Genomic DNA, 121,896 nt, shown 5'->3' with positions numbered 1-121,896 from the left:
GCATTATGATAGGGGCAAATCTTACTGGAAATAATTTAACTATTTTACATTTGAACGATTCCTTTTTGTTTTATTTCATGATTGATAATTATTAAATGTGGATTTTATGGGTTGCATTTACTTTTTTTTCCCTGTAAATAACACAATCACTACAAAATTCAAATGTTTACACAATCATCAGGATTTATTCAGGCCTTTTTGATGCAATTGAACAAGCTAAGCAAATGCTTTGCATCTTCTAAAGTATGTTTTTTGTATGGAATTTAAAGCATTTTTGTATGGAATATTTCAATGAGTCAATGTCATAACATTATATCTGTGTGTGATGCACAAAACAGAGACAATTAACAGAGTAAATGAGGGGCACAGCAGCTTTAAGTGAGGTGTGTAAATGGACACTATTGAGAGAGAGCTGGCGTCCTTCTCCTCAGCTCACGGTGCTCTAGAAACCTATGGCGCACAATGCACTGTTCAGTTCCAGCAGGAAAATAAATATGTTCTGCGCTGTCCAAAAATACCATGTGAAGGCGCTCCCTGTGAAAGAAAGCCCATTTCCCGACAGCAGGGAGTCACTGAGTGCAAAACATTTTGAACCAGATTATGTTAAATTTAGCAGTAGCAAAAACTTTACAAAACTAATCCAGACATTCAGCTATCAATCAACTGTGGTATGCAAGTCAGTGAGACGTATAATTGCAAAATTGGCGGGGAAAAAAACAGAGAAAATTCAAAGGTCCACAATGTCTTTAAAGGTAAGGCAATACTTTACCTCTCCTCATTCTTCTCGGTGCGTAGTAGGGCAAACAGTCCAGTGCCACCACACAGAATGGCAGAAAGCACCTGGAGTGACAGACTGCCCTGAGGAATTCTGTTTCCTCACACAGACTTGCGAAGAAGCTTTTGTGTCTCCCCTGAGACCTGAGTTTTCTCTTCCTCTATAGAAACAAGATTGTCAGTGAGGAGAACGCCTGATGTCTTTCAAGCGTTTGGCCTTTTTGGTGAAAAGAGCCCTTCAGGACAGTGAAATGTCCACAGGTCCCTGAAGGCTTCACTTGGAGCTGTGCGTGTTGTCAACGTCAATCACCAAAAGTCAGCTGGGTTGCTTAAAAACTGGCAAATAGGTTGTGTCTCACAAGACTGCTTTTCTACTCATACCAATATCTACTGAAGAACAGTCAGTTACTATATCAGTGTGAACTGCTATGTGATAATTTCACCTAATCAAAATGGACAATTCAAAATTTTTTATGGAATATTGCAGTATACATGATTTATCCACACACATCATTTTATTTTTATTCATGTGCCCTCATTGTCTTTCATCAAAATATATTTCGCTCCCTCTTGCAACGACATCCCTTCTCTGATGATGTGTTTGCCAGTGAGAGGGTGGGACAACCTGTATAGCAATCGACAACGATCCACAATCCCATCAATTCCTGATAAACAACAAGTCCTGTCCTACATTTCTCCTTGTACGAGAAGCCATTTCACTCAAATATACGTCACAAAAAGGAAGAACTGACTATTTTTTTATGTTCTGTTATTTCATTTTTTTATCTAAATGCATTGCTCTCTGAAAGTAATAAGATATATTTAACACTGGCTTTAAGGCATTGTGTCCCTTTAAAGGTGTAAAGGGACACAGGTTAACCAGAGCAGGTTAACACACCAGGACAAATTTCAAACATACCATTGCATCTCATTTCATACACACAAACTGCAGAATAAAAGCACAGAGGACAAAGCTCTCACACAAACTCACAGTGGGAACCTCCTCTTTGAAGTCCATTCCAAGCAGTTCAGTTACAGTTTTTAAACACCATCCAAAAGAAACAGAGAGAATGTCCCTCCCAGCTAAACCTAAACTGAGTTTAAACGCCGGCTCACGACTGGTTGTCTCTGTAGCTCTGCTGTGTAATCGGAAGGTTAATGATGGAGAAATGGATGGTCTGGGAGAGGGTGAGATTTAAGGAACGTTTTTAAAGTAGCATGTAAGTGACAAACTAAAACACCTTCAGGAACAAGTGAAAATCTGATATAAAAATGTCATACTGCAGCTTTTCTCCCCCCGTCCCTGAACTTTGACACAAAGTACACCACGTTCTTTTTGGGTACTCTGTATTCTTATATGCCAATGTTTTGTGAGACATTGCAAGGTTCTCAAATAGGGACTCTCTTCAATGGGATACGTTGTCATGTTCCTCTGAAAGGAAAGTTTGAGAGGAACAACGGGGTGGGCCAGACTGCTGAATGAAGCCTTGTGTTTCTGCTTTCCACTCATGTTAATGTTGCAGCTCCAGAACACTAATTAATATGATGGATGATTTTGACCAAGATCCACAATATTTGAAAACAGCATTTGGGGATTTTGGGAAACTGGGAGAGTGGAGAATGTGAAACAAATAAAATCAATGATGTAGTATAAAATGTTTAGCATTTGGCTAGCTGTCACACTTTTTACTCTAGTGATTAACATTAGGCTACAAAAAGTCTCATGAAAATATGAAACAAGTCATTAAAGAGCACATCTGTAGGTCAATCAGTAGCCTATCCCAGCTAACAGGGATAATGTTCTCAGAACATTACCTAAATTTGAATAAATAAATAAAAACCTAACTTAGAGGCAGTGTCAGCCGAATGCATAAATGTAAATGAACTCGAGTTATTAATCTAATGCTGCCAGTGATATTTTACTGTCTTCACAGCTATATCACACATTTAATGAAATTGGAATTTTAACTTGAAGGGGAAAAAAAAAATATCTGAAATTATTCTAATTTTATTGGGTTTGATGTTTGAAAAAAAATATCACGTTGCATTATTCAAATGGGAAAATAACATCATGTCAATATATTAGCCGTCTAAAAGGCTGCCATTGTTCCTTCCAATGATGTGTTATGGCTCAAAAAAGGATGTCGACATAAATATCGTCATGATTTGCGCATGTTAGCCTCAAACGTTTCAGAGGCTCTGTATAGCCACATTACATCATACGTGGAAATTTTACTTTTTCTCCACCTCTCATTCCCTAGCCCCCCTTCCAGCTCCTGTCCAGTTAAACGTGTTCCCCTCTAGAGAGAGTTTCTTTCTGCTTCTCATTCTCCGGCCAGAAGCGCCTCTGAACTTTACTGCACACGCGACACTTTTATTACGGGTTTGGAGCGAGAGACTCGCGCGCCATCAGAGAGCTGAAAAAGCATCTGCAATCAAGGACTATAAGCGTTTCAAAAGGACACTGCATCATACAGGTGATGTACAGTTTGGCTTTTTGTTGTGGTTGCTTTGGCTGTACAGGTGAGCACTGTCATAGCATCTCATGTCACAGCAATTCATAACAGTGTAGGTGTATCCAGGGTAGGCTACATTTAATGAAGTAATGTGAGATTAATTCAAGCAGAAAGTTGTCAACCATCACTCATTCTTTCACATTGATTGAGATGGTATTAAATATTCAAATATCTGACAATTAGACAGTGAAGTGAATCAGATTGGATCACTTGGAAATGTGAGCATCTGAAGCATGGAGATGTTATGGCTGCTGCAGAATGTTAATATATGAATCAGAATAATGAAAAATATGCAGTAGGCTAACCATTATATTCTGAATCTTGACTGAAAGTGGTTTTGTAATAGGAAACATTTCAGATGCTTTGCTTAAATTGGAGATGAATTAAAAAGTGAATTTTGTTGCTTTTTCATAAAACTTATTATTTCAGAGAAACTGAAAAATTTATATTTAAATGTGTTATGTTGCTGGTGTTCTTAAATGCAACCTTCCTGACCTTCAGCAAGCTATGTCTTGGTATAGATACACCAGAAAGCTCATACCTTTCAGTTCAGGTCTATACGTCAGAGCTAGTCAATACTTATTTTGCCTATACAGGAATACCCACTTACACCTTTTGCTTTTGACTGCTGTGATACCTAATGCTGAAGCTGAAGACATTACAGATGGATTAGACCTCAACAACTACTTACTGACTTTTTCCCTTCTTACTGACTTTTCAACATGTGAAAGACACTCTTTCATTTTCATTGACTCTCCCTATACTCTTGTAAGGTATAATATTGCTGGCTATAAAATTGTTAAATTAGATTATTGTGGATGAAATGCATCAAAATGTACTATATTTTCAAGTGTTTATCTATGTTAAATTTGATTATTATGTTGGACTTGATAATTTCAAGACCCTATAGTTCTGTTGTCACCCATTTTCATCCACATTGTGCCACATGTTGTCCAAGACCTATAATTCTTACAATAATAAAGACTTAGATAATAAAGAGATTGACTGTTGCAGCATTAAGTGATTAAGTCATTAAGTGACATTTGTATCTTTGTAAAGTTACTGGCATTACACTATTTTTAGAAATAATGTTGTTTTTAATCCCTATTAATCTTACTGCTGTGTTTGACAAGAACACATACAACTTGAAAATGTTTCACTTTTAAGCAGTGATTATTCTTTTCTTCAATCCTTTATCTTTCCAAAGCTTTCTAAATCTAGAATGGTGTGTCCATTTACAGCTTAAACTGGGAGAAACACTCCACTTCAAGAAGGACTTAAAAGGAAAAATTAAGAGCAACACATAAGCCATTAAGCCTGTTTCCCAAGAAAGCAACTTTGGCAACTGATTTTATCTTATCGTTCTTTTTCCTTTGCGCATTCTCTAAACACAGTCCAGAGCACTTTGACAAAAACATTGCACACATTTTCCAAATATCTTAATTGTTTTTCTGTGCTTTATATAAAATGACATAATATTTCTAAATTAGCTTCAACATAATTTGTTATACTATAGTAATTTGAAGGAGCTCATACATTAAAGATTAGCTTGTTTAAAGGTCACATAGTGTATGCATGCATGTATGCATACTTTCTCAGATATTTTTATGTTGTTTGCAATTATAAGATTAGATTTGGACGAGAGGAGGGCGTGGGCAATCTCGATATGGAATAGTGTATAAAAAGCTCTAGTTTCACTAGCTATGAATAAGTGGCTCTCTGTTGATAAGTATGTAGGAAGCGCTGCTGAATGCTCTGCAGCAAGTCAAATAAATAGTGTCACTCCTAAAAGCGGGCCAACACTTGATTTATAGAAGTATGTTTGTCAAGAGAGGCAAATCTAAGCTATTTCCCCCATAAAACACTGTGAACTAGAGGAACAGCAATCTTTTCTCTATCCATGCATGGTAGACATTCAGTAATTAACTGCAAGTTAATTCCCAAACCGCCTGGTATAGAGAGGACCAGCTTATACTGGCATGAGAACTGTACTGTTCCTGTGGTAATTTGGGGAACTGAAAATTACATGTTGGTTTTTCTCTTTCAAAAACCTCTTATTTCACCAAACCTTTATTACGAACTTGGAAATCCACTTTGGGTTTATTTTACACAGTAGCTATATGCTGTCAGAATAAACCTTTTGAGCAGAGCACAATATATATAAGTTTTTAAAGTGTCTTTAAATACTATGTGCTATCATTTAAATTAATCATTTAGTTTAGTGCACTTATTGTGTACATAGTACATACATTTTTTTTGCATTGAACTTGTATAAATACCTGCCTGTATTTACAGCTGTAATACACTTCTGTTATTACATAATATAATATAATTACTTTGTCGACCCTTCCTTTGCCCACAATTAAACTTAACCATGCCAGTAAACCTGTTCCTAACCTCACCTGTATCCCACCTCAATAGCAGCAAAGTGTTTTGCAATCAACATGAACCAAATAAGAACACTGTACCTAACTTTTTTTTTTGTTGGGATATAAGTACATATCCGTTAAAGACACCTAATAACCGTTAAAGTGTGACTAAGTTGTCTTCTCATGTACATTGAAAATGCATTGGTTGTTGCTCAGTAAATGTACAAACATGATGGTGATAACGTTCTCTTAAACTTGTAGGTGAACGATGCTGTCCTTGCTTTTGCTGAGCATGTGTTTTTGGGTCTTCTCAGCCACAGGGTCTTTCGATTACGTTTACACTGGTGCGTATTCACTGTGCAAATTACATAATGAAATAGTTTAGTATTCATGAAAACCTCACTCAGCTGTCTTTTTTGTTATGTCAAAGTGTTGTGATCCATGTCCTTGTATTTTCCATACCTTCATATGTCATCACAGAGCCTGAAAGCTCACTGAGTGTCAGCATACCTATTGAGCTTCCCCTCCGGCCACTGATGGGTGACACATTAGTTCTGCCCTGCTACTTTCTGGACAACACAGTGAATGACCCTGGTGCCCCCACCATTGCTCCGTTGTCTCACCGGATCAAATGGAGTCTGGTCACCAAAGCGAAGACCACAAACATCTTAGTGGCATCTGAAGGGATAGTAAACATTGACAAAAGGTATCTGGATAGAGTCACCATGCTGGGATACCCCATGACACCCACAGATGCATCCATTAAGATCACTGAGCTCCATTCCAATGACTCAGGAGTGTATCGCTGTGAGGTCATGCATGCGATAGAGGATAGTCATGATATTGTGGATGTCCAAGTTCAAGGTACTGCTTGTGTGAAGATCCTTACAAAGCAAACTATTATGACTGTACTTGTGTGCTTTTTCTCTCAGAAATGTGAAATTGATGTACTTATGGTTCTTAGGTATTGTTTTCCACTATCGTGCAATCACCACACGATACACCCTTACTTTTGAGAAGGCCAAGGCAGCATGTATTCAAAACAATGCAGTGATTGCCTCTCCGGAGCAACTCCAAGCAGCTTATGATGAGGGATTCCATCAGTGTGATGCTGGCTGGCTTGCAGATCAGACCGTCAGGTCAGTTAATTATCCTCGTAAATTTACAGTAAAACAAGGCAGTTGTGGTGTCTGGAAATTCACCATAAAGAAAAAAAAAAGCCAAAATGTTTCAGATATTATGGGATGGCATATTGGTGCATGTATTTTGCAACTTATAAATGTATATTTAATTAAGTGATATATTGTTAATGTATCAATTTGCTTGTACAGTGGAAATATGCTTTTTACCCTAAAAGGCACAGTTTTATATTTACACAAAGACAAAAAACCATCAGAGTGACATGTCAATACAATAATGCAATAAACATTAATCTAATAACATAAAATATAACACAAAACACCCTAATTTACATTACTGATAACAAAAGTAAATTGTATTTGTTTGTAGATAGATAGATAGATAGATAGAAAAATAGATAGATAGAAAAATAGATTTTTACAGTTTTTATAAGAAAACTCTAAACATTTCTAACAATGTATATTTTCTTAAAGCTCTTTAGTTTTGTTTGAAAATGTGATGGAAATAATGCAAAATAATTTGTTTTGGAATAAAGGTACCCTATTCATGATCCTCGTGAGGCTTGCTATGGAGACAAGTACCAATTTCCAGGAGTGAGGACATATGGCGTGAGAGACGTGAATGAGACGTATGACGTGTACTGCTTTGCTGAGAAAATGACAGGTACGTGTTTGAGATGGCAGAAAACTAACCGACCTGCTTGAAAAACTTTGAAATGCTAAAAAACATTCTGTTTCGTCTTACAGGAAAAGTGTTCCACACTACATCACCAAACAAATTTACTTTTGAGGAGGCAGAAGCTGAGTGTGCAAAGCTGGGTGCCAACTTGGCCACCACAGGACAGCTGTACCTGGCATGGAAGGGTGGTATGGATGTTTGTAATGCAGGCTGGTTGGCAGACCGGAGTGTCCGCTACCCCATCAACATCGCCCGACCACAGTGTGGGGGGGGCCTGTTGGGAGTGCGTACCGTCTATCTGTTTCCCAATCAGACTGGTTACCCACTCCCAGACTCCCGCTACGATGCTTTTTGCTACTCTGGTACAAAAATCTGATTTTACTATTCCTTCTTATGAATGTCTATCCACATCCACATATATTTGTAATTGTTTTATCTTTGTCCAATAATCCACACTAGTATGTGAATAGCTGTTTGATTTAATGGAGTAAGAACTGACAAGTGTGTATTGTTTATATATTCTTTTATTTAGAAATGGGTGAGGAGGGTTCAGGCTTATTTCCATTTGATATCAAGATGACCACAGAGGCCGGCAGTGATATTCTGAGGGTTGACGCAATCACTGAAAGCCCCCAGGTCTTTTTAAAGCCCACCTCCACAGGAAATGAACTACAGGGAGAAGTTGTAACTTATAAGCCTGCAGTAACCACCAGTGTTGAGTTCCCATATTCTGCACTAAATATTTCCCAGTTGCCCCTTTCACCACCTCCCAGCTCTGCTGGGGCAGTTATAGACATTGTGGAAGGGGTCACTGACAGGACTGATCTTGGCTCTGATTTATCCCATCTGAATGGAAGTGAAGCTATCATGTCTGCCACAGGTATGCCTCAATATGATAATATACAGTAAAGAGTAATGTGTTAGGGATTATGCATTCTCTGTGATTTTCCATATGTATGTATTAATAACTGTGAAAAGACCATAAATTATGGTTAATATTAATCACAACTTATGTATCTCATTCATGGTGGCTTCAGTCACTTCAGTTCTCGTTATAGTTATTGCATATTCAAATTTATCATGACAAAGGCACACTCAAAGACCGGTGAAGTTTAAGAGCAGTTTTCTACTTTCTACTTCTGGTTTCTCTTTCTTCCTTATATGGTGCTGAGATATAAACAAAATTGCGGGTGTATGGTAACTTGATTAGTCAGAGCATTATCAATGTATAATTGCTTAATGGTATAGCGGAGGTTTTTTTTTTCCCGGGTGGATCATCAAGACTATTGGTCCTCCTAAGTGTCAATCATTCTGGTGATATGTTTACGTAAGGCCGTCGTACGTGCTCGTGCACACATTCACACGATGGCGTGCGCTCAAAACACAGGTTGGGCTTCCCACTGATGCCTCAGTCGCGAAGTTTCTACTTGACAGGTAAAGTTTGGCATGCTATTTGGAGAAATCCATTTAAAATCACTGCTAGTAAAAGTTAATGTAAGCTATGATTAGCTCGTGCATGCTCTCTCGTGCACACGTTTAATAGGCGTTTCCTCTCGGGAGCAGGTAGAGTGTTGCGCATGTGCATTTTTTCAAAACGTGGAGAGGGCGGTTCTTTTCTAAAATTCGGGAAAATCCTCCGCTATACCTTTCAATTTGGATTTGTTCCTTACAAAAAAAGTACTATGGCTTCAGAATACTTACACAATGTGTATGGGATAATTTTATGGTATATTTTTATCCTTTGGAGCAATTCCACTGGGGCTAATGAATCTCTCACAATATCCTACTCAAACAAAAAACTTGAAGATAATAATGAAAATGCAGGTTCCCTTTCGAGGGAACTCGCACTGCGTTGATGACGCTTTGGCAGCGCCCCTGCGTGATTGCGTCTGAAGTACATATGTTAACTAGTCCAATGGCAAGAATGAACATCACGGGTGGGTGACGTCATGACCAAGAAAGGATAAAAGCACATCCGGTTAGACCGGCGTTAGCTTCTATGCCTCAGCGAGCGCTCTGTGTCAAACTCTCTGTTATTTTTATTGTTGTCAGTCACGAAAACCATACAGCTCAATCAGATATTTATTATGGCTTCCAAACAATCATTCAAGTTGTGTGCTTCTCCCTGCCCTTGTTATCTTATGGGCAGGGATAGACAAAAACTTTTTGTGATGTGTTTGGGAGTGGAGCATGCTCTGTTAGCCTTCGAGGGGGCTGACTGTGAGAATTGTGAGAGGCTGCCGCTTCGCACGCTCTGTTCTCGCCTGTCACTCTTTGCTGAGGGTGTTCAGGTGAGCGTTCCATGTGGTTCAGGCCCCGCTGCTGCCGAGGCAGCATGGAAGCTCTTAACATGGGGATCGCAAATGGATCTCACGGGGGGGGTTTGAGACGGGCCCCGCCCTTTCTCAGCCTTTACCCGTGGGATCCAGTGCTCTCTCTCCGGATTTGGAAGCCCGCCCCACATTTCCTTCTGCTCCGTAAGAGGCACCGGTGGTTCAGCTGTCTAGTTCCCCAGCGTATGAGGAGCTGGTGGAGGTATTGTCTCATGCTGTGTCAAAGTTGAACATTGAATGGCCAGCCGAGAAGCAAGGCGCTCGTCCCAAAAGCCTATTAGACAAGCGCTTTCTAACATCAAGGGCAGTACCTCCACGAGGGGACTTCCATTTTTCCACGACCTACATAAAGAGCTATCTAGGTCGTGGAATAAACCATATTCGTCCTGAGTTTTTAGCCCTCAAGTACACGTTTATTCAGATATAAGGGGGCTAAAATAATATGGTTATGGGACCAACATCGGCATCGTCCCTGAAGTCCCCAATGCTATCCACTAAGCCATTAAAAACATCTTCTATGTTAGTGCGTAAAGCATACGGCAGCAGGTCAGGCCGGGGCATGCCTTCACAGTATGGCTATATTACAGGCATACTAGGCTGACCTGCTAAGGGACCTGGAGACTAGCGAGGGGGCGGGGCCTGAAGTGGTTCTAGAACTGTCTCTTCGAGCCACTTGCAATTGGGCGGTCGATGGCAGCTAATGTGGCTTCGGAGAGGCACCTTTGGTTAAATTTATCTGACATTGTGGCGAGCAGGACGAGGCTGAGGGCCGTGAGAGAGCGGCGTGAGGCCGGTGGCATGATTACTAATGAGCGACACCTGTGCGACGCACCGGTCTCGTATCTCTCATGGAGGAGCGGAAGCATAAAAAGAGGAGAGATGACAGTGAAGGACAAGAGAGGACAGGTCTGGACTTATGTTGTGTTTTAATTTATTATATGTGACATCAGTCGTCTGTGAGGGGCTGCTGTCTTTACTTTCGTTTTGTATTTGTTTATTCATACAAATTTGTTTATTCAGACTTTTATGTTATTAAAGTCTTTAAATGTTCGCCGGTTCCCACCTCCTTCTTCCCACAACATCTAACCACGTTACACTGGTGCCGAAACCCGGGAAGACGGAGGAACGCGCTGTACTCGGGTGTACCCTCCGGCCTGCGAGGGGCAATTGGGGTATGTGGTGAGCAGGACAAGTGACGTGAGAGTGGCGTGATTACTAATGAGCGACACCTGCGTGACGCACCGGTCTCGTATCTCTCACGGAGGACTGGGAGCATAAAAGGAGGAGCAAGGACAGGCCTGGACTTATTTTGTGTTTTATTTTATTATATTTGAGAGTAATCGTCCGTGAGGGGCTGTTGTCTTTACTTTCGTTTTGTATTTGTTTATTCATTTTGTTATTAAATTCTTTAAATGTTCGCCGGTTCCCGCCTCCTTCTTCCCACAAGATCTAACCGCATTACAGACATAAAAGACAAAGATAAATATTTTCGGTTGGACGCCCCGCTATTGCCTCCTGGCCTCTTCGGTGAAGCAGTTAACACCATTGTCGAGAGGTTTCAGGAGGCGAAAAAGAAAGTGGAGGCGTTCAAACGATATCTCCCTCGCTGTCAACAGGCCCAGCAGCCCCAGGCATCAAGCTCCTCATACCGAGCGAAACAGAAGGAGAGTTTCGCCTCTGGTGCCTCCTCCAAAAAAAACACGGGCTGCGAGATGACACAGCAGACTAATCTGAGGAACGTTCTGTTGGCGAAGAAGGCTTCGGCAAAGAAGAGGTCCTGACGCTCATGACGTCAGACTTCTGAGGGCAGCCCCCTCCGGAGTGGAGAAGTGTTCACCTCAGTACCCGGTGCCCTCAGGAGGCCATTCTGCCAACCCCGCCACCCTTAGTGCCTCAGGTCGCAGTGGTTTCCAGCGAGCTTCCGACTCAGCTCCCTCACAGCGCTGTGTCAGACTCGTGCCCTCTGAGGAGAGTCAAAAGTCAGTCAATTTGGTTATTTCCTGCCAGTATGCTCCAGGTCACTGAAGTGACGGCTCTTATTACACCAGAGGCCAGCCTCGAGAGGCTGGTTCCCTTAGTAGATTATCTGTCAGAGTGGAAGATTCCGACAAACATATCTCAGTGGGTCCTGCACATAGTAGAAAAGAGGTACAGAATCCAGTTCGGTTCTCGTCCACCACGCTACAATGGGGTGTTACTCACAGTAGTACATACAGAGCAGGCTCTGTTGATGCAACAAGAATTGAAAGCACTTTTAGCGAAAGAAGCTATAGAGCCGGTTCCGCCTGCCAACAGAGACTCAGGGTTCAACAGCCGATATTTCATTGTTCCAAAAAAGGATGGGAGGTTGCGTCCCATTTTAAATATTCGTCTTCTGAATTGTTTAGTCAAGAAATTGAAATTCAAAATGCTAACATTGAAGCAGATCGTGACTCTAATCAGATCCGAGGACTGGTTTGTCACAATAGATCTGAAAGACGCATACATGTCTCCATCCTTCCACAACACAGGAAGTTCCTAAGGTTCGCTTTTGGGGGCAAAGCCTACCAATATTGGGTTCTTCCATTTGGTCTAGCTTTATCACCCTGCACGTTCACAAAATGCGTAGATGCAGCTTTAGCCCCGCTCGGGCTGCAGAGCATACTTATCCTAGCAGAGCCCCACTGGGTCTGGACGCAATGGTGCAGACGTGGCCGAGGTCTGTTAGTAGTTAGTAGTGTTCTGTTAGTAGCTCCGTACTGGCCAAGCCGAGTGTGGTTTTCATGGCTATTGCTGCCTACTATGCCCAGCAATTGGATGAGATCCTCTTATTATACGTTTCCTTCGTGGCACCCTGAGGCTGAGGCCTGCAGTTCGTACCAGAATTCTAGCTTAGGATCTGGCTCTTGTTCTAGAATGTCTATCTGTTGCTCCCTTTGAGCCTCTTGATTCTGTCTCAGAAAAATGTATGACCCTCAAAACTGTGTTCCTTCTAGCCATTTCCTCACTAAAAATAGTAGGAGATCTCCAGGCCCTTTCGGTATCTCCTTTGTGCCTTGAGTTTGCACCCGGGATGGATCTGAAACCTGGATACATAGCTAAGGTTCCAACCAATGTACCACGGCCTATCGTACTGCAAGCGTTCTTGTCCTCCTCCATTTAAAGATCTAGACCAGGAGAAATAGAACCTCATCTGTCCAGTCAGAGCACTGGACACTTACGTCCCCAGAGCTGCCCAGTGGAGAAAATTTGATCAATTACTGGTATGCTTTGGGCCCCCTAAGAAAGGCCTTCCTGCATCCAAGCAGACGGTTAGCAAGTGGATAGTCGAGGCTATCTCTCTTTCATATGAGGTTGTGGGCCAGCCTTCACCTTTGGCCACTAGAGTCCATTTTACTAGGGGTATGGCGGCCTCCAAGGCCCTAATTTCTGGGGTGTCCATTCAAGAAGTTTGTGATGCAGCTGGCTGGTCTTCGCTGCTTACGTTTGTCAGATTTTATGATCTAGACATGGATACCCCTGGGTCTAGAGCTCTCATGTCGGGACAGTTTAACACGACAGGTTCTTGACCGTATGGCGTTCGGGCATTCTCGTTCCCGGGTCATCGACGCAGCGCGAGTTCCCTCTAAAGGGAACGTCTCAGGTTACAACAGTAACCCTAGTTCCCTGAGTAGGGAACTAGACACTGTGTCACTTTGCCATACTTCCTACATCCCTGTGATCGACTGGCTTCGGCCTTTTCGAAGCTAAGGCTGGTCTAACCGGATGTGCTTTTATCCTTTCCCGGTCATGACGTCACCCGCCCGTGACGTTCATTCTCGCCATTGAACTAGTTGAAACGTGCATCAGACGTAATCACGCAGAGGCGTTCCCAAAGCGCCATTGACAAAGTGTCTCGTTCCCTACTCAGGGAACTAGGGTTACAGTCGTAACCTGAGATGATTTCTTAATACCTCATCAATAGTGAACTACTGAATTACGCTGAATGCATTCATTTATTAAGCTAGCTAGAGTAACACCTTACTCTAAAACATACTAAAATATCACAATGACTTTACAATCTATTAAACTAGATTTAAATTTTTTTTCAATATACAATTTGAGTAGCATAATAATAACCCAATAGATTTGATTATACTATAATTTCATTACAAGTAAAGTGTATACATAAATGTTCTAACTCTACCATTAAATGTTTTACCCTATGAGTTTTTTATTCATTCTCATGTTAAATTGGACAAATCTGTTGACACCTGTTGTTGCTAATTCCCTGCACAGGGGTGGTCTTTCATTACCGTGCAAGCTCCAGTCGTTATGCCTTTGACTTTGTGGAGGCTAAGCTCGCTTGTAAGAGCATCGGTGCAGTCATTGCCAGCGCCCAGCAGCTGCAGGCAGCCTATGAGGCTGGTTACCATCAATGTGATGCTGGCTGGCTCTTAGATCAGACTGTCAGGTATGATTGTTCGATAAATTATTTGTGTGTGAATTTTTTTGCTAACGAATGTTTACCTATATATATATATATATATATATATATATATATATATATATATATATATATATATATATATATATATATATATATATATATATATTTAAACTTCAAAATATAAGTATGCAAAATACAAATGCTTCTAGTGGTATGATCTGTCTTAGCTGTGATCTGTCCAACCTGCAGATACCCACACTTGTTATACAGCAGGAATATACTGTATATTTACAAATGTACTGTATGTAAATGATGGCTATGCAGGTATCCCATTGTGTCTCCACGTGACAAATGCTCTGGCGATTTGGAGCATGTTCCTGGTGTGAGGTCTTATGGACTGCGTCCTGCCGATGAACACTATGATGTGTACTGCTATGTTGACAAACTGAGGGGTAAGAGACTTTACATAAATATATAAAAACTGCTATGTGGACAAAGAGTGGGTAAAAAAATAAGTAAGTAAATAAACAAATAAATAAATAAATAAATAAATAAATGACCTCTGCTTTAAGTTTTTGAGAGTGAAAAAAAACCTGGAAAGAAAGTATTTTTACCCCCCTAAACATTTCATTGTCAACGGAATTCTCTCGTGGGATATAGAATCACTCTGAAACACTCTGTGTAGCTTGAGTTTTAAGTAAATGTTCACATTTCAGGGGAAGTTTTCCATGCAAGTTTGTTCGAGGGATTCACTTACGATGAGGCAGTGGCTTACTGCCAGGACCAGAATGCCTCCCTGGCCTCCACAGGAGACCTGTATGCTGCTTGGAAGCAGGGCTTTGATAAGTGCCGTCCTGGCTGGCTTCTTGACCGCAGTGTACGTTACTCCATCAATAACCCCCGGCAGCAGTGTGGTGGAGGGATGGCTGGAGTTCACACAGTTTACATGTTTCCCAACCAGACGGGCTCTCCTGACCTGCACTCCAAATACGATGCATTTTGCTTCAAGGGTAAATATAATATCTATAGTCAAATACAGGCCATAGGCCTTCTTTGAAATGTAATCTATTAAGTCTGTTGATACAAAATGATTCATTACATATTTGTCATTTTTTCTATATAGTGGATCTGGCTCTATCTCTGAATAAGAGAGTGAAAGAGGAAAAGATTGTGGACATGACGTCCTTGCCTGATCTTCTCAGACCTGGTATGTATCTCAGGATATATATATATGAGTCAAAGACAAATAAGAATAAGAAATATGCCTGAATCATACATACACACAATTGATCTGGGGTGCGTTCTCCGATAACGTTGTCTCTTAGCGCGCTACGAAGACTCAAAAGGTACACCTTAACTACAGGTATACCTTTCCTACGTGTGTTCTCCGAACTATACCTTAGGATGTTGCTTAAGGTAAACCTTCTTAAGTTCGACCTTAGCAGGCGCTGTCCATGGTGGAGGCGCTAAATAGGTTGATATCGATGCCTCGATGATCGATTGTGCGCTCTTTCCTTCACAGCGGTATAGGTAAAGTATTGAGAAAACAATGTTAGTTATAAAGAAGCGTTTTAGAAATAGTACAAACTGCGTTTATCGGGGCTCATTGAAATATGTAAATGCAGAAATAAATATGAGTATGTGTTTATAATTTAGCAAGTGTGCAATCCCAAACCCTCACGGCCATAAGTGTGTTAATTTTCTCCACAACGTATGCTGATTATCCACCAGCCATGTAGTTGACATACACTAACTGGCTCCGCGGACGGCGCCGTCTTTGATTTAAAACAAGTACTCGCTGTCTCGCTGCCATAGCTATAAAGTTTGTGCAACTCATCTTTCTTTATATAGACTCCTAAGCCTTTTCTGTCAAATGGTTCGCCAGCTGATGTGCCTTAGGATAGTAATTAAAAAAGCTAACAACCATTAGTGTATGGAAACTTTATTAATGAAAACACTTCCATACACTGGGTGTAGGCTATAACAACTTAAGTATTTTATGTGTAAAATTTTAAAGTAAAGTAAAAATGTAATTTTAATACTAAATCAGATTTTATATTAAATGTTCATATAAAATTTTCTATGTGTAATTAAACTGCGATGTAAAAAAGCTTTTTGCGTAGTGGTGACCACTAGCGTTATGAACCGTCAGCAGCGATAAGGTATAGCTAAGAGCGCTCCAGACCAACCTTACGAACGTATGACTTACAGAAGGTATACTTAACTAAGAAGGTTTCGGAAACCACGTATTAACGATAAGGTACTTCTTAAGGTACAACTTAAGAACGACGTAGCGTTAAGGTAGCTTCGGAGAACGCACCCCTGATCAATGATGAATTATCACATAAGGGTCTTTCACACCGGGTAGTTCTAGGAACTTAATTCTACGAACTAGCCACCAGGGTGGTTCCCCAAGAACTAATGGTTCCTTAGGAACATTTTCCTGGTTGCATTCTCACCGCCAGTAGGGACTCTGAAGTGACGTAAACCGTGCATGTTGTTGTGACTTTTATTTTGATGGCAGACCTTTATTTTGATGGAGCTGAGAACGCCAGCCAGAGCCTGAGCACACAGTGCTTGCATTCTCCTTTTTCATTTGTTTACGATCTGTCTAACAGTCCTGTCTAATACATTATTAGATAGAACTGTTAGAAAGACATAATATGAAAAGGTATTAGCGTATGCTGTGTGGTTGATGTCCAGTGTTGCTGACTGAGCAGAAATGCATAATCATTTTGTGTTTTGGACCCCTCAAAGTTGCATTGGATTTTCTCCTTAGTGTAAAGGTTAAGAGGCACATCTGTCACTGTTTTCCATGTTCGTAGAGTTAGTTTCTGGAGTAAATATATAGGCTATAATCTGTGTGTTTACACAGCTTTTTTTTTTTTTTTAAATGGCAGGTACTGGTGCTCAGCGTACACTAACGTCACTGGTAGTTCCTATAGTGCTGGTTTAGACCCTACTCTGAAGTAGGAGCTAAATTATTTCCTCCAAAAGGAGTTCCTATGACTAAAATTGTCCCCCCCCCCACACACACACAAACAAAAACAAAAACAGAGAGAAAACAATTAGACATCTCACAAAATGAATTCTTTTTTGTTCCACTGAGAAAATAAAGTCATGTAGATTTTGAATGACGTGAGGGTGAGTTAATGATGACAGAATGTTAATTTTTGGGTGAACTATCCCTTTAAGTCGCTGTATGTGTGAACTGGATTGTAATGTGTGTTTGAATAAATAGAACAAAAAAAGGCAACATGTCATTGACCCATGTCCCATTTTAACAGCTTGTAACTTATGCGTCAGGAGTGTTCATTTTCTTTCGGGTGCAGTACCTTAGATTCTCTGTGTGTCTCTGTTTCCTCAGAGAGTACCCCTATCACTACTTCCATCCCTGTGGAACACTCTGGATCTGGTGCATCTGGGGCCAGCAGCACCGACGATCTGTTGAGCAGTGGGAGTGGGGATCAGCTGAGTGGGTCATCTATTGCAAGTGGAGACTCCTCAGGGACCAGTGGCTCTGACGATATGTTGAGTAGTGGGAGCGGTTACCAGCCAAGTGGAGACTCTTCTGGGGCCAGTGGCACAGACGATCTGTTGAGCAGTGGGAGTGGGGATCAGCCAAGTGGATCATTTGGTTCCGGTGGAGACTCTTCTGGGGCCAGTGACACTGATAATCTGTTGAGCAGTGGGAGTGGTAGTCAGCCGAGTGGATCATTTGGTTCCAGTGGAGACTCTTCTGGGACCAGTGGCACAGACGATCTGTTGAGCAGTGGGAGTGGGGATCAGCCGAGTGGATCATTTGGTTCCAGTGGAGACTCTTCTGGGACCAGTGGCACTGATGATCTGCTGGAGAGTGGGAGCAGGGATCAGCCAAGTGGGTCATTTGTGTCAAGTGACTTCTCTGGAGCCAGTGGGAGCAGGGATCTGCCAAGCGGGTCTGGAGACTCTTCAGGATCTGACAATATCCGAGTAATATTTTCAGAAAGTGACACACTTTTATCAGGAGTTGGATCAGCTACAGGGAGACCCGAGGAGGCTGGGGAGGGAGTCACCGAGATCCTCACCTTTCCCTTCGGCCAGAGCTCAGACCTCTTTGGTGTGGAAACTTCTGGATCAGGATCAGGCAGTGGGTCAGGGTATAGCTCTGAAGAAAGTGGATCTACCTCAGACTTTTCCAGCAGCTCAGGAGAAAGCGACGAGAGTGGAGATCTTTCTGGCGTCTCCTCAGGATCAGGGTCCAGTGAGGAGTCCTCAGGATTCAGTGGTTTCCTGTCTGGAATTTTCCCCTCTGGAGGATCCAGTGGCATTTCATTAATTGATGGCAGTGGCATCATAATGGTTGATAACCCACAGATAGAGGTGTCCACTGCTCAACAATTAGAACAAGAATTAGGTGGAAGCCATGTGGATTTCAGTGGATCAGGACATATCTCAGGGTCTGGAATGAGCGGTGATATCTCTGGGATGAATGATGATAACTCTAGTATGAGTGGTGATACCTCTGGAGTAAGCGGTGTCCACAGTGGCTCTGAGAGTGGTTTAGCATTTTCTGGTCTGACATTTTTGGAGTCTGACTTCATTGATCTCACAGAACAATCTCGGGAACAGGAGGCTTCTGGGCTTTTGTTTTTTGGGTCTGGTGAGGGAAGTGGATTTACATCTGGAGGCTATGCCATTGAATCAGGAGAAAGATCAGGGGAATCAGGTAGTGGTGATATTACCTTCTTTACCAATAATGGCATGATGGAAATACCCAACAAGCCCTTCCAAGGAATGGAGCTAGGAAGTGGAGATGTGGAGTATAGTGGCAACGTCAGGCTGTCCTCAGGTAGTGGAGATGACCAAAGTGAATCCACGGTGAGCTCCAGTGATGCTCCTTCAGCTGTACAACCTGCTCAAGGGCCATCAGGCCTGTACAGTGATGCTGCAGGGTCTTATTCAGAACCAGAGGGAATCATCAGTCAACTTGACACTGTTACTTCTGCAACTTTGTCTTCTACCACAGTGCCTGCCTCTTTACAGAGTCCATCTCTCACAGAAGGACCTGATATTAATGGTGAGATTCCTTTTGTATAATATGTATTAAAATATAGAATAGAGATGCATGACATATTGATACCATATCCGTTATTGGCCAGTATTAATTTTTTTTTATGTACTGTGTTGGCCAGATTTGGATACTTAATTTTGCGTTGCCGTCATTTAAAGTCTGCATGAAATTCATTTTAAAAAAAAATTGACCTCATAATGTTTTATCAAAATGTCATAACATTCTGGTGAAAATGACAGAATTCTTTCTAGTGACGTATGCAGGACTTCTCCAATCATTCAGTCCACATGAACCCCACCCCACCTTAACTGACTGCAAGCTTGCATAATTTTTTAGTGCAACACAATCTCAAATTTCAAATAAGAACTGATGGATAGAACCAAGTCCCTACCCTAATTTTGCTTTGTTTTTGAAAATCTGTTACAATCGGATGATTATCGCCCATAGCATAAAAATAATACTCATGCTCATGGGTGCATCCTAATATAGATATCTAGTTCTTCTCACCTCTGGAGACAAAAACTGCTCTTTGCATCATGGTTTCATGTCTTGCTCTCTTTCTTTCTCAAAAACCATAATAGCTTCTCTTAACCCATGTGATCCGAACCCTTGTGGAGCTGGGTTGTGTTCAGTGAAGGATGGGGTGGGCCTCTGTCACTGCCCACCTGGACTGCATGGAGAAGAGTGCCAGTATGGTGAGTCAGACTGAATTGAATCAGTTATATCATAAGGTCTTGTAAAGTCACATAAATTATGGGAACTTTTCAAAATGTTGTGTTTTGACATTTTGAGAAACATTTTATTATGCCTTTAACATATTTTGTTGCTGATATTTGTGTTCAAATGAATCAAATGATTGTCTCTAAGTGTCTCATTGTTTGCATTTCATTTATGAATAACTTCTGATCAGTTTGCTCATGCCTGATTCGTGTCCTCACAGTCCATTTTACAGGTTATGTGGCATGTGTGTGTGGTTAAGTAATTTTCACCTTACTCAGCTCTTGTGTCCAGATGTCTTTTCAGTGACTGTTCACCTGTGTTGTTTTTGTTCAGCTGTGCCTTTGCTGCAGTCTGGTTTAATCAGCACGCCTGCTAACACCTGGTACATGCTCATACTTCTCGTCCATCTTCACATGAATCTGAACTCTAAAATTCTGCCTCTGTTTCTGGGACTGTAAGAGTGCTGATCTGCTCCTCATGAGAGGCATAAAAACTCATCCCAGGTCAGCGCTCTTACAGTAACCACAACTGACTCTGATCTCTCCTTCAATGTACCACAATTTACTGAGTGTGTCTTCTCAGCTTGTCAAAATGTTGATGGTATAATTATTCAAGAGATTGGCTTACGGTGTAGAAGCAGCTCCATGAGTTCTGATTCAATGATGCTCTCTGCTAAGCTTGGCCTACCTCAGGGCATCTTCATAGTAGTCAGCTTTAATCGCTAAACCTTTATTTGCAGAGGTTGATGTTTGCCATTCAAACCCTTGCACCAATGGAGCCACCTGTGTGGAGGTAGAGGACACTTTCAAATGCTTATGTCTGCCCAGCTACGAAGGAGACCGCTGTGAGATTGGTATGAGGCTGCTTCAGCTAATTCTACTAACGGTCTTTCAAAAACCTATAAGGTGACACACAACTCTAGATGTCGCTATGGTGCAATGAGTGTCCCACAGAAACAAAGGACGTATTTGTTTTTTTGTGGAGGTTTTCCCAGTCCATTTATGGAAATCTGTTGCAGTCTTGCAGCTAAACCTCAGCGTCATACAGGATGAAATGATGCGTTTGCAGCTACTGTAAAAATATAGCAAGAAACTACAACCCTTTAGTAACTCAGACAGAAAGGGGCAGACTCTCTCAACTGAGGGAAACAGAAATTTTCCATCTAAGCAGAGACCAAAAATATCTCATTTGATCATTTTCTGCGGGACGTTTCTCTTGGCTTCATATAGAATTTAATCGTCAGTCTACTGGAATACTTATGATTATGGAAAATCACTTTATCTGATAAGCTGATATTATGTCACGTAAAAGGCATTTGTCGCTTGCTTAAAACACTCACTGGTTTTAAACACTGAAAGATAAAGTGACTTTATCCATAGCCCTCAGCACATTCCATCATTCCTTATTTGCATGTACAGTAAGTATTAAAGGGATAGTTTACCCAAAGATGAAAATTCTGTCATCATATACTCACCCTCATCCAAGCCTTTTGTTCAATTTCTAAACGCAAATGGAGAGATTTTCTAATGAAACTTGTTAGATTTCTGTCCCTCTATTAAAAGTCAATTTCATTTTTCAACTTTGATGCTTCAAAAAGCATGAGAATCAATGAGGTTCATTCTCGCATGTCTCGCATTCTCCAGTGACATGTGAACAACCTCCTAAAGTGGAGAATGCCAGGATGTTTGGAAACAAGAAAGACCATTACCAGGTGAATTCTATCATCAGATACCAGTGCAGTGAAAACTTCACACAGCGCCACCTACCTGTGATCCGCTGCATAGCAGATGGGCGGTGGGAGAAGCCACAAGTGCAATGCATATCAAATAAGCTATTCAAGCATTGCCAAAAACTAGTGAAAACCAGTTTGTGTTCAGATCTGTTAAAAAAACTTGATATTTAGATTTAAACAATATATAAATTTACACTACAGTTCATAAGTTTGGGCTCAGCAAGATTTTATAAAATGTTTTATATATTTTAAAGAAGTCTCTTATGCTCACCAAAGCTGCATTTATTTGATCAAAATACAGTATAAACAGTAACATTGTGAAATACTATCACAATTTAAAGCAACTGTTTTCAATTTGAATATATTTTAAATGTAATTTACTCCTATGATGGCAAAGCATCATTACCCCAGTCTTCAGTGTCACATGATCCTTCAGAAATCAATCTAATATGCTGATTTGCTGATCGAGAAACATTTCTCATTATCATCAATGTTGAAAATGGTTGTGCTGCTTACTTTTTTCCACCGGATTCTTTGATAAATAGAACGTTCAGAAGAACAACATTTATTTGAAATGAATACATTTTTGTAATAATGCAAATAATGCATTCTCGCATGTCACAGAAGTACGAATGAGCTTCCGTTGACCATTTTTGATGTGCTCTATTTATGTGTGTTGATCAATGTTTATATGTGAATAAAAGCATAAATTAAATCTATTCATCTTATAAAGAAATTTTTTTCTCTTCAGAAGACTTTTTATGGATAACTTTTATGATGTCTTTGAACTTTCTTGAAGCTATGCAAAGTTTTGGTGGAATGGACTTTCAATGGAGAGACAGAAATATCCCAGGTTTCATTAAAAACACCTTCATTTGTGTTTCGATGATGAACTAAAGTCTTATGGGTTTGGAATGACATGAGTGTGAGTAAATGATGACAGAATTTTCATTTTTTGGGTGAACTATGCCTTTTATCCTGTGTCAGTGACGATAGATTTTGCGATAGTGATCTTAGAGGTGAAAAATTGGTAAATTTGCCACGTGATGTTGCTTCAGATCTGCACAGCTGTGAGGAGGGCTGGACTAAGTTTCATGGCAACTGTTACTTGCATTTCTCGGAGAGAGAGACCTGGCTGGACGCTGAGCAACACTGTCGAGACTTTAACGCTCACCTGGTGAGCATTATCACTCCAGAGGAGCAAGCCTTCATAAACTGTGAGTGCCATTATCCATCTCTGTATGTGTGTTTATGATTCTAAGTATGCGTGTTGTTTCTCTGATTACAAGTAATCAACCTCTTCTTGTAACAGCATACGCTCAAGACTATCAGTGGATTGGACTGAATGATAAAACGGTGGAAAATGACTTCCGTTGGTCAGATGGGACCCCCCTGGTATGCCTAAATCTTGCTGAAAAGTTATAATTCTACAAATATAACAGTAGATGGCAATAAAGAAACTTTGTTTTTAAGAGTGTATAACTATTTGTTTGAGATTTAGTGCTTGATTTTTCTCTTCCTCTGCTTAGCAATATGAGAACTGGAGACCTAACCAGCCTGACAATTATTTTAACTCTGGTGAAGACTGTGTTGTAATGATCTGGCATGAAAATGGCCAATGGAATGACGTTCCCTGCAACTACCACCTGCCTTTCACATGTAAAACAGGTCCAGGTATGCACACCACCAAACAAGAACGAATCTCATCATTGTGAGAAAGCATAATGCGATGTTTGAGTTTGACTTCCTCTCTTCCAGTGACATGTGAACAACCTCCTAAAGTGGAGAATGCCAGGATGTTTGGAAACAAGAAAGACCATTACCAGGTGAATTCTATCATCAGATACCAGTGCAGTGAAAACTTCACACAGCGCCACCTACCTGTGATTCGCTGCATGGCAGATGGACGGTGGGAGAAGCCACAAGTGCAATGCATATCAAGTAAGCTATTCAAGCATTGCCAAAAACTAGTGAAAACCAGTTTTTGTTCAGATCTGTTAAAAAAACTTGATATTTAGATTTAAAAAATATATAAATTTACACTACAGTTCATAAGTTTGGCCTCAGCAAGATTTTATAAAATGTTTTGGAAAGAAGTCTCTTTATTTGATCAAAATACAGTATAAACAGTAACATTGTGAAATACTGTCACAATTTAAAACAACTGTTTTCAATTTGAATATATTTTAAAATGTAATTTACTTCTATGATGGCAAAGCATCATTACCCCAGTCTTCATTGTCACATGATCCTTCAGAAATCATTCTAATATGCTGATTTGCTAATCGAGAAACATTTCTCTCTCACACACACACACACACACACACACACATGCACGCACACACACACACACGCACGCACACACAAAAACTAACCCCAAACATTTGAATGTTAGTATAAATCATACATTTATATCATGGCCCAGTTTCACAGACAAGGCTTCGATTAAAGGGATATCACCCTAAAATGATATTTCTGTCATTAATTACTCACCCTCATGTCGTTCCAAACTCATAAGACCTTCATTCATCTTCAGAACACAAATTAAGATTTACTTTTTGAATCAGCCATAGACAGCAACGTCATTGCAACTTTCAAGGCCCAGAAAGCTAGTAAAGACATCATTAAAATAGTCAATGTGACAACAGTGGTTCAACCTTAACGTTATGAAGCAACGAGAATACTTTTTGTGCGAAAAAAAACAAAAAAAACTTTATTCAACAATTTCTTCTGTGTCAGTCTCCTACGCTGTTGTGTTGACGTAGTAAACACAGTGCAGCTCTTCAGGGTTGTACTTCAGAACGCCAGCTCATTATTGTCCGACTCTGTTCATGTGATGCTGATGCATGAACTGGCCAATGGTGAGCGGGCGTTCTGACGTAGAACCAGGAAGCGTAATAGACAGCTCAGTTAAAACAGCTCAAACATGCATTTTAGTCTGGAACTAGCCTTAAGCCTTGTCTGTGAAACCGGGCACATACCGTATATTTTAATCATATCCTTCCCTTACATTTAAAAGATAAAAAAAATTACAATTAGTTTAAAATTACTATTTGTTTAATCTCTTTTGTCTATGTACTATATTTTTAAAAATAAATTATACAATGTTCTGTAAAAGGTACTGAAATGTTTTCTTTTTGTTTTTGCATTTATAGAGGTCAAATCCGGACTGCAAAAGGAATCTTCTGTTCATCACTCTCATAAAGCTAATACAAAAATATTGGAGAAACATCTCTAAGGAGACTTGAAGAGTTAGAGTTTGGTTTTTAAAACAGGACAAGTTTTATATTTATTTTCCAAGACACTGAATTAAGAAAATACATACATTTCTGATTAAAAAGTGTTATTTTCAAAGATAAGTGCCCATCTTGTATTGCCATGATGCAGCGATCTGTCTTATCCCTGCATTAAAAGATCAGAGACCAACAGATCAAATACTAGCAACATTCTTAAAGATGTCTGAAAATATTAGCAGAAGGTTTTCCTTTTGGTAAAAGGCACTGAGCGAAGAGCTGGAAGTGCCCAGTTCTTCCTCTTTGAAGGACACAAAAATATTGTGTTTCTCTGCTAGTAAGCCAAATTTTAGGTACATTCACAACGTACATGATGAAATGTGAAATATGAAAACCTAGAAAAGTTTATAGCCATAAAAGACGTTTACAAAAAAACAGACAGATAAGAAAACAACTTGCACAAGGATGTCATTAATTTGTTATGCCTGATTCATAATATAATGTGAAATGAGATTTATTGATTTCTCACAGGATAACACAGTACATCCATTTTTGACTGGGCGTTTCCATCTTTTCCTCACAAAAGCCATACATAAACAACATCAGACAGATGGTCAAATCCAGTCAGATTATGAATGTAAACCTAATCATGGAAATTTACTTGATTGTCAGATGTTATCTGTCGCCCAAGACTATGCAGGGCATAGTGCTACCGTGGGGGACGAGAATGATCCTGGATCAGATCTTTCTAATAATAGGTCAGATAGAACTATTAATGACAAGTGCCTTGTGAATATTTTACATTTTGCCTGTTTCAGTGAAGAGACTGCTTACTTAGTACAAGAGGCTGGGCCTCTTTCATCCCAAAGGCTCTTTTATACAGTGTAGCTTTATTTTCATCTAATACAGTTGAAATGACGAATGCAGCATGAACTGCAGAAGATGCACAAACATTTTGTAAAGGATTTTTTTTTTTCTCATAAGTTACAAGCAGAACGATACTCTATGGCATAGAAGACCCATCATTTCTTTCATTGAGATGGATGAGTAACCAAATTCAACAGTGAAAACATGGGGGGGGGAACTATACTGTCATTTTGATAATCTGTTGTTTATAAAGTAAGAGCTTTTAACATTTTCCAGGAATGTCTTCAGATGTGTGTTTGAATAACTGTATTATAGCAAATGCAACTACTTAATGTTCCATTAAAACATTCCATACATCACGTTTAATACAGGACTGATTTGTGTGTTGGCCATTAGAGCAAAGAGTAGGCTAAAGAGAGGTTATTCACAATGTACAGGTAATGGAAAGAAAACCGTTTTTACCTCACCCAACCCAGTCTAGAAATGTATTTTAAAACCGCTGATAATGTTTGCCTAATTGGGTGGAGTGGAAGAAATGAACTCCCCTGTGACTGAATAGACCCCTTTTAGCCACTTCGGACCTGTTTCTCCTATGTCGCCCAGAGAGCCTTGTTACAGAATCTGAAGCGCAATGCCTACTGCCATCTTCTGGCTGATTTAATGCATGACATCTACTCTGGTATTTTTTGTTGTCTACAAATGCCATAATATTAAATTGCCAAAACACCACTACACATTAAATATATTTACAAATTCACGTGCACCGACCAATATCTATAATATACTAACTAAACACCAAATGTATTTAAAATGTATTTATAATAATACTGCTGTTTTAAAATATTTACTGCTAAAATACTATTAAATATTTAACATATTTAACATATTATATATATATATATATATATATATATATAATACAAGATTATTGTTATTACTAGTCCAGGGACATGATATTCATAAATAAATAAAGTTTTATTTTATAAAAAGCACATGCGAGCAGTATTACTGCTTTCAGATTCCATTAGTCAGTTGCATAATTTAAATGGTCAGATTTGTTCTAAACACACTGGCGATGTTTATGCAACTGGCCCCAGGTGTTGAAAAGTCACAGATGACACTTCGTAATGTACGATCACACACACAATGTAGCAATACACCCCTAACTTCCTGTTAAAGCCTGTGGGTGGGCTTGAATTCCTTATACATTGCAATTATAATATCTCCAAGCTCCCTTTGAAGTTGGCAAACTTTCACAAACAGATGTTATCCTGTTGGTCTCTTATGTACAATCACAATTTTTCACCACACACTTACTTTATTTGGAACAATAAGGATATTACATATAAGAATAAAACATTATTCTACCATTCTTGGTTTGATAAAAATATCCTTTTAGGGTCACAGCTTCTTGATGAAAATTGTAATTTTTTGTCTTATAGAGACTTTATGGATGCATTTTCTTTTCCGGTCCCCCCAAAAGAATATGCAGTCATTTTTGATGCTATTCCCTCTGGTGTTAGAATGCTACTTCAATCCAGTCCTAAAGGCCCTTCTTGTTCTCCTCCCTCCCTCTTTAGACTCCTCTAACCTCTATATAGATAACTGTCTCCTTGTCAGTAGTGAATTCACCAACAAGAAAATCAGATCAATCCTTCTCAAACCTTGTGCTTCTGTTCCCCCTTGCATCAGTTTTTGGAATAATAAGTTCGAAAATATCGATTGGAAAAGATTTTGGTCTCTAAAAAAAGAGTTCTTGCTTACCAACAAAGTTGTTGAGGTCTCCCTCAAGATTGTTCATAAATGTTACCCTTGTAAATATCGTCTGTCTAAATTTCATAGTATCAAAGATGAATGCTCTTTTTGTCTGTGTTATCCAGAAACTATTGATCATATTTTTTGGGAGTGCTTATATTCAAGGATCGTCTGGCTTGATTTTTCAAACTAAAAACATTTCCAAAGATTTTACTTTAACTTTAAAAAAAGTATATTTTGGGGTCCCCAAAGTACAAAGTGATATTTCTAATAGAGAATTTGTTATCAATCTGCTTCTTTTCCTAGCAAAGTTTTTTATCCACAAATGTAAGTTTATCGATAGAAAACCTCTTTTTTGTATCTTTCTAAAGGACTTTAGCCAACACTTGCTCTCTCTTGAACATTCAACAAGCCCTTTGGCTATAAATACACGTCTACAATGTGCCTTGTTTAAGCTATTGAAATCCCCGTATCCTCTTGTAAAAAAAAAAAAAAAAAAAAAAAAAAGTAGCAATACACTTACACCCCATGCTTTTGACTAGAGAAGGGAATCCAAAGCCACATATCTAAGAATCTATTATTTTGAGATTAAAAGACCACCTAGTCTCACACACGTTAATTTCTGAAAAAGCACGTTGCATCGCTTCCTCAGTTTGAGCCACAAGCAAGGAGAAGCAGAAATATTTAACATATTTATTAATATTGTTAAAGACAATGTGTTTTACAAAAGATACTCAATATTTGCACAGTTGTACAATTCTATTTCAATTTGGTTGTTTACATTGACTCAGATAAAATCGAGTTATAAAATGTATAAACTGTAGTATAAAGTGTAGAGAAATGCAGTGCAAACAAGTCAGTTGATGTGAGCCATTCTCTTAATGCGACATTTCAACAATAACATTTCCCTGGAGTGTTTTCAATTCATTTACAATTTACAGCACTGTTTCGAACAGACCCATACTGTATATAAATGTACTCCAAACAGTCGAGATTAGTTCAGAAAAAATACTGTGGACAGTATTTGTGTGCTTACAGAAAATTACAAGTTGACCTTTTCCCTCTGTGTGCTAAAAGGCAGAATAAGGTCTACTATTGGACATTAACACTGGTGGTAATATTTAAGACAGTTGGAACCAGGTAGGTTGCTTCATGGATAGATTCTCTCACCCTGGTGGCCAAAGATAAGGAATAACAGTAAAATATATTTGTATATTTCATTATAAATCAGGACATGCATTTTGAAATACAAGAATGTTCATTGGTTGTGGGACTAACAATTTTAGTAAAGCATTACAATTAGTCTCCTTTTTCATTTAAGGTTTATGTTTTTCAAATTTTGTAATGTTCTCTGAAATTTGCTTAAAAGGTGATTTCATAAAATTGCAGTTGTGCCAAAAGGCGTTAAAAATTAGATCGACTGAACCCTTCAAAAGTACATGAAAATAATGACATCAATACAATAAAATACAGAGCAACAATTGAAGCTAATGTATATTGAAACAAATCATCAGCTATAACCAGCAGACACACTTCAGTGCAGAGTCTTCAGCACATTCACTAATCATCACAGCCCAGAAGCTCCATGCGTAGAGTTATCCGCTCGTGCCACTCCCAGGGCAGAAACCGCACAAATCGGGCATAGAAAGGAGGATCAAACAAGTTCTTTTTGTATGTGTTGTTGTCAGTGTTGCCTTGGAAAATCTACAGAAAAAAAACAAACACTTTTCAATTAGTCAGATGAAATGAACATAACTAAATGTAATAGGTATGTGCTTTGAGGCTTTTGTTCAGTTTTAGAATTCTGTTAAAATAAAGACTAGATAAAGGAAAATAACTCAAGCGGAGTTTACATATAATTAAAAATGATTTAATTTCCTCTTAGTATCCAGAACCCAACATGGAAAGCTGGCAGTTCATTGGCAATGTAATCCTAATATTCACTGTACCCAATAAACAATTAAATCAGCATGCGATACTGCACCCTACAATGACGATTTAATGTAATTGAACAAAAATACAGTAAAAACATGAATATTGTGAAATATTATTACAATTCTATTTGTTTTTTTTTTTTACAAATGTTTATGTCATTTATTCCTGTGGTGGCAAAGCTGAATTTTCAGCATCATTACTCCAGTTTTCAGTGTCTCATGATCCTTCAGAAATCAGTCTAATTTGCTGATTTATTATTATTATCAATGTTGAAAACAGTTGTTACTTAAAGGGGTGATGAACTGAGAAATCAAATTTTCCTTGAGCTTTTGACATATAAGAGATCATCATACTATAATAATATCCTGTAAGTTTCAGAACTGAAAACTACCTTGTTAGTCCAATAAAAGCTTTTATAGACATCAGGCTCAGCAAACGACTCCTTTTTCAAAGTGGGGATCTATGACGTCAAAGAGGATAAAACACCGCCTCCACAAAAGAAGATCAACGCCTACTTCAACACGGCCTGTTTAGCCCCGCCCACCGATTCACCCAAACATGCTAAATAACATAGGATGACATGATGATTGCTAAACCGGATCGAGCTACTTCCAAGCAATAAACATGCTGTTTACTAAATATTGTGCGTGCCTGTTTGTGGAAGAAGACAGTCTGCATAAGCTTCCTTCGGACTCCAGCATGGTTAAACTTTATTAAATCAGTCAATCACAATTTCCCGACGGATCTGCCAGCAACATGTAAGTAAACCATGTGTATTCTAATGCCTGATCTGCGATCAGTGATTTCTGATGTGTAATTATTCAAGTTCAGATATCTTTCTCTTAAAATCGTTCAATACTATTAATGCATCAGTGACTAAACGATCAACTTCACATAATTTCTCGTAGTATTATGAAAATAATCTTTTTTAAACTGTTATTAAATTATATACAGAAAGCGATCAAAGAACGATCCATTTCCATTCGCCCAAGCTGTCAATCAAACAGCACAGCGCGAGCCGCGAGGGCTTATCTGGACACTTACCAAACTCGTGATGAAATAATGACACTGTTACACTACACAACGAAGCTCTTACTGTGTATTCACATCGTGTTTGCATTGTGATTTGGTGTAAGCATTTGTGAGAGTGCAAAAATTGCATTGCAATGATAAGATCTTTATTCACGCGATCAACAGACTGTCTGTCATCCGCTCAGTGCTCATCATGCTGCAACCTTTCATGTGATGGAATAGATTTACATATAATGCTTTAAACGATTCTTTTCACGATTTGTTAATCTCGATAGCTGTAATAGTAAAAACGTAGTAAAAGTTTTCGAGAGAGTTCATGTAATACTAGCTATTTCATATGCAAGCATGTCAGCCAATCACAGCAGTCGGCGTTTGCACTGCAGTCTCACAGCAGACACGCCCCTTAAAACGGAGCGTTCAAACCTGAGGCTGAAATCAGGCTTGGAAAAATGGCTTTTATTTATAAATTATGACAATTTTTGATATAAAAATCATACTAACATTATAAGGGCACCCCAGGCAACATTATAAAATAATAAAACAATCCAGTTCATGACCCCTTTAATATTTTTTACATATTTACTTTTTTCAAACTTTTTTCAAGATTCTCTGATGAATAGAAAGCTCAAAAGAACTGGATTTATTTGAAATAGAAATCTTTGTAACATAAAAAAATGAATAAAAAATAAACAGGAGAACAGTTTAACAGCAGTATATAAATAAAGCAGAGATATTGTCGTCACTGTAACCTTATCTGTTCTCGTTATTTGATCCTTCACAATGCTCCATGTTTGTCCATCATTACTGTAAGCGAGCTTAAAGGCTGAAACAAACTGCACAACTCCAAAGTCTTTTGCTCCCTGAGTGATGATGCCTGTGATTCTTTTGGGTTTCTCCAAATCCAGCTGTGACATGAGAAAAAACACATTAAACATCAGAGGCAAACGTTAGACTACGGTCCACAGTTACCTGCAAAATAATTGATGTTAAATAAGAAAAATAATGGAATAGCGTTAGCTACTAATTTAGACAGTTATTCTTGTCTTTAGGTAGATCTATGCATTTCCTGTTATGATTCTTTAACAATGAATTAAATCCACCACTTTTTGATGAAAAGGGAAACAACAGCAGATAGAAAATCAAAACAGCTTTCTAAAAACTAGACACGTCATCACACATTCTCACCTGGAGCCACTCTGAGCGATTGTTGTTTGCCGCCGCCCAAGCGTTAGTCTTGCCTTGCTTGTCCAGGCGAGCGTAGTGGGGATACCAGGTAAAGGCATCTATACCCCAAGTACGGAAAATACTCGATGCTGTAAGCTGCGCGTCGGAGATGAGACGGGACTTCATGCCCAGTGGATCAGTGCAACCGATTGTGCTGGACTGCACTGTCATGTTAGAGAAAATGAGAGTGCTAAATGCTAAGAATTAGTAAACATGAAAAAAGTGATTCATATGAAAAACAGTGAGTCATAGTTAACTCAACTGAATTTACCATTAAGCTCGCAGCCCACAAGTTCCATCCGGAGAGTACAAGCTTTACGGCACACGACAGGAATGATTCGAATATACTGGGCCACAATGGGAGGGTCAAACATGTTTGTCTTTGTTCCATCATTATCTGTATTTCCCATAAACACCTGAAAAAATACTGAGTCAGGGAATGATAATAGCTTTAAGCACTTAAAGGATTAGTTCACTTTTAAAAAAACTTTTGCTGATAATTTACTCACCCCCATGTCATCCAAGATGTCCATGTCTTTCTTTCTTCAGTCGAAAAGAAATTAAGCTTTTTGATGAAAACATTTCTCCATATGATGGACTGCAATGGGCCCCAAACGGTTCAAGGTCCAAATGACAGTTTCAGTGCAGCTTCAAAGGGCTTTAAACGATACCAGACGATGAATAAGGGTCTTATCTAGCGAAACGATCAGTCATTTAAAAAATAAATAAAAAAGTTTAAGTTTTATAAGCACAAATGCTCTCCTTGCTCTGTTCTGTGATGCGCGTTCGTGACGTCATGTAATACGCAATTACTTTGAAAAGGTCACACTTGACGTAGGCGGAAGTACCGAGTCAGTGTTTACAAATGTGCGGAAGGAGGACCATATACACATATTCAAATGTCTTTGTGTCAGTTTATCATTTAATGCCCATTTCGTGTGCGTATCCTGGGTGTTTTAATATTAAAAAGCCTAAAAGAAAATTTTCGTCAGGACAGAAAAGCGTGACCTTTTCAAAGTAATTGCGTATTACGTGACGTCACGAACGTGTTCACAGAACAGAGCAAGGCGAGCATTTGTGCTTATAAAACTTCAACTTTTTAATTTATTTTTGAAATGACCGATCGTTTCGCTAGACAAGACCCTTATTCATCGTCTGGTATCGTTTAAAGCCCTTTGGTCATTTGGACCTTGAAATGTTTTGGGCCCATTTAAGTCCATCATATGGAGAAATGTTTTCATCAAAAACCTTAATTTCTTTTCGACTGAAGAAAGAAAGACATGGACATCTTGGATGACATGGGGGTGAGTAAATTATCAGCAAAAGTTTTTTTAAAAGTGAACTAATCCTTTAAGGAAGGCTTGTGCTGTACTGATAAAGTTGTATTTCTTACTCGGTCTTTTCTCTGGCCATCCGCTCTGTACACCGTGTATGTTTTGCCATCAAAGCTGGATGCCACCTTGAAAACCTTGACAAACTCTGCTGTCCCCATGCGGCTGGCTCCTTGGGTGATGATTCCAGTGAGACGCATCTTCTTCTGCATGTCAATCTAAAATGAGAAAATCAAGAAGAGGAAGTGTGAACATCATGTACACAAAAACAAACTGAACCATTTTAGTCCCCCATCTTGTTCCTCTATTGCATTGTTGCCCAACCCTGTACATGGAGGCACACGAACAGCGCACATTTTGGATGTCTCCCTTATCTGACCCATATATTTCTGGTCTTGGAGTCTCTGCTAATGAGCTGATGAGTTGAATCAGGTTTATTTGACTAGTAAGAGTTCGAAAATGTGTACTGTTGGTGTGTCTCCAGGAACAGGGTTGGGAAACACTGCACTATAGCATGATGAATATTTGTCTCAGTAAAAGCCCTGAGGAATCACTTACAGAAGGATTTTTACAGCTGATGAACAGTTATGTTTATTGATATGCACAGTTGTGTCATATCAATACGCAGTTGTGCGTTGATGTGAACAGTTATGTCGATTGATATATTTATTGTTTTTAGTTAATTGATGTTTGAACTTTTATTATAGTTATGTGATATGTCTGTTACCATTATATTGAGTCTTATTCTATATAATGAATATATGTGTATAAATATGGTGATGGTTGAGGAGATTCCCCCTTCCATGTAAAGCGCTTTGTTTTACCCCTTTTCCACCAACAAGAACCGGGTGCTGGTTCAGAGCCAGAGCCAGAGCTGGTTCAGAGTTGGTTCGACTGACGAGCTTACTAAGAACCGGTTTGCCTTTCCACCGGCTAGAGAGCCACAACAGAGCCAGATCTTACGTCACTGTATACGTCTCATGTTGCCCAGCAACCGCTAGTGCGGTAGCGCCAAACACAAACACGGCAGGCTTGTTCGAGATGCATCGGCTTCTCGCAGATCGATCGCCGCATGACATCAAAGCACTGCGATAGCGATCTAAAAGCACAAGGAGTCGTACGCTCTCCAAACACTCCTGCAGCTCCGATCGGTCCCTGCCGCTCCGATGCATCTCGAACAAGCCATCAACAATAACGGACGTTGCAATACTATGGATGCTCATGGGTTTGCAAAAATACATCGGAATCCAACGCGTTCGTGCAGCTCGCCGTAACTTACATAGACGGATATTATAATCGAGCTGCTATTAGCTCGACTAGCTGCTATTTAAAAATGGCGGTCACAAGTTTCTATTCGTCTACTTGGTCACGGTAACCCCGCCCCCAGCCCCTGACGCAAGCGGTTCTTTCTTGGCTCCGTTCTAGACCCTGCAATGATTTGGTGCTACTTAAGAACCAGTTTCACTGGTTCGGAGCTGGTGCTTTGGCGGTGGAAAAACAAAGAACCGATTTGACTCCGAACCAGCACCAGTTCTGCCTTGGTGGAAAAGGGGTATTTGAGTACCAAGAAAAGTGCTATATAAATGTAACAAATTATTATTATTATTATATATATATATTTTTCATCTTTATTTTGTGGGCTGTTGGAAGAACAGTTTGTGTATACTGTCAAGTATCTAATCTGTTTACTACATTTATTGTGTTGTGGAAGCATTACATTGATGATATTTTCTTCATTTAGAGTGGCACAGAATCTCAGTTTTCATAGCCTTGTTAATGCAAACAGTGATTACATTGACATTCAAGATGGATCCAACAGGATCAAATACATTTTTTAGATGTAAATGTTATTCTCACCGAAACTGGGCTTGAAACTAGTTTATAGTGTAACCCCACTGACCGTAACATGCTATTACATAGGTCATCGTATCACCCTGTTCCCCTTAAGTCTTCCCTACATATCTCCCAATTTAGCGCATTCTTAGAATGTGTAGTAGAGATTAGGATTATCAACATCAAGTAGAAATCTTGGCAGACAGGTTCAGGCAGAGAGCTTACAATGAGCAGTGGATTCAATCTGCTGAAGAACGTTTTAGTAACTCTTCTCAAGATTGTCTGGTCAAGAGATCTAAATGTAAAGAACAGCGAGTTAATTGCTTTATCCAAAATTCTCCATTGGCAAATTAAGACATTGAAGGTATAATTCAGAAATACTGGTACATTGTTGAGAGTGACCCCAATCTGCAATTGATTTTTGCAAAACCACCTCATGTGGTCTAAGAGACCTCCAAATCTACGCAGTATGCTAGTAAGAACTGATTTATCTGTTCCTTGGAGTAATATACCTTCTGGTAACTGTAAGTGTTGAGGTTGTCAACAATATATTTTTATGCATAAAACACAAACTTTTAATCATCCATATACAGGGAAAATTAAGATCTGAGGAACGATTTATTGTAAAACAGCTAATGTCATGTTGCGTTGCCCTTGTGGACTTTGATATGTGGGCAAAACAAGCAGACAGCTTAAAATTCGTATTGCCAAACATCGAAGTGCTATCAGGCATCATAACCCTAGAAGTCCAGTAGCACAACACTTTTTTTTAAGTTGAGACATTCGGTTTCTACACTGCAATATATTGGCATTGAAGCAGTCAAATTACTCTAAGACGGGGTGATATTAACAATTTGCTTTTAAAACGTGAAGCATATTGGATTTAAATTTTGAACACATTATCACCTTGTTGTGAATTCTTTACATTGTATGTCTTTAAGTATCGTCTACTGCTTTTCAAGGGTGTATTATGTAGAATACTTAATACATATGGAAAGTATAGTCCGCAATTTTATTGGATGCGGTTCTGGCGTAAGTGGCGCGTTCTCTGTTACGCATACAGAGCTGTCAGAACCCAGCGGGTGATATCACAAAAGGTAAACCACTCTTACGTTTTACTGTGCCTGGTCGCTGGAGTCAGGGACCATCATTTCTAAAACTGAGTTCCGAACACTGGCTAAAGAGACCCGAACAGGCAAGGTCAGAAGAGTTACCTGAACTGAAGAGTTTCACTATCTGTTGCCAAACCACTACGCAAAGAGATCAAACCCTTCCGCATGCCATTCAGTTCAGCACATGGAAAGAGTTAGTGGAGGCAACTCGACTAGCATGTCAAAAAGCGACAAATGATTCAACAAACACCCAGTTCATTGATCATCACGAAGCAGAATTGATCCTATTGAGAGAGTGTCAAGCTCAGAGCTTTCCTGAGGAAATAGCAGCCCTCAACACACAAAAACTTTTACCAAACCACAGTCGACTAAGGTGTCTTGCTCCAGAATGGGATCCAGCAACTAATGTACTAAGAGTCAGAGGACGATTACGGAGACTGGAAAGCCCAAATGTTGAGCAAATTCATCCGATTATGCTAGATTCGCAGCATCCAGCAACAAAATTCCTCAACAAAGACTTTAATGAGTGCTTGTTGCACCCAGGTACAGAACAAGTGTATGCAGAAATACAGAGACAAAACTGGATCTTGCGGGGACGTCAAGCTATTAAACACCACCAGCTTAACTGTTCATCCTGTCAACGATGGCGAGCTCAGCCTAAAAGTACCACAAATGGCAGATTTGCCAGCAGAGCGGCTCAGGCTTCTCTGTCCCCAATTTTATTCTACAGGAGTGGACTGTTTTGGCCCATATTATGTCAAAATAGGCAGAAGGATTGAGAAACGTTGGGGTGTCATTTTCAAATGTCTCACCACAAGAGCTGTCCACATAGAGCTTCTCAACTCCATGGATGTGGATGCTTTCTTGCTTGCCCTTTGGAGATTCATAGCCAGACGTGGCAGACAAAAGGAGATCACATCAGATTGTGGCACAAACCTTCGTGGCGCTGATCAAGAACTGCAAGAAGCCTTTGCAGCTATGGACTCTCAATTAAAGAGCAGTTAGCCGATTACCAGATCCTCTTCAAGTTCAATCTGCATAATGCTCCTCATTTTGGTGGTGTCTGGGAGCGAGAGGTCCGCTCCATTAAAGCTGCTCTCCAAGTGGCAATCTGAAGATGTCCTGTCCACAGTCTCAGTAGAGGTAGAGGGCATTTTAAATTCAAAACCCCTTGGATATGTCTCAGCAGACGTTGCAGACCTCGATGCCATTACACCAAACCTTCTCCTCATGGGGCGGCGGGATGCATCGCTTCCACAGGTGGCGTATGCCTCAGGAGAAATGGGGCGGCGCAGATGGCGCCATTGTCAAAATCTTGTGGACCAATTCTGGACTCAATTTACAAGGAACTACTTACCTACGCTCCAGACATGCCAGAAATGCCACAAACCATCAGACACTTTCACAGTAGGCTCAGTAGTTTTAATAATTGATCCACAGCTTCCCAGAGCTCAGTGGCCTATCGGTAAAGTGGTTAAGACTGTTGTCAGTAATGATGGATGTGTGAGAACAGCAGATGTCCTTGTCGGGGGCAAGGTGTACACCAAGCCAGTTGCTCGCCTTATTCTGTTACCAGCCTTAAAGGACAACAAAGACTCTTAAAGAATTCTCCTAGATTGCACATTTGCTGCTCAAATGTGGGGGCGGCTGTTATGAATTCTTTACATTGTATGTCTTTAAGTATTATATACTGCTGTATTCAATATCTTTTAAGGGTGTATTATATAGAATACTTAATAAATATGGAAAGTATGAAGTACACAATTTTATTGGATGCGGTTTTGGCGTAAGTGTTCTCTGTCTATTCTCTGTTACACATACAAAGCTGTCAGAATATGACACATTTTTTCCACTCGTGCAGCATCTCTGAGTGCAGGACAAAAGTTATTGACGAAGTGAGTTTATTTTCTGACTTTATATTTGTAATATGTATGTTTATACTGCTGAGATTATTTCTAACATTAAGCCTATAATTCGCGGGTGTTTCACAATCTTTATGTATATTAGTTTGTCATGTGAAACACACGTGAAAGTGCCGCTAGCATCGTGGCTTATCTTGCTAATATTGGCCATACCTCGTTTAACTATGGTTATGCATCTGTATAAGATATTCTATATTTATAATACTTTTAATACCATAATGAGGATGCTGTATAATGTACCTTAAGTTGTTTATATGCTCTTTTATATTCTGTTTACTTGTTTCTTATTCTGCTAAACACACTTTGAGAGAGCTGTTGAGTTTGTTTAATTGGTAATGTACTGTTTATCACAACAGTATGTGGGCATGTAGGTTTAACATTTAGTTATTTACTTCTGTTTATTTGTTTATTGCAGAAACTACCTCCAATGCATAATTAATATGCATATGGTGAAACCCTGCACATAAATTAAAAGGTGGAAAAGATATGATGATTCCTACTCCCTGATCAGAGTACTGAAGTGGTTAAAACCATTAAAGAACCGGCATTCAGTGGGCCAATCCCCAACAACCTAATAACAAAGAATTTTTTTGCTTGGATTTATTGTATTATTATGTTGGGTATATTTCCTTTTGTAGTCAGGTATTATTTTATTGATATGTTTATTGTTTTCAGTTAATTGATGTTTTCACTTTCATTCTAGTTATGTGATTTGTTTGTTGCCCTTGTGTTGAGTTTATATTGATTTAAATGTTTTAGTTTTGTCATGTGGTTGATCATGTGATGTAGTTTTATGGTGTATATGGGCTTATCAGTTTATGAGTTGATTGTCTGATGGAGAGCCACTTGGCTCGAAACGTCACCTGGGTGAGAACAAAGATTTTTTGGAGCTTTTCCTTTTTCTTCGTTTTTTTTTTTTTTTTTTTTTTTTTACAGCTAATTAACAGCAAAACCATTGACAGCTAATCAGAATCCAGTCAACTTTAAAAGAGCTTGAGCAAAACTGCAGCACACGCTTGAGCTAATAAACAAGTAAAATAGTTATCATTACAGTTATATTTATAGTTATCGTTCTTGATGTGAACAGGCCATAAACAAATTTATTTACTTTGCAAGCAACAAATGCATAGGATGGCTGTAAAATTAATAATTTGTAACAAAGTTAATAACAAAGTTAATAATTTGAATAAAACAGTAAAACTATTCTATAAAAAAAAATCTCTTCCTGGCGTGGTACACCAGAAATACCCATTAAAAACATTTAAGAAATCCAATCCAAATATATGGTTTGCATTTGTTAGTAAACATTTAAAAACACTTGAGTGCAACAATTGTTTTTGTATTTTACAAGGAATTGCTTTAATTTGTGAAAGGCACTTGAATAGAAGAATTTAGTGAATACAGATCCGATAAATTCAGCCACTATAAAGAACTTTTCCTTTAGCGTATCTTGTTTTTAGATTTTTTGGTATTATACTTAATATCATAAGTAAGATTATAAGTAACATTTTTATTAAAAAGTTTGAAAACAATTCTATCACTTCAATAAAGTTTCAATAAATTCTCAAAAGTATAATTGTTTTTGAATTATTTTTTTTTTTTACTAAAGAGGCAAAAAAAAAGAAGCTTCAAATCAAAGGGCTGACTGACAAACCTCAATCCAGGGGTTCTTGTCTTGGGGTGCCGAGCTCCAGGCGTTGACAATTCCCTGGTTGTTGAGTCGCGCAAGCTCCGGTCCCCAGTGCTGCAGCCCAAGAATGCCAGAGTGTACAGAGGAAGCCGAGATCTGTGACTCTACGATTCCTCCTTCCTCCATCCCCAATACATATGTACAGCCTGCACCATAAAAGATGGTGTGGGTAACAGGGCATGAATTCTACTTTATATTCTCTTCCTGTTGCACGGCTTATTGCTACCTGACTTACTACAGTCGTTAAACAGCTATACCTCAGATACTCTGGAATTTGTAATCAAACTCTCAAAACTCAGGGTCAGCGAAAAGGCACTCTAAAACGAATATTATGACACTCAGAATTAAATGACCTCTTAGAAACTAAACACCAGGAAAAGATTACCAGCATATAAAAACTCACGTAGCTGACATTGCTTCCCAACATATGGAGAAGGGCACTGGCAGGTGTAGTCGCCATCCAGATCACGACACAGGCCTCCATTCTTACAAGGTTGGTTTTCACAGTCATTCACATCTGTGTAAGAACACCAAAAATAATACAGCCATGTCAATGTAATTATAACTTAAACAGTAAGTTGGACATGCTGTAACGGGATGCTTCTCTGCAGAGGAAGGGAGGTGTCATGTAACTGCAGCTGAAGTATGTATAATTATTAGTGTGGTGACTGAGGTGTTTGGTGGCACAATGCTCACGCAGGTGCTTGCAGGATCTCGAAATTTACTCTAAGGGGACAGAGAGTTCTGTGTGGAGCAGAGGGTGGGATGGTCCAAGTCCAGTCTGTATTTCCAGTAAACTGCTGCATACTGCAGCTACAGCACAATTGCTGAAATTAAACACTATGCAGGATGCTAAATTGGACTGAAAAACGTAATAAATGTTGTTTGCCAGTAGACATGCTGTAACATTTTTTGGTATAGATTTCTAATGAGAGATGTCTAATTGAAGATGTCAGAGAGTCAGAAATACTGTAGCAGATTCCTGCTTTAAGGTCACAACATCTGCAAGATGATGAAGAGATATTTCAAAAGTTATTGAGATATTCACATTGAGCTTTTGACTCCCTGTTTCCACTGTATCTAACATTATGTGGTGGACCATTATTGGGTGTTGTCTTCTAGGTACACATTATGAAACATGACTTTATTCCAAACTATACACACTCGCACGCCAGTTATAGCCCTATGTTTGGCAATACTCCATGGCTGCATCCGAAATCGCATACTTCCCTACAATAGGTGAAAAGCAGTATGTGACAAAACTAAGAAGTATATCTGAATTCCCAGTACTCATAAAAGAGTAGGCAAAAAGTACTTGGATGAGCTACTTCTTCCGGCAAGATTCTGAAGTGTGCATATGATGAACACTTTACAATCCCATGAGGCCACGGGAGAGGATTTATAAATGTACGCTGAAGCTGGTAGGTCACATGATAATGACAACATGGCAAATGTAGTACGTCCAGATTACAATCATACTACAGTACACACATTCTTCATACTATATAGAACATAGCCTACTTTTTTAGTGGTCGTGAAGTTATTACTTGAAAGTTTATTTACCTCTTTAAAATGTATATATATATATTATATATATATATTTTATATATATATATATATATATATATATATATATATATATATATATATATATATATATATATATATAAAATAGCACTTAGTTATTCACTTAGTAAGTGAATAAAAGTATTTATTTCTTTAAATATTTATATATATATATATATATATATATATATATTTTTTTTTTTTTTTTTTTTTTTAAAGAAATAAATACTTTTATTCACTTACTAAGTACACATTAAATTGATCAGTAAATCAGCATATTACAATGATTTCTGAAGGATCATGTGACTCTGAAGATATATATTCAAAAATATATTAAAACAGAAAAGTTATTTTTAATTATATTAACAATATTACTGTTTTTACTGTATTTTTAATAAAATAAATGCAGCTTTGGTGAGGATTATATATATATATATTTTTAATCATTAAAAAAAAAATCTAACCAACCCCAAATTTTTTAACAACTGTGTTAGTGTATATTATTTAGTGGGCTGCTGTTTACCACTTTTGGTCTTCTTGGAAAAGTATTACGAAACTAACATCCAAATCATTCTAGCAGAAATTATTTTTGTTTTTTACAATTGAAATGACAGAATGGCTATAATTAAAAAGACATACACCATATTTTCATCCCAACAACAGAAGTTGTTTTGTTCCTAAACTGTTAAGAGGATTGCAGAACACAAAAAAACATCACTCTGCCCAAAGCCTGGACAAACATTCGGCATACAAGCGCGCGCACACACACACACACACACACACACACACACACACACACACACACACACACACACACACACACACACACACACACACACACACACACACACACAAGATTCAATCTTGTCTTGAGGACTCAATTACAACAAATTTGTTGCGAGTTATTACCAAACTCCTAGAATATTAGAACCAAAAGAGATTTAATTCATGAGCAACTTAACAGTAAGCCAAATAGTTCAAATGAATGAGCTTTATGAGATTTAGTTTAGTGTCTGATTGTTTGAATTTGGCAAATACATTAGGTGGAAATATTTTAGAACCTCCTTAATGCCCAAAGGCTGGACTGCACTGTTCTTCTCAAGTATAAAACCTCTTTGGCTTGATTAAGGCTTGCCTAATTACACTGAAGCTGCCCCTGTGGTGAATATTCCTGGCTGTGTTTAAAGGCCTTCCAGTGCTACAGCTAGTCTAATATCTGTAAAATCAGAATGCTTTGATGCATGAATTAATTACAATTAATCTTTTTTACTTAATACATTTCTAACTTTAGAATGAGAATAACCAATATAATTTTTTATTTATTTATGCAATAGTATGTATTACGCTTTGGTCCACTGCAATTTTGTATTAGAGGAAGTTTAGAAGTATCTGGTAAATCCCTACTTTCATCAGCCATTTTGAATTTATGTTATGAATCAAAATCAAAATGCCATATAAAAGGGAAAGTTGAACTACTGTAACAAATAACAGTCATTATGCAAATGCCTTATTGGACAAGAACACAATGCAAGTCAATGGCTACCATCAACTGTTTGGTTACCACCATTCTTCAAAATATCTTCTTTTGTGTGTTTAACAGAAGTAAGAAACTCATTTGGAACACCTTGAGGGTGAGTAAATGATGACAGAATTGTCATGTTCAGGGAACTATCCCTTTAATAAACATGTAGTTTATTTAACAAGACATTGGATAATTAATACTCTGTGCTAGCTACTTTAAACTGTGTTGCATGTATTTTGTTTATTGATCCTTGCATAAACAATAGGCAATTATAGGAATTATTAACCTAAATCTTATGAAATATGGCTTAAGTACATTTTATTTCTGAAGACATTTTCGAGTGTTTCCGCATGATGTTGCAGTGGTACAAGTTGTCATTATGATTCTACAAAGACGTGAATGCTTTTTACAATTCAGAATCTCTTAATGGTAATTCTGACATTGCGTGATGGTGGTTTGGATGTATCAGCATAATCTGAATGGTTAAAATGGCTTTAAAAGATGTGTCCACTCTAGTGGACATCAGGCAGCAAAGAGTTAAAACCATACATGGAAAGGGACTGTGGACTGGAACATTTTAACAAAGCCTATTTAAAACTCACTATGGTTACAGCTCTCCCTATCCACCACTGACTGCTCAACATCCTGGGTGTGTCTAGTGTTTACACCAGTGCCATTGTATGTACAGCACCACACATTATAGATACACATACACATTATACCAATGAAACAAAGTGGAACAAATGATACAGCATGCAGTAACTGAAGTCTCTCTGCTGTGGACTTGCAGCCACAAGAATATTCGCCATGTAGGAGAAAAGTTTTAACACGAATTAACCACCAAATGCTTTACACGGACTCCATGTATTGCATAACTGGACATAAATGAGTCTTAATCAGCCTTACCCATAGGACATGAACAGAAAATCATCAATCAATTTGTGATAAAGTTGTCATTTTCAATACACTAGTATTATTATATTTATACAGAAATTTGTTCTGCTATGAAGTCCCAGTGTGCGTGATCATTTAGTTTTAGTCATTGTTTAGTTCAGCAATTGAAGTTTTCCTTTTGAGGTTTTATACAAACATCCTTCTAAAACCATTCATTAGCCAATTGGAGTGATACTGATACTTATAGAGTTTTTATTATACTGACAAAGCTTGTTGTAAATCTGAAATAAGTGGTACAAAACTTACTGATTTGGCAGTGTGCACCTTTGAACCCAGGTTGGCATTTGCACACATACTCATTAAAAACGTCTCCTCTTCTGGCGTTAACGATCACCTCACATGTGCCATCGTTTTTACATGGGTTTGGGTTACAAGGACCTGTTAAGGAAAACAGGAGTAAGTTCTGATTTGAGTCTCACAATATGGACAAACCCATAGAAAAAAAAGTGATCTTTAATAGTTTCTCCAAGACAGCAATGAGATTTAAAGGGGCTATATGCTTTTTTCTGAAATTTAAACTCGCGACTGACACCTGTGGCCAAAAAACGGAACTGCTCTTCCTTTCTGCTCGCTCTCGTACGTGCACACTTCACAAGTCATCCGCTGCAAAGAAGTCAACATTATGTTTACAGAGGTAAGAACAGTCAAATACATATATTGTTTGAGAAACTAAGTTTGTTTGCTGACTAGCGGTGGTGGCAGAGTGATCTGAAACGTTTAACATGAACACGCTTGACGTCACATCCGCAGACAGCGCGCGAAAAATCCGACCCGACAGAAAATAGGAAAAATAGGATACAGGCTTATAGGTGCACCCACTGTGAGCTGACAAGGTATGCTCATCAGGAGATGTTTAAGTCATACATGGTCAAATAAAAAGGCTATTGTTACGTTTATTTTGGGGAAACAGTTGCATATAGCCCCTTTAAAGGAGAGAAAATGAATACTTGTGCCCATGTCTCTCATATTTCTCATCTGAGTACAGGAGTAATCTGGTGTGTCCTTGTTCCAGCAGAGATCTCAACAATGTTCCAAACTGTGTTTGAAGTGAAGCACTGCTACTTGGGCGGAGTGATTTGTGTCTGAGAAGCCCTGTGGTGAGGAGCAGAGAGTTCGCTCAGAGTTGGAATAAATAACTCCGCAGAAGTAGCAGTGCTTCGCCTTCTGAGAATATAGTTCCCAGTATGTATATGTTTAGAAGATGGCTGTGTCTCATGTGACCTTGTTATTTGTACACGCTATGACTATACAAATCACAACATGTAAATAGGAAAATGTTGGCGTTATTTTGTATTGGGAGCAGTAGGCTAGCTGGAGCCGTTTACCTCCAGTCTTTGTGCTAAGCTAGGCTAGCGGTGGGTGCGTCAGACAGAGTTACGGCACGCACGGAGATGAAAAGGGTATGTATGGACTTATCTAACTCTGGGGGATACGGTGAATAAGCTAAAGTCCCAAAATGTCGGCGTGTTCCTTTTGCCATTTTTTCCATTTTCTATGCTATGCTACCCACATATTTATTTATTGAAATTTTATGACATCTACAGTATCTGAGACAAAGTTGTTCCACAAGTGAAAAGCAACCGAAAACATTTCTTCTCCTAAGCTATGAAAGAGCAACCTTTGTTCTGAGCAATAAGGTTTTCCACAGGCAATAGGGTGACCCATTTAAACCTAATCTGAAATTTAAATGAGGATTAAACCAGTAAAATTCAGATAAACAACATTTCAAATTCTGACCATTCTCAGTGGCATTGCAAGTATCTCCAGCAAATCCCTCGGCACAGATGCAGAAAAAGGGATCTTCTCCAATGCCAGTCACACACGTCCCTCCATTATGACACAGGTTCACCTTGCAGTAATCTCCTACAGAGACACACATAAGCAGGAGTGAATGGAATTACAAAGATTAGACTGGAATTAGTTCTTATTTTATAATTTGGCAATGGACGGAGTGGTCCTGAATATTAAGCTTCAAGAGATACAAAAGAACCAAGAAGCGCTTTTCACGCTTCTGAACAGGATCAGGAGAGTACAAAAGATAAGAGATGTGAGCAGCATAGCCAATGTGCATGTTGAACTTTCGAAAGCATATGAAGAGTTCAGATGTTCAGATATATTTTTCAAGGATAGGAAAGATTCTATGACATAAGTGAACATAAAAAAGTGCTTGTATTGTGATAACTGTGTGGGTGTATGTGCATGAGTGCAGCACAAAATATCAGAAGCAATAATGATAAAACAAAATAGCCGCTGCTGTAAATTAAATGCTGCTCATCTTCTGTTTAGGAAGCACAGCATTCATTGCGCTTCATTCTGGCTGAACAACAAAAAAAAGGCATGAACAGAATGCAAGAACATGAAATGCTCTTAGACACACGTTTATGTGTGAAACGTTACACAACATACTTCCTGAGAAGCTAGGAGATTTGCCCTCTGAGCTCATTAAGATGTAGAGGTTAAGACGGGCTTCTTTGAAAATGCCTGAACAAGAAATTAAAGGCACTTTTCTTATACAACTTTGCACAGATTTACTTTCCAGAATTTTGTAGTTGTGAGTAGGAGAGTTATGACTCTCCTTGTCTCCTTGTCAGATCTTGTCATACTCGTGAATCGAGATCTCACGATATTAAAAAGTGACGATGTTTCTCGTCGAGTTTAAAAGCTATCTCGGCATGGCTAAGTTGAGTTTGTGGCAAAATCTTTTACAGTGTTTGCATTATATTGTTCTGTCTTTTGCTGCTAATAATTATTCATATTTAGAAAGTAGAACCGAAGCGACATTCATTACAAGATGATTAGTGTAGGGCCATCACGATTCCTCAATTAAATTAAGGTTAAATTAAATAAATAACGAAAGTGGCGAATTCCGTGGACTAGAATTATTTATTATTTATATCGTTATTATTATTATTATTATTTAGATCATTTTCCAAGGCTACACAATATATTTAAATAATTTCAAATTGCACTAACAAAGGAGAATACATCAATATGTTTCCAAATGTTGTTAATCGCTATTTCAAAATAAAAGTTTAAACCCTTGCTCTAAGTTTGCCTGTTTTGATGTCCACATATTCTTGTTCAAGAAATTACAGCGGCTGTAGCATTTCTATCGTAAAGTGGCCAAATATTAAAGATTAAGTAAACATTTCAATTAATATCGTTTAGTCAATATTAAACAAGGATTTGATCATGCTATAAAGTGTAACAACAACAATGGAGCTGTTCAATACAACCATAAAAATACTTCCTTTTGATACTTTTGAAACCAATTATTATAGCCTTGTTGTTATTATATACTGTATGTATTTTAGGTCATTTTAAAGGCTATTGGTCACTTAGGTCTATTTTTATTACCACAAAAAAATATCCAATTGCTTAATTAAATGTCAAAATAATTGACCAATTACTCGATTACCAAAATAATTGTTAGTGAAAGTCCTATATTAGTTAAATGATAGGTAAAATGCACCTTTATTGTTTTGGCATTTTGTGTCTTTCAGTCAAATAAAAGACTATTTTTCCAGTCTTATTTTGTCATTGAAGATTTCTTAAATATAGTGTTTCTCAAAAATATCACCTTGTCTCGATCTTGTGAACCCAATATCATACATCATCTGGTCTTGTGAGCTAAGAGTATCGCCAAACAAACCCCTAGTTGTGAGTCATATTTTCCAGAGGAGTACATATCTCTTCCCAGAGTCTCTGCAGTGGATTTGTTCTTGTCCTCACAATGGCCATGACATCTCCGTATCATCTGGACGGTTCCAATTCCAATTTATTTACAAAGCACAACATAATACTGTGTTGATCACAGTGCTGAATAAACAGTAAGACATTCAAATATAACAAAGACAAATAACTATAAAAATAAGAAATAGCTACGCAAACCCACAGACACTTAAATGTCTTAAATACAGCAAAAACATCTTCAGACTCTTGAAACAAATAACTGTGACAATAGTACCTGGACACTCATGTATGATCAAAACATAAAAAATATGTTTTTAAATGCCTTTTAAACTCATTAAGGTGAGTTAGGTGACTAACTAATGGTTAACACTTATTGAGATCCACTTTATATTAAATTTAAAACATAATATTAATAACATATAATAATTTGGATAGACTAAATATGACCTAATGAATAAGACAGCTAAAGACAAATCATTCAAAAGAATTTTGAACAAAATGTCAATTTAACGAGACAGATAGCCCTACTTGATCAAAACTCAATCCTACTTTGATATCATGGCCAGAAAGAGTAAAACAAGATGGTCTAAAATGGATTGAAGACAAAAGGAACACTGCATCAAGTACAAATCTGTGAAATGTTCAGTACCACAAATAAACTCCTTCCCACAATAAGAAACATTCACCATTGAAGTAATGTATTGTAATAATATAATTTGCTGTGTCAAATTTGGTGAGGGATGCCCATAACTACTGCAAAAAAGCAAAGCTGTGTAAAATTATTTAAATGACAAATTTTAGGCTCCACCTAGTATTTTATTTTCAGTGAAGCAGAGTTCGACTGGGAAGAAAAAAATTAGTTAGAATTTTAGATATTAACGTTACTCACCATTCACGGTACAAATGCTGAAAATGATTAAACTGCCAAAAACTATAGAGGACCGAGCAAGGTTCCAGGTCTTCATATTGGTACTCTGCTGTCTGTTTGTTTCTCAAAACCAGGAGCTTTTTCTACTAGGTCTCCTTCTGACGTCATCCTCAAACGTGGAGCAGCGAGACGCGCTCAAGCACAGGGCGCGCGCGCACCGTTTCCGCGCACGGCTCAACTATTTGAGGTTATAACGACTCCATAGAATTGATAGTCTGCGCTTTAAAGGAAACGGTTCGAGTATAGGTATTATGCAGACCTGTTTTCCGCATGTCGTGTTGAACTGTTTTAAAATAATCTGCTTTGTAGTAATGAATTATTTTGAAGCAATTTTCGACTACATTAGAAACTCCCAAAAATTGTCCAGTTTAGCAATCCTATTATTCCCCTACTGAAAGTCATTAGTAAGCATCCCATTACATGTGTTGTTGTTTAAAAGAAAAATGCCATGTCTGCCATTTGCTCTTTGTGTGTATCTTCTCATTGTAATTAAAGATATTTATGCTGCAGGCAGAACGTCCACTCAGCATTCACTTCCGTGTTGGGTTTGCGGTTAAGCACGCGATCCAGTTTAATGCAACCAGATTGGTTAACTTACTTCCGAGTTCGACATTTCTCAGAGGACCTGTTTGGATGATGAAGGTCAGCCCCTAATGTCTAATAATAATAGTCAAAGTTATCTGATTTTAATATCACATTTAAGTAACCCTATTTGCGTGCTATTTCAAAATTTGAAGCTAGTTTGTAACCGCAACGTTTTAGTCGTGTGGTTAATGCAGAGTGGGCGGGCTATATGTGTCTACTGCACTGTAGTAACAGTCAGGAAAACAAACGTCTGGATTCACCGTGCCATTCAGTCGAATGCATGTCCGACTGTACACTTCATTTGATCACGTTTACAGGTCTGGCCAGGAGAATCAGTAATCAAACGACGGTAAGTACCAGCACATGGCAGTTTGACATATTCGTCATCTTGGACGTAACACGGTCCACTGGGTTAGCTGACTAAGCTCACATAGCTCACTGAGTAAACACACACACACATGCACATGTAGATAACAACTCTGGGTCGGATTTGTATTCAGTAGGATTAGAGTCTAAGGTGTTTGCGATTCATTTATTGTCTGTTTTCCTGCATTGAATCACGTGACTTAGTTGTGTTTGTTATATAGATGAGAAGACGGCCACATCATCAGGTCTGTAAGCATCGCTATGTGTAATTAGATTTTCATATTTATTTTCTTTTCTTTCTGATTATCTTTCCAGATAAAAAAATAAAATAAAAGTTGTTTTTAAAAGCTCTGCAAAATCGAAGTGGTCTTCTTAATATGTAATATGGCGGCGGTGTGATTTAAATATTAACGTGTATGGGTCAGCCAATGGTTGAGAATTATTCATGGCTTTATTATAATTCGGAAAGTTAAATGTGAAATATGAGTCAAGCAAGCAAGTAATTGAGTATTAGTTTTTGGTTTGTCATTTTATTCGCAGGTGAAAAGGCAGGTTTATATAACAATCATTGTAACAATGTGAAGGCACATTGCTATAATTTGTACTTAGTCTTGTGTTCTGGACTGAAGAATTTTGTTCTTTTGTAGAATTGTTAGCAGTGATCCAGTATGGCAGAAGCTCATCAGGCTGTGGCCTTTCAATTCACCGTTGGCCCTGATGGCATTGACCTTCAGCTCAGTCATGAGGCTCTTCGGCAGGTCTACCTCTCTGGACTTCACTCCTGGAAGAAGAAATTCATTCGCTTTAAGGTACTAAGATTGTGTTTCCTACATGTTCTACCCCTGGAACTTTCGCTGAAACTTTTTTACCTTTTCAAGACAATTTGGAGATTTAAAACTGTCTTGGAGAATATCGTTTTTCATTGTGCTCACAGAATGGGATTTTGAAAGGGGTGTACCCAGGGAGCGCACCAGGGTTCATGCTGGTGTTGGCAGGGTACATGGGAAGAGCGCATTACTTAAAAGTGGACCCTTCCTTAGGCCTGTTCGTCCAACTTGGCAAACATGTCCCGGTCAGGTATGTCTGTTTCGTTTGGGCTTTTTGTTACACCACAACACAATAAAAAGTGCCTAAATAGCATTAGTGCATATTAGAGGTTATTCTCAATCAGGCTCCTCTTATGCTTCTCTTTCTGCAGTAGGTACATGTCTGCACAAAAGCAAATGTTAGTTGGTGGTGTCATGGTGGGCACGGGTCTGTGGATTGCCATCATATTTTGCATGAGGTCTGTCCTGAAGAGTCTGCTGTCCTGGCATGGCTGGATGTATGGTGCCCGTGGCAAAATGACCTGGAAACTTCAACTGTGGCTTGTATGACATTGAGGATTTTTTTAATTTGTGTTAATTGTTTTCTGGAACACTTTATACTGATCCCTTCTTGGTTGTTTTGAACTCTGCCATTTGTTCTTTGATTTTGCAGGTGCTAGTGAAGATTTTTTCTGGCATGCAAACACCAATGCTAAACAGCTTCCAGACATCGCTTCCTCACTTACCTTTGCCATCTGTGAAGGACACCATGAGAAGAGTAATTATTCATCTTTTAAACAACCCGATCAAAACTATTCTTCAGTTTAATATATTTATTTGAGATGATTTGATCAGTTAAATGTCAGAGTCAGACTGGTAACCGAGGAATAGCTACTCTTCAGTTAGTTTTTTCAATGTGGATTTTGATCACTTGTTTTCAGAGTTAACTTGCTCAGGTGATTATCTACTGATATTGGAGGTAGGTTGCACAGCGTGGATGAAGTATTAACTTACTAAAACATGCACGCTGTTGAGAACGGTACTAGAAAAATAAACTAGCTTAGGTTTGATTTGAACTTATAAACCCTCATTTGTTGAGACTCATAAGGAACATGCTTGGATTTAAGTTAATACTAATCTTTTTGACTTCCCTGACAGTGAGATATTGATTATAAGTGTGAATTTTAGCTGTGTTTTCTTGAACCTATAGTATCTTGAATCAGTCCGACCACTGCTGAGCGATGAGGAACACCAAAGAATGCAGAGTCTTGCACTTGACTTTGAAAAGAACCTTGGACCAAAACTTCAGTGGTACCTCAAACTGAAGTCTTGGTGGGCCACCAATTATGTAAGTATAACACATTACTCTACATATCAGTTACTTCTCAATGAAGAACTGCAGCAGCAGTTTAAGTTCTTGTATTATGTTGTGTTATATTTTCTCCTGAATATGTTGCAGGGATGCAAACTACTTGCCTTTTGGAAAAATTTGTTTTGGGTCCACTGTGACAAATACTCCATGTGATTTGTGCATCTGATTAGTTCATTCTAATTTACACACAAATATTTCCACAGTTTTTCAAAAATATTGAGCAGCACAACTGTGATTTATGAGAAATCTTTGAACACCAAATCAGTATATTAGAATGATTTCTGAAGGATCATGTGATACTGAAGACGAGTAATGATGATTAAGTGTAGCGTCAGTTCTGCCAGATCATGTTAGTCAAGCTCGCATCAGCTGACTCTCAGCTGATACACGTCTACCTATGGGAATATGACGCCTATCAGTGTATTCATATATAAGCTCCTTCAGTATTATCAGCAGCTATCGTGTTTCTCAGGAGCTAATTACCCTCCTCCATCTCCTCTTGTCCAGTCAGTATGGCATTCTGATTCCCCTTGAATCAGAATAAATTATCGAATTATGTTGTACTTTAAAATCTTGAATTAATGATATCTGCAATATAATATAATATAAATATAAATGCCTCATTCTAATCCTAACTCTATGCTAACTGTCAATCATATTTGACGATAGTGGTCCTGAAAGAACTGAAAATTCAGCTTTGTCATCAAGTTAATAAATTACATTTTTTATTATTTTAAAATAAATGTTTGTTATTTTAATGTTCTTTAAATTATAATATTGAAAACATATTACTGTTGTACTGTGTTTTTGATCAAATAAATGCAGCCTTGATAAGCATAAGAGACTTCTTTCAAAAACATAACAAAACTTCTCAACAAACAAACTTTTGAATGGTACTGTGCATGATGGGGAAGGGGAAAATTCCTGCATAACAGAAATGACTCTGTCTAACCTATTTCACCTCTGAGTTTGCATCATTGTGTGTGTGTTTCAGGTCAGTGACTGGTGGGAAGAATATATCTACTTGAGAGGTCGTGGGCCAATCATGGTTAACAGTAACTACTATGTAATGGTAAATAGTACTTGCCAGCCTCACATTCATATTTAGCTACAAGGTGCAGTATAGTACCTAGATATACTATTATTGTCTGCTAGGCTCTCTTTACACCTGGTATTTTAATCCATCTCTTTTGTCCACTTTCAACCACTTTTGTCCTGATTTCTTTGAGGGGAGGGTATATGGGTGGGTAAATGTATGGGTTTTTTCAGATTATTCGATCTAATGGACAAAATAAGCATGCTCAATTTACATATGTTGTCAATTTACATATTTACTTGTTTACACTACGAAAGCAATCCGGTCGAATGCGTTTTCGACCACCTCTGGAAGTGGTCGAAAGTGGACAAGCTCAAAGCGTTTTAGACCCCATTTACACCTGTATTTAGCGTTGTCTTCTTGTGATCTGATCGAGCAAAACACATCTTAATACCAGGTGTAAACAGGGCCCTAGATAATCTTAGGTAATTTTTATTTATTTTTTCATGTCAATTAGATTATACCTGCATTCTTGGTATCTAAAACTCCTTGTTTCTTTATTTCCCTCTGAACAGGATTTTCTTTATGCCTTTCCCACACATCTACAAGCAGCAAGAGCCGGCAACGTCATTCATGCAATCATGCTTTACAGGGGGAAGCTGGACCGTGCTCAAATCAAGCCGGTTAGACGATCAACCATATTTTGTACCTCATCTTTACTGTAAACAAATCACTTTTTTTGATGTAATAAGCGAGTTTTGTTGAGTAAACGGGTAGATTAGCTTATTTACCATTTTGCCCCATAATAATGGTGGATAAAATTTGTTATAGTTTTAGACATTCACAGCCATAGAACCAATAAGTAATAGCACTGTAATAACTTCTACCCTCTTGTCACAAATGATTGATTGCCCTAACTATTATTAGGCCTGTCACTATGGATATTGATCTCTTTATTTAATGCAATACATATTTCTATATTTCATGCCTCCTGATCATATGCTCATAATGGTGCAGCTATTTGCACTATTGAACAGAGTTCCACTCTGTTCTGCCCAGTGGGAACGGCTATTTAATACATGCCGTATCCCAGGCCTGGAGAGCGGTAAGAATAGCCAGTTTGTGCACCATAGGCCAGCTTCTGTCTACTACGCTGGTCATGTGTCATCAGTTATTTTTGATTAGCAGAGTAATAGATATGTTATTGTATATGTTCATTGGCAGCTGGCAGTTTTTTCTTATGCACAATTACAATAATATAATGACTTTGTTTTGACAGGCCGCTGGTGACACAGGACTGTGCTGCTTAAAATGCCTCTCCATCCCATTCCATTGCATTTTTTTAATTCTTTATTTTTTTTAACTAGGACACTAGTTAGTCTTCATTGCATACTAATGATTGCATAGTTCTCTCTCTGGTCCACCCAACAGTGATTTATGGCCATTCTCTCTGCTTCACAGCTTATGCTTCAAAACACCATCCCCATGTGCTCATCCCAGTTTGAGCGCATGTTCAACACCAGTCGCATCCCAGGCATAGAAACAGGTACTGAACACTGACACAGTTGTCTTTGAGGCAAATTCATGTTCTAGGGCAAAGTTCTCCTAAACCTGCTTTCCATTGTGCACACAATTAAATCTGCTACTGGGAAAGATAACAAGCTTATGATAACAAGCTTATGAATGCTGATATAAATTATACTCCAAAGGTGTGGATTGGTTGTTTTGTAAATATATTATTGTTGCCTTATATTTTAGGTTACAAGTGTAATATGCCATACTTTATATATTTATATATTTATATATTTATGTTTATATAAATAAAAAAATAAAAATAATAAAAAATTACCAACTCCAAACTTTTGAACAGTAGCCTAGTGTTTATAAAAAAAAAAAAAAAAATTATATATATATATATATATTATTATTATTATTTATTTTTTTATAAACACTAGGCTACTGTTCAAAAGTTTGGAGTTGGTAATTTTTTATTATTTTTTTTTTTTATTAAATTCAATTTTAATATTAAAATTTAATATTTGTGAAATAGTATTAAAATTTAAAATAACTGTTTTCTATTTTGATATATTTTAAAATGTAATTTATTCCTGTGATGGCAAAGCTGAATTTTCAGTGTCACATGATTCTTCAGAAATCATTCTTATATGCTGATTTGCTGTTCAATAAACATTTCTTCTTCTTCTTCTTCTTCTTCTTTCTTCTTTCTTCTTTCTTCTTTCTTCTTTCTTCTTTCTTCTTTCTTCTTTCTTCTTCCTTCTTTCTTCTTCCTTCTTCCTTCTTCATTCTTGCTTCATATCTTTGTGGAAAATCTGTCTTCCTTCTTTCTTCTTCCTTCTTCCTTCTTCCTTCTTCATTCTTGCTTCATATCTTTGTGGAAAATCTGTCTCTACTGCCACTTTTCTCTAATACATAAAATAAGTAAGCTTGACCAGATTTCTTGTGGGGAGTAGAATTCATTGACGGTAGTTGTAGTGTAGTACAGTTCTTCAGCAGTGATGTTAGCGTGTCAGCCTTCAAAGAATCTTAACCCAAAGTTTTGTTTACTGTCACTAATTAAAAATTATTTAAACCATTTTGTTTATATATACATTTTTAATTTATAATCATAGTAACATTGTAAATATTGTAAATTGACCTTCTTTCTTTCTGTAGACTCCGTTCAGCATATGTCTGACAGCAGGCATATTGTGGTGTATCATCGGGGCCGTTACTTTAAAGTATGGGTGTTTTATGATGGGCGGTTACTGTTGCCACGGGAGATAGAGCAACAGATGGAGAGGATCCTGGCTGACACGTCAGAGCCACAGCCTGGAGAGGAAACCCTCGCCGCCCTCACCGCAGGGGACAGGTATTCACTGCACACCCAACAGCAGGAGTCGCTACCGTTTTCCTGTCTTTAATTTGTTTGATCTCTTGTAACCGCTTTAAAGTTTAAGTGGCCTGTCAGTTTGAAATTAAGTACTTTAGTTACTAATTACTCCTTCCTCTCTTTTTTTTTTACTTATTATTTGTCACTAGTTTTTAGCAAACAGTCTAAACCATTTTAGATGAAGTAAAAGCTTGCTTTCTGTATCTGTGAATGTCAGAGTGCCTTGGGCATGTGCCCGTAATGCCTACCTCAGACACGGCAAGAACAAGAAGTCTCTGGATGCTGTTGAGAAGGCTGCTTTCTTTGTTACACTGGATGACACAGAGCAGCGCTATGATCCAGAAAACCCTGTGGAGTCCTTGGACCGTTACGCTAAATCGCTGCTCCATGGGAAGTGTTATGACAGGTGAGAAAGAAACCATAGCATGTGTTAAGAGAGACCATCTCCTTCCATGCCCCTTTGAAAAGGTTGTTGTTAGATTTCTCTATATTTGGCTGAGCAGTTGTTTGGGTGGCTTGCCAATGTATTAGATTTCTCTAATACATAAAATAAGTAAGCTTGACCAGATTTCTTGTGGGGAGTAGAATTTATTGAAGGTAGTTGTAGTGTAGTAGTGCTGTTCTTCAGCAGTGATGTTAGCATGTCGGCCTTCAAAGAATCTTAACCCAAAGTTTTGTCTGTGGGACAGAGCTTTATACAAGGACAGGTAAGAAGGGCTGCATACAATAGAAATCTGTTAGGACCTTCCACAGGAGATTGATCACCCCTGCAATCTACTCTGAGAAATGCTGTTTCTTTGTCATTCACACCCATCAGTTTCTTTGGGCCATACCTCTATATTGGCCATTTAGTTCACACTTTTACAGACACAGATAGAGTTGATTGCATCTGAGGCAAAGCCACAATGTAAATGCATCTGACTAAAGATGACTGAAAATGAACACAATCTTTCTTTCTCTAGGAACTAGTACTGTACCTCTAAGTAGCTTTTATATAACGTGTACATTTTAATGGTCATCTTCCCTTAGGTGGTTTGATAAGTCCATCAACTTCATTGTCTTCAAAAATGGAACAATGGGCCTTAATGCAGAACACAGCTGGGCTGATGCTCCAATCGTTGGCCACCTCTGGGAGGTACATCCGCACACACACGCTACTTTTTTGGTGTACTACTGTCTGTCAGTCACTCAGTCAGAAATTATTACTTTTATTCAGCAAGGATGCATTAAATTGATCTAAAGTTAAGAATAGTTTTTTTTTTAATAATGTAACCAGGCCTCAAATAAATGCTGTTATTTTGGACTTTCAAACTATTCTGAAAAAAAAGTATCATGTTTTCCCAAAATTATTAAGCAGCAACTATTTTTTAACATTAATAAGAAATGTTTCTTGATTTCCAAATCAACATATTAGAATGATTTCTGAAGGATCATGTGACAGAAAATTGGAGTAATGATGCTGAAAATACAGCTTTGCTATCACAGAAATAAATAAAATTTGAAAAAGTATTATTGAAGTATATTTCACAATATTACTATTTGTATAGCTAAGGAGCATAAGAGACTCTTTAAAAAAAAAGTTAGAAATTCTTACCGACCACATACTTTTGAATGGTAGTGTACATCACTTGTGTTTCACTTTTAATTCCTATTTATCATGCATGAAATTATATATATCTGCTTCTAATGTAAACCTTGATGATATTTTTCATGAAGCATGCACTCTCGATGGACCCTGTTAAGCTGGGCTACACAAAAGATGGTCACTGTAAAGGAGAACCTCACCCTAATCTGCCTGGACCTCAAAGACTCCAGTGGAATATCCCATCTGAGGTCTGTGTATGATACACTTCATAGTAAAAACACTGATAACTCTTTTTTCACATCTTGCTTGAATGGATATGATGGAGCCAAGCTATTCACTTGTTTGATATTCTGTCTCTTGTGCTTCGTATTTCATGGCAGTGCCAAACTATGATTGCCAACTCGCTGTCTGTGGCCACGGCTTTGGCTGATGATGTGGACTCTCACATCATCCCCTTTAGTGATTTTGGAAAGGGCCTGATCAAGCAGTGCAAGACCAGTCCAGATGCCTTCATCCAGCTCGCACTGCAGCTGGCCCATTATAGGGTGAACTGTCCTATCAGTGAACTTCTGAAGTATAAAAAGTTGTAGCAAGATATGCCTGCTTATTGCTCATTTGAAAATGTGAAAGGTGATGTCAATGTTTTTTCATTGTACAGGAAAAACAAAAATTCTGCTTGACTTATGAGGCATCCATGACACGTTTATTCAGAGAAGGCCGTACAGAAACTGTGCGCTCCTGCACCCTGGAGTCCTGTGCTTTTGTCCATGCCATGACCAACAATGAGACGGTACCATGTCAAAAATACTACTTAAAACCCATTGGGATGTGGGGTGCACTATACCAGTGCAGATAGCGGAAATAGGGCAACTATTGTAGTTTTTTTTTCTCTTGTATTTTTTAGAGAGAAGAGAAACTTCGTTTACTGATCCAGGCCTCTGAGAAACACCAGCAGATGTACAGAATGGCAATGACTGGTCATGGCATTGACCGCCATCTCTTTTGCCTCTACGTAGTGTCTAAGTACCTTGGACAGGACTCCCCTTTCCTTCAAGAGGTGTGTTACAGCATTTAAGTGATTCAGAAAATAAAAAGTAAGAATATAAGAAATTAAAAAGTACATACGCTACACTATCATTAAAAAGTTGACACTTTTATCAGCAAGGATGCATTAAATTGTGAACAAAGTAATAAAGTGACAGTAAATACTTTTACATAAAAATACATTAAATAAATGCTGTTCTTTTGAACTTTGTATTCATCAAAGAATCCTGTAAAAAAGATCCCCAAAATATTAAGCAGCACAGCTGTTTTCAAAATTTATGATTATAAGCAGCAAATCAGCATATTAGAATGATTTCTAAAGGATCATGTGACGCTGAAGACTGGATTAATGGCTGCTGAAAATTCAACTTTGCCATCACAGGAATAAATTGCATTTTAAAATATATTAAAGGTGCAGTAAGCAATTTCTGAGAAACACTTGATATTTGAAATCAACTCAAACAAACACACCCCTCCCTTCATTGCTCCGCCCCCATAATGCATGAATGCGCAATGCAAAAGTGGATATCTCTTTATCCTAGCAGAAGCGAAGCAAAATAAACTTGCTGAAAAATAAAGCAAAGATGACGAACAAACGACAAGGAAGAACCAAAAAATTAACATACAGTACACAAAGAGTATATACAAGCAAGAGTTCATTGTTAGTCGCCAGCAGCACTCCAGCTCCAGACTAGGGATGTGACAGTGAGGACATATTCCACCGGTTAATCGATGTGTGACAACACCGGTATCACTTGGGGAGGATGGGAGACGTTGGAGTTTTTTCCTCTTTTTTCACCTCGCTTTTAAATCGCCTATGGTGTGTGTCCACTGGGGAAGAGCGAGCGTTTTCAATGAATTCCTCAACTTCCATAGGAATGAATTGAAAAGGCTCGCTCTGCTCTGCGCCAGTGGTTATCGCCAATTCGGGAGTGGCAATTGCTTGAATGGTTGGTTGGTTGGTTGGTTGGTTGGTTCATTATTATTCTTAATGAAAAACACAACAACAAAACAGTACAATGACAAATTCATTGTTTTTACATTTCGCTTTGAAAACAAATATTTCGCCATCATCTTGTCAGTCAAGAGTTGAGGCGTAATGGGCGAAGTGAGGTGAAATCTGACTCCTGCTGCTGACCTGTGCTGTGACTCTTGTTCGGCTCACAAGTCATGCTGAATTGAGAAGATGCCTTGATTTTTTTAATTATAGTGTCTGTTCTCTAAATTAACTAAATTATTTTCATTACTATAAAAAATCGAAACGACGGTGGGGGGCGGTGCCGCGGTCAGCAAGTGATGTAACCAGTGTAGCGGCTGAACACTGGTAACATCCAATAATAGCACCAAGCCTACTCCAGACAAACAATGATGCTCATGATGTTATAATGTTACCATAAGCTAACATTACAACAACAGCATATCTTGTTTCTGTGAAACAGCAAAACTAACATTACTCGCATATGAAGCAGAAACAACAGAAACTCTCTAATAACTACAGTGCTGGAAAGCTTTTCTAATACCAATGCGGGTCCTAAAGCTTCTGCCTGATCATAACCCTTCTTTTTCCAGTGATCTTCCTCTGACCATTTCTCTTTTGTAATGTCCCTCTCAGCCATCTCTCTTTCTACAGTCTTTCTTCAAATGTCCTGCTGGCTCACTCTCTCTCCTCCCCCATCATGAGTGGACACGCCCCGTACTGTTGATTGGCTACAAGTGTGTTGTGGTGCTCGGTCCGATCCACTTTCAACAGCATTTTCTCATAAATTGCTTACTGCACCTTTAAAATAGAAAACAGTTATTTTAAATTGTAATAATATTATAATAATATTAAAATGTAAATAATATAATCAGGGTTTTTCCTGCATAGAGAATTACAAGGCGAGAATTACTCCGTCAATTTTCGTGCCACCTCCGGCTCTCGACAAAACTCAGACAGTCACATTCTCAGATACACTTTTTCCACTCTCATGACGGTAAAATGCCAATCAAGGAAAACATATGCCAGTGCTCGACATTAACGCTTGTCCGGGACACGGAAAAATGGAAAAAACATTAAAAAAAAACCATAAAAAAAAATAAAAATAGGGAATCACAGAAAACGCGAGGATTAATTTAATTTAATATAAGTGGTGATTTGATAGCCTAGTTGATAATAATGTATAAGCCTAATTAATGTACTGACAGTAACAAAGTTGCACTGTTGAGGCTCGCGCATTTATTTATTACATATTATACAGTTAAGAAACCTCACACGACCAGAGTGCTGTTTTCCTTAATACCATCACGATTAAAAACGATACACTTCATTACAGTTCAATAAACAAATAGTTCCCTTTCGAGAGAACTCTTGTATTGTGTAAGGCTAGCTTACGCTATGGGAAAACTCCTTTTCTCGAGAATACTGAAGCCAAAATTATCCTTATTTTATATATGTAAAACGCAGTGCAGCTGCACAGCAGACCACAGTAGAGCATTGTAGCGCGCTGATTGGCTGTGCTGCGGCAACTGCACAAACCTATGGCGAGGCGGCTGAGCCACGTGAACCTATCAGGTCGCTTCACGCCCTGTCACGGCAGAGCCCGCCAAGATGGACGTGGCTTAAGTCTATAAGAAGCCCATTTCCGCCATAGGAATTTAGATTAATCTCCTTCAGCTCACGTACCTTCGCTGACGCTGACCTCCGGACTGAGAAGCCGCCGCCGTCGAAAAGGCCTTCAGCAGAACGAGCCACCTGCACTGCAGTTCTGAGGACGCCGGTTCCTGTTCGGACACCGCCTTCAGCCCGCTGTTCTGCTTTGCCATCCGGCAAGCCAATATCCTTTCTAAGCTGTGTGTGTGTTTGCTGTTGCTACACACACCAGTGATGGAGTACTCGAGTCCTGGACTCGGGCTCGAGTCCAACTCGAGTCCCTATTCTCTGGACTCGAGTCCGACTCGAGACTCTATTCTCTGGACTCGTGACTTGACTTGGACTCGCGGACTAATGACTCGTGCTTGGACTCGGACTCGAGGATATATAAAATTGGACTTGAGCATTCATCAAATGAATGACGTTGGATGAAGTTCTGACCAAATAGGTTATAAAATTTTGATTTAAGATGTTACACTTTTGCTGTTTCGGGCTCCAAGACCGGCCGGGATCTCTTTTTTCCCGCATAGAACGAGCAGAGAGAAAGCCCTGGCCGCGCCCACACTCACCATCTTCAAACAACACGAGCGCTGTCTTCCTCCCTCTCCCTCGCGCATATGAATCAAAATCAAGACACGATAGTAAAAGGTCGAAAGAATGAAGTTTCACGTGGAGCATTCGGAGATTTTTTTTCTCCTGAATTACCGCGGGGTGTGAATTGTTCTAAAAAAAAAAAACGTTTGCCTTATCTTCTCTGAAAAGCGTTCCACACATTCAGCTGACATAAACAACAATTTCAATAAACGAAAAAAAAAAACTATCCAGTCATGAAATGTTTTCTGTGTTGACACAAATCTTGTGCGATGTCCTAAACTGCCGAGATAATCACACAACGCGTGTCGTAGGCTACACGTCCATTAATGACACGTCCGATTCGCGAACTAATGACTCCTTTGAACCGACTCACTTTAATGGAATGGTTAAAACAACTGTCCATCTGTCCAACAATGAATTCACGAGACGTCTGAATCGGTGTATAACAAATCTGTAACACTTTACAATAATGTTCCATTTATTAAACTCTAGTTAACTACATTAGTTAACATTTACTATTAATAAACTGCACTTCTACAGCATTGTTAAAGTTTATTTCAACTTATTTGTTAACACAGTGGTGTCATTTTTGTTTAATGTAGACCCTCTTTTACAATTATATCAGCTCTTTAAAGGTGCCAGAGTGGAGAAATGTAGGCAGTCTTGAAATATAACACAGACTCAACCTTGATGACTCGACTCGGACTCGAACACTGGGGACTCGAAACTCGACTCGGACTCGAACTCAGGTAATGGTGACTCGACTTGGACTCGACTCGGACTCTTCTTTGGTGACTTGGACTTGGACTCGGACTCGAACACTGGGGACTCGAGACATGACTCGGACTCGACATTGGTGACTCGACTACAACACTGACACACACAATCACAAAAAGAGCAAGGCGTTGTTTCAAATGCCGCGCACATCATGTGCCTCGTGCAGAGGCCCTCTTTTCGGCGGAGATCGTCACATCCTTTGTTGCACTCTCCCTGCCCAGTGTGCGACGAAATGACGCTGTCGACCCTGCGGGCTCGACTCGCCATTTTCAACGAGGACTCCGTCCCCCCCATTCTCCCCCCCAAGCACCGCGGACAGAGAATGCCAAAGCGCATGAGGCACATGAGACACCGAAGCACAGAAGGCATCACAAGCCATGCACCATTTTCTCCCCAAGCGCTCCAGTTCTGCATCGGACCGCCGCCTCCTCAGCCTTCTAAAACAGCACTGCCACCTTTTCAGCCGCATCCTGTGACAAAGTCTCGCTACAGCTCTCGCTCCACGAGCCGCGGGCCGCCAGACCGAAAGCACACCCACTATTCAGTGCGCGCCACTACACATAAGCGCGCTCCCTACAGTGTCACAAGCACAAAACAACTGGGCAACCAGGTCCCTATCACAAAGCGACCAGACCCCAGATATAATTCAACCCCTGGCCGGAGCCTGGCAGGCCATCCCCGGTATTTCAGATTGTTGAACATAATAGAACGAGTTTACTCGCTACAGTTTGTCCGCAGACCTCCGCACTTTCACGCCGTGGTCGAGACATAGGTGAAAAGAGTCACGTGCTTCGTGCCGAAGTTTCGAAACTGTTAATGAAGGGTGCTATAGAAGCTGTTCGCTTGACAATAAGCGAGTCAGGCTTTTACAGCCGCTACTTCCTCGTTCCCAAAAAGGATGGTGGTCTCAGACCCATTCTAGATCTCAGGCATCTGAACAAAGCGCTTATGACGCGCTCGTTCAGGAAGCTGACAACAAAACAAATCCTAGTGCAAATTCGCCCAGGGGATTGTTTTTTCTCAGTGGATCTGAAAGATGCTTATTTTCACATCCAGATAGCACCTCGCCACAGGCCATTCTTGAGATTTGCCTTCGAGGGGCAGGCTTATCAATACAAAATCCTACCATTCATTCTATCCCTGGCACCTCGAACATTTACGAGGTGCACGGATGCCGCTCTCGCTCCCCTGAGACTTCACGGTGTGCGAATTCTGAACTACCTCGACGACTGGCTAGTTATAGCCCAGTCAGAGGTGCAGTTAACCCTCTGGAGTCTGAGGTGTTTTCTGGGCACTGGAGGTGTTCTGACATGCTATGACATTTGTGCTTTTTTCAGTTATTTATAAACATGTTAATGGCAAAGGTGTAAATTCACTCTATATAGCACAAACAGGGCTACCAAAATATGTGATCACCATGCGTGTATATTTTTTTATTTTTAAGAGAATAATGCTTATGCGTGGTTATTGAAAAAATAAAAAATGAAAGTTGCTGAAAGAAGACCTCAAAACTCATAATAAATATGCATGAATAAGACTTTTGAGAAATGGATGTTCTTCCTTCGAGTTCTGGCTTCAAAATTATGTGAAAATAGTCTTGCTTTATCGTTCAGATAAAACAGTACATTGATTTAAATTGATGTAAAACAGGTTTTGCTTGGAAAGCCATTATGCGAGTGGGCGTGAACGAGGAGTGGTTTACACCTTGGAATACAAAATGTCCCACCCATTATGCATAATGACTCTGCATTTTGCTTACATCTATCTTGTAAATATGTTTTGCTATTTTATTAAAAAGGTTACAATTACAACAATAATTAAAATTTCAACAATATTTCAAGTGTACTCTTTCTTTGTAAAAAAAAAAAAAAGATTATAGGCCTACATTTTAGGCCTATCTATGTATTCATTAGTTTGAATATAGCCAAAATTGGAACAGCTAACATCTTAGTTGATGACTTTATTTTATATATATATATAAAAATTGCTAAACAAAAGCTTATTTGATATATATATTCAGTATATTCTACAGTAAAAACTGTACTCAAATCTAGTTAACAAAATGTTGTCTTTCATATTTCGCCTGACTGTAACGTTGTTTTTATGAAATATTAGGGCATATAAATGTTAATTTGCAGTTTAATACGTATTGCTTATACAAATAGCCTACATTTTATTTTAACATATTTCAGTCGATTTTTACTCATCTCATTATAGTAATACAGTTTGCTAAAACATCATCATTCATTCACACACGCGATTTAAATTTAAACTGTCTTTTTGCGAGCTGTGGTAAACAGCGCGCATCTCTGCCGTTCATTCGTCAAAAACAGAAACCCGATTCACGTGAGAAGAAAAAAAAAACTTACAGAATTCCTCAGGTCGCTCCTCGATATACCCGCACTTAGGCTACTTTTTTCATCAAAAGCTTATGTGGCAGTATATTCTACAGTAAAAACTGTACTCAAATCTAGTCAACAAAATGTTGTCTTTCATATTTCGCCTGACTGTAACGTTGTTTTTATGAAATATTAGGGCATATAAAATTGCAGTTTAATACGTATTGCTACGTACAAATACGTACAAATAGCCTACATTTTATTTCAACATATTTCAGTCGATTTTTACTCATAGTAATACAGTTTGCTAAAACATACTCATTCATTCACACACGCGATTTAAATTTAAACTGTCTTTTTGCGAGCTGTGGTAAACAGCGCGCACCTCTGCCGTTCATTCATCAAAAACAGAAACCCGATTCACGTGAGAAGAAAAAAAAACTTACAGTATTCCTCAGCTCGCTCCTCGATATACCCGCACTTCTGAGGTACTTTTTTCATTATTGTTATTGCTCACAGCGCTGCTGAGGCGGTGTTAAAGTAATGATCTGAATAAACTGATATGTGGGCGTTCACAGGTTTGCTTGGATTGCCTCATTCATTTGCGTTTGAATAGTGCGCGCTCTCCGTAGGCGGAGTCACATTACATTTGAATTAGCTCTAATGAGGTCGACTGGAATCGCTCTCTTTTAATACAGATTTCACAACATGAGAATATTTGTTTTTTATATAAATTACTTCATTTAAGAGAAGAGAATTCAAGCTTCATGCCTGTATGTCTGTTTGCCTGTTTGACTGAGTATTCGCTGAGTTATTGTTCATTTTCGGACGCGTTTCAGAATGGACGACACTGGCAGATAGAAGGCAGAACTCGCATCACGTTTATTTTTCTTTATTTGGCAAAAAGCACAACACTTTGTTTTTATTGTGAGTATACACAAAAATAATGCACATTTAACAGAATCGATTGATGTATGAAACTTGTTTTGTAAAATCAAAGTCAAAAGAGTATTTTGGGTCTCAATTCAACTCATAAGGAAAAAAGCGAGCAGATCACGCCGGCGTGATCTCCGACCTCTGAGGGTTAATATCTCACAGGTCCTGGCTCCTCAGCCATCTAGAATGTCTGGGTCTCAGGATCAATACTGCCAAGAGTGTGCTGTCTCCCAGCCAGACTATTTCTGTTCTGGGGACAGTCATAGACTCCGTACAAATGAAAGCGTGCCTGACGTCACAGCGAGCGCTCTCTATCCAGCGCTTAGCGGTTCCGTTCAAAGCCGGCTCATACACCCCTCTCAAACGTTTTCAGAGGATGTTAGGCCTGATGGCCTCGGCATCAGCAGTTCTCAAACTAGGCCTGCTGAACATGCGTTCCCTTCAGCGCTGGCTGAACAACCAGGTCCCGGCGGACACGTGGTGATCGGGCCGGTTGCGCATCAAAGTGAACCATGGCTGCATCAGAGCCCTGGCTCCGTGGAAAATAGCCGACTGGTTTCAGTCAGGCGTGAGTATGGGCTCAGTCTCAAAATGGAAAGTGATCTCGACAGATGCATCCAACCTAGGTTGGGGCACCCTGCACAATGGCAGACCCACCTCCGGCCTCTGGACAGGCCTAGAGAAACGGCTGCACATAACTGTCTAGAGATGAAAGTGGTCGAACTGTCGCTAAAGGCTTTCTTCCCATACATAAAGGACCAACACGTCCTCGTCCGAACGGACAACATGTCGGTGGTGTCCTACATAAATCGCCAGGGTGGGCTCAGGTCAAGCAACCTGCACACCATGGCCAAACGCCTCCTCCTTTGGACTCAGCACAATCTGCGCTCACTAAGGGCAGTGCATGTGCCAGGTATTCTGAATCAGGGCCTGGATATGCTATCCAGAGACAAAGTTTCCCCAGGGGACTGGTCTCTTCACCCACAAACGGTTCAGTCGCTATGGAGCATCTTCGGCAAGGCAGAGGTCGACCTCTTCGCCTCAGAAGACAATGCTCATTGCCCAATATTTTTCTCCAAGAGCAGGGATGCGCTGGCCCACGACTGGCCCAGCCGCCCGCTATATGCCTTCCCACCGGTCACGATGTTACCTCAGGTTATCAAACGGATCAGGGAAAGCAGGTGCACAGTGCTTTTAATAGCCCCTCTTTGGAGGAACCAATTATGGTTCCCCGACTTAATTCAGCTGCTGGATATAGCCCCATGGCCGATACCGCTGAGGAGAGACCTCCTCACGCAGGCGAAGGGGGCGATCTGGCATCCCCGTCCAGACCTGAGGCAAGAGCGCCTTCAACTAGACGGCTTTATGCCCAGAAATGGGCGGTGTTTTCCAGCTGGTGCACAGCACGGAGCTGGGACCCATATTCATGTGAAGTGGCAGTAGTGTTTCTTTTCTCCAAGAACTTTTGGACACGGGTCGCTCCCTGTCCACGCTCAAGGTTTATGTGGCGGTCATAGCAGTGTTCCACGCTCATGTGGCTGGACAGTCACTGGGGAGAACCAACCTAGTCGTGCGCTTCCTCAGAGGAGCCAGGAGGCTGAACCCTCCTCAAACCCCATCGGCTCCTATATGGGACCTTTCCATGGTCTTAGAGGCCATGAAAGGTACTCCATTTGAGCTGTTGCAGTCCGCGAGCCTGAAACGCGTCTCGCTTAAGACTGCTCTCCTCCTTGTACTGGCTTCAGTCAAGAAGTTGGAGATCTGCACGCGCTCTCAGTGAGCGCTTCCTGCCTTGAGTTTGGGCCTAACGACTCCAGAGTCGTCCTTAAACCAAGGCATGGGTATGTATCTAAAGTGCTCTCCACTCCTTTCAGAGCACAGGTCATTTCGCTATCTGCTCTTCAGACACAAATCTACTCTGTCCTGTCAGGGCTCTTAGTGTTTACTTTGAGCATTCCGCTGCATCCAGGCAATCGGAACAGCTCTTTGTTTGCTTTGGTGGTCGCACCAGGGAGAGCGCAGTCACGAAGCAGAGATTGTCGTGATGGATAGTAGATGCTATCTCGCTGGCATATGAGTCAAAAGGTCTCTGCTGCCCCATGGGCGTCAGACCTCATTCCACTAGAGGCATGGCCTCATCCTGGGCATGGTCCCGTGGAATACCACTTAAAGATATCTGTGCGGTGGCAGGCTGGGCCTCTCTGTCCACGTTTATCAAGTTCTATAGCTTGGGGGTTCCCGCTTTGTAAGCTAAGGTTCTTTCCATATAGAAAAATGTTTATGCACTATATAACACTTATAAGGCCCAACGCTGTCTGGTCTAGTTATACATATCCCCTTATAAGGCCCACTGATGTTGGTCTCTTTTTGTGGTCATAACTTACTCTTCTGTGGTCCCAGGTTTCTTCCCGGGCCATAGTATGTGTGGGTTATAAGCACGCGCAGCGTTTTAAATGAGGTTCCCATAGCATAAGCTAGCCTTACGCAATATGAGAGTACTCTCAAAAGGGAACGTTTCGGTTACTAAACGTAACCTCGGTTCCCTGAGAGAAGGGAATGAGTATTGCGTAACCCACCTTGCAAGTGTGCTTAGACCGGGTCGATCGCGTCAGTCGATTTAACCTAAATTCCTATGGCGGAAATGGGCTTCTTATAGACTTAAGCCACGCCCATCTTGGCGGGCTGTGACATGACAGGTTGCGAAGTGACCTGATAGGTTCACGTGGCTCAGCCGCCTCGCCGTAGGTTTGTGCAGTTGCCGCAGCACAGCCAATCAGCATGCTAGAATGCTCTGCTGTGGTCTGCTGTGCAGCTGCACTGCGTTTTACATATATAAAATTATAAGGATAATTTTGGCTACAGTATTCTCTCAGGGAACCGAGGTTACCTTTAGTAACCGAGACGTTAAAATTAAGTCACTTACATTTTAGACGCAATGACTGTTTTTGTTCTGTTTCAGCAGCAAAAATAGTTACAAAGATCACAGCAGAACCATATAACGCATCTCACAGCAACACTCAGCCATGTTTCATTACTGAATGATTCAGCGTTTTGAACGAATCATAAACTCATTCATAAACTGCCTCATTCTGAATAAATCAGCCGTTTGAACGAATAATTTGAACCTTTTACCTAAAGGTACCGTGCTCCACCCACAAAAATACTGTGGGAAACACAGTGTATGATGGTCTACGAAAAATATACATTTAATTATCTTATTATTAAAATACATGATCAGGATTTTACCACCATTTGCCTCGTTTTGAGACAGGAAAAAACATATATAATATAATATAATATAATATAATATAATATAATATAATATAATATAATATAATATAATATAATATAATATTACTGCTGAAAGTAAAGTAAACAGAGCATTAGACCTCTTTTAAAAACATTTTAAGGACCCCAAACTTTTGAACAGTAGTGTATATATTAAAATATATATTTTTTTTTTAAATGCCTAATGAGAACTAAGTGTCCTGATGACCCTCATGTTTCGTGATAAATTAATGATAAAAGACATTTCTGCCTTTAAAGACAAGTAGCTGATATTCTTTAACTAAATTCAATGCAACTGAATGCAAAATGTCCGACTTCCTGTCCCTGCAGGTGCTGTCAGAGCCTTGGAAACTCTCCACCAGTCAGACTCCCCTACAGCAGGTGGAGCTGTTTGACCTGGCGAGACACCCAGAGTATGTGACCAGTGGGGGAGGCTTTGGACCGGTGAGTCTTTCAAAAATTACATAATCTGGTAATCTTAAAATGCTTAGTGAAAGATCAGATTTAACTTCTTTTTTTTTTTTTTTTTTTTTGTCTGTGGTAGGTTGCAGATGATGGTTATGGTGTGGCCTATGTGATTATTGGTGAAAAACTCATCAATTTCCACATCTCTTCCAAGCGTTCCAGTCTAGAGACCGTGAGTACACACATAATCTAAGGAATCAGTCACAATACACAAAGTGCTGGACTAACCAGTGAACCAATCTCATTAGACACCATCTTCTATGTTAAGTAATTCTGAAATGCCTTAGCCAAAGTCTGTAATCAGTTTGCTATAATTACCTCCCAAAACTATCTTGCATATCAGGCATCTGCCTCAGAAGGCAAGATAACATGAAGGTGTTTGTTACTGCGTATCGTCTCTGAGGCGCGAGTAATTTATGTATAGAAAAGAGCCACAGTGGCTTCCCTGGATGCAGCAACTTCTAATTTTATTATTGATACTTTGTGCCAGTTTCCAAGGAAGTGACCATTTGAACTTTTGAACAGATAGGATACATGGCTAACATTGTTTTTGATTAATTGGTGTTTTCTCTCATAGTTTTTTGTATTTTCTCCCATCTTTCTTCAGGACTCTCATCGCTTTGGAAACAATATCAGACAAGCAATGCTTGATATGTTGGATCTGTTTCAGCTTGACAAAAGAGACCCAAAGTAATTTGACTGGTGAAAGGACTGTGCTTTTAATGACTAACCTTAATTAATTAAGAGAAGCGTGAATATTATATTTTTTTTTGCTTTACTTGTGTTGTCCTGTTTGTTTGCATGTGTCTATGAGATGCAGCATATGAAGGAGAGAATTAGGGAGGCAGTGTGAGAATCTCATTCTGTTGTTATATGTGCTGGTGCCTTAACATGTGTCTTAACTGAACAGTTCAGTGCTGCAGGTGATCTAAAGTTAAACTGCATTTCATTACCAGGATGTGCTTTCACTTTTCGCTCGCAGTATACTTTACTGAGATGTACAAATTCTTAGACTGACACTTCAATAGATGACATTCTGTTGACTAGATGTCAAGGGGCATAGTAATTTGCTTGGCTGAAGTGTTCATCTTATAATTCAAGCAAATCGCTTTATTTTTGCTTTTGCATTCTTATATTTGCAGTTTTTCAGCTTCAATATTAAGTAATGAATAGAAAGATGAGATTAAGCAGATAAGTTTCTGAATACCCCATGTGTGCACTCATTTATAATGGATTTTGCTTTGACCAGGGATTTTGACCAGCCTGTTTTTATTGGTTGGTGTCGTGTTGATTCAGCATTGAAAGGTCTGTTTTATTTGGTTAATTCTTATCAGAGGCTGGAAAAAATTAATTTCTGGAAAAAAATCTCATGTATTCTAAAACATTATTTTATTCAGTTATTTATTCACAATAAGCATTAAACAACAACAACAACAACAACAACAAAAAATCATTATTCACAGTTCATGTCTAGTAGTCTGTAATAATAGTATTGCCTTTTTTTCCTGACAACATTATTCTCAGAAGTATAAGAATAAACATCATTTTAAAGCATAATTTACTCTTACAATTGTATCTTTAACTTCAATGTCGGAGCACAAAACAGCTTTTCTCAATTTTCTCTTTTCCATGGATATATTCAAACTGAATGTTCAACTGTGGTGTTTTATATAGGCCAGAGTCCAGTCATTGACCTATTAAAGGCATCTCTTCTAAGTAGGCTGCATAAATTGAACTGTGTTCCTGTTTAAACTGTTTGACATTGGTCTACAACATACAGAGAAATGTGGTTGAGCCATTCTTTCCTGTAAATAAGTCAGTAAAACTTTAGAACCATATCTTCTAATAACTCCATATATTGTCAAGTCACATTTATTTATATAGCGCTTTTTACAATATTGTTTCAAAGCAGCTTTTCAGAGATAACAGGAAAATAATGAAACAAGGTTTGTTTCCAGAAGAAAATAGCGTCACAGTCCAGCTTAATTAAGTTCAGTGATGTTTCATTTTTGTTGTAGAAAAGATATTAATTTAGTTAATTTATATTTATATATATATAAAGCCGCTCTGGAGAAAACTGTGATGTCATCGTCCAGCTCAGTTCAGTTCTCATATAATGGTGTCAATGCAGGCAGATCAATATTATTGTTGAATATTAAATTAAATGTTAATTTAATGTCCCCAACTAAGCAAGCCAAAAGCCAATGACAACAAAGGTGACAAAGGCGACAGTGGTAAAAAAAAAAAAAACTCAATCAGGTGGCAGTCCTTGGGTGGGTCCATCTCCAACCCTAATCAAACACACCTGAAGCAACCAATTAAGGTCTTCAGGATCACTTGAAAATTAAAGGCAGGTGTGTTTGATTAGGGTTGGAGATGAACTGTCCAGGACAGTCGATCAGCAGGAGCAGGATTGGGCACCCCTGGCTTGGAGGGATGAGCTGCTTTGGTCTTCTAGCCGAGGGCCGTGGGCAGGCAGAGATGAGTGGTTACGGCCTCTTCCAACGTGGGAAGCTTAGTGTACCTCTTTCTCTCTGCGCTGTCAACAGAGGTGAGGGCAGACGAAGAGGAATAATGGAAGTGCTGAGTAGGGGGATCGCCATGACTTGGTCAGTTCTTCGTGGACTGCCGGTAAGAACGGGGCTGGTTGCCGGAGTTCGCCCAGTCCTCCACTTCAGAGGCATCCAGGGACATAGTGTCGTCAAAGTCCTCGTTGGATCCCCCAAATGAAACCATGCAGATGAGGAGCGCTGGTCTTCGCAGGTGAAGAGCAACAGATAATTGTTGCACTGAGGGAAGAGCGAGGCACGGGGCGTTGGCTGACATGAGCTTGCTACAGCCTGGTTACTCAGTCCCGCCGCTCCGCTGTTTCTTCTGTCTTGGCTCGAGAGGGCAAGAGGAGGGGAAGAGGAGGGGAAAAGAAGGGGATAGCGTGCAAGGCAGGATCGCTTTTGCTAAAGAAGCTTCTGAGGGAAGCAGGGGAGCCTACATGAGCCACATTCGTGGTGTGACATTAAGAAGTAAAATTTGCTCTTGATGAATGATTACGGGAATTTGGCCTTTTGTGTTTCCTCATATTTATACTCATATGGAACAAGAAGTCATGACTGCACAATTTTATCCTCCTAGTCACCCTGGTGTGCTAAAAAAAAAACCAAATATGAATGGGAATATACTTAAGAGATATTTCACTCATACGAATTCTAGGGGTGCCAATAATTGTGGCCAACATGCATTAACATTCATTTCATAATGTGATTTACCTCCCACTTCCAATTGTTTTACTTCAAATGAAAGGATAGAATTTTGTGATTTTTTTTGAATGAAAGACCAAAAGGATGAACAGTGCAGATGTATTTTCACAGCCGCCTTTGCTCATATTTACCAAGGTAGCCAATATTAGTGGAGGGGACTGTAGACCTCAAAACATGACACACAAACCTCAAGAATGGTGATAATCAGCAAATGTAAGATAAGCTCTTAAAATCACAACACAACAAATAACTAACAATAATGACAAACCAACAGCTACATTTTAAAAAGTCAGCAAATAGCAAAACAATTATGGTATAACCGTAACCACATTATTTATTCATGCTGCAATGCATGCTGGGAACTAAAAACCCTTCACATTCCAGCAATATTGTTCAATTAGAGATTCTTTGTTCAGACAGTTTGGCTAGTTCGGAGAACATTTGGGTGAATTCTGTTGGTCTAACATGGGTTTTTATGTAGTTTCATGTACTTTACATTTTTAATTAGCCTATTTGTGGCTCAAAAGGTCCTGTAAACTGGAAAATATATAGCACCTTTTTTGCTGTTAAATTATTATTTTTTATTCTTCATTGTGTACTTTTTAAAACACTGTATAAACCTATAAATACCATAACAAATGATACAGAGTACAGTTACACAGTACTCTTTTGAAAATCAACTTTTTTTTAAGTTTGAGAGGAAACACTAACGTGCGTTAGATTGTATTACAAATTTCAACGCAAAGTAGGGTAATTTTTTATTGCACAGGTGAATGTTGCTGTTACTGCTATTAATAGGCTAGTGAGTGTAAGGTGTTTGGTGTGAGGATTAGGGGGATTGGTTTACACGAGGAATGCAAATAAAGGCCTGAGCACTTTCTTGCTGGCCGAAAGTGCCAAACATATCAAAAACAGCGTGGAGTCCCAGACTGACCAATGGCTCACTGTATCAGATTGATTGTAATGACAGTACACGCACCAAATTAAATCACTTTTTATTGTCAAACCACCAAAACACAGAAGTGTAGTGGTGGGTGGAAGTCTTTGGTTTATACTCCAGAAAATGCACTTTACAAGTTATAACATACATAAAACATACAAAATACAATAAATATACAAAATGTACACAAAACAGGATTTATACAATACAGTACACACATTATAAACAAATAATACAGTAAGAAGTAGAGTATACACGTGTATTTTTATTTTTACATTTAAGATGTGTGTGTTAGAAGTGTATGATGTGTCTAGAGAAGTGCTGTGGTGGTGGTTATGGGGCTGTATTGAGGGGCCATTAGTTTTGTTACTACACTTAATGTTCAGAACTCTAATGGCCTGTGGGAAGAAACTGTCTTTTAGCCGGCTGGTGCGGAACCGGATGCCTGATGGTAGCAGAGAAATAAGTCCATGACTAAGGTGGCATCCTCCAAGCTTTCCTCACACACCTTCTGACACATATAACATTCTGGTCATTTCTAAAAGATGTATTAATTTAGTTGAACTTTAATCAAATTAAGCCAAAATCTCACTCATGTAGTCATTTTACACTGGCTTTATAACTTTGGACCACTAGAGAGTGCCATAGTGTACTTGTTATGTTAGCCTAATGTCACAAGATCCTTCATACGCTATATTAAACACTAACAAACAAGAAGTCTTTTTTATTAGTGGACGTTGTCTCTTAACTAATACATTATCACAAGCTGTTTAATGAGTGGTTAATGAGTGGGCCTGTCTATTTGCAAAAAAAAAAAAAAAAAAAAATCCTATGAACCTTGAGTTTACTGACAGTAATAAAATGATACATGCTGATTTTTGTCATAATATCACTGATTGATGTCCAATTCATTTCCACTTTTAGAGTGAAGTAAAATGCGTGGATTTTGCATGACACTGGCTGCTGTTTTCAATGAAATTAGTGTTTACTAAAGTTCCATTATGTCCAGTTTGAGGCATGTCAGGACATGTTGACTGTTCATTCATTTCCATGTAGCACTTTATTTATTACTTCTTCTTGACTGGTATGTGTACAGATTGTCTGTTAAATAGTAGGCTATAGCTTAGCTGTTTCATTGCGTCGTGAACGGCGTATAAAAATTATTGATTTGCTTTTTAAAGAAAATAAATGTTTTTAGGTTTTCGCACGAGATGGAGCACGCGCGCACAAGGATCAACACTTGTCGTGTGAGAGTGAAATTTCAGCACGGTGTCTGTCTGCATTCACTGGAATGCGATTGCAACCCCCTTTGTTATGGTGAGAAGCTGAAAGAATGTTCCGTCAATTAAAATTCCTCGGGCTGACCTGTCCTGTTGCCAAAAGGTATTTTAAAGAGGGGGCTATTTGACTAAGAATTCGCATCGTCATTGGTGAGCAGGTACTCCGATTAGCTGAGTGTGCATGCATTCAAACATAAACATGTAGCCTTGCACTTTCACAATATTCTTGCATCAAGTATCTTATTGCGTTTCGTCTGTTTTAGGTCTCCCGTATCAGACGAGCAAAAAAAAACGTAGGTTAGGCTATGACTAAGTTAGAAAATACAAAGATTTGGAAAAAAATAATAAAGAATTCTAAATATGAAGTTTGAACATATTTTCTTAAGTGGATTAAGGACAAATGTTGGCATACATCGAAATAGCCTACTTATTGTTGTCAAATTGAATTTGATTAAGAGTAGCATTCCAGTTCTCACACGCACTGTGAGCGGACTGGCTGTAGCGATTGGGAAAGCATTTCCGAGAATCGGATCTTTCGAACAGTTCGTTTCAAAGAACGAGTTCATAAAGAGATTCTTTACGTCATCACGTAAAGCGTTCCAAAAGCGTCCCAGTAAAATATAAAGCACTTATATTACTGTATGTGTTTTCTTAATAAGAGTGATTGTTGTAATGTTACATGTCCCCGACCTAGTTCCGTTTGTTGCAGCAATCAACTCATAAAAACAAGTATTTTATAATCAAAATATAATTTGTAGAAATAAGAAATACTAGTAAAATCGACTCACAATATCTTGGTTGAAATGTTATTTATTTTCTTATGAAATTAGAACAAGTTCTTGTTCATGCGAGTTGTTGACTCGTGAACCGATTCACTGATTATGTCCAGTTTTGTGAAGCGGTTCAACCCAGTTCATTTAAAAAGGATCCGACTCGTTCACGAATCGGACATCGCTACTGGGCTGGGGGGTGCGAGGGGCGGGTGTAGTATATATTGCCTCTCAGTACATATCCCTTGCCTGTCCTCTGAACTTTGAGACAGCCACAAGCATCACTCACAGAGATGCAGCAGACTGGAAATTAAACAAAGCAACTCTTTAGTACAACAGCTAGTAAACGTCGCTTTCCACAAACCGCCTACTATGGACGATTACCATCTATTCTGTGCATCGTGTCGAAAAACGGAGAAAAGACAAACAACGGTAAGAGAAAGTGATAATAATGAGCTTGTAGTACTACCTTTCTGCATGTTTACATTTGCACAATTTCAACGTAACTATTTAAAAATGTACATTTATGAATATGAATGGCGATATGTCAAACTTTGAGAAAAGTTTTCATAATCTTCATCATTCTGTGGGTCTGAGGGTTGTTTTAAGGGTAGCCATTGCTTGATTGTATCACTGATACGGATAGCGTCTCCAGTTACTTTGAACTTTGTTGAATACTATTTGCTGAAAACCAGACAGTTACATCAGTAGCCTCTTTTAAACGATACAGTTTGACTGCGTGTGTATGAATTGACCCACTCAAGTCTGTTTTCATTTTACAGATGTGCTCACTGATACTCTTCATTCTGTCATTGTTCATGTTGGCATCCCCCGTAGCAACGGGGGAGACACTTTGCGGTGGAGAACTTGTGGATACTCTGCAGTTCGTGTGTGGAGAAAATGGATTTTATATCAGTAAGTTAACTCTTACAGTGCTGTGTGATGGTTATTGCCAGGAAATCTAAACCTTTACATAGCTATTTTTCTTATAGAAGTAAATTTAAATTGAGATAGTGGTCATAGTAAATGGCATAAGCATCCTATTGTCTTTCAAATTGCTGGTTGCATAATTACACAAGTAGCCTACAAATGACTGTCACAATGAGCGTGTTCATTAATGAGGAAACATATGTCTTTTATCGCTTTCCACCAACTGTTCTCAATGCAAGCCATCAGTGCTGTAAATTGCTGTTAAATGTAAGTGTTAGGGGTACAAATTGAATTTGTGTTTTGAATTTGTGCAGGTATTTATTTGTTTGCAAACGATTCTCTCTCTCTCTCTCTCTCTCTCTCTCTCTCTCTCTCTCTCTCTCTCTCTCTCTCTCTCTCTCTCTCTCTCTCTCTCTCTCTCTCTCTCTCATCCCCTGTATTCCTATCAGATGACGGTGGACTTCCCCCTTTTGTACCTCTCCTGCTGTTCTTTATCTTTTATCTCTGTTTAGTAGGCAAATGGCAAGGTTAAAGGATCCATTTTGCTAGCTATTCACACATCCTTGGGAACATAGAACAATATTTGTTTTTCTGTGCACAGTGTTTTAAAGTCCTTATCAAATCGGTTAGTGCCAAAAATAAAAAGGGGGTCACAAAGAACAGGAAAGAAAGAAAGGATCTGTTGATGCAGTCTCAGATTTCAGAAATCCTAGGAACATGCCAGCAGCCACATGTGGGATTTGGTGAAATATAAACAAAAGGGTGTGAATTGGTAGCATTGGTCGCTTACTAGGGGAACCCCAGAGTTGATCGTTTACCTTCTCTTCCCCCACCCAGGCAGGCCGAACAGATCAAACAGCCGCCGTCCTCAGAGAGGAATAGTGGAAGAATGCTGCTTTCGGAGCTGTGAGCTGCGTCTGTTGGAGCAGTACTGTGCAAAACCCGTGAAGTCCGAGCGAGATGTTTCCTCCACCTCGCTGCAGGTCTTCCCTGTGTCCCAGGCTCTTCACAAGGTACATGGAGCTGCTTATCTTCCCCTCCCCCCGTCGAAAGCCCAGCACAATGATTTTGCTGAACCCACAAACACAGACTCAGACTAGACAGGCAAGTCAGACATATGCAGCCTGTTTTTATCACTGCAAAATCAATATTAACCATGTCTCCTCTCTCAGAATTGCTGAGCAATGTGGAAAATGGCACAGATCATCAGAAATCTGTAGACTGCATTAAAGATGATGTACGAACAACATTTAGGGAGATAGTTGCTCAAACAAAAGCCCATGGCAACACCATGAAACTCTATTGGACAGCATGTGCAATGATGTCAGTATTCCAAGCACCAAAACAAGTACAAGTGTTGTGCCGCATTCTGGCAAATTTTTGTGCCATGTGCTCTTGGCATGGAAATATGTTAAGCGTTGGCAAGACAGTTGGCCAGCTGGCGATTGCTTGGATTTGAAAATTACAAAAACAAACAACCCAACAACACAATAGCCCCACTTGAGTCTACATTCGCACTGTGAGTTGATGAGGACGCTGGAGAGGTTGTTCAACGAATAATCAATTTACCTATAGAGTCAATCTAAAGTTTTTTTTTTTTTACTGTTCCAGGGTAAGAGGACAATAAGAGAATGGCCTATGTATGTGACACAGTTATTAGATTTGAAGCTACAATTTGGCTTTGTTCATTATCATATTGAAGTTTGAAGAATTTATGGATTTGGCGGATGCTTTTATCCAAAGTTACTTGCATTGCATTCACTGTAGACATTTAATCAGTTCATACCTTCCCTGGGAATTGAACCCATGACCCTTGGTAATGTTAGCGCCGTGCTCTACTGTTTGAGCTAGTGTTTCAAAACTTTGAAATCAGTTGATAATATGACAACAGATCAATGGATTACAGAAACTACAGCAAGTTCTTCTGTTTTGCAGGACATCTCAGGAGGGCCTCTTGGTGTGAAGTATTCCAAAAATGAAGTGTGGCAAAGAGAGCCTGCCCAGAGGTTAAGGAGAGGGGTCCCATCAATCCTGCTTGCCCAAAAGTTTAGGAGGCAGGTGAGGAAGATCCAAGATGAGGAGCAAGCCAGTTTCCACCGCCCCCTCATGACCCTCCCCAACAGACACCCTGACATTCTTCCATATATCCAGATCAACACGTCCCACAAATGATGGCCAGCCTTCCTAAATGGCAATAAACAAGGGATTATAGCCAAGTCTTGGTCAGTAGAGGCACTTTTTTCATGAATCACACAACTCGGCCACCGTCTTTGTCAAATCCAGATTATGAACACTGTATTATCAGCCTTCGAAATGCAAGAAGTTAACGTTGAAAGTGAATGTAATGCGACAGGAGAGATGAATGCAGTCTTGGTGAATATCATGGGGATGCCCAGAACTGATGCTGAGGAAGTCAGCACCAAATCTTGCTTGCACCCTATTGTGAATGTCATATTTTAAGGAATGAAATTATCAAGATTAGAGTCCTTTACCTGCACCTTTAAAGTGCCACACCTTTGGCATATAGACAGAAGTAAGGAAAATGTTGGCTGGCTGTGCAAAGCCAAGGACTGATGTTAACAGCACTATTTTTTTTATTTTTTTTTGTGGACTGCTAAATATGATAACATTATGGTGCTAACTTTGCAAAAGGACTCACAAAGAGTTTGCTAAGGAGTTTTTCCGTTTTAGGAAAGAAAAAAACAAGATTGTATTCAAAAGACAATTAAGTAACTCTGATTGTTTGGAGATGATCCCAACCAGGAAAAACTGTTTCCATTCTTGGCTGTTCAAGATCCATATTCTGTGCCCTGGAGAATGAAGGTGAAGCTTTTACTATTAAACAATATAGCATTGCAATGGAAGGCAGGAAACATCACAAAATATTGAAGCTGAGGACATCTACAATCAAGTCATCTTGGACTTTGGGCAAGAGCAGTTTCGAGGTGTCACTTATTGGACCATAACATTCCTGTTCCAGTCTTGAGTTTCTGCCATTTTATCTTTGCGAATTGTCTACACTGTTATTAAGACAGTATTTTACACATATAAACAAAAGAATGGAACAATCTTTTTAAAAGGAAATTCAGCAATAACCTCTTGCATAATTTCATCATACACTTGTAGTATTCCAGTGCTTTTGCTTGGAATAAAAAGAATACTTGAATATGTATGAAAAGTCTAATAAGATGTTGTCATTTACCCTAGTCTGACCAGTCTTGCAAATTGAGCCACCAAACATTTTCTTTAAGTAATGGCACTGTATCAAGGCATTATTTATTTTGATATGAAACCCATAAAAATCAGTCCCAATGAGAGATTACATGCACAACCTGCAGTTTTTGTATATTATCTTTTTTTAGTTGTTCTGCTTATGTATGTAGATGCTATGTACCAAAAAATGTTGTCTCTTTTTTAAGTAAAGTCAATGGAAGCTTCTGAAGTTGTCCTGACTCACTTCTTTTAATAGTTTGTTTTACTGCATGTTGCCTAATCTAAAATAGTTGGATAAGTCGATAGCTTTTGGAATGCATTTGGAACAGCAAAACAAGTGCATACGTACACAGGCTGTGACCTGGCTGCCCTAAGGGAAGGGTGAAGGCTGAGGAACAACACTTTTGATGATTTGCTGACTAACCTTGACGAAATGCCATAGGTCAGCTCAGAAGCATGCAGAATCCATATCAGCTGTGCTCCATGAAAAGTTGAGCCTCATCTTCAGTGCCCTCAAGGTTTAGTTATAGGTGTCTTCCCCAAAGTAAGTCGTCTTGTCTTTCTGAGGTCTATTTATGAAGATATTGAAATTCCAAGTACTTCTGAATCAGAATGGATCAGAAAGCCTTTTAAAGCTCATCAACTGGTGCAAACAGATGGAGCAACCAGAATGGGAATGGTATCTTTGCAAGTGGGAAGAAGTGTGATGCTACGGTTTACAGACAAGGTGTTTAAAAGTGTACAGTAATTTACCAATACAGCATTTGCATTGAAGGGATAGGTCACCCAAAATTCATTAAAACACCTTTAAGTTGTATCAAATCTGTATGACTTCCTTTCTTCTGTGGAACATCAAAGAAGATATTTTAAAAAATGTTTCAATTGTTTTTTGTTCATACAGTGATAGCCAATGGTTTCCAAAACAACATTGGATTTGGACATTCAATGTATAGACAAAAAATAAACAAAAAAATAAATAAAATGTCTTCTCATGTATGTATGCCCCTTACATGGCAGGGTATCATGGCCATGAATTAAAAAAATTGTTTCCACAAAATGAAGGAACAAATTAGTACAACATGGCCATGATTTAACTAATACGAGGAAACTAATTAATAAAAAAATGGCCACAAATTTGTTTTCCAGATTTCCCAGGTACATTGGATTCTTGTGCGTTTCTCAGAGTCAGGTTCTAAATTAAAAAGAATATATATATTTTTATAAAGGTGAGTAAATGATAAGTATTAATAATATTTAACAATAGTCTGCTTGTATTTGGTCATTGGGTAGTCAAATACTAAAATACTCCTGTGAATACAGTTTAATCATTTGAATGTTTAGGTGTCATACAGAAGCTGCAGCACTTTCAGTGGTTACCCCGTTCATCTACACTTCATCCAGTCTCATTCCACCCCAAACCCAAGGAAACTCTACAGGCCCAAACCTGCTCTTAACAGTCTTCTTCATAGTTCATACCTTATGAATATAATCGCAAAAGCTAAATACCAGATATTAATTTGACTGACTTTGTGCCTTGGGGATGTTTATGTAAGTCTTGGAGGGGTTGAGATGTGATTTAAGGACAGGGCTGTTTTCTCTAAAGCCTGAGATGGGAAAGAACAGGAATGATACCTGAAGGATTAACTTCAAAGTCTCCGAAGTTCTTTAGTTCACTCTTTGGCAGCTGAAACTATCCTTCAATCTATCAGCCATCCACTTTGCATTTATCTGTTGTGCTGCTCTTGTTCGTGTACATGTTGTATCGTGGGAACTGATGTTTTGTGTACACAAGCAAGATGATATATACTCTTTGTAGTTGTTCTGTATATAAACTGTAAACAAAATCAGGTTAATGGTGAACTGAATGATGGTACTTGTGTCTGAGATCATCACAAGCTTCTGTTCAAAAGATGTCTGGAACAACAGATTCACACTGACACAGTGTGCCTGTTGTTTGGTCTATTGTGTGAAATGAAGGCTGTAACTATCGATGTCCCACTGAGCAAGATATCTGCTCTCTAATGTGTAGGCAATGCCTGAAATCAGCCATAAGCAAACAAATGACCACAAATTTGGTATTTCAAGATGCCACAATGTTGTTTACTATTTATGACGATTCCCAGCAAATTCTGTAGTCAAATGGATTTTTAAGTTCAGGAAACAACAGTAAAGTCCTTCCCTCATACAAAATCTTTGTTAATTTTTTGAGATGTAGTAATACGCCTTATTTTCCTTCTCTCTTTTGTCTTAAAAGGCTTGATCCTGCAATGAATGAAGCTGCTTATTGACAGCTATGTTATCAAAGGCAGTACACAAATACAAAGCTTTTGTATTTGATTGAATTGGTCAAGTGAACCTTTCTTGTGAATGACTGTTGTTACAAATGATATTCTGTGACAAAGAAACTCTTTGTATTGCGTATACATAGATCTCTCCATTACCACACAGGGATGAGTGCGTTCACCCTTGTCATAATCTTGCATAACCCTATTATGCAAAAAGGCCAAATGTGTTCAAAAGCATGCAGGACATTCAATGTGACATCATGTCTACTCAAACAGGTGGAGATTTCAGCAGCACGAGGCAAACTGCCATGATGCTGTATGCATGTGAAAATGTGCATAGAGTATAGGGGTAGAAAAGGGCATGAACTTTCACACACAAATGTGCACACATGTATACACAACTGTGCACACTAGTAAACAGATAACAGGCATGGATGCTCATAAAAGAATGCACACATACACACACACACACACACACACACACACACACACACACACACACACACCCTCACTCCTAATGATCTCTCTGGGGGTAGTTACACTTGGTCACTTCATCCATTAATATTGATAGAATAGCTATCAAATCATGAAAAGACAAGTGTAATGCCCTCAAAGATGCATTCAGGACAGATTACAATCCAGTCACTCAGTGGTTGAAGATGCATACAAGATGAATGCAATATGGATCATCCCTGGTAGTAGAGCATGGTGCTAGCAATGTCAACATCATGGGTTCAACTCCTAGGAAATGTGCGAAATTATAAAAATGAACACCTTAACCCTCTATGGTATGGCGTTGCCATATGGCAACAATTAATTTCTTCTAATTTCCTTGTTATCCAGAAAAAATACAATATATTGCACTATGGGAATTAAAAGGGCAGGCCTTAAGGTAGCCAATAATGTGCTATTTTCAAGTTACATGACATTTGAACGTCCCTCCAGAATCATATTTCCCACTGTCACAGTGTTCCAGAAATTGCTCTATTAACGTAATTTCTAAACACCTCTTCTCAAGAGGGATTTTTTTTTTTTGCAGCATCTTTGATAAGTAAATTAGATATTTTTATTCACAAATCAACTTTGTCTAACATAGTTTTACTATAAATTGAGAAAATATCAATGTTGCCGTATGGCTACGGTGTACCACAGTGGAACTGCAGTAATGTATTTCCCCATTGGGATTTTTTATAGATAGTAGCATCAACAATATGATTGCATTTATTTATTTATTTATTTGAAGTGTTAATTAGTATAGTTGTATTCATCTATAAATAAAGTGATTTCTTCATTTCAGAAAATGAATACAGCAATATGAGTTCCAAGTATATAAATCTATACATTTCTAAAAGAAATGTGCAATTAAATAAAAAAGAAAATCATAATTTTATAGAAAAACTACTTTTTTGACCATTTTCCATTGTGGTACAGCATTGCCATATAAGTTGCCATATAAGCCACACACAAAAAAAAAATCCATTTTGGATTTGTATGATTGAAGCTATTTCATGTAATAAAAACTTTTAAAAAATATTTCATGCTTAGAACATAAGTACCAGTGAAATGTAAAAATGTGACTTGGTCATATGTAAATTTATGTACATGACATGCATGCAGAAGAAGAAATAGATATAGATATTAAGAATTCGTTCCCACAACATAATAATTCATGGCCATGTTTTATTAATTTCTTCCCATGTTTTTATCATGCCAACGTTGTTATACTGGATAAAAGTCTCTCCACATCGTGATTAATAATTGAAGTGTTATATATATATATATATATATATATATATATATATATATATATATATATATATATATATATATATATATATATATAATCTTCTGTGGAATGATAGAAAGTTTGTCCAATCGTTGCATGCAGTCCGTATTGGCAATGATAGGGTGGCCTGGCCTACGTTCCTGTCTACCTATGGTTGCGTTTTACTCCACTTTTAAACACTTGTTTAACTTTGTCAAGTGGAAGAGAGAAGTTTATTTGGACAGGCCTCGACCCTTCGATTTTGACTGAGGGAGTGAGTCTACTCAACATGTACACTTCAGGCAGATCCATAGACCAAAATGCAACATGATTGTGACGTCACAGCAGATCACACTTATTTTACCCTCACCCCACACAACTCGAGTGTATGATATTTTGAGTTATTGACATTTAACCACATTTAATACTTGTAGCTACCTTAAGCTTTTTTAAACACAGTTATAGCTTATTGTATTGTTATCATTTTTGTTTGTGTTTTTTATATTTAATATAAATTTATTAATATATTAATAATTAATATTTGTACAAATTACATTTTTTAAATAATACATATTTAAGTTTTTAAACAGCCCAAGCATACATTTAGGCCTATAGAAGGGTGCGTAAAACAAATTCATAAGGAAAAAAAATGTAAATAATGAATCAGCTTCATTGTGGATTCCATGTGATCAAGGGTTTAGGCCAGGGTGTTCCATTTAAACACATTTCAAAGGTTCCGCCAGTAGTGTGCACTCGTGCAACTTAAGGAATGACGTACAGCCGAGTGAACAAGACGAAGGGAAGTTAGCGAGGGAAGGGCATACATTTTTTTGACTTAAATTCCTATGGCTGCATCCAAAACAGCATACTCTCTTGACTAGGTACTTATTTTGAATAAGTAATTACTTCACACCCACTAAAAAAGTACATTCTATATAGTATGAATGTGTGTAGTATGAATGTAATCTGGACATACTACAATCGCCATGTTGTCATTATCATGTGACCTACCAGCGTCAGTTACATCACCTCAGTGTCATTCACAAATCCTCTCCCGTGGCCTCATGGCATAGTAAAGTGTACATCGTATGCACACTTCAGAATCTTGGCAGAAGAAGTAGGTCATCTCTGTACTTTTTTGCCTACTCTTTTATAAGTACCTGTTAATTTGGACATACTTATTTTGTCACATACTGTTTTTCACCTACTATGTAGTAGGGAACTATGCGATTTTGGACACCTCCGCGCACCTGCTCGCGCAGACATCACACGTCATCAGTGTTTTCCATGAGGCTACGCAGAATTGTAGTCAGTCATCGAGCTAGAATGGCAAACAAACAACAGCCACCTTTTTGGTTAATGAGACATGAGGTAATGTGAAAGTGTTGCGTTCCACCCGCCACCAACGCAGTCTCTTGTGACGCTTTGCAGACTCTGCTCTGCTCTGGCTGTGTGTGTTCATGTGTTTTGGAGAGGGCTCTGAAGGGAGGGTGCTCTTGCTAAAAAATCACTGTGACCATCTAGTTATTGCTAGCCTCTATGAAGCTGCACATGATAGCTTTAATTCCCTCATTTTGGTTAAAGCTACAGCATGTAACCCTCTGGCGGTTCAGCATAAATAAAACTGAAGGCACAGATTTATGTGCGCAGTCATCTTCTGGTCAGGTTCTCTGCATGAATGTGGTTACAGGTACAGAGATAGCCTACAGAACGTGGAATGGAGAAATAAATAATGGTTTCTTTGTTTGTACAAATGATGATTCCCTGGATATTTGCTGTTTTGAATAATTCATGGTTGATTTTTCTTGTTTGTTGACTACTTTAACCCTCTATGGCATGGTTTTGCCCTCAGGCAACAAACTACCTTTTTGGACCTCACACCGCCCCCTTTAATATATATATATATATATATATATATATATATATATATATTATCAACAAGTTTATTTGCAGAAGTATGTGATCGCAACAATGGAAGCAGGTGAGTAACTGATGAATATAGTGTTCAGGATGGATATCTGGATGAGTTACGGTCTTATCTGTTGCAGATTCTGAAATGGAGATCGAGGCAGATGACTGAAGACGGAAGGAGGAGGCAGATGATGGAAGACGGCAGATGACTGAAGAAGGATGAAGGAGGCAGATGACTGAAGACGGAAGAAGGAGGCAGATGACTGAAGACGGAAGGCGGAGGCAGATGACTGAAGACGGAAGAAGGAGGCAGATGACTGAAGAAGGATGAAGGAGGCAGATGACTGAAGAAGGAAGATGGAGGCAGATGACGGAGGCTGATGACTGAAGAAGGATGAAGGAGGCAGATGACGGAAGATGGAGGCAGATGACTGAAGACGGAAGAAGGAGGCAGATGACTGAAGACGGAAGACGGAGGCAGATGACTGAAGACGGATGAAGGAGGCAGATGACTGAAGAAGGATGAAGGAGGCAGATGACTGAAGACGGAAGAAGGAGGCAGATGACTGAAGACGGAAGAAGGAAGCAGATGACTGAAGACGGAAGAAGGAGACCGATGACGGAGGCTGATGACTGAAGAAGGATGAAGGAGGCAGATGACGGAAGATGGAGGCAGATGACTAAAGACGGAAGACGGAGGCAGATGACTGAAGACGGAAGAAGGAGGCAGATGACTGAAGAAGGATGAAGGAGGCAGATGACTGAAGAAGGAAGACGGAGGCAGATGACTGAAGAAGGATGAAGGAGGCAAATGACTGAAGAAGGATGAAGGAGGCAGATGACTTAAGACGGAAGACGGGGGAAGATGACTGAAGACGGATGAAGGCGGCAGATGACTGAAGACGGATGAAGGAGGCAGATGACTGAAGAAGGATGAAGGCGGCAGATGACTGAAGACGGAAGAAGGAGGCAGATGACTGAAGACGGAAGAAGGAAGCAGATGACTGAAGACGGAAGAAGGAAGCAGATGACTGAAGAAGGATGAAGGCGGCAGATGACTGAAGACGGAAGAAGGAGGCAGATGACTGAAGACGGAAGAAGGAAGCAGATGACTGAAGACGGAAGAAGGAGGCAGATGACTGAAGAAGGAAGATGGAGGCAGATGACGGAGGCTGATGACTGAAGAAGGATGAAGGAGGCAGATGACGGAACACGGAGGCAGATGACTGAAGACGGAAGACGGAAGACGGAGGCAGATGACTGAAGACGGATGAAGGAGGCAGATGACTGAAGAAGGATGAAGGAGGCAGATGACTAAAGACGGAAGAAGGAGGCAGATGACTGAAGACGGAAGAAGGAAGCAGATGACTGAAGACGGAAGAAGGAGGCAGATGACTGAAGAAGGAAGATGGAGGCAGATGACGGAGGCTGATGACTGAAGAAGGATGAAGGAGGCAGATGACGGAAGACGGAGGCAGATGACTGAAGACGGAAGACGGAGGCAGATGACTGAAGACGGAAGAAGGAGGCAGATGACTGAAGAAGGATGAAGGAGGCAGATGACTGAAGACGGAAGAAGGAGGCAGATGACTGAAGAAGGATGAAGGAGGCAGATGACTGAAGAAGGAAGACGGAGGCAGATGACTGAAGAAGGATGAAGGAGGCAGATGACTGAAGAAGGATGAAGGAGGTAGATGACTGAAGAAGGATGAAGGAGGCAGATGACTGAAGACGGAAGACGGAGGCAGATGACTGAAGAAGGATGAAGGAGGCAGATGACTGAAGACGGAAGACGGAGGCAGATGACTGAAGACGGAAGAAGGAGGCAGATGACTGAAGAAGGATGAAGGAGGCCGATGACTGAAGACGGAAGAAGGAGGCAGATGACTGAAGAAGGATGAAGGAGGCAGATGACTGAAGAAGGATGAAGGCGGCAGATGACTGAAGAAGGATGAAGGAGGCAGATGACTGAAGACGGAAGACGGAGGCAGATGACTGAAGAAGGATGAAGGAGGCAGATGACTGAAGACGGAAGAAGGAGGCAGATGACTGAAGACGGAAGACGGAGGCAGATGACTGAAGACGGAAGAAGGAGGCAGATGACTGAAGAAGGATGAAGGCGGCAGATGACTGAAGAAGGAGGCAGATGACTGAAGACGGAAGAAGGAAGCAGATGACTGAAGACGGAAAAAGGAGGCAGATGACTGAAGAAGGAAGATGGAGGCAGATGACGGAGGCTGATGACTGAAGAAGGATGAAGGAGGTAGATGACGGAAGACGGAGGCAGATGACTGAAGACGGAAGACGGAGGCAGATGACTGAAGACGGATGAAGGAGGCAGATGACTGAAGAAGGATGAAGGAGGCAGATGACTGAAGACGGAAGAAGGAAGCAGATGACTGAAGACGGAAGAAGGAAGCAGATGACTGAAGACGGAAGAAGGAGGCAGATGACTGAAGAAGGAAGACCGAGGCAGATGACGGAGGCTGATGACTGAAGAAGGATGAAGGAGGCAGATGACGGAAGACGGAGGCAGATGACTGAAGACGGAAGAAGGAGGCAGATGACTGAAGAAGGATGAAGGAGGCAGATGACTGAAGACGGAAGAAGGAGGCAAATGACTGAAGAAGGATGAAGGAGGCAGATGACTGAAGAAGGAAGACGGAGGCAGATGACTGAAGAAGGATGAAGGAGGCAGATGACTGAAGAAGGATGAAGGGGGCAGATGACTGAATACGGAAGACGGGGGCAGATGACTGAAGACGGAAGACGGAGGCAGATGACTGAAGAAGGATGAAGGCGGCAGATGACTGAAGAAGGATGAAGGAGGCAGATGACTGAAGACGGAAGACGGAGGCAGATGACTGAAGAAGGATGAAGGAGGCAGATGACTGAAGACGGAAGAAGGAGGCAGATGACTGAAGACGGAAGAAGGAGGCAGATGACTGAAGAAGGATGAAGGAGGCAGATGACTGAAAACGGAAGAAGGAGGCAGATGACTGAAGAAGGATGAAGGAGGCAGATGACTGAAGACGGAAGAAGGAGGCAGATGACTGAAGACGGAAGAAGGAGGCAGATGACTGAAGAAGGATGAAGGCGGCAGATGACTGAAGAAGGATGAAGGAGGCAGATGACTGAAGACGGAAGAAAGAGGCAGATGACTGAAGAAGGATGAAGGAGGCAGATGACTGAAAACGGAAGAAGGAGGCAGATGACTGAAGAAGGATGAAGGAGGCAGATGACTGAAGACGGAAGAAGGAGGCAGATGACTGAAGACGGAAGAAGGAGGCAGATGACTGAAGAAGGATGAAGGCGGCAGATGACTGAAGAAGGATGAAGGAGGTAGATGACTGAAGACGGAAGAAAGAGGCAGATGACTGAAGAAGGATGAAGGCGGCAGATGACTGAAGAAGGATGAAGGAGGCAGATGACTGAAGACGGAAGAAAGAGGCAGATGACTGAAGAAGGATGAAGGAGGCAGATGACTGAAGACGGAAGAAGGAGGCAGATGACTGAAGAAGGATGAAGGAGGCAGATGACTGAAGAAGGATGAAGGAGGCAGATGACTGAAGACGGAAGACGGAGGCAGATGACTGAAGAAGGATGAAGGAGGCAGATGACTGAAGACGGAGGCAGATGACTGAAGAAGGATGAAGGAGGCAGATGACTGAAGACGTAAGAAGGAGGCAGATGACTGAAGAAGGATGAAGGAGGCAGATGACTGAAGATGGAAGAAGGAGGCAGATGACTGAAGAAGGATGAAGGAGGCAGATGACTGAAGAAGGATGAAGGAGGCAGATGACTGAAGACGGAAGAAGGAGGCAGATGACTGAAGAAGGATGAAGGAGGCAGATGACTGAAGAAGGATGAAGGAGGCAGATGACTGAAGACGGAAGAAGGAGGCAGATGACTGAAGATGGATGAAGGAGGCAGATGACTGAAGAAGGATGAAGGAGGCAGATGACTGAAGACGGAAGAAGGAGGCAGATGACTGAAGACGGAAGACGGAGGCAGATGACTGAAGAAGGATGAAGGCGGCAGATGACTGAAGACGGAAGACGGAGGCAGATGACTGAAGAAGGATGAAGGAGGCAGATGACTGAAGAAGGATGAAGGAGGCAGATGGCTGAAGACGGAAGAAGGAGGCAGATGACTGAAGACGGAAGAAGGAGGCAGATGACTGAAGACGGAAGACGGAGGCAGATGACTGAAGAAGGATGAAGGAGGCAGATGACTGAAGACGGAAGAAGGAGGCAGATGACTGAAGACAGAAGACGGAGGCAGATGACTGAAGAAGGATGAAGGCGGCAGATGACTGAAGAAGGATGAAGGCGGCAGATGACTGAAGACGGAAGAAGGAGGCAGATGACTGAAGACGGAAGACGGAGGCAGATGACTGAAGAAGGATGAAGGAGGCAGATGACTGAAGACGGAAGAAGGAGGCAGATGACTGAAGACAGAAGACAGAGGCAGATGACTGAAGAAGGATGAAGGCGGCAGATGACTGAAGAAGGATGAAGGAGGCAGATGACTGAAGAAGGATGAAGGAGGCAGATGACTGAAGAAGGATGAAGGAGGCAGATGACTGAAGAAGGATGAAGGAGGCAGATGACTGAAGACGGAAGAAGGAGGCAGATGACTGAAGAAGGATGAAGGAGGCAGATGACTGAAGAAGGATGAAGGAGGCAGATGACTGAAGACGGAAGAAGGAGGCAGATGACTGAAGAAGGATGAAGGCGGCAGATGACTGAAGACGGAAGACGGAGGCAGATGACTGAAGAAGGATGAAGGAGGCAGATGACTGAAGAAGGATGAAGGAGGCAGATGACTGAAGACGGAAGAAGGAGGCAGATGACTGAAGACGGAAGGAGGCGGCAGATGACTGAAGACGGAGGCAGATGACTGAAGAAGGATGAAGGAGGCAGATGACTGAAGACGGAAGAAGGAGGCAGATGACTGAAGAAGGATGAAGGAGGCAGATGACTGAAGATGGAAGAAGGAGGCAGATGACTGAAGAAGGATGAAGGAGGCAGATGACTGAAGACGGAAGAAGGAGGCAGATGACTGAAGACGGAAGAAGGAGGCAGATGACTGAAGACGGAAGGAGGCAGATGACTGAAGAAGGATGAAGGAGGCAGATGACTGAAGACGGAAGAAGGAAGCAGATGACTGAAGAAGGATGAAGGAGGCAGATGAATGAAGACGGAAGGAGGCAGATGACTGAATACGGAAGAAGGAAGCAGATGACTGAAGAAGGATGAAGGAGGCAGATGACTGAAGAAACGGAAGAAGGAGGCAGATGACTGAAGAAGGATGAAGGAGGCAGATGACTGAAGAAGGATGAAGGCGGCAGATGACTGAAGACAGAAGACGGAGGCAGATGACTGAAGACGGAAGAAGGAGGCAGATGACTGAAGACGGATGAAGGAAGCAGATGACTGAAGACAGAAGACGGAGGCAGATGACTGAAGACGGATGAAGGAAGCAGATGACTGAAGACGGAAGGCGGAAGATCTTCATTATTTACAGTTCAGGCAATATCATAGGGTTAGAAACATAATGGTGCATTCAAGTTCTCCTGGGATGTTTGTTTTTACAAGTTCGGAAAACTCAGAGAATGTGCATTATATGTGTCATTTATTATTATTTCTGTCAGGACCACTACCATCAAATACGATTGACAATTAGCATACAGTTTGGATTGGCGGTACAGTATGGTTCCGTTCTGGGCGAGAACTCCCTCAGGGAGAGCAGCAAAAAACCCCCTTGGGGTAAACAGAACAGAACCAACATGAATGTTTGCAAATATATTTAATTCAAGATTTTAAAGTACAACATAATTTGAGAATTTATTCTGATTCAAGGGGAATCAGAATGCCAAATCCTAAATGGGTGAGAGGAGTAGATGGGGATGGATGGGAGGGTAATTAGCTCCTGAGAAACCCGATAGCTGCTGATAATACTGAAGGAGCTTATATATGTATACGGTGATAGGCGTCATATTCCTATAGGTAGATGTGGATCAGCTGAGAGTCAGTTGATGCAAGCTTGACTAACGCGACCTGCTAGAACTAACGTAGAATTAGCTTGATTATTATTATTATTATGCTGCCACAGAGAATGATGGGAAATGTAGTTTGGTCACTAAACTAGCCATAAACCGGCTAAATTAGTAGTGTTTTCTGGCAAACTTTATCTCTCTTCTTCATTAACAGTACAGGTTTGAGAGACATTTAGGAGGTCAGGGGTCAGTTAAGATTCAGTCAGCAAAGTAACGTGTATGTGTGTGTGCGCATCAGTATGTGTGGTGTGTGTGTGTGTGTGTGTGTGTTTGTTTGTTTGATTTATATGTTTATATGAACATTTATACATAAAGTGTTATGAGGTGTTAGTTGTATAGTAATAGTTTTTTTATTGTTTGATGTTTGTGATTGGTTGGAACAATTTGTGATGGATGTTTGTTAAAATAAAACTTTTCTAATGCACATATTGCTTGGTCTCCCTATTCCACCAATAGAAAACCTTGGAGTTTTAGTACCCCCATAGCTCATTGTTGCCCTGGATATATTATCAGGAATCCGCAAGCTCCCAAAAATATTTTTTCCCCAAAAAAATAAACATTCATGTCATAGAGGGTTAAGCATTGCAAGACCATCTCTGGCACTACTCCCACACCATACAAGCGCTCTGTGTATGTGTTATGACGTGACACAAACAGGTGAATGACGTATGTACTGTAAGCAATTCCTGTGAAATCAATCCTGACCACTCAAAGGTCTATCAAAGTGTATTTGGGTAAAGTACAGACTTTTATATGTACAGTGGGGAGAACAAGTATTTGATACACTGCCGATTTTGCAGGTTTTCCTACTTACAAAGCATGTAGAGGTCTGTAATTTTTATCATAGGTACTCTTCAACTGTTAGAGACGGAATCTAAAACAAAAATCCAGAAAATCACATTGTATGATTTTTAAATAATCAGTTTGCATTTTATTGCATGACATATGCAATGAAATACTATTGCATGACATAGTATTTGATCACCTACCAACCAGTAAGAATTCCGGCTCACACAGACCTGTTAGTTTTTCTAGAAGCCCTCCTGTTCTCCACTCATTACCTGTAATAACTGCACCTGTTTGAACTCATTCCCTGTCTAAAAGACACCTGTCCACTAGGGGTGTCGAAATTAATCGTTTCTACGATGCATCGGGATGCAGACGAGGACGATTCGGTATCGATTCAGTAATAGAACATAACCGATTATAACGTACTGACGCTTTTCTGACGTCATTTGTTGCGTACATGCTTTGTCGCGGTAGCATACAATGGCAGAGGGAGGTGAGACGCGAGTGCGAGAAAATTTAAAATGCTCCAACTACTTTAAAAGCCTACATCTGGGCACATTTCGGCTTTTATGAACAACCTGGTAAGCACGACCTGCAGAAGACACACGCTGTGTGCGCTCATGTCATGCACAAATAGAATATGCAGGAGGTAATACCACAAACTTGATAAACCACATTAGCCGTTTTCACCCCGAGCTGTTAACGCCTGGCAGAGTACTGCTTTAGACTAAGCAGATGAGCTCCAACGTAACACGAATCCACAGCCAAAAGTAAATCATCCACCCGCCCCAATAATTTTCTCTGATTTAAGTATCCGCACCCGATGGTCAAATTACAATTATTCTGTTGTTGCGCGTGGTTATAAATGGATGATCGTCACCTTCAACAGCAGACTCGGCGACGATTGATGCGCGCATCTTTAATGGTAACATAATACACTGATTAATGAGCGCTGCTTTTAAATGAACATTTCTTTAAAACAAAATTTATTGACAGATTTTCCTTTTCTTAATAGCATAAACAAGCTTTACTCCCTTGAAACTTAAGTTGGAATGTCACTGTTTCTGTCACTGCGACTTCCCGAACAGGCGAGCACACACGTGCACACATCACTTTTGAAGTAAAATTTAAAATTGTGGATGCGGTGCATCGCGATGCATCGTGATATCGAATTTAACTGAATCGATGACGTGATAATCGCAATCGAAGCGAACCGTGAGACCAGTGTGGGTTCACACCCCTACTGTCCACACACTCAATCAAACAGACTCCAGTCTTTCCACAATGGCCAAGACCAGAGAGCTGTGTAAGGATGGGCTACAGGACAATAGGCAAGCAGCTTGGTGAGAAGGCAACAACTGTTGGCGCAATTATTAGAAAATGGAATAAGTTCAAGATGATGGTCAATCTCCCTCGGTCTGGGGCACCATGCAAGATCTCACCTCGTGGGGCATCAATGATTATGAGGAAGGTGAGGGATCAGCCCAGAACTACACAGCAGGACCATGACCTTAAAAGAGCTGGGACCACAGTCTCAAAGAAAACCATTAGTAACACACTACGCTGTCATGGATTAAAATCCTGCAGCGCACGCAAGGTCCCCCTGCTCAAGCTAGCACATGTCCAGGCCCATCTGAAGTTTGCCAATGACCATCTGGATGATCCAGAGGAGGAATGGGAGAAGGTCATGTGGTCTGATGAGACAAAAATAGAGCTTTTTGGTCTAAACTCCACTCACCGTGTTTGGAGGAAGAAGAAGGATGAGTACAACCCTAAGAATACCATCCCAACCGTGAAGCATGGAGGTGGAAACATCATTCTTTGGGGATGCTTTTCTGCAAAGGGGACAGGACGACTGCACCGTATTGAGGGGAGGATGGATGGGGCCATGTATCGCGAGATCTTGGCCAACAACCTCCTTCCCTCAGTAAGAGCATTGAAGATGGGTTGTGGCTGGGTTTTCCAGCATGACAACGACCCGAAACACACAGCCATGGCAACTAAGGAGTGGCTCCGTAAGAAGCATCTCAAGGTCCAGGAGTGGCCTAGCCAGTCTCCAGACCTGAACCCAATAGAACATCTTTGGAGGGAGCTGAAAGTCTGTATTGCCCAGCGACAGCCCTGAAACCGGAAGGATCTGGAGAAGGTCTGTATGAAGGAGTGGGCCAAAATCCCTGCTGCAGTGTGTGCAAACCTGGTCAAGAACTACAGGAAATGTATGATCTCTGTAATTGCAAACAAAGGTTTCTGTACCAAATATTAAGTTCTGCTTATCGGATGTATCAAATACTTATGTCATGCAATAAAATGCAAATTAATTACTTAAAAATCATACAATGTGATTTTCTGGATTTTTGTTTTAGATTCCGTCACTCACAGTTGAAGAGTACCTATGATAAAAATGACAGACTTCTACATGTGGGAGAACCTGCAAAATCGGCAGTGTATCAAATACTTGTTCTCCCCACTGTAGTCACTTGACTCATGCTTCCTTATCATTCAGCTGCTATATGATTAGGTATGCTAATTACATTTACACTCTATAACTGCTTTTCACATAGATTCGCTATAAATGTAGATATGCTGTACTATACACTCATATAATATTCAAATATAGAGTTCACTTCCGTGGTGATGCTAATGCCGAGCAGAAAAAAATAAATGCTCTTTCCGTCCCAAATAGCAATTAATGTTTCAAAGTTGCACCCTCTGTGGCAATGTGTCCAAAACCAGAGGTATCTGCCCTACTGCCCCATTGCCCTGTCAGTCAATGATTTTACAGGCAAAAACACAGTTTCAGACAGACTTCCAAGGCCACATAATGTCACATCTAATGATCAAGAACAAATCGAAGAGAGCTTTAGTGATAATCATGCCACACTAAATCTCATTTAGTGACTACAAAGCTTATTTCTGTCTAGAAATGGTTGAAATAAACTGGAAAAAAGTGAAAACTAAACTAGGATCGTGGTAACTATTTAACAATTTGTTCCCTCAAATTATTAGTTTGTTCCCTCATTTTAGTTAAATCATGAACACAATTTAAAGGGCTCAAAATATTATAACGTGGCATTCAAGCTACACCATGTTTAAAAAATGGCATATATATATATATATATGCCAATACATATATACATATATATACTATATGTGTAAATAGTCTACCTGATAAATACAAAGCTTCAGTAATATAGAATCATTTCAGCCCAGCTTAGAATTGATGTAGAGCCAGTTGGATCATTCTCTGCCCTTAGCAAAACACAAAAACTATGCACATAGTAGGCTCAGTCAAACATTAATCATCGTTTCTGTCCCAGGTGTGTAGTCTTGAACTTTGAAATGAAAACGTAAGGCATTCCCTTGTGAAAAAGAAGTGTGCTTAATTGTATTGAAAGCGCACTTTTTGTGTGCTTAAAATAATAAAAGTATACTTTTTGAAAAGTGCACTTGCAGATAATATAATAAAATTAAAATTAAAGACCACTTATGTGTACTTAAAGGAAAGACACTTTAATGACAATATTTATTAACACACTTAAGTGCACTTTTTACAAATGCACTTTGTAATAATATCTAATTAAGTTTAACTTAAAGTAAGTACACTTTCATCACAATATTTATAAACACACTTAAGTGTATTTTTAAAAATGCACTTTGTAATAATGTCTAATTAAGCTTAACTTAAAGAAAGTACACTTTCATCACAATATTTATAAACACACTTAAGTACAATTTTTACAAATGCACTTTGTAATAATATCTAATTAAGTTTAATTTAAAGTAAGTACACTTTCATCACAATATTTCTTAACACACTTAAATACACTTTAAAAATGCACTTTGTAATAATGTCTAATTAAGCTTAACTTAAAGAAAGTACACTTTCATCATAATTTTTATAAACACACTTAAGTGCACTTTTTACAAATGCACTTTTTAATAATGTCTAATTCAATTTTACTTAAAGAAAGAACACTTTCATGACAATATTTATAAACATACTTAAGTGCATGTTTTAAAAACTGCAATTTTGTAATGTCTACTAAGTTTTACTTAAACATACATTTTAAATAATTATGATTTATAACACATTTTTAAACACACATTTAATTGTATTAATTGCGAGCAAAAGTTAAACAAATGTAAACAAAATTAATTTGCATTTAAATTCAGTTAAAATACATTTAAAGGTCCCGTTGCATGCGATTCCATGTTTCAAACTTTAGTTAGTGTGTAATGTTGCTGTTAGAGCATAAATAATATCTGTAAAATTATAAAGCTCAAAGTTCAATGCCAAGCGAGATATTTTATTTAACAGAAGTTGACTACAAAAAACGTCTCGATTGGACTACACCCCTCTACATCCTGCATTAGTGACATCACCAGAACCGTTTCTTGACTAACCTCCGCCCACAGGAATGCTCCCTCAACTCTACTGGCTACTTGCGCACTTCTTATAACTTAGCCTACTGTGTTTACTCAGCTCTTACGGTGATTTTCTGAAGTAAAACTGACGCTTCATCTTTTGTGTGATGTACAATAAACTTTATTAAACTCATCAGTATATGTTTGATCATCATTCAGACAGCAGACTTGTAGGCTATTAATAAATAATGGATACATAGCCTACAAGCAGATGACAAATACGTTATAATAACCGTAATTAAACTACTAAACCATACCTGTTTCATCTCTATACAGCAATCTGACTCTGTAGGCATTATTGTCCGACTCGAAATGAACACCGTTACTGAGAGTTTCTGATATTATCATCATTCCGTGAGATGAATTTTTCCTGACAGACTGAGCACGAGCTCATGAAGCTCCGCCCCCTGTGTCGTCCAGCAGCACCTCATTTGCATTTAAAGGGGACACACTGAAACGGCTCGTTTTTCTGAGCCCCAACAAATGTCAATTTAAACATGCTGTAAAAAATGATCTGTTGGGTATTTTGAGCTCAAACTTCACATACACACTCTGGGGACATCAGAGACTTATTTTACATCTTGTGAAAAGGGGCATAGAACGGGACCTTTAATTTTAATCACACTACACTACATTGAAAAAAAGATTGACTTTTGTTAGGTTAATGAAAGTTTTGTGAACTTACAGAGTTTAACAACACAATAAGTTAGAACAACTTCAACTTAAACAGAAAAGCTCGCTGAAATAACATTTAACCATGCATGATATATGAATATGTTGTTTAATGCGCATGCGCGAGAAATACTACGTCATTATGACGCACTACTTCACTAGAGTTTGAAAAATGCGCTATGTTTTGCGATCCGTTTGCGATGCGTGATGATACTGAAGCTAGCCAAACAAGAGAACAAAAGGAGCACCACGTTTGGATGTTTGTTTGCAGATGAGACGTTATGCTGAAAATAATCAGTCAAGTAAGTATATCTTGATGCTTTCTTTAGTTAATTTTTTTTTCACCGTAACATGTCAGTTGCTGAGTGCATTTTTATCGCAGATATTATAAACTTAATAGACTTGGGAGGTGAATTATTCATGTTTTCAATAATGTATATATATTTGCATTCTAATAATGTCTTACATTGTAATGTGAGGAAGGCGTGTGTGGTCGTGTTCGAGGAATTTGGTTGCTGATTTTTTTTTAAACTAAACCGACTTTTTAAATTATTTGAAACAAGCTACTAAAAATTTGCTGAATGCTGATCCAATATTGTAACACTCGAAGACGTTTATATACATTTAATACAAATAATCAATCTTATAACCACCATAAATATTTAATATATTACCCACCTCTAGAAAAAATGCTTGTAATGTGTTCAATTTCATTTTGTATTTAAAGAGTTGTTCAATTACTATTTGTTTTGGAATATGTAATATTTTTGTGTTTATCTGGATTTAAACATTCATTTTGCAGGATCAGTTCATATTTGTTATTGGAGATACAGTGCAAGCGGTGTGGAATCACAGACCTGTATTGATGAGGTGATGTTACAAGATTTATCATGACAGCACATCCTGATCAAGCTAAAACACTACTTTCAAGTCACTAACTATCCCTATAGATAGATTTCCGATGACGTCACATTTCTCCCGCAACTCCTTACGGCGCCATCTTGTGTGTCAAGTGGGTCAAGCGTTTGTGTTACGGAGCATGATAATATCCTGAATCGCCATTATTCTGAACATGAAAATCATACGATTATTCTCCGTTTGGCTGGAGTTAATGCTGCTCTTGTGAACATTTAGAGGTTTTGTGCTCTGGAGATGTGACACTTTATCTAATCATTTCCAAGATGGGCTAGCTAAATGCGCTAGCTCTCATCGGCTGTCAAATCGCTGTACCCAGGCGGCTACTATCGACACAGCCCTTGAGAGGTGTTGGCTGGGCAGAAGCACACTCTGACGATTGTCCACCTTCATCACTTTCAGAGGCTAACGTACACCTGGAGCACATCGCTCCGTGCCTCTGCTCTCCATCTCTCTCCTACACTAAATTAGTTCGGAGCGTTGTGTTGTTTTTTTTTTATCCAGATGGTGTTGTCTTGACACTGAGTCTAAATGTACCGTATAATAAAGGCTGTGCAGATATCAGCCGCCTGGCTACAGCGATGTGAACCGCCAATGCAGGGCTCCAGACTAACATTTCCACGAGGGAGAGAGAGCAAGACAGCGCTTAGTTTGGAGACGGTGAAGTGTTGTTTACACTTTCGCCTGGCTCCGAAGAGATAGAGAGTGTGCGCGCGCGCGCGACCGTCTCTCTCTCTCTCTCTCTGCTCGTTCTTTCAGTTAAACATGCGCCCACTTCATCTACTTTACTCACCGATCAAATAAGACTTTGGCGGGCGCTAAAACAAGTTCAATGCAGGAGAATTCATGCGTGAATTTAACTGAGTAGTACATGACCATGCACTCGCACAAATGCGACCATATAAAATTTTAACTCGCACATTCTAACAAAATAAGTGTATGCTTCCAGAGACTTTCTTCCTCTTAATTCGTCAAAAGTGTACGCACTAACGATGTGGATGAGATACTTGTCAATGTCCATTTCCTGAATATCGGGGTACGCCACAGGATTAGCCTACATAACCAGTCCTCTTTCGACATTGTGTAGGGATCCTTTCCATCGATATAACTCAATTTCTCATCATATCTTGCCTTGCAAACATCGTCTAATGTGTCCCTGTAAATAACCTTCACCTTGTCGCCAGGTTTGGAAGAATTTGTCATCGTTATCTCAACACAAAAGAGTCAAAAATACTTTATATTAACTGGCTTTCTATTAATGCGGCACAGTGGCTTACTGACAGCTTTGACACACAACATGGCGGCGCGCCGCAGAGGATAATGGGTAATCCGCGAAACGGAAACCCATCTATAGCTTTTAAATGCTTTGAATCTTTTGCATACTGTGCAAGTAATAAATTCCCACCTGTGCATTTACACATGTGCCTATAATCATCATATATTTTATAGGTAACAAACCAAAGGAAGAAGGCTTGCAGCATTGCTGTGTCAACCGTGGTAAATACAGGAACAGGAACGTCCTTCATGAAGATAGCTATGTGGGGCAAGCTTAAAATGTAAGAATACCTTTCTTAATTTGCATTGGTCCTGGGTTTGCATGGGTCATATATCTATATTTGTGTAATTGATAAAGTTATGCTTAATTCCCTGTAAAGTAGCAATAAAAAGGTTCTCTATTTTTAATCACTTTAAGCCCAGTGTCTTTAAGGAACCTTGCCCAGCTTTCTACTACGATGTGGCCCTGGTGGCTGAGGTAATCAATCACATCACACATTCATCAACAGTTAACAGTCAAAAGTTTACATACACCTTGCAGAATAAACTGCTTCATCAGGGTAGTACTAAATAAAAATAAAACGTATACATTTTTGTGATCCCTATTATTGCTAAAATTGTTAACATTTTGCAGATACTGCAAGGTGTATATCAACTCTGAAGCGCAACTGTATATCTGTCTCTTTCATTCAATTGAGCCAAATATAATAATGGACTGGATCTGTATTATAAACAAATTTTCTTTTTTTGTGTTTGTTTTTAAGTTTGTTAGACAAACTTAGATTCACTGTAATGCTGGAGTAAGCATTTGGTCCTGTTTACTGTTGGTGCTGGTAAAGGTTTAAAGGGATACTCAACTTTAAAATGAAAATTCTGTCATCATATACTCACCCTCATGTTGTTTCAAACCTGTATGAATTTCTTTCTTCTGCTGAACAGAAAGAATGATATTTAGAACCAGACAGATTTTGGTACCATTGACTTCCATAGTAGGAAAAAAAATCAATGGTCAATGGTACCAAAAACTGTCTGGTTACTAACATTATTCTAAATATCATTCTTTCTGTTCAGCATAAGAAAGAAATTCATACAGGTTTGAAACAACATAAGGGTGAGTATATGATGATAGAATTTTCATTTTAAAGTGGAGTATCCCTTTAAGAGCTAAATAACAAGGTTCGGTAACACTTTTAATTAGGTCTCATTTGTTAATATTAGTTTATTTTTTAGCCAACATGATCTAACCAAGACTAATATTATCTTACTTAGACTAATAAATGCTTAAAGTATTATTCATTCTTAGTTCATGTTAACTGAAGTAGGTAACTAATATATTTTTGTAAAGCATTACCCAATGGTCTCTTTCCAAAACTTTGTGTTTATGCATAGTGTTTCTTGGGGTTTTCTTGTGCATCAACAGAAAGGTTTTTATGTATTTCTTTTAGTGATTATTTTGTCAGTAAATTGATTGTGATTGTAACATTGCATTTAATTCACACTTAAGTGTATTGTTAACTGACATTACAGTATATTTTAAATCACATTAATTGCATGTCATTATATTGTGTAGTGCACTTTAACTATATTTTGAAGATATTAGAAGCAATTATGAAAGTAGATAAAAAGTTGTATTAAAGTACCAATTAAGTTGTTCCAAAAAATCACTCTTAATGGCAACTTATTGCATTTTATTTCAACTTAATATGTGATATATTTTAAATTAATTGCACTTAAAGGAGAACTCCGGTCAATTTTAACATTGAGCTCATTTTTTTGTACATTTGGAGTGCTGTCAATACAGAGAACAACGACAAAAATCGGTGTTGCCTACACCGAGTTATTCTATTTTTAAAATTTGCACCCTGTTGACTTCAATGGGGCAAGTACTAAACCTGCTTTTAGCCTCTTAACATCCTTGATGTGTCATTACAAGTGCACAGAAAATGTGAGTGATTCCTTCAGAGTGATCACGGGTGAATCTGACTGCAGTAGATGTGAAAGATATGTATAAAAATGATGTTATTTAAGCCAGCGCAAATACCTGTGTTTACATCCTGTTTTCGGTTGAAGTCCAAAGTAATCGATTGCCGAGTTCACGCGCGTGATCATAGGTAACTAAACCTATGCGCGTGAACTCGGCAATCGACTACTTTCAAAAACCTTTAAAAAATCCTACCGACCCCAAACATTTGAATGGTAGTGTACACTGAAAGTGAGCATGTGCAGCTGTTGCTTTAAGGAGGTATTTCTACCTGATTCTATCTATAAATTCTCATTTTGTTGTAGCCTAATTCAATCAGGTTTATGTAACATAAAACAGGAGAATGCTGTTTTAACTTAATTGAGTTACATTGACCCAATATACAATTTCAATAAAACTCAGGATGGACACATCGTCACATGCACACTACGACAATACCAGACCTATAGAGGGCAGTATAGTTGTGACTCATGTCAGCTACAGGACATCTGCTCTGATGGACAAAGTAGAAGAAAAGATGTGTGTTTGGCTTATAGACAGTAAAAGAAATGGACACAGCGACCCCATTGGATTCAATGGAGAAAAGTGAAGTCAATTAGAAGCACTCACTTCCTGATGGCCGAGCGTACTGCGCAGACTCAAACTGAGCTTGACGATGTAGATGTCACGCGAGCAAACTGTCTGTCTTCTAGTAGCTGTGCCAAGAGAAATCTAAATCAATGCCCCCCTGGTTTGGCTGCTCCTTGTTGATCGGCGAATTTTGCTGCTGTGAGAAACTGTGATTTGAGGTTATTATTCACATTATGTTGCATCAAAGTGAAAATCACAATTCACATTATAAAACAATCATACACTCAAGAAATGATATTTTTTGCCTCTTGTTCAGTTTAATAAAATAAAATTTAATTTTTAATAAATTCAATTCAGTAAATTATTATTATTAAAAAAATATATATTTAATTAAAATTAGCTAAAGTTACACAAAATAACATTTTGCCACACCTTAATTTAATTGTGTTCAATCTACCTAATATATTTTACATAAATATATTATTTATATATTTTGTGGTAAAATCAAATGAATATTTTTTGTTGACATAACTAACTGGGCTGTGTTTCCCAAAAGCACCATAAGCCTAAGTAGATTGTTGAGCCATTGCCACCAATGGTCTCTCTACGATTAACTTAGCTCACAATGCTTTTGAGAAATGCAGCCCTGAGCAGTGGCTCTATAGTTCCCATGTTTTGCAAGGGACTGCATTAGGAGAGTAAATTTAGGGATTCATTTATTAAACCCCTTTAATTTAGGGTGCGCTGAGTTATTTTATGTTCAATGCTCAGTACTAACACCTGTCTTTTCTTAGTGGTTAATTATACATTGTGTATAACGATGGATGACACTACTTGTTTGAAAATTAAGCCTTAGAATGAATTTAAAAATTAGGCTGGACCAACATAAACCAAAGTACGTTGTGTTGACCCAACTAAACTGATTTATTTTGAATGAACTAAATTAAATTAAATTGTGTATAATCTTAAATCATTTATTCAATTTCAACAAAACCAGTTATTGTAGATGTTACCACATTAATTAAATTTTCTAAGTAGAACTGACAAAAAAATCAGTGTATATCTTTTTCGTTCAAAACCAAATCACAGTTAACCAAACAGCAACACAGCAAAGATTCAAAAGATAAACAAGGTGTGTACGTATAAGAAACATGACTACATTTAGAGCAGTTGGTGTAAACACAGTAAACTTTACAATAATCTATAGACCCCTTTTCAGTTGGTAAACATGGTGACTTTTTTTGTGGGCGGACCTTAGGTGGTGGCAGAACAATCCCCCTGGTCGCTTCACTAACGTTAATTTGCAAGATTTGTTTGCTTGTTTTTTAATAACGACTGGAGAAAATCCGATTTTATCTTAATGTGCAAGGTCACTCACTGTCCAGGACCGCGATTGTTATTTGCAAAAGTTAATTTTAACGAACATCCCAGATTGGATGACCCGTACACGCTTAGTCAATGGATGGACGATCTGACAGGATTAACATTAAAGGTCCCATGACATGAAATTTTCACTTTCTGAGGTTTTTTAACATTAATATGAGTTCCCCTAGCCTGTATATGGTCCCCAAGTTTCTAGAAATTTCAATCGATGTAAATCGAGCTTTTGCTATCTTTCTCTTCCTTTGAGAAAATGGAAGCTCAATGGGCTCTATGCACGCATCACTTCCGCATTGGCGTGAGGATGTTTGGACATTTCCGGTTAACGGAAGAAAACATTAAACACTGGCAGTCGACATTTACGATGGCAGAGACGAAGTTCACAAGGTGTTTGCTGGAGTTGCCGAAAGTGTCTGTTAACGATATCCGGAGGATCGTCCGGGCATCCAGTACGACACCACGTAGCAAATTAGATAAAGGCTTTAAATTTTACGTTTCTTCATTTCTTTGCAACTTTGAAGGTAATTTGCTAACGCTAGCTAGCCAGAGCTAGAAGTCTAGCTTTGGTGTTTTAAGTCATGACTCCGTCCTGCTTCAGGTTAATCATGCTTTAAATAAAGTTTAATTATATACCTCTCACTTCGTGTGTTTGTACTTTTATTAAAGTATCAGGTAAAAACAGGGCAACAAATGAGATATCTGTGAGAGCCCACTGCTACCGCTCAATGAAGAAGCTAAAGCCACCACACCAGCTGAAAGTAGGACTAGATTAAGAGACACGTTCAAAGTTCTGTTGAACTTGTTTAAGGTTCCGTTCAACAAAAGTTTGACTCGTTACCACATTTCAGCTTTGATTACAATTTCTAAGAGCCACCTTTATGGTTTTCACGAAAGCTGAAGAGTGGTAGCCTAATACAGAACAGGGTAGCTGAGTGGGAATTGCCATGCTTTGTTGTTGGGTCTGTTAAACAAATTGGAGTTCGGTTTAAAATGTAAACAATAATGAGTTTATAATAATTACTACTTTTGCCTGACTTGATGACTGCAAAGACAGTAAAATATTCCACTCAGCTATTCTTCAAACTGCTGTTGTTCTACTCAAAACTGTCCTGTCATCTTTACTTCATTCTTTATAAACATAAGGCCCAACTTCCTTGTTTTTGTACTTGATGTTTCTACTCTTCAAGAGGAATTAGGAGCAAAACCTGAGCAACTCTTTGCAACACTGCATTTCGATCGTTGCTTTTACCTTACCTAAACATAACGTACGCATGCCAGTTATGTATCCACCACCTCCAAAACTCCGAAGCTGCTGCCAGATTATGATGTTCCAAGGACACAAGTTTCCTATTGTGTATCAACAACACTCAATAACAGTTTATGTGTTAATCACAAAATTTATTCCCTAACAATTTGACAACAGCTACTTGTGAAGTAGGCTATTCAACCAGCCCGCTTGCTTTCCGTGGCTGAGCAGTGTGCACCCACCCACTTCCTTATTTGGGTTTTGGGTTGCCAGGTTTTAAGACAGAAAGTTTTAGGCTAAATTGAAAGGAAGTAAATGTGTAGGGTGTATTTCATACACAATCTGGCAACCTGGGAAATGTCAGACTAACAGAAAAAAATTATGGATCCGTGATTTTAAAATTAAGTTTGATGGTCATGCAAATTAAGAGAGTTTTCTGTGCAGTATACACAAAAAAGTTCAGTGTACACCAATAAAAAGAAGAAAGAACTGATTTTGCTCCTACTGCTGCTGCTGTAGACCCTCTTCTGTCAAAACACATTAAATTATGCTTTTGTGTATTTCAGATGACATTACGTGATTCACAGCCAGTTATGCTTGTTAAAAGCTACTGTTCCTGTGTGGCTGGGTGTGGGATATGCAATCATTTGGTTGCCTTACTTTATCAGACTGCCCATTACTCTGAATGTGGCATGTCTGTCGTCCCTCCTGTACTTTCATGCACTGAAACCGAGCAGAAGTGGCATAAACCACGTACAATGGTTTGTATCATTTCAATACCAAACAGTTGTATCACATGCATACTAGCATCTCTCCTAATACCATTTCATAAATAAATAGGGAGTGAAGCCAGGACCTGTGGATGCCATGGTTGTAGTGAAGCCCAAACCAGATGCTACTTCGGCAAGCGGAATTAGGTGTGCAGAGTCCAATTAAATAGGCAGATTACAATGTGTTTCAAAATATATGTTACTGATAGCTGTTAGATAGTGGTGTATTTCCTAGTGAGTCTGTGTACTTTTCCTGCTGCGTAGTGACATCTTGGTTATCTCAAATGTCATGATCAGGCTGTACCGCTACGACGAAATACACAACGCAGTCGACTATTAGATAGTCTAAAGTCTATACAGTTACACATAGAATTTATAAGAATCCTACAATGGCCTGATATTGTTATTCCAGATCTACACTTTACAAGGGATACAGTGGTGAGCTACCAGACCCATCAACCCTCAACCCACTACCTGCCTATGCTGACATGGAACCAGACTCTCTTCCCCTTATCTGCAGAATGAACATCACATCTGACAAACCACTCGTGGACTCCATTTTTGGCAAGGTACAAACTGGCAGTATCCTGTCATATCAACACCCACCACCTCCACCTGACAGTGTTGTCATCCATGAGGATGCACCACCGTTTCCAAAAGTCCCACTGGAAGGTTACCATCTACAACAAACAGCGTGTTCATTCGCCATCATGACGGATCAAGAAAAGCTGCACCTCAGTTCTCTGTCTGTGACTTTGACACAGTCATACCAGATTGAGGAAGCAACAAGATGCCAAAGTGCAACACCCGAGTGGCATTCCCTGAGGAAGGAGAGAGTGACTGCTTCACATTTCCGGGAGGTAAGCCATGTAAGAGGTACAAGCACAGCAGAAAAACTGGCAGAAAGAATTATCAGAGGGACAAGACAAACACCGCTAATGAAAAGGGGGCTAGAAATGGAAGCAGGTGCATTGAAGGACTATGCGGTTCTAAAAAATCTCAATCTGACCAAGTGTGGGCTAGTCGTGCACCCGGACGCACCTTGGCTGGGTGCATCGCCTGATGGACTGGTTTATGACCCACTTGAGCGACCATCATTTGGTCTGGTTGAAATGAAATGCCCAAATGTAGCCAGCTATATAGACTGCAAGTTCCTGAGATTTGACCATGGCCTACACAAATTGAAGGAGAGCCATTGTTATTATTGGCAAGTCCAGGGACAGTTACTCCTCACAGGCATAGCATGGTGTGATTTTGTTGTTTGTGCCCACGATGACATTTTCGTGCAGCGCATTTACCGAGACAGCACTGTGTTAGGCTCCCTGAAAGAGAGATGTGATTTGTTTTTCTTTAACACATACATGCCCAAATACCTCGCTATGAAAAGTAACTGAACAGACACATGAATTGTTGCATTATTGTACAATCATTTTAAAGTTTATTTTGTTAACTGTCTTATTTACAACATTGTAATATTAATCATCACATATACAAATTGTAACATCAAATTGTAAAATAAATTGTAATTGTAAATTAAATAAATGTAAAATAAGTAAAAATAAGTTTTGCACAATAAATCGTAAAATAAGTGATAAGATTAATAAGATTAATAAGATTCGAAAACTCATTCCGCTACAAACGAGCTCAGTTCGCGATCGAGAGAGAGAGCATGAATGAACACGCCATCCCTTTAAAGGAGAAGTTCACTTTTAAAATGAAAATTCTGTCATCATATACTCACCCTCATGTTGTTTCAAAGCTGTATGAATTTCTTTCTTCTGCTGAACAGAAAGGAAGATATTTAGAAGAATATCAGTAACCAGACAGTTTTTGGGTCCCAATGACTTCCATAGTAGGAAAAAAATATACTATGGAAGTCATTGGGACCCAAAAACTGTCTGGTAACTGATATTCTTCTAAATATCTTCCTTTCTGTTCAGCAGAAGAAAGAAATTCATACAGCTTTGAAACAACATGAGGGTGAGTATATGATGACAGAATTTTCATTTTAAAAGTGAACTTCTCCTTTAACGTTGTGCTGCCAACACTAGCCATTGGTTGCCCAGGCTTTAACCAAGGGCCCATTTTGATAGTTGACCAAAAGACATGCGACTGTGTAAAGTTGATTAATGCTGCCCGTCAATGAAAGAGGGATTTCTGTGCCGAATAGTTTATGTTCCTTAACCCTGCGAATGAGCCGCTCAACATGGACTCTCAGTCTGGCAATAGATTGTGTCTTCCTGACCTCTGGCTCAGAGAGTTGTGCTCTCTTACACAGAAAGGTAGGTATGTGGACTTTGCAGGGCACACAGTCTTCTACGAGGAAACCTTTGTCAACCATTATGGCCATAGATGGGTTTAAGAGAGGCACAATGCCAGACTGCTTCAGAATCTCTTTATCGCTGATGGCACCCTCATAGAGAGACGACACAAAGGTTACTGCGCCGTGAGGGGCCATCCCAATTAATCCTTTAAATGTACAGTGTGATTTATAGTTGGAGAACACCTCACTCTGGAGGAGAAGAGAACTTGGTGTTTGGCAACTTATTTCGGTACAATCCAAAATAATTTGTGTATCAGAGTAACCCTGAAAAACCTCTGGCATGTGAGATTTTACAGTCTCCTCATCCAGCCAAATACCCACAGCCCCAAGTACAGTATACAGGAAGTTAGCCCATGTATTTATGATGCGGCTTATAGTCGACTGGTGGATTTTGAATCTGTGGGCCAGATCCTTCTGCATCAGACCCAATGACAAGTAATTCATAAAGAGAAAAAATTCATCAATGGGTTGAAGAATCTGAAAAGAGAAAGAATTAGATGTAAGGATTTGATAAGATTATGCAATATATCTTGCTTTCTAAGAACAACTGTAAAATATACTCACCGTTGCACTGCCGGTGTGAGGGACCTCATCATTCTTCACTTAACTTCGTGCTCTTGTCACCCGTACCATCTTGCAGGTGGCTGGTTCTATCTGCTTCCAAAAGGCCATCAGGTGGGCGTGACTTGCAAACCTGTGGGACATAGGTGTTACATTTCATTACATTACATTAAATTGCAAGCATGTTAGCATCCGTATTGACAGTTACTGTAAACATCCTGGTACATTTAGGCACTAAGGTCAAAAACTGGACCACACACATCAGTCCTTTTGCTTACTGCTCTTCTCAGTATTTTAAAATACAATGCACTAGTAGATAGATCTAGATAGTTTTAAATAGATACTTTTCTCATCACGAGGGAAATTCAAGGTTTCCAGTAGCTTACAACAACACACACATCACGCATGCAACATTTAAACAGATAGGCTTAATAATACTAATAAATGTTGAAAGCTCTAAAACGTCTATTAAACACAGGTGTAAACACAGGACATTTTAATTTACCTTGTGAAGAACCTTATGTCATCATCTGATCCAGAAAACCGCTCCAAGCAGTATTTGTTGCTGATAGATATCTCCTCTATTAGGTTTCGGAGTCTTGCTATCTCTTCATGAAGTTCTTCCATGTGGTTAAGAGACATATCCAGCGCAGCAGGTTCACTACTGTCGCAGTAGTCATGGTCAGGAGGAGGATGGTCCAATTCCACAGATGGATCGTGCGTGGTTTCTGTATTGGGACGCTCGGTCCTTTCCCAAACTCCGGGCCGTGGGGCTGGCAGACTGAAATTGTTCCACTGAAAAAGCACTGGAACAGCTCCCTTCTTTAGACGTCTGCGCCCAGCTGGAGTCGGAGGCTCTATCACATCTTCACTTTGAAAGTGTCGGCTGCAGACTCGTGTGTTTGTTGTAAGAAACCTGTCTCGTCGGATGTTAATCACCCACCGTTTATGTAATTCGATGTCTTTGGGAAAAGTAAAAAAACTAACAGAAGAATTGCATGTTGCAGACACTGTGCATAGCGGAACACAGCAGTGGTGGCTAGAAGAGCTGTCTTCCCGCCTTTGAAAGGACAATTTCGTACGTTTACATGTCATCGCGTTATCAGTAAAGACGAAGTACAAGTAAAAACATTAACATAAACAACACAACAACGACGAAAATTAACAGTTTTGGGTTTTTTGACGACAAGCATTCAATGGTAGCATAGGTAGCACTTCACTCGACAATAACCGGATGTTTACAACCATCCTGACATTAAACCGGAAATACGTCATGCTCGCCAGTGCATACCGCCTATCGCGCTGATCTTGAATCTCCTCCTTGTGACGTTATAAGGAGGAATGTTACCTCCCCTGTCTCTGCTTTGCCCGCCCAGAGAATATTTTCCGCCCATGAGAAAATGAGCTAGGAAGTAGGAACGCGCACGATTTTAGTTTGTCCACGAGAGATATCATGGCTTTTGAGCGAGCGAAGCATAACAATTGCTCAATAATTGGATGTAACGTTACAAATGAACACCGAAGGGTTAATACAGAGCTGGGCTTGCTGAACGTCTGAAACTAAAGTCTGGATCACTCTCTTTGGCTCAGCTACACACCTCGGACAAGTAAGTCAACTAATGATATATAAGTGTGTTGCTTACTGTTTATGGTTGCCTAGACTGTTACACGTAGAATGTGGCTGTCACATTAGCTATGCAGCTATGCAGTTTATGTGTGTGAATACACACACTGTAACGGGAGTGTTGTACACTTCTTTGTTAATGGATAACCGTTTTCCTGTTGGTTATACGGCGCGCGCGATATCCGCATTTCAAGATCGCAGAGCTTGATGATGTAATTGTAATAAGATAAATTACAGATGTTACAGATCTCTCATGAAAAGGCAACAGTAGGTTAGCGTTAGCTACATGATAATAACTGTAAACCATCCGAATAAAGTAGGCCTACCGTATCCAGACATAATATTTTAAACTAACCATTCGGAAACGTCCTGCTGGAACCGCTGAGTTGTTGCTTCTCCATCCGGATCAGATTCTGGGTCAAACTGAAATGCTTGAACGACTGCGTGTCCTCGTGCCATTGCTATATCCAACGTAAACATGCACGGACCGGTACCGTTGCGCAAGATGGTCAAGGCCACACCCACCCTCCACCTTGCGCCACCTTTCTCCTCCTCATTAGTATTTAAAGCTACAGACACCGAAACGGCCTGTTGGAAGGAAGCTCATTCTGGGACTGGCTTGTAGTGGCTATAATTCTGCACCGAGGCTGAATTTTTGAAAAGAGATTTCAGATACAGTACTAGGGACCACTAAGGCCTATATTAAAGCCTACAAAAAGTAGCATGTCATGGGACCTTTAACGCTACCTCCGGTTGAGTGACCTGACTTCTACACCTACCTGATAGAGAAACTGAGCGTAAAGAGAAACTGAGGGCATATAAATCTTTAGATGCCTATAACTGTACTAAATGGTCACGTACAAGACTTATGTGGTAGCCTACGATCCGCAGTTCGCAGTCAATCATAGATGATTCACAAATAATCACAATCATTTAGAAAACATTATGCGATAAAATTTCAAATTGGAGCCTGTACTTCGTCGATTCTTGCACCCAACAACACAACTAGATGACATTTAACAAAAATAATAATTTAAGCTCTTGATTATGTAGCCGAATCTGTGCTGGTTTGTATTGGCCGCCTCCAATTTTCCCTTTGTTTTGCCACCAGCTAACAGCGTGACGTAACTGTGACGTCGGCTCGAAATTGGTCTATAGGTATGAATGTTGTCAAAATACTGCATTGTGTCAAACATATTTTCACCTAAAATAGAATTGGCTTTATAAATACAAATTCTCTTCAAAGACCTCAAATACATTGCTTTGCCTGTTTTCTTTTCCCCTGGTATCTCTCAGAAAACAACTTGTGTGCTGTCCATGGTCCTGAAAAATACCTTCTTGAGGTCTTATAATGGAAGTTCCCTTAACAGGCCTAAGTAAAAAAAATTATTACCTTAAAGTCCCTTTGTATGATTTTCGAAAATTCTCTTTCATGCAGTGTGTAATATAGCTGTTTGTGAATGTAAACGTTCTGCAAAGTTGTAAAGTTGAAAGTGTATGATAAAAAAAGTCATTGTCTCCCAATAGAAATAATCGACTCTGAACCACCTTTACGAGTTGTTTGGATTTTCGAATAATACTGCTTTACGGTTCTACGTCACTAGAAGACACATTTGCATAATGCCCGCCCATGTTGCACATTGTCCGTCCGTGAACAACTTGACCAGCCCTCAAATGTCATTTTACAGACTACTGCTTCTCAAATCTCGGAGTTCAACGTGGGATTCGCAAAACTTGCTCTTGAAAGATGGGTCAGAACCCAGTTTATCTGAACCAACTTGCTCCTCAGATTCAAAACCTTTAAGTATGACTAATTATTGATGTATATATTTTCTACCGGATTCAAAATACTTAGTTTTGTGTTTTGTATTGTGTAGGTCTCCTGCTAACTGGCTAACTCACGTTAAATTATTACGGTCTTACTGACATACTTCTGCTTATCAGCTGTGGGCCACTATTACCTAAAACTGCGTCTATTAATGCATATTGTCTGTTGTTCCCTTTCAGTCGGTCACGTTCTACATTACATCGATGTGTTGACGTAATTGGGATCACTTCAGGGAGCACTATCATCTTCGAGTATCTACAGAACAAGCCAATGCACATTGGTGTGCAAGATTTGCATCCTGCGCCCCGCCCTTGGCTGCTCCGCCATCGAGGGTGGTGAGGAGGGAGGAGCCACTAGGACAGCTTCTGGCGCTATACGGCGCCGTCCACGTCCTAGTGAGCCCCTCATGCACCTCCGAGAAGAATGGCACCGGGGCGTAACGCTGAGAACCAGCGCGGCCTGCCCCGAGAAACCAATCGTCCAACTGAGAAGGTTCAGGACATGGTGGAGGGTTCCACACAAGCCCGACCTTCTCGGTGGCCCGGAAAAGCATAGAATGGAAGAATGGGATCCAGAATGGGAACACCACACTCCCCGGAGGGGGCAAGGCCGGGTCGTCATCTCCAGAGGCGTATAAATACGGAAGCAGATGCACGCACCTTTTGTCTTTCACTTTGGAGCCGAGCTTCCTGTTTGTCTTCAGTAACAGACTAAAAACTTTGCAGCTGATCTCTCTCTCTCTCTCTCTCTCTCTCTCTCTCTTTCTCTCTCTCTCTCTCTCTCTCTCTCTCTATCTTTTCTGGGTAGTGTTGGTGTGACGCCGCGAGCAGCGAGTGGCCGCAAGCTGACTAAAATAGCTCAACAACTGCTGTTTCCACAGCAAGTGAATTTCTGTGTCGGTATCAGTGGGCATTCCCTGAGAGTGCACATCAGCTTGCACTATTTCTGCTGTGCACTGCGGCCATTCCCTGGGTGCCTCAGCACTATTGAGAGATCTGAAAGAGTATTTTTTCTTAAGAAAAAGAGCAATCACAGGCGTGACACTGCGTCCTTTTCAGGATGTCATTCCGCCTGTGTGTTTGTGGGTGCGGTCATTCCCTGGCGCCAGCAGATGGCCACAATAGTTGCCTCTCATGTTTGGGCATTCAACACGCTGAGGCTGGTTTTGTGAATAGTTCATGTTCTCACTGTGGGAACATGACTATGTTATAAATATCGGTTCCTGGACTCCCCCCTCTCCCAGGTTGGGTTGTTCGGCGACGCAGTCAAGCGCTTCGCCCAACAGTTATTGGCTGCCCAGAAGCAGATGGAGGCCATCCTGCACATCCTACCCCGGCAGACCGTTTCTACGCTTTGCATTCGAGGGGTGGGCATATCAGTACAAGGTCTTACCCTTTGGGCTGGCCCTGTCACCACGTGTCTTAATAAAAGTCGTGGAGACGGCCATTGCTCCCATGTGCGAGCGTGGTGTTTGCATTCTCAACTAACTCAACGACTAGCTAATTCTGGTGCAGTCGAGAGAGCAGTTGTGCGAACACAGGGACATGGTGCTCAGTCACCTCAGCCACCTAGGGCTTCGGGTCAACTGGGAAAACAGCAAAGCCACCCCCGGGCAGAGGATCTATTTTCTCAGTATGGAGCTGGACTCAATCAACATGACAGCGCGCCTCACAGAGGCCCATGTCCAGTCAGAGTTGGACTGCGTGAGCTCACTCAGACGCAGAACAGCGCCACCACTGAAACTATTTCAGAGGCTCTTGGGGCATATGGCATCTGCAGCCATGGTGATGCCACTCGGAATGCTTCATATAAGGCCTCTTCAACACTGGCTCCACGATTGAGTCCCAAGATGGGCGTGGCATTGCGGCTCTTGCCGGTTGCCTTTCACCCCACACTTCGTTTCTACGGGCAGGTGTTCCCCTAGAGCAAGTGTCCAGGCATGTTGTGGTCACCACGGATGCCACTGCCATCAGCTGGGGGGCCACGTACAACGGGCATGCAGCTTCAGGTCTGTGGACAGGCCACAACTGCATTGGCACATCAACTGCCTCGAGTTGTTAGCAGTACACCTTGCGCTGGGCCGCTTCAGAACACTGTGGTGTCTACGCTCCCGCCGCATGTCACAACTCACCCGCCATCTCCTCCTATGGAATCAGAAGCATCTGAGGTTTCTTTGTGCCATTCATATTCCGGGCCTGCTCAGCTGTGCTTCCGGGAGAATGAAGACTCCATCCCCAGGTGGTCCAGCTGATTTGGAGGCGCTTCGGGACCGCACAGGTAGATCTGTTTGCTGCCCCGGACACGTCCCACTGCCAGTTGTTCTACTCCCTGATCGAGGGCACCCTCAGCACAGATGCACTGGCACACAGCTGGCCCCGGGGTCTACGCAAGTATGCGTTTCCCCCAGTGAGCCTTCTTGCACAGACTCAGGGAGGACGAGGAGCAGGTCCTGCTCGTTGCGCCGTATTAGCCCAACCGGACCTGGTTCCCCGAGCTAGCACCCTATGGCACCCGCGTCCAGACCTCTGGAAACTCCATGTCTGGTCCCTGAATGGGACGCAGAGGTTCTAGGTGACCTACCCCAGGCAGTAGTTGACACCATCATTTCGCTAGAGCCCCCTCTACGAGGCGCATCTATGCATTGAAGTGGAACCTGTTTGTTGAATGGTGTTCTTTTCACCAGGAGAACCCCCGAGCTTGCTTGATTAGAGCAGTACTTTCCTTCCTGCAAGAAGGGCTGGAGCAAACGCTGTTTCCCTCCACCCTTAAAGTGTATGTTGCCGCTATCGCCGCACATCACGATGCAGTTGAGGATAATTCGCTTAGAAAGCGCAACCTGATTGTCAGGTTCCTGAGGGGGGTGAGGAGACTAAATCCTCCTCGCCCACTCTATATACCCTCTCGGGATCTGTCTCTGGTCCTTTCGGCACTTCAGAGACCACCCTTTTAGCCTTTGCAGTCAGCAGAGCTAAAAGTTCTGTCCTGTAAGATAGTACTCCTGGTTGCATTGGCCTCCATCAAGAGGGTAGGTGGCCTGCATGCATTTTCGGTCAACGAATCGTGCCTAGAATTCAGCCTGGCTAACTCTCACGTTATTCTGAGACCCCGGCCTGGATACGTGCCCAAGGTTCCTACCACTTCCTTCTGGGACCAGGTGGTGAACCTGCAAGCGTTGCCCTCGGAGGAGCCAGCCCCAGCCCTGGCTTTTCTTTGTCCCGTTCGTGCCTTTACGTGGACAGAACGCAAAACACGTTCGCTAGGTTTTATAGCCTACGTGTTGAGACGGTTTCTTCCTGTGTGCTCGCTTCAACTAGCCAGTAACACCGAAGTTCCCGCTCTTGTGTCAGCTTGCTGCGCCACTCCCCTTCACATGGAGTGGATATGTTCGCTTTTTGCTCCAGTCGAGTTCCCCACTTGGCGAACCCTGTAGAGTTCCTACGCACCCCTCGGCAGTCAGACGTGGCAGAGCGTCTAACGCTAGGCCTAGTACTCGTATGCTTGTGTAACCTGTGCTAGGCTGGGTCCCATATGTTGTGATACCTGCAGCGATCCCATATGTGTATTCTTCCACGATCAGCTCCCTGCGGTGAGCCCGTGTCTTTCCCTTGGCAGAGTCTGCTCTGCTGTCACTGTCAGGTGTAGTCTCCCCCTTCTCTGGCTGGAGCCACTCCAGTGACATTTCATATGTCGTATTGCCCCTAACCAGCCAGTCCATATGTGTATTCTCCACATGTTACCACCCTTATCTTTTTAAGATAATCGATAATACAGAAATTTGCTGGAGACCAATGGAGACTAGATCACAGGTAGTGAGCAAGCCATCCCCCCCCCCCCCCCTCTGAAAGCGAACAAGACAAATTTAAATATTGACCTGTCCTTTTCAAACATCCCAGTTCCCACGCCTTCTCTGATTTTTGGCAGCACTATCCAGCAACCCCAGAGTTAATCTTTCTACATTAGTTAATGTTCATCTTAGTTTAACAGTCCAGACTTTGATGAAATTCAATGAGTAAGAGGCACAGTTTGTTTATTTTAAATCAGATTTATAAAGGCAAGTGATGCAACAAAAAGTCATATGTTCAACAAGTCGAAACATTAAGAAAATCACCTTTAAAGTTGTCCATTTATGTTTGCGATTGTGCTGCGTTCACTCACCAAATTAATATTTTTTTTTATATATACGGTAGGAAATTGAAAAAATATCTTCATGGAACATGATCTTAACTTAACTTAACTTAATATTTATAATGATTTTTGGCATAAAAGAAAAATCTATAATTTTGACCCATATAATGTATTGTTGACTATTGCCACAAATATACCCGTGCTACTTGTGACTGGTTTTGTGATCCAGAGTCACAAAAAGCTGATATCACAAAAATTTAGCTCATTATATAAGGATTCTTTTCATGGTAACACAATGTCCAATTTCAAAACAGTACTTAAATATGTGATAGGGGAAAAAAGGCAATAAATAATCCTACCAGCACACTGACAGTTAACAGGCTATTTTCAGCTGTATTTGATTACAGCATCCACAAATTTGCTTCTAAAACCTACAAGGATACAAATTTACCAAACGTGTTTATTATGTTTAGCCTTCATAATGCATATGGCACAATAAGATTAACTTTTTATCCAGTTTTATCAAGTACATCATTCTCTGAATCTGGATACCCTTTTTTGCATTCAAATGCACTCTGCAACTCGATTTGGCTAATTAACACTTTTCCATCACAGGCACAAAATATTCCACTTCTACATAACCATCCAGATGATATTTGCATAGAATTTTTTTACCGCTCTTTCTATTTTGTTTACCTTCATGTATTTATTTATTTATTTTAATCATTAACTCCCTTTTCCAAATAGTTTTTTTAGGTGTATAATTCTTTCTTTCTTTTTCTGCCCTGTATGCATCATAATAAATATAAATAAATCATTAAAAGGCTTCCTGAAAAAAATTGTATCTATCATTTTCAGGCATTTCGCCAGATGTTCACCTAAGAGAGACAGACATCAGGTAAAATGACAACTTTCGCAATATTGATGGGCTAGAGTGTCAAACTGTCTTTCTTTGAACTATACACAGAATTCAGACAGAATGATCATGAGCGGATTAGACTTTGGTATTATTGCAGCATTTCTAAGCAGAACACAGAAGTCAGGTCATACATTTTCTGTGAAATTTCGATTTCAATAAATGTCAATATAGGACTAGTGAATCAAAGGTACCTGGATATACGTAGATATTGATTCATATTATTTTGTTTTTTAATCTGTTAAAAAAAATTAAACATTTCAATGCAAAATTAATATTAAAGGTACACTATGTGTCACCATCATGTTCAGTTTAGCTTTAGCTTATTATGCTTATTTTTTTGTTGCCTTCTGCCTTTGTTCCTGTTTGCACGTCATCCTGTTTGCACGTTGCACATCTGTTTGCACGTCATCAGTTGTCATGGTTATTCATTATGTTCCTAATTAGAGCACACCTGTTTGTATTTGAGTTTGTCACCTTTCAAGTTTCTCACAGTCATTGTCCATTATTGTTTGTGCTTGCATGTTGTCTTGCATCTATGTGGATTGCCTGAGTTTACTTTGTTTTAATAAACATGCTTCAATTTGAATCTCCCTCATTGTCTTTGGACTATAATGTAGTACTATATAACTTTTGTCAATGGTTAAAAAAACAAAAACTGCATACATTTGCAGAAGAAAATTATTTTTTTTTGTGTACTTCGACTCTGTATGACTGTGCAGATGGATATGACCCTTCACAATAGATAATGCTTTACAATGAACTGTTAGAGAGCTACATTTGGCAATTTATCTGTTCAATAAAATTCCTTACTCACCAGTTGAGTAATAAAGACGTCATCTCCACGTCCATTTTACAACATTTCAAATCCCTCGGTTCTCTTGGCATCTCCAAAAAACCAAGCCAATGCTGATTATTGTTTTATTACGAGCTCTTTCACAAGCTTTCGTGCTCAGTTCTTCTTTTTTTTTAATTTCCGGGAGGTTCAAGATTTAGCATGCTTCGTGTCAACCTTACTGAGCCCTAAACATGACATGCGGGAAAAAATATGCATATTGTGGCCATGAATACAGAATTTGTTCTCTCATAGTAAATTGTGACCACAATTTACTAACTCGTTCCCTCATTTTAAGTAAATCATGCGGACAATATAATAATTTGTTCCCTCTTTTTAAAAAATCAAGTGAGATTTTACTAAATTTCCCCATGAAACAATCCTGCTAGGTCTAAAAGATAAACACTTATAATAAGCTTACCTCTAGTGAATCAAGGTGAGACAAACACATTTTGGACTGATGATGTATTAGCCCCTTTCACACATACAGTCTCACAGACTGTACCAGTAAGGGATCATGTGTGAACAGGACCTTTTAAAAAATATCGGTAAACTAATTCTGGCAATTTACCAGTAAGGGTAAATATCAAAATTCTGCACATTGCTTTCCTTTTCATGCCATCAAAATATGTGGTCAAAATAATATGCACTTTTTTAAAATATGTATAACAGTATTTTGCAATGACACAAGGCAAACACATTCATTGCACAGTGTGAAAGATCACAAGCAGCATTAAAATAATCAATGTAAATCTGCTCCCTCTTTGAATAATATAACATTTTCACTCACAGTCAATGCAAACTATGAAAATCCTTATACTAAAAGAGTAAATAAGCATTACAGAATAATGCCTCAAAGCATGGGTCGACATTAGGAGTTAGATGAAAAGCTGCACAGAACAGGCACAAGTTGTAAAAAGTGCACCATGTGTATAAGGGGTCAGCCAGATGTCTGTTAGCACGTACAGTTTTTGGTTCTAGGCAACGATTGACCCACAGCATTGAGTTGGGAAATGTTATCCAAAGTGATAAAACACTGCAGTCATATGCATCTTTACTCTCAGCAAATACATGTAAATTCACATTCAAATGTGTTTATTTTAGCTGTTCAAAGAAACATGCTTAGCAGTAATATGCAATAAAAGGCAAGAAACTTTGCTCTGAAACTGGCCTTGAAAAGATAGGACTATTTAATCATGTGGTGCACAGACCTGACGGACAGTGCTGAAACATGGGTCACATGGGAAAACAGTGAGGCGGTGATGTCACTGATCATTGAACTGGCTAGAGGCTTCAGTCTTTGGGGATCTTTCCTTTAAACCATCATTCAAAACTAATCACTTTTTCACACATTGAATTCAGTCATAAACCCAATGCCATGTGTGTTATGTTATGTTTATTATATATTTTTTCAGTGGTTGAAACAGCGGTTGAGACAAGTTGGCATTTTTTTGGTGCTTTTTCCCACCACTTCATTTGTTTTTCTCATGATGGTGCACACATTCTGAATAGAGGCCCTGTATTTGTAATTGTTGCAACCTTTTCACCGTTTGACACAATGCTCTAAAAAGAGCGAGTGTATCGGATGTCTTGACCTATGCTGGAACTCCCTGACAAAAACAAATCGTGTGGCCTGACCTAGTTGAGTTATTTTCTGCCATTCTCTTCCATAAAAACAACACTGTATGAGGTCAGGGAGATGCTGGGCTTGAGCGCAATAGTACGGGTTTGCAGTTTGTTGTTTGGATGCTTGGTGTATGACATCAGCTCACACAGAGCCCTCTAGCCCTCGCAGCGGGAACAGTGGTTTTCCATACTATTACCTCTGCCTCGAAAGAAAGTCCCACTGATTCTGCATTACCGGTGCGGTACCTCCTTTTACATTAAGAGCTCTATGTAAACGGCAAAAAGTCTCTACATGGACATTTATGTCTCTGGAAGGAATTATAGCAGTTGTCAGGGCAGAAGCATAAGGGCCAAAATAACCACATAGCAGCTGATGGAGAGCTGATTAGCAAGATAACTTAATTCAAGATATGACAGCACACATCAAAACATGCTATTATGTATATTAATATAATGAAATGTATAACTTAATGATAATTGTTCCCTTCCTGTGTGGTGCACAACAAGTTTATTTCAATGGCAGCTTTCCAAAGTGTAAGTTAAGGCTCTCCACCTCTAGAATGGATCATTCCAGAATGGGAAACATCAGTTCTCTATCTGTCAGTCACTGTGACGTGGTGTCAATGACTGACACTAGGGATCGTACTTGGGAGCCCCAAACACCTCTGTTACTTTGAGAAAAGGCCAATGAAAATTGGCAAGTGGAATTTGCATGCCACTCCCCCAGACATACGGGTATAAAAGGGAGATGGTGTGCATCACTCATTCAGATTTGTTCTTTGGAGCCGAGTTAGTGTCATCTCGACACAAGCTCATTTCATTCACCTCTGCAACAAGTGAGCTGCTTGTTACGGCATTTCAGTCTCCAAAGTAAAAGAGTGAATAAGTGCAAAGAGAGTTCCCCTGGGTGCGTCAGCAACATATGACAGCAGCTTTCTTCTAAAAGAGCAAACACAGACGGAGAGCTTCTTTTTAAAAATAAATTTCTGCCTGTGTGTTTCTGGATGTGGTTGAAATCTTTCAGCCTCGGACAGTCAAGATCGCTGTCTCAAGTTTTTGGGTCTCACCCACGCTGTGACAGCATTTGTGGATGGCTCATGTCCTCACTGTGAGAACATGACGATTGCAACGTTACGTTCACGACTCTCTCTTCTGGTAAGACAAGAGTAACCTCAGTTGCTCGTCTCGGTCCTTCTGCGATGCACAAGGCCACCTACAGGCCACCGAGGTCACCGTCTGCTTGTTGCCAAGGGCGTCCGCCAGCAGCTGCCACTGAAGCTCCACTGCAGCTCGAGCCCACAGCCCGGTCGCGATGTCAAACTACCCGCAGGAAGGCAACACAGCCCACTCGTCAGGTGAGCGCTAAGAACCCCAAGAATGTGAACTGCTCCGGTGGAGGGCCAGGTGGAGAATCTTTGGCTTAATTTTATTTTTGTTCTGCTGGGTCACATATTTAGCAGCCCGGACATGATGGATGTGGACTTACCGCCTCCTCATGTTCGGACCCAACTCATACAAAGCCCTGCACAGGTCAGTGTGGCACATTCAGAGGACGCACAGCTTCCTTAACCGTCACAGGACGGTTCCAGTTGGGGCCTACGGACCAAGGTAAATGTTCCAGTACACCCACATTCACAGGATCATGGCTCCCCGACTCCAATGCTTCGCTGTCCCACTGCAGGTACTTCAAAAATGATTGTTTCTCTAGTGCCGCTTGTCCTGAGTTTGGAGGCCTGGTTAGCACTTCCCAACCCAGCGCGCTGGCTCATTAGGACAGTCAGACTCGGCTACGCAATTCAGTTCGCCACACACCCACCCAGGTTCAGAGGCGTTCGCTTTACCGTGGTGGAAGGGAAAGACACCCCTGTCCTGCGTGTGGAAATTACAGTCCTATTGGTGAAGGATGCAATAGAGCCAGTCCCTCCAGAAGTAAGGGTTTCTACAGCCCTTACTTCATTCTACCAAAGAAATGCAGTGGGTTACAACCAACTTTATTTAGACCTGCAACTTTTGAATCAGGCCCTGCACAAGCACCTGTTCAAGATGTTAACGCAGAAATGCATTCTGATATGTGTTCCCCAACATGATTAGTTCTTCAGGTCAAATGGATAAAGAGCCAGCTCTCCCCAATGCAGAGCATCTCTTTTCTCAGGATGGAGTTGGACTCAGTCACTATGACAGTGCATCTCATGAACGAGCACGCTCAGTCGATGCTGAACTCCCTGAAGACATTCAGGGGACAAACAGTAGTTCTCCTGGACAGGACCTCAACTGCAGTGGCACATCAACTGCCTCGATACAGGCATGGCCCAGCGGCATACATTGCATGGTTGTCACAATGATTTGTCCTCGCTTATTCACCCCTTGGACAGACCTACGGGCAGAGGTTCCCCTTGAACACTTGTCCAGGGGGGTGGTCACAAAAGACGCATCCAAAACTGGATGGAGTGCAATGTGCGGGCACGTAGCGTCAGGCTCCTGGACAGGACCTTGACTGCAGTAGCACATCAGCTGCCTCGAGACGGCCAACACGGTGGCACTAGCGTATATAAACAGCCAAGAAGTTACCTTTTCCCATGGTAAGTACTGTTCTC

General features: G+C 39.8%; 4 protein-coding genes across 8 annotated transcripts; 3 read left to right on the top strand and 1 right to left on the bottom strand.

Moving 5' to 3' along the window:
* The first annotated feature begins 3,143 nt into the window (after nucleotides 1-3,143).
* acana (aggrecan a) lies at nucleotides 3,144-26,187 on the top strand. 2 transcript variants are annotated; one of them, XM_081359066.1, is made up of 19 exons: nucleotides 3,144-3,251; nucleotides 5,921-6,003; nucleotides 6,140-6,523; nucleotides 6,624-6,798; nucleotides 7,335-7,462; nucleotides 7,546-7,839; nucleotides 8,010-8,357; nucleotides 14,068-14,242; nucleotides 14,543-14,670; nucleotides 14,935-15,228; nucleotides 15,342-15,425; nucleotides 17,586-19,277; nucleotides 19,853-19,966; nucleotides 20,731-20,844; nucleotides 22,782-22,940; nucleotides 23,036-23,118; nucleotides 23,253-23,397; nucleotides 23,482-23,664; nucleotides 24,879-26,187. In XM_081359066.1, the coding sequence occupies exons 2-19, from the start codon at nucleotides 5,928-5,930 to the stop codon at nucleotides 24,959-24,961; spliced, it is 4,659 nt and encodes a 1,552-aa protein (XP_081215192.1). In that variant the 5' UTR covers nucleotides 3,144-3,251; nucleotides 5,921-5,927; the 3' UTR covers nucleotides 24,962-26,187. The 2 variants fall into 2 exon arrangements, with proteins under 2 accessions (XP_081215192.1, XP_081215193.1); XM_081359067.1 differs by lacking the exon at nucleotides 20,731-20,844.
* Nucleotides 26,188-28,257: 2,070 nt separating this feature from the next.
* mfge8a (milk fat globule EGF and factor V/VIII domain containing a) lies at nucleotides 28,258-48,863 on the bottom strand. 2 transcript variants are annotated; one of them, XM_081359089.1, is made up of 10 exons: nucleotides 48,282-48,863; nucleotides 45,437-45,562; nucleotides 43,946-44,077; nucleotides 40,061-40,174; nucleotides 39,622-39,803; nucleotides 33,163-33,318; nucleotides 32,041-32,185; nucleotides 31,731-31,933; nucleotides 31,295-31,450; nucleotides 28,258-29,282 (listed from the first exon to the last, which is right to left on the bottom strand). In XM_081359089.1, the coding sequence occupies exons 1-10, from the start codon at nucleotides 48,355-48,357 to the stop codon at nucleotides 29,139-29,141; spliced, it is 1,434 nt and encodes a 477-aa protein (XP_081215215.1). In that variant the 5' UTR covers nucleotides 48,358-48,863; the 3' UTR covers nucleotides 28,258-29,138. The 2 variants fall into 2 exon arrangements, with proteins under 2 accessions (XP_081215215.1, XP_081215216.1); XM_081359090.1 differs by having other exon boundaries at nucleotides 32,041-32,116; nucleotides 48,282-48,826.
* On the top strand, nucleotides 48,470-70,885 carry cpt1aa (carnitine palmitoyltransferase 1Aa (liver)). 3 transcript variants are annotated; one of them, XM_081359079.1, is made up of 20 exons: nucleotides 48,470-48,566; nucleotides 48,831-48,962; nucleotides 49,919-50,080; nucleotides 50,206-50,348; nucleotides 50,470-50,641; nucleotides 50,751-50,855; nucleotides 51,288-51,425; nucleotides 52,444-52,521; nucleotides 53,061-53,168; nucleotides 53,947-54,031; nucleotides 55,159-55,354; nucleotides 55,593-55,781; nucleotides 56,405-56,510; nucleotides 57,092-57,208; nucleotides 57,341-57,505; nucleotides 57,619-57,750; nucleotides 57,865-58,017; nucleotides 68,898-69,011; nucleotides 69,112-69,204; nucleotides 69,640-70,885. In XM_081359079.1, the coding sequence occupies exons 3-20, from the start codon at nucleotides 49,940-49,942 to the stop codon at nucleotides 69,724-69,726; spliced, it is 2,322 nt and encodes a 773-aa protein (XP_081215205.1). In that variant the 5' UTR covers nucleotides 48,470-48,566; nucleotides 48,831-48,962; nucleotides 49,919-49,939; the 3' UTR covers nucleotides 69,727-70,885. The 3 variants fall into 3 exon arrangements, with proteins under 3 accessions (XP_081215205.1, XP_081215206.1, XP_081215204.1); XM_081359080.1 differs by lacking the exon at nucleotides 48,470-48,566 and adding an exon at nucleotides 49,223-49,254 and having other exon boundaries at nucleotides 48,849-48,962; XM_081359078.1 differs by lacking the exons at nucleotides 48,470-48,566; nucleotides 48,831-48,962 and adding an exon at nucleotides 49,310-49,516.
* Nucleotides 70,886-75,523: 4,638 nt separating this feature from the next.
* On the top strand, nucleotides 75,524-79,644 carry igf2a (insulin-like growth factor 2a). The gene is made up of 4 exons (XM_081359094.1): nucleotides 75,524-75,708; nucleotides 76,059-76,191; nucleotides 77,044-77,219; nucleotides 78,142-79,644. Exons 1-4 carry the CDS (start codon nucleotides 75,649-75,651, stop codon nucleotides 78,376-78,378), a joined length of 606 nt encoding a protein of 201 aa, XP_081215220.1. The 5' UTR covers nucleotides 75,524-75,648; the 3' UTR covers nucleotides 78,379-79,644.
* The last annotated feature ends 42,252 nt before the right edge of the window (nucleotides 79,645-121,896 follow it).

This window comes from Scardinius erythrophthalmus (genome assembly GCF_964197995.2).
Source record: "Scardinius erythrophthalmus genome assembly, chromosome: 2".
NCBI classification, from domain to species: domain Eukaryota; kingdom Metazoa; phylum Chordata; class Actinopteri; order Cypriniformes; family Leuciscidae; genus Scardinius; species Scardinius erythrophthalmus.
Note: the sequence above shows the minus strand (reverse complement) of the source record. Positions and strands in the feature narration are given on the sequence as shown.

Coding starts and splice junctions, on each gene's coding strand:
- acana (XM_081359066.1), top strand. CDS start 5,928: ATGCTGTCCTTGCTTTTGCTGAGCATGTGTTTTTGGGTCTTCTCAGCC. Junction 6,799..7,334: donor CTTGCAGATCAGACCGTCAG/GTCAGTTAATTA, acceptor TTTGGAATAAAG/GTACCCTATTCATGATCCTC. Junction 7,463..7,545: donor CTTTGCTGAGAAAATGACAG/GTACGTGTTTGA, acceptor TTCGTCTTACAG/GAAAAGTGTTCCACACTACA.
- mfge8a (XM_081359089.1), bottom strand. CDS start 48,357: ATGAAGACCTGGAACCTTGCTCGGTCCTCTATAGTTTTTGGCAGTTTA. Junction 33,319..39,621: donor ACAAGAACCCCTGGATTGAG/GTTTGTCAGTCA, acceptor TTCTCATTTTAG/ATTGACATGCAGAAGAAGAT. Junction 29,283..31,294: donor AAATAACGAGAACAGATAAG/GTTACAGTGACG, acceptor TTTTTTCTGTAG/ATTTTCCAAGGCAACACTGA.
- cpt1aa (XM_081359079.1), top strand. CDS start 49,940: ATGGCAGAAGCTCATCAGGCTGTGGCCTTTCAATTCACCGTTGGCCCT. Junction 50,349..50,469: donor GGCAAACATGTCCCGGTCAG/GTATGTCTGTTT, acceptor CTCTTTCTGCAG/TAGGTACATGTCTGCACAAA. Junction 52,522..53,060: donor ACAGTAACTACTATGTAATG/GTAAATAGTACT, acceptor CCCTCTGAACAG/GATTTTCTTTATGCCTTTCC.
- igf2a (XM_081359094.1), top strand. CDS start 75,649: ATGGACGATTACCATCTATTCTGTGCATCGTGTCGAAAAACGGAGAAA. Junction 75,709..76,058: donor CGGAGAAAAGACAAACAACG/GTAAGAGAAAGT, acceptor TTCATTTTACAG/ATGTGCTCACTGATACTCTT. Junction 77,220..78,141: donor TGTCCCAGGCTCTTCACAAG/GTACATGGAGCT, acceptor TCTGTTTTGCAG/GACATCTCAGGAGGGCCTCT.